At 40.6% G+C, this 131,412-nt stretch overlaps 1 protein-coding gene across 8 annotated transcripts; it reads left to right on the top strand.

Moving 5' to 3' along the window:
• The first annotated feature begins 16,454 nt into the window (after positions 1-16,454).
• On the top strand, positions 16,455-112,225 carry TNRC6A (trinucleotide repeat containing adaptor 6A). Of its 8 annotated transcripts, XM_069541409.1 has the most exons (26): positions 16,951-17,144; positions 17,515-17,562; positions 28,215-28,333; positions 30,314-30,414; positions 39,194-39,281; positions 46,470-46,491; positions 63,284-63,667; positions 73,444-76,017; positions 77,354-77,530; positions 78,419-78,594; positions 79,723-79,755; positions 81,343-81,423; positions 81,798-81,849; positions 86,718-86,860; positions 87,565-87,702; positions 88,173-88,301; positions 88,753-88,830; positions 89,092-89,302; positions 92,822-92,953; positions 101,752-101,910; positions 102,578-102,718; positions 104,143-104,250; positions 105,476-105,697; positions 107,882-107,952; positions 108,740-108,879; positions 109,395-112,225. In XM_069541409.1, exons 5-26 carry the CDS (start codon positions 39,222-39,224, stop codon positions 109,768-109,770), a joined length of 5,607 nt encoding a protein of 1,868 aa, XP_069397510.1. In that variant the 5' UTR covers positions 16,951-17,144; positions 17,515-17,562; positions 28,215-28,333; positions 30,314-30,414; positions 39,194-39,221; the 3' UTR covers positions 109,771-112,225. The 8 variants fall into 8 exon arrangements, with proteins under 8 accessions (XP_059887912.1, XP_069397510.1, XP_069397509.1 ...); XM_060031929.1 differs by lacking the exons at positions 28,215-28,333; positions 30,314-30,414 and adding an exon at positions 16,455-16,473 and having other exon boundaries at positions 16,980-17,144; XM_069541408.1 differs by lacking the exons at positions 28,215-28,333; positions 30,314-30,414 and adding an exon at positions 17,672-17,741.
• Positions 112,226-131,412: the final 19,187 nt, after the last annotated feature.

Here is a 131,412-nt window from a genome sequence, read left to right on the forward strand (position 1 = left end):
CTAGATTGACTAATATTTTTTTCTTTTAATGCTTGAAATATGTTGTTCCATGTCTTCTTGCTTGCATTGTTTCTAACAAGAAGCCTGTTGTTATCTGACTCTATTCCTCTAATCCTTCCAATATTTCCCAATCTTGAATTATTTCATGACATGAAGGCACTATTCAGTTCCCAGCTAAAGACCCAAACATGACCCTCTGCAGATCTCCAGAGCCCTCCATGTGTGTGGTTCTCTGCTTTCTGGGCCTCTGACCTGTCAATCTAGCCACCTTGAAAGCTCCAGACTCTCAGCTACATTGTCTCAATTCAGGGAGTCCTCTCTGCTTGGGTTCCCCCTCCCTGTACCACTGTACCATAGCCTGGAAACTATCCTCAAACAGTAATCTAGGGCAATCATAGGGCTCGCCTCATTTGTTTCCCCTCTCTCAGGGATCACTCTCTTTCACTCCTTGATGTTCAATATCTTAAAAACTGTTGTTTCATAAATTTTGTTTGTATTTTTAGCTTTTTCAGAAGGGAGGGTAAATAGAGTTTTGGTTGCTCCACCTTGGTTGGAAGTGGATGAGGAAGCCCCTATTCCTCACCTAATGTTTAATGAATGAATGAATGATATACATTCGTGGCTATGCAGATGTATAGTTTCCTATTTTATTCAGAGGGTTATAATCCTTTACTATATTTATTTTAGTGTTAAAATTACCCTAAGTTTGGTCAGTGGGAATAAAAAAATTTAAATATAAAAATGCTCAATGCAGCATTTCTTCATCAAAGTTAACGGACTGAGAGTAAGGGAGATTTGCCCTCAAGGCAAAGCAGGTGCCATTATCACTTGTTCAATTCAGAGAAAAAGGGAAACAATAACTGATTACTTTAGCAGTAAATATTGAGGAACCTAGTAAGAGGTAGATGTACCTACTTTATCCTCAACAAAACAATGAAGGTGCCTGGTGGATCTGGTGGGAAAACAAAAGCATTATGAAAGAATGTTGCTTACATCTGTAAGATAAAGCAAAACCCCGCAGATCTAAAAAAGTAAGCAGATGTCTAAGAGAATCTATTTCTTGCTGGTAGTCAAGATGGTCACAAGCAGGTACCTGGGAGAACAATGATGCTCCTTGACACACCTGGTGGGACTGCTTGGAAGAAAGACAACATTCATTCTTCATCATTCAACAAATATTAATTCAATGTTTGATACTCCTGGGCACCACTCTAGGTACTGGAAATACAACTCTGAACATCACAGACAAGTCCCCACTCTTATGGACCTTACATGGCAGCAGTGACTGGATAAAATGAATTATCTCATGAGAACATGTAAGATTCCAGCCCTAAATGCTCAAGGGGTCCTTTCTAGGGGGGCTGTTTCCACCTGAATAGGAGGGAAAAACAATCAGTGAAGTCTAGGTTAGTTTTGATACATGAATCCCATCTATATTAGTATGAGGTCCAGAGAACCTCAGCAAAGGTTTATTAAAGTAGGAAGCATTTGAGCTGGGCTTTGAAGTAGAAGTTTATGTTAAGTAGACATAATAGGAGAGATGTTCCACCCAGAAGAAATAACATGTTTAAGTCAGAGAGGCTTCGGAAAACATGAGAAAGTAGCAATAACTCAGTGTCACTGGAACACAAAATAGGAATTCTAAGAAATAGGGTAGGTTATGTAGTAAGAGTTCTTGAAGAAGGGTTCTTTTATGCTAAGCAAGGGGTTTCAGTTAATATTCTATAGAGTACAGAGATCTCTTTAAGAATTTTTAGGTCCTTCAGCTCCAGTACGCTACCCTTCTACTCTGTTGGAACCTGTGCTCAAGATCCTTAATTACAGCCACTGGGTTCTGGGAGAAATTGTGGAAAACTAGACAAGTAAAGTCAAAGTGAGTTTCAGATACATTAGAAGGGTGGTTCAGCCGTGTAGCTGACAGGGTCTTGGTGAATCAGCCAGGTGTCAGGCCTGAGCCTCTGAGGTGGGAGAGCCAAGTTCAGGACATTGGTCCACCAGAGACCTCCCAGTCCCACATAATATCAAACAGCGAAAGTTCTCCCAGAGATCTCCATCTCAACGCTAAGACCCAGCTCCACTCAATGAACAGGAAGCTACAGTGCTGGACACCCTATGCCAAACAACAAGCAAGACAGGAACACAACCCCATGCATTAGCAGAGAGGCTGCCTAAAATCATAATAAGTTCACAGACACCCCAAAACACACCACTGGATGTGGTCCTGCCCACCAGAAAGACAAGATCCAGCCTCATCCACCAGAACACAGGCACCAGTCCCCTCTACCAGGAAGCCTACACAATCCACTGAACCAACCTTACCCACTGGGAGCAGAACATAACCATAAACAGTAGGAACTACAAACCTGCAGCCTGAAAAAAGCAGACCCCAAACACAGTAAGTTAAGCAAAATGAGAAGACAGAGAAATACACAGTAGATGAAGGAGCAAGGTAAAAACCCACCAGACCAAACAAATGAAGAGGAAATAGGCAGTCTACCTGAAAAAGAATACAGAGTAATGATAGTAAAGTTGACCCAAAATCTTGGAAATAGAGAAAATACAAGAAACATTTAATGAGGACCTAGAAGAGCTAAAGAGCAAACAGGGCTTCCCTGGTGGCACAGTGGTTAAGAATCTGCCTGCCAATGCAGGGGACACGAGTTCGAGCCCTGGTCCAGGAAGATCCCACATGCCGCGGAGCAACTAAGCCCATGCGCCACAACTACTGAGCCTGCGCTCTAGAGCCCACGAGCCACAACTCCTGAGCCCATGTGCTGCAACTATTGAAGCCCATGATCCTAGAGCCCGTGCTCCACAACAAGGGAAGCCACCACAATGAGAAGCCCATGCACCACAAGAAAGGGTAGTCCCCGCTCGCTGCAACTAGAGAAAGCCCACATGCAGCAACGAAGGCCCAACACAGCCAAAATAAATGAATAAATAAAATTAATAAAGAGAAAAAAAAAGAGCAAACAAACAATGATGAACAACACAATAAATGAAATTAAAAATTCTCTAGAAGGAATCAATAGCAGAATAACTGAGGCAGAAGAATGGATAAGGGACCTGGAAGATAAAATAGTGGAAATAACTACTGCAGAGCAGAATAAAGAAAAAAAGAATGAAAAGAATTGAGGACAATCTCAGAGAACTCTGAGACAACATTAAACGCACCAACATTCGAATTATAGGGATCCCAGAAGAAGAAGAGGAAAAGGGACTGAGAAACTATTTGAAGCGATTATAGTTGAAAACTTCCCTAATATGGGAAAAGAAATAGTCAGTCAAGTCCAGAAAGCACAGAGAGTCCCATACAGGATAAACCCAAGGAGAAACACACCAAGACACATATTAATCAAACTATCAAAAATTAAATACAAAGAAAAAATATTAAAAGCAGCAAGGGAAAAACAACAAATAACGTACAAGGGAATTCCCATAAGGTTAACAGCTGCTCTTTTAGCAGAAACTCTGCAAGCCAGAAGGGAGTGACAGGACATATTTAAAGTGATGAAAGGGAAAAACCTACAACCAAGATTACTCTACCCAGCAAGGATCTCATTCAGATTTGATGGAGAAATTAAAACCCTTACAGACAAGCAAAAGCTAAGAGAATTCAGCACCACCAAACCAGCTTTACAACAAATGCTAAAGGAATTTCTCTTGGCAGGAAACACAAGAGAAGGAAAAGACCTACAATAACAAACCCAAAACAATTAAGAAAATGGTAATAGGAACATACGTATAGATAATTACCTTAAATGTAACTGGATTAAATGCTCCAACCAAAAGACAGAGACTGGCTGAATGGATACAAAAACAAGACCCATATATATGCTGTCTACAAGAGACCCACTTCAGACCTAGGGACACATACAGACTGAAAGTGAGAGGATGGAAAAAGATATTTCATGCAAATGGAAATCAAAAGAAAGCTGGAGTAGCAATTCTCATATCAGACAAAATAGACTTTAAAATAAAGACTATTACAAGAGACAAAGAAGGACACTACATAATGATCAAGGGATCAATCCAAGAAGAAGATATAACAATTGTAAATATTTATGCACCCAGCATAGGAGCACCTCAATATATAAGGCAAATGCTAACAGCCATAAAAGGGGAAATCGACAGTAACACAATCATAGTAGGGGACTCTTAACACCCCACTTTCACCAATGGACAGATCATCCAAAATGAAAATAAAGAAGGAAACACAAGCTTTAACTGATACATTAAACAAGATGGACTAATTGATACTGCAGGACATTCCATCCAAAAACAACAGAATACACTATCTTCTTAAGTGCTCATGGAACATTCTCTAGGATAGATCATATCTTGGGTCACAAATCGAGCCTTGGTAAATTTAAGAAAATTGAAATCATATCAAGCATCTTTTCGGACCACAACGCTATGAGACTAGTTATCAATTACAGGAAAAAAATATGTAAAAAATACAAACGCATGGAGGATAAACAATACACTACTAAATAACAAAGAGATCACTGAAGAACTAAAAGAGGAAATCAAAAAGTACCTAGAAACAAATGATAATGAAAACATGACGACCCAAACCTACGGGATGCAGCAAAAGCAGTTCTAAGAGGGAAGTTTATAGCAATACAATCCTACCTCAAGAAACAAGAAACATCTCAAATAAACAACCTAACCTTACACCTACTGCAATTAGAGAAAGAAGAACAGAAGACCCCCAAAGTTAGCAGAAGGAAAGAAATCATAAAGATTATATCAGAAATAAATGAAAAAGAATCGAAGGAAATGACAGTAAAGATCTGTAAAACTAAAAGCTGGTTCTTTGAGAAGATAAAATTGATAAACCATTAGCCAGACTCATCAAGTCAATAGAATTAGAAATGAAAAAGGAGAAGTAACAACTGACACTGCAGAAATACCAAGGATCATGAGAGATTACTACAAGCAACTCCATGACAATAAAATGGACAACCTGGAAGAAATGGACAAATTCTTAGAAAAGCACAACCTTCTGAGACTGAACTGGGAAGAAATAGAAAATATAAACAGACCAATCACAAGCACTGAAGTTGAAACTGTGATTAAAAATCTTCCAACAAACAAAAGTCCAGGACCAGATGGCTTCACGGGTGAATTCTATCAAACATTTAGAGAAGAGCTAACGCCTATCCTTCTCAAACTCTTCCAAAATATAGCAGAGGGAGGAACACTCCCAAACTCATTCTACAAGGCCACCATCAACCTGATACCAAAACCAAAGATGTCACAACAAAAGAAAACTACAGACCAATATCACTGATGAACATAGTTACAAAAATCCTCAACAAAATAGTAGCAAACAGAATCCAACAGCACATTAAAAGGATCATACATCATGATCAAGTGGGGTTTATTCCGGGAATGCAACGATTCTTCAGTATAAGCAAATCAATCAATGTGATACACCACATTAACAAATTGAAGAATAAAAACCATATGATCATCTCAATAGATGCAGAAAAAACTTTTGACAAAATTCAACACCCATTTATGATAAAATCCCTCCAGAAAGTAGGCATAGAGGGAACTTACCTCAACATAATAAAGGCCATGTATGACAAACCCACAGCCAACATCATTCTCAATGGTGAAAAGCTGAAAGCATTTCCACTAAGATCAGGAACAAGACAAGGTTGCCCATTCTCACCACTATTATTCAACATAGTTTTGGAAGTTTTAGCCACAGCAATCAGAAAAGCAAAAGAAATACAAGGAATCCAAATCGGAAAAGAAGAAGTAAAACTGTCACTGTTTGCAGGTGACATGATACTATATATAGAGAATCCTAAAGATGCTACCAGAAAACTACTAGAGCTAATCAATGAATTTGGTAAAGTAGCGGGATAAAAAATTAATGCACAGAAATCTCTTGCATTCCTATACACTAACAATGAAAAATCTGAAAGAGAAGTTAAGGAAACACTCCCATGTACCATTGCAACAAAAAGATTAAAATACTTAGGAATAAACCTACATAAGGAGACAAAAGACCTGTATGCAGAAAACTATAAGACACTGATGAAAGAAATTAAAGATGATACAAGCAGACGGAGAGATATACCATGTACTTGGATTGGAAGAATCAACATTGTGAAAATGACTGTACTACCAAAAGCCATGTACAGATTCAATGCAATCCCTATCAAACTACCAATGGCATTTTTCACAGAACTAGAACAAAAAATTTCACAATTTGTATGGAAACACAAAAGACCCCGAATAGCCAAAGCAATCTTGAGAAAGAAAAATGGAGCTGGAGGAATCAGGATCCTGGACTTCAGACTATACTACAAAGCTACAGTCATCAAGACAGTATGGTACTGGCACAGAAACAGAAATATAGATCAATGGGACAGGATAGAAAGCCCAAAGGTAAACCCATGCACATATGGTCACCTTATCTTTGATAAAGGAGGCAAGAATATACAGTGGAGAAAAGGCAGCCTCTTCAATAAGTGGTGCTGGGAAAACTGGACAGCTACATGTAAAAGAATGAAATTAGAACACTGCCTAACACCATACACAAAAATAAACTCAAAGTGGATTAAAGACCTAAATGTAAGGCCAGACACCATCAAACTCTTAGAGGAAAACATAGGCAGAACACTCTATGACATAAATCACAGCAAGATCCTTTTTGACCCACCTCCTAGAGAAATGGAAATAAAAACAAAAATAAACAAATGGGACCTAATGAAACTTAAAAGCTTTTGCACAGCAAAGAAAACCATAGACAAGATGAAAAGACAACCCTCGTAATGGGAGAAAATACTTGCAAACGAAGCAACTGACAAAGGATTCATTTCCAAAATATATAAGCAGCTCATGCAGCTCAATATCAAAAACAACAAACAACCCAATCCAAAAATGGGCAGAAGACCTAAATAGACACTTCTCCAAAGAAGATATACAGATTGCCAAAAGAAACGTGAAAGGATGCCCGATGTAGCTAATCATTAGAAAATTGCAAATCAAAACTACAATTAGGTATTACCTCACACCAGTCAGAATGGCCATCATGAAAAAATCTACAAACAATAAATGCTGGAAAGGATGTGGAGAAAAGGGAACCCTCTTGCACTGTTGGTGGGAATGTAAATTGATACAGCCACTGTGGAGAACAGTATGGAGGTTCCTTAATAAAACTAAAAATAGAACTACCATACGACCCAGCAATCCCACTACGGGCATATACCCTGAGAAAACCATAATTGAAAAAGAGTCATGTACCACAATGTTCGCTGCAGCTCTATTTACAATAGCCAGGACATGGAAGCAACCTAAGTGTCCATCGACAGATGAATGGATAAAGAAGATGTGGCACATATATACAATGGAATATTACTCAGCCATAAAAAGAAACGAACTGGGGTTATTTGTAATGAGGTGGATGGACCTAGAGTCTGTCATACAGAGTGAAGTAAGTCAGAAAGAGAAACAAATACAGTATGCTAACACATATATATGGAATCTAAAAAAAAAAAAAGGTTATGCAGAACCTAGAGGCAGGACAGGAATAAAGATGCAGATGTAGAGAATGGACTTGAGGACAAGGGGAGGGGGAAGGGTAAGCTGGGACGAAGTGAGAGAGTGACATGGACATATATACACTACCAAATGTAAAATAAATAGCTAGTGGGACGCAGCTGCATCGCACGGGGAGATCAGCTCAGTGCTTTGTGTCCACCTAGAGGGGTGGGAGGGAGGCGCAAGAGGGAGGGGATATGGGAATATATATATACACATAGCTGATTCACTTTGTTATAAAGGAGCAACTAACACACCATTGTAAAGCAATTATACTCCAATAAAGGTGTTAAAAAAAAGAAATTTTAGCAGCAGCAGCAGCACCTGATGAGACTTACTTGTTAGGAAACCAGTTTGGCAGCAGTGTGGATATTTGGATAGAGGGAGGTTAGCAAGCATGGAAGAGTCATTCCTTCATCCAATAAATTTTATTAAGGGCCTAATATGTACTAGGCAACATGCTAGATGCGAAAGATATAGTGAGAACAAGGCAGTTATTGTCCTTGCTCTCTTGGAGCTTACAGAGAATCTGGAGAATCAAAAATTAAACAAATAATGATAGAAGTACTACATTACAGATGTGATCATGCCAGAATGCAGAAGTAGAGGATGCCTTTAGAATATGTAACTGGGAGACCTAATAAAGTCAAGGCAGGTGGTGGTCAAAAAGTCTATCCTAAAAAAAAAAAAAAAAAAAAAAAAAAAAGTCTATCCTGAGGAAGTGACATGTGGTTGAGAGCTGAAGGATGGTAAGGCTGGGTGAAGAACCGGACACGTTTTAGAAAACGAAAGAAAAGCCCTTTGGAGAGTTCTCTGGTGGTCCAGGGGTTAGGACTTTGCACTTTCATGGCTGCGTACCCGGTTCAGCCCCTGGCTGGGGAACTAAGATCCTGCAAGCCATGTGACATGGCCAAGAAAAAAAACAAAAGCCCTTGGATTGAATTGTCTGGAGCAAGGAGAGAAGGGTGGTGGCTGGAGATAACACTGGGCGACCTTGCAGACCATGTTAAAGTTACTGGGCTTTGAATCAAGAGCCCTGGAAAGCTTTTGAATTATTTTAAGTTCAGGAGTACGATGATCAAGTTTTCAATTTAAGAAAAATCACTGAGGCTGCTGAACGGTGAATGATTTCATGTGAACATGTATAAAGCTGGTGAGGATGTGGTGCATCAGAGCCCCTCCTGCGATTGGAAATGTAACCTGGTGTAACCACTTCGGAAACACTGTATAGCTTCTCATGTAGTTAAGGATGAACTTATTCTGTGATTCAGTATTTCTATTCCTAGCTATTTATCCAAGAGAGATAGAAACATATGTCTACTGTCCACAGAAGAAGAAAAAAGAAAGAACAAAAAAGACTTGTACAAGAATACAGCTTTATTCATAGCAGCTTTATTCATAATAACCACAAACTGGAAACAAGTGTCAGTTAACAAGAGGATGGTAAACAAACCGTGGTACATTCATTTAATGGGATAATTCTCAGTAACAAAAAGGAATGAACTTCTGACACATGCAACAATATGAATGACTAGGATATGTTCAGCAAGAGAAGTTAGGCACAAAAGTATATATATGTGCGTACTATATGACTCCATCTATATGAAGTTCCAGAACAGACAGTACTAACCCATAGTGATATAAATCAGAAAAGTGGTTTCTTGGCGTCAGGTGTGTGTGGGGGGGGCAGGGGCGGGGGGGATCAGGTGAGTGATGAAAAGGGGCACAAGGGAATTTTCAGAGCTGACCAAGTGTTCCATATAGTGATTTTGGTTACACTAATTTTGGTATTTATTTTGACAAATAACTACATGTGTCAAAACTCGTCAATTTTTTTTGACTTCAAAAGTGTGCATTTTATTGTACGTAAACTATACCACAACAAAAAAGAAAGGGAAATAAAAGTGAATTGGTGGCGTTTTCAGGGTATACCATGGGGGTTGGCAGTGGAGAAACAGAGGAAGGGAAAAATAAGAGAAGTTTGGAAACAAAGTAACAGTGATATATTGGATGAGAGGGAGGGAAGAGTCAAAATTGACTCAGGTTTCTGGCTGGGGCAGCTTCGTGCCAGGTATTACTGCTACCTGGGGGAAACTGTCTCTTTGGGGACAGGTTTGTGTGTGGTGGGGGGAATGGGACAGAGAAGGAATAAGGCTAAATTCTTTTATTTATTTACTTATTTATGTATTTATTTATTTATTTTTGGCTGCATTGGGTTTTCGGTGCTGCGAGCGGGGCTACTCTTCGTTGTGGTGCGCAGGCTTCTCATTGCGGTGGCTTCTTGTGTTGCGGAGCACGGGCTCTAAGCACACGGGTTTCAGTAGTTGCAGCACGCAGGCTCGGTAGTTGTGGCTCACGGGCTGTAGAGTGCAGGCTCAGTAGTTGTGGCACACAGGGTTAGTTACTCCGCGGTATGTGGGATCTTCCCGGACCAGGGCTCAAAACCCCTGCCCCCTGCATTGGCAGGTGGATTCTTAACCACTGCGCCAGCAGGGAAGTCTGGAATAAGGCTAAATTCTGACACATCAATCTGAGAAGTCCTCATCTGATTGTCCCCATTATACTACCCTTAATCCTGTTAATCGTGCGTTGCTAGGTTGTCACTGGAGTAGCATTCCTCTGCTCTTTCCTCAGTCCACAGCAATGGTTCTCCATAGGGTAATATTTCACCTCCACTCCTCAGAGGGGTGGGGGAAACTGCTGAAGGGGTTTGGGCTGTCACAAAGAGGTGGGATTCAGTGGAGAGGGGCTGGACAGGGACAGTCCCACAAAATGTAGGACCGCCCCCCGACATTCTCATGAGTGAAAGCATGTTTGTAATTATCCAAGGACCTAACTCTTTACTTTATTCAGCATTACTATACACTTAAATTTTCAGTAATTCAATGTTCCCCTAAATTGAAAGAGAATTGTTCTCTAGTTGTTCAGAACTTGACTGAGAGTTGTTCTCTCTTCCAGATAAATTACATCTCCAGCATCACTACAGGTCTTGGTGTATGAGTAGTTATTTCAGCACTGCTGCATTTGTAGAAGTGATTCAACACATAGGTGCCAGGATCTGCCGACTTTACTGAGTCTTCCAGTGTAGACCATTACCAAGTATTTACATAGTGAAAGACATTTTATTTTATTTACTTTCCTTTGACTTCTTTATTTCAGACATGTCATTTTATGTGATTTTAAAATTATATGTTAGGTAGCTTATACTATCTCTGATGATCATTTAGGGATAGAAAGGGTGGTGTTACAAAATATTTCTTATCAAAGGGAGCTGCGGGGTCTAATTGAGTTGAGAAAAAAAGATCTACAATGTAGTGGTTAGTGATCTAGGCTCAGAAGCCAAATTGCTTGATTTTTACCACATTTTAGGTGACTCTGGGCAAGTTAATTATCCTCATCTGTAAAATGGGGATAACATCATTGGGCTGTGTGAGGACAATGATAATGATCAGTTAATTTTTTTTTTTTTTTGAGGTACGCGGGCCTCTCACTGCTGTGGCCTCTCCCGTTGTGGAGCACGGGCTCCGGACGCGCAGGCTCAGCGGCCATGGCTCACGGGCCCAGCCGCTCCGCGGCATGTGGGATCTTCCCAGACCGGGGCACGAACCCGTGTCCCCTGCATCGGCAGGCGAACTCTCAACCACTGCGCCACCAGGGAAGCCCCCAGTTAATATTTTTAAAGCACTTAGAACAATACATAATTGGCATGTATTAAGTACCAAATAGATTTCAGTTAAATAAAATAATTATACTCTTTCCAGGAAATCTCATTTGTGTTCATGTTTTCAATATCCATTTATACATTATTGTGAAAATTTTTCTAAATTTAAAAATATTTTGAGTGAGCTTTGTCTAAATATATAGATTTCATGATGGTATTTGGTAGAGACTTGGGAGAAAAAATAATCCTTTCAAGTACATAATTTTTCAAGTATTAGGCTAGTCATTTACCCTTCTTAGATAAGGAAGAGAGGGTTGAAGAATACTTAAGCTCTGGTAACCTCAGAAACCAAAGGAACAAAAAACCCAAGGAAGAAAGACAAATGGAGAAAAGATCTTATTTACGTTTAATTTTGTATAGCCTCTGTTTCTTACTATGCTCACTAAGAAGAAGCAAGAAGCTTCCTGAGATAGTTACAGATTCTTCCAGAGCTATTCCATAAAAAGCTATGGTAGGAAAGTCAGTTAATGTTATATACAAATTCTCAAACTGGAAACTTCAACCATAAGGCATGCAACATATTATAACATTCACTTAATCTAGAGAATATGCTTGTTGTAGGAAATGGCATTTGCTTACTTAAACCAGCTATGTTAGTGAAACCCATTACTCTGTACAGAACCTTGTTTCTGGTTTTGTTCCTAATTGTTTATACAAGTAAGTAAAAATGGTGGCACCAGTGGATTTAAAGCTAAATACAATACGAAGCCTGTTTTCATCCACAATAAGGACCCACAGTTTAAGCCTCCAGCCTGAGACCCTTCCTCTGCTGTTCCCTAGGTGCTGGGTTGGCTGCCCCTTATCTTTCAGCTCTCAGATGAAGCTTTACATTTTCAAAGAAACCTTCTTTGACCACACAATCTATGTAATGTTCCTTTGTTTCATGCTTAGCACAACATTTCTTTCCTTCTGTGCACTTGTCATAGTTTATAATTATACACTTTATAGTTTGCTTTAAAAAGAAAAAATCTGTCTGCCTCTTAAGACTTAATGGACAGGAGTAGTTGCTCCTGTATTGCTGAGAACTGGGCCCTAGCACAGTACCTAGCACATATATTTGTTGCCCAGACAGACTGGCATTTTAGCATTCTGGGGTACACAGGTGAGATATGGGCTAAAAATATGAATTTGAGAGTCATCTACATTTAAATAGTATTTAAATACAAGAGAAAGGATGGAATTACCCATCCGAAGGAGAAAGTTGAGAGACAGGGAAGGGGAAGAGTCTGGAACAAAGCCTTGGGGTTCTCCAACATTTATTTGGTACAAAGCAAGAGATGATGGCAAAGGATACAAAAACAAGAAATGGCTAGAGAGGTAAAAAGAAACCCAGGAGAGTGTGCTGCCAAGACATTCTGGAAAAGAAGCTCTCTTAAGAAGGCAGGACTGGTCAGCTGTGACAAATACAGCTAAAAAGTAAATCAGGGGCTTCCCTGGTGGCGCAGTGGTTAAGAATCCACCTGCCAATGCAGGGGACACGGGTTCCAGCCCTGGTCCAGGAAGATCCCACATGCCGCGGAGTAACTAAGCCCATGTGCTGCAACTACTGAGCCTGCATGCTGCAACTACTGAAGCCCACGTGCCTAGATCCCGTGCTCCGCAACAAGAGAAGCCACCGCAATGAGAAGCCTGCGCACTGCAACGAAGAGTAGCACCCGCTCGCTATAACTAGAGAAAGCCTGTGTGCAGCAATGAAGACCCAAGGCAGCCAAAAAAAAAAAAAAAAAAATGAAGTAAATCAAGAGCAGGATAGAAATGTTACTATTGAGCTTGAGAGCTTCAAGGTCATTTCTGACTTTGATAAGAGCTGTTTGTGGGGAGGAGTGGGGATGTCAGGTTAGAGTGGGCTGGGAAAGGAGGTGAGCAACTGGAAGCAGCTGGTATAGAACACCTTTCCAAGAAGTTTTTCTGGGAAAGAGAGAAAAAAAAGAAAAGAAATGAAGCTGGAGAGGAATGAGGCATCCATGGAGTTGTTTTTTGTTTTGTTTGCGTTTTTTTCTTATTATGGAAGTTACTAGAATATGTTTGTATGATGATGGGAAATATTCAATAGAGAGACTAATTATTAATAAAGAGAAGGAATAATAAGAGAAGACCCCTTAGTAGGCTTTTTTTTTTTTTTTTTTTTTTTTTGCGGTATGCGGGCCTCTCACTGTTGTGGCCTCTCCCGTTGCAGAGCACAGGCTCCGGACGCGCAGGCTCAGCGGCCATGGCTCACGGGCCCAGCCGCTCCGTGGCATGTGGGATCTTCCCGGACTGGGGCACGAACCCGTGTGTCCTGCATCGGCAGGCAGACTCTCAACCACTGCGCCACCAGGGAAGCCCTTCTTTTTTCTTTTTCTTTTTTTTTGGCCACACCATGCAGCATGTGGAACTTCCCCAACCAGGGATTGAACCCATGCCCCCTGTATTGGAAGCATGGAGTCTTAACCAATGGACTACCAGGGAAGTCCAGCAGGTTTCTGATAAGGAATCAGTGCTGGTTTTCTGTTGTCATTCTTCTTTGACCTACCCCTATGCACCAAGTTTAAGAGATAATCAAAAAGTGATTAGCATACCTTCATAATGCAGCCCTCTAGGAGTCATATGTGATTGTGTCAAACCACTCTGGAAAGATCTTCAAGAAATTATATCTTCTCAGCTTCCCTGGAGCTGGGAATTAGTTCCAGGGTTTCTCAACCTTGGGTGCTATTGGTATTTTGGTTCAGATACTCTCACGCTGGGGGGAGTGGGGCTGTGCTGTGCACTGTAGGATGTTTCGCAGAATCCCTGGCCTCTACCCACTAGGTACCAGTAGCATCCAGTTGTGACCATCAGAAACCAGAAATTGCTAAATCTTTGTGTGAGGGTTAGGGAGCCAAATTGCCCCAAATGAGAATCAATGATTTATTCAAACCTAAGAAAATCTAATTTTTTTTAAAAAAAATCAGTTAATCTTAACAGCTGTGTAAATGTTGATAAATATTACATTGCTTTATGCTTTTGTGGAAAACTGTTCATAAACCTGGTATGAAAGCATACTGTTCTATATACACATGTTCATTTTTTTAACTCCTAAAGAAATGCTGTAATATAATTTTTAATGCTTTAAGTAGAAAGAACAATAAAAGAAAACAAACCCAAATATATGCATGGATGAATCGAACTTAGGGATATGGCAAGAAAAGGAAAGTCACTGGCATTTATTTGGTGCCCCCTACATTTTACACTTTGTAAACCAGATTAAAAAAATTTTTTTTTACATGCTCATTGTATAAAAATGAAAAAAAAAGCCAGATACATTAAAAGAAGGAAATTAAAAACTATATCATCAGTTAACATTTTGGTACATATGCTTTAGGACTTTCTGTGCATCCATTCATTCCCTTATACATTAACTTATTACACATCTCCCTGACAGAGGACAGGAACTGGGCAGTCAAGGGAGGTTTTGTTTCTTTTTAATGGGAGAGATTTGGGCATGTTTTAAAGGCAATGAAAGGATCAAAGCAGTAGAAAGAGGAAAATGGGATGATCCGTAAAGTGAGGTTCCTGAGAAGGAATGGATTGCAAGCACAGAGTTGGAATCATCTTTAGATTGGGGGGAGAAAGCGTTGTGAGGGACTTCCCTGGTGGCGCAGTGGTTAAGAATCCACCTGCCAATGCACGGGACACGGGTTTGAGCACTGGTCTGGGAAGATCCCACATGCCGCGGAGCAACTAAGCCCATGCGCCACAACTACTGAGCCTGCGTGCCACAACTACTGAAGCTCATGTGACTAGAGCCCGTGCTCTGCAACAAGAGAAGCCACCACAATGAGAAGCCTGCGCACGGTAACGAACAGTAGCCCCCGCTCTCAGAACTAGAGAAAGCCCGTGCAGCTACGAAGATCCAGTGCAGCCAAAAAGAAAAAGAAAAAAAAGAGAAAGCGTTTTGAGAGGATGGAAGGAATACACACATATGCACACGAATATATGTATCTTATTGTATATACAGGTATGTACATTGCTGTATCTACCCGTAGGTATCTTGTATCTACATGTAGGTATATATTTTTACTTTATGTACACATATGTAGCTTACTGTCTTCATATATAAGTATCTTACTGTATCTACATGCTTTCACAGTGTGAGCTACTTAGGAACTTGCTTTTTTAGTTATTCTATTGTAACCATTTTCCGCTGTGCCATTACTCTTCCTCTCCAGCATTTTTATAGTATCCTAACGCGTGCAGTAGTACAGTTTTTTTTTTTTAATAGATCTTTACTGGAGTGTAATTGCTTCACAATATTGTGTTAGTTTCCGTTGCCCAACAAAGCAAATCAGTCATATGCATACACATGTCCCCATATCCTCTCCCGCTTGAGCCTCCCTCCCATCCTCTTTATTCCACCCCTCTAGGTCATGGCAAAGCGAAGAGCCGATCTCCCTGTGCTATGCTGCTGCTTCCCAGCAGCCAACTATTTTACATTCGGTAGTGTATATATGTCGATGCTACTCTCACTTCACCCCAGCTTCGCCCTCCCACCCCATGTCCTCAAGTCCATTTTCTATGTCTACCTCTTTAATCCTGAACTAGGTTCATCAGTACCATTTTTTTTTTTAAGATTCCATATATATGCATTAGCGTACGGTATTTGTTTTTCTCTTTCTGACTTTGTATGACAGACTCTAGGTCGAACCACCTCACTACAAATAACTCAATTTTGTTTCCTTTTAAGGCTGAGTAATATTCCATTGTATATATGTGCCACATCTTCTTTATTCATTCATCTGTTGATGAACATTTAGGTTGGTTCCATGTCCTGGCTATTGTAAACAGTGTATTGTAAACAGAACAACCACTATGGAGAACACTATGGAGGGTCTTTAAAAAACTAAAAATAGAACTATCATACGACCCAGCAATCCCACTACTGGGCATATACCCTGAGAAAACCATAATTCAAAAAGAGACATTTACCACAAAGTTCATTGCAGCACTATTTACAGGAGTTCAGTTTTTAAAGCCATGTCGTAATGTTGGACATTTTGGCCGTTCACAATTTTTCACCACCACCAACGCAGGACTTAATATCACGATGGTGACGTTATCTGTAGCTATCTAGGATTATTTTTTGAACAGAAGTTCATGCAAGTGGAATTGCTGAGTCAAATGGTCTGCAAAATTCGAAGGATAAAAATCGCTTCTAAACCTGTCATCCTCAGGTATGCATTATTATCTGAGGAGGAAACAGAGAAGCAGAGAGGTTAAATAATTGGCCCAAGGTCAAAAATAATTAGAAGTGGCGGATTTCAAAAGCAGCGAGGAATCATCACGCTGCCGCTGGGGTAGAATTTGCGGTTTATGCGATTTTTTTTTTTCTGCTGTGTTTTGGTGGGGGAGGGGCCGGGCAGCAGGGAAGGAAACTTGTGTCGCAGCAAAGAAGGAGGAGAGGGACTCAAGTCAGAATCCGAGGCGGCCGTGCCAAAAAAGGCTGGGCTCGGAGTTCGGCGGGGCCCCCTGCCGCTGTGCGGGGCGCCTCGGAGGCTGTGATCCCCCCACCCCCCCACAGGGAGGTCCAGCCGGGGACCGCGCCACGCCGGGGTGGTTGCCAAGGGCCTACCCAGCCTGCGGCTCTAGTTGCTAGGACCTCCATCTTGAGGCCGGTGGCCGCGGCACCCCCGGAAGGGGTTGCCGAGTGGGGCATTCACTTCCGGTTTGGGGCCTGCAGCGGCGGCGGCGGCGGCGGTGGCGGCGGCGGCGGCGGCCTCGGGTCGGTGTAGAAAATGGCGCTGGTGCAGCGGCTCGGGCTTCTCCCCGCGGCGCTACGGAGGGCTTGAGGCTCGCGAGCCTCACTCGCCGCGCCCCACTTGCTCGTGCACTTTACACACATGAGGTGAGTGGGGCGGGGGCCTCCCTCAGGGCGGGAGGAGCCTCGGGCGCTGCCGCAGGGCCCCCGATTGCGGGCTGCAGCGGCGGCGCCGGGCGTCCCCGAGATCTCGGGCCTCGGCGCGAGGGAAACCGGCTGCGCTGCTGCGGAGGCCGGACGGGAGGCCCGGAGGGGCGGCGCTGCACGGCTGGGGCCAGGCCGGGGGCTGCGGCTCGCTCGCGTCGCCTGACCGCAGTCGGGGTTGCAGCCCCGCAGCTTTGTGAGCCCCCCCGGGCTCCCCTCCCCCTCCCCATCCGGCCCCGGCGCGAGCCTCTGCCGCAGCAGCTCCGTTTTCATGCGCATCTCTCTCTCTCTCCCTTTTTCTTTTCTGTTCCAGAGAATTGGAAGCTAAAGCTACCAAAGACGCAGAAAGAAATCTTAGCAGGTAAGATGGGCGAGCTTACCGCCTCTCGACCTATTAATCTTGTATTTCCACTCTGGCTCGCCCTTGCTGGGTTTAGAAGTTACCCGGTGTCATTTTCTTTCGCACGCAGGGAGCAGACACGGAGAAGAGGCCGGAGGGAATACTGCATGGAGGGATTGCGGGGAGATGCGTAATTACGCGTGTGTTCCTTTCTTTGGGGGTGGGGGGAACACAGCGAAAAGCAATTCTTGTAAACTTAGTTAAAGCATTCTCACCCTTTTAGAATTTAATTAGGGGACTTGTGCATTAATTACTATTGTAAATGGTTGCAGGCATTGTGTGACTCATGATTGAGGCGGCCCTTATGGCGGGCTGTCAAACTGTTTTGGCTTCCCCGTTATTACTTTGAAACTCAAATTGTTGCCTTTATAAAAAGATACTATGTGTTCGCATTTTTTTTTCCAACACATTGTAGTCAGGCGGATTCTGTTGCACTGGAAAGAAACAGTGTTGCCCTTGAACTTTACCAAGCATAAACTGCGTTTTGTTTTCTTTTGAAAATACATTTATATCTACGTTCTGTATGTGCTCTTTTTATCAGCTGGTAAAATAATTAAAAATCTGTTCCAGTAAGTGGCTCTCATTCCTCTTGGACCTGAGTGCTTTTGCACTGGTAATTTAAATCTTCACCACAAAGGGGTTTTTTGGTTTTTTTAAACGATGCCTTTATGGAAATGTTGAGCTTTATTGAGCTGTAATTGCTTAAGCATCAGGGCATTGCACCATATTTAACTCTTTTTCACATTCATTTTCTGTCTTACAGTCTTTTCCTTTCTTATTCGCCGTTTTCTTTTGCATCGTATTGGGACACTCAGAAACTTCTAGATTAACCTAATCAGTGAGCAGCTTTCTTTCACTTGAACAGAATAAAATAAAATTTCTCTATCTCAGGTCTTAATGTAGTTTGTGCTTGGTGATTATAAGTTTTATGTTTGTGTTGAGGTTCTTAATTAACATTCACAGTTCAAATCATCTGAATATTTTTCAGCATATGGAATCATTTCAAACTGCTAGTCTTTTGAGTTTTATAGATATTAATTTGTTAAAGTGATCATTAAAGAATCTGTTAAGTCGGTGAAGGATGGACGTCATCGTCTTACCAAATAAGAGATTTTCTGTTATTCAAAATAATTACAGGATCATTTAAAGGAAATCAAACCCGATGTCACTGACTAACTGTTGGATATTTAAATAAGTTTTGTCAAAAGCTATTAAAGAAATGTTAAGATATGAAACGGTTAAATAAAAGAGGTTGAATTTTTAAGGTGTAATGTCAGAAAGGAGCTTGGAGGTATCAGTCTGTTTCTCTTTCTTTTTTTGCTTTGTCAGGTAACTGTATCAGTGTAATTCCTATGGAGGTTTTCTGGGACTATAAATTAAAAATTGTCTCTACCACAGGTATAATTTTTATATGCTATTACAGTTGGATAGAACTTGGAGTCTCTGTATCATCTGTGTATGAGAGTCTGAATCCCAGCTTTGGCACTTACAGTATGACCTTGACTCTTGGCAAATCACTTAGTCTCTCTGTTCCTAATCTATAAAACAAGAGGTTTGGGCCAGCTAGTTGCTAAGGTCTGTTAGGTCCCTAGGGTTTTATAAAAAGGAGTCAAGTGTTGTCCCTGGCCACAGAGAGCATGTGCAGTCTAGGAGGAGGACTGTCATGGGTACATAAATAACTAATACAAGGTAGATGATGTAAGAGTCAAAAGAAGATACCATTCCATTCATATACTTAAGGCTCTTCAGTTGGTCAGAAGGAATGAAAAGGAAAAACAACAGGGCACTGTGTACTAAGGACCTTGTGAGAGGGGAACGTTTCCTAAAGGTTAAAAGTTTCCTGAGGCGGGAGAGAGATGATTAGGTGGGTAAGTGCTTCCTTTCAACTCCATCCTTAGCTCTGTGCTTCCTTTTTCACAAATAAGGAGAGTATGTCTTTACCCATTTGTGCTCTCCCCAGGAAGGCATTATCCTATATTCATTCAGTGAGCATTTCTTGAGCATCTTATATGTTCCAAATGGAAGACTAGGCACTAGGGAGGGGAAGAATGGAAGTAGCTGAATTTATTGAGTGTTTTTTCTGTCTGCCTGGCACACTTTTCTGAAGGTCTTATATTGACTCATCTGATCCTGGAACACTGTGAGGTAGGTACTTTTACTGTTCCTGTTTTATAGGTGAAGACTTTGATGCACAAAGAGGTTAAGTAGCTTTCAGGAGGCCACACCACTGGTATGCTTTGGACTGTATTGTGTTGCTTCACAAGAGGCATGGTTCTTCACCTTGAAAAATTTGAAAAAATCTTTGGGGAGGCACAACCCACACATACAAGCAACACTTCTAGATCAGAATTTCTCAACCTGGGCACTGTTGACATTTTGACCAGATTATTGATTAGTGTGAATTCTGCCCTGTGCATTGTGGGATGTTCAGCAGCATCTACCAGAAATACTCAGATGTGACAATCAAAAATGTCTTCAGATACTGCCAGAGGTCCCCTGGAGGGCAAAGTCACCCACACTGTTGTAGATCTTCATGTTTCACGAAGATAACCAAACATTTGGATTTTTAACGTTAAATCTTTAAATGTTAAATACCTTTTAATACCATGGAACTCCAAATTCCCATTGTATAGACCCCCTGTTTGGAAACTCTAGTCTCTGAATGAATGACAAAGTTACATTGCCATTCTCCCTTCCCTCTGCTAAACTGCAAACCCTCAAGACAGCATGCCAGGTAGCCCGTGCCAGTTAAACAAAATTGGCACAATAGATAAGTTTAGTTGCCCACACAAGCTAAACTATCTAATTTACTGTTGGCCATTAAAATTGTCACTTTTTGTCGGTATCCTGGGCATTCAAAAGAGAACTGTAATGTCTAGATGTGTGAGATCGCCATTGGAACTAAATTTTAAAGAATGGAATCAGTTTTGAAAGGCAGAGAAAAAGGCACTGTAGGAACAACAGCAGAAATGAAGGCACAAAATCCAGAAAGTATAGGGAATTTTGAAATAGCAGTAAGTAGTTCAGTTGGATTGGCATATGAGGGTGGGGGCAGGTGTCGAGTTTCTTGAATATCAGGTTGAGAACTTTTTGCATAAATCTTACATTGTGGGAAGCTACTACGTGCTTTTAGGTAGGGTGGTGATAGGATAGAAAAATGATAACTAGTGATCTGGGCAAGAGGTGTGATGAAGACATGAATTAACATGGTAGTAGAAAGAGGGGAGAGTGTGAGATACTGAAGATGTGGACTGTGGGGTTTGGCAGCTACTTAGTCTGTGATCAGTTGTGAGAGGAGTAAATACACGGGGTCTCTGTCTTGGCTGAATGGGAGATTGACCCAGCCTCTGAACAGAATAGATGTGGGAACAGAAATAGGAGTTTGGAGAGATAAGATGGTAAGTTACAGTTTATAGTTGTAAGAAATCTCTTGTAACTCAACTTATCTAACTTAAAAAAATATATATACCAAAGTGATAGAATCATTGAATATTTAGGTCTGGACCATGATCCCAGCCAATATTCTGATCCCTTCATTTTACAGATGAGAAAGCTATGGTCAAGGTTATAGTCTCTAACAAGTGACAGAGCTGGGATTCAAACAGGCCTTTTGACTCTCACTATAGGGTTCTTACAGCTAGGCAGCATTTTATTTTATATTGCACAATAGAAAAGAGAGAACTTTGATTTCTCCTTTCTTTCTGAAAACGTGAGAACAATTCCCTCAATAATTTTGTGACCATTTTACTAATTTACTGTAATATAGGGTGTGTTGTCTAAAGTAGAACTACATGCTTCATGTTATGCTGATTTATTTTTCTCCCTAAACCAACCATTAAATGTCATCAAGTGAAGTCGTTAAAGATGCTGTGTACCATATAATGTAGCATCTAAACTGGAACGTTTTTATCTGAGACACCTTTACTTGGGACATGCTAAATAAGAAAAGACTAGGGACAGCAGGAGTAAACCAGAGCATTAGGTCTTCCTAGATAAGGTGGACCCTGCTCTTGGAATTCACCAAACTTTATCTGGAAAAAAAAAAAAAATCTTCTGATTTTGTTAAGCTTTTCTGTTGCTTTCCTGTGATGTAGTGTAGGCCAGCAATTTCATATTAGTAGGTTTCTTTCTGGCTTTATTTGGCATCTATGTGGTCTATCAATTGGTAGAATAAATGAATCACAAACTGTAAGCTTAATTTTAAAATGTGTAACAACCTTCTGGAAGTTTTAAATATAAACATCATTAAAAAAATCTGAGTACCATTCTGTAACTCTTGTGAGTTTTGGCATCCGAAGTAAGTGTGCAAGTATAAAATACAGCCCTTTACAGTTCTGTTCTATGACAGCCTCAGAAGTATTGCCCATAATTGGAAAGACTAAAATAGATATGGCTGTATATATTCTTGTCAGACTGACTTATGACGTCTCTCACTCAAAATCGAGAAAATGTCCTCTCATTTAAAAAATTGAAAAAATCATTCTGATCTTCAGCAAAGTAGCAAGAATAGTGCAACGACCACCTGTATCTCCACCTAGGTTTACCAGTTACTAATACTTTGCCAAATTTGTTTTATCATGCCCTCTCACCCCTAAATAAGACAACACGTATCTCCCAAGAACAAGGGCATTCTACATAACAGCAATCAAATTATCACAGTTGGGGAAGTTTAACTTTGTTACAGTACTATTTGGTCCATATTCAAATTTTTCCAGTTGTCCTAATAATGTCTTTTATTTATTTATTTTTGGACATTTTTTGGGGGGGGTCGGGTAGCTATTTAATTTTTTTAAATTTATTTTATTTTTGGCTGCATTGGGTCTTGGTTGTTGCGCACAGGCTTTCTTTAGTTGTGGCGAGCCGGGGCTACTCTTCGTTGCGGTGCGCGGGCTTCTCATCACGGTGGCTTCTCTTGGTGCGGAGCACGGGCTCTAGGCGCGTGGGCTTCAGTAGTTGTGGCACACGGGCTCAGTAGTTGTGGCGCACGGGCTTAGTTGCTCTGCAGCATGTGGGATCTTCCCGGACCAGGGCTCGAACCCGTGTCCCCTGCGTTGACAGGCGGATTCTTAACCACTGCGCCACCAGGAAAACCCTAATAGTATCTTTTAAAATGTAGTTTGTTCTTTTCTCTCAGTTCTTAATCCAGGGTTGCATTTAGTCATCTGTAATTTCCTTCCATCAGGAGCAGTTCCTTATGCATTTCTTCCCCTTTCATGACATGGACATTTTGGAATAGACCAGACTAGTTGTTTTTGCAGGCTTCAGTTTGGATTTGTGTGGTTTCTGTATGATTAGATTCAGGTTAAACCTTGTTGGCAGGAATACCACATAGGTGATGTGTTTGTTCTTAGTGCATCACATCAGGCCCTCTCCCTGTCCCCTTTGAAGGAAGTTAGCTAAAAGTTTACCCAGTACTTTTACCTTTACACTAGCTCAGTGCTTCTTTCATTTTAGGATATGACAATTAGTTGAAACTGAGGTATAATTTTAAATAGTTGAAGTTACAGTAATTACAAATCTTTTTTAAATTGGCCAACTATAACGATTGCAGCTTTTTTGAAGGGTTATTCTGAAGGTAGCTCTTCCATTGTTAGACATAAAAGTTGCGTGTTTTTGGCTTTCACCAGTAGTAAACTGAACCCTGGTAAGAAAATGAAACATAGGACTGGGCTTGTGATATGCATTCTTCAAAAGAATACCCCAGTGAAGTTAGAGTGGCATTGTGCCACCAGAACAGGGTTTCTCATCCTGGATTCCACAGAGGGACCACAGGTGGTATGAGGTAGTTTGAAAAACTGAATGTGTGCTTTAAAAAAAAAAAGAAAAAGATGATCCTCAGCATTTATCAGATTTCAAAGGCTCATGGCTCTGCAAATATTAAGAAACATTGTGTTATGGGGGGGAGGTTAGAGGAGCTGAATAATGTCAGTAAAAGGGAGATTTTAAGATTTAAAAGAGAGAAAGTAACATTCAACTAAGGCATAGTTTCTCTCAAAAAAAAAAACAAACCCAAAAGACCAACATGAAAATACAGTTGTCCCTCAGTATCTGAGGGGGATTGGTTCCAGAACCCGCACCCCAGCCCATAGCAAAATCCAAGGATGCTCGAATCCCTTATATAAAGTGGTGTAGTACTTGCATATAACCTGTACACATTTGCCTGTGTACTTTAAATCATCTTTAGTTTACTTATAATACCTGATACAATGTAAATACTATGTAAATAGGTGTAAATACAATGTAAATGTTATGTGAACAGTTACCCATGTATGGCAAATTCAGGTTATGCTTTTTGGAACTTTCTGGAATTTTTTTTGATCCTTGGTTGATTGAATCTGTGGATTTGGAACCCGGGATAGAGGGCCAGCTGTATAGTTTAAATGTCATATTAAGGTGGTCTTACTTTTAAAATGAATTGCATACTCTGTGTGAGCTGGGTATGAAGCAGAAATCCTAGCATTTCTACTCTTGTAACTAGGGAAAAGCATTTTGAATTTTAGGCAGTAGTATGTTGTGTGACCATGACTCAGCTGACTTCCCGTTTCAGATGGAATGTTCAAAACAGATTGAAACTTGGTTAAGGAATTTTATACTTTGAACCTTACAAGATATTTTCTGCAAACAGCAATTGATTGGATTTTGTATAATAACAAACAAGATTAAACCAAGTCACTTGTTTTGCTATTCTTACTAGTGGTTTTGAGTCAGCCAGCATTTATTGAACAGCTTGCTGCAGTGATATTGAATATTTTTATAATTTTGACATCTGTGTTTTGTTGACTTGGGTCCCTTCTTTCTCTTATTCTTCTGGAGGATCCCCCTAAAACACAAGGAAATAGTGCTGTGTGGTGTGAAATATGCACTAATTTAAAATGTATTTTTAAGCATTACTTTGATAATTGACCATACAAAGGCTGTCAGAGAAATATGTTTTACTTAATATTCTTCTTGTGAATCCCTAGGTGATGTGAGGCATATAAGTGAGAATCTTACCATGTAAAAATAGAAAGGGACATAAAATGTGCATTCTCTACACTGCTGCAGGTTAATCATGCTCAAGCCACAGTTCTGAGCCTGTCACTCACTATTTCTTAGAAACCTCTGCCGCCTCCCTAGTGACTCTGGAATTGAAGCCCAAACTCTTGTCTGTGCTAAGCTTATCTGTTTAGCTTTACCCCTCTACCTTTTGCCCTGTCCTCAGTTCCTCCTTCTCTGAATGTCTCCTTCAAATTCTACCTCAATTTTTTTTTCTAACAGCTTTATTGAGATTAAATTCACATACCATAAAGTTCAGTCTTTTTTTTTTTTTTTTTTTTTTTTTTTTCTTGCGGTACGTGGGCCTCTCACTGTTGTGGCCTCTCCCGTTGCGGAGCATGGGCTCCGGACGCGCAGGCTCAGCGGCCATGGCTCACGGGCCCAGCCGCTCCGCAGCATGTGGGATCCTCCCGGACCCGGGCACGAACCCATGTCCCCTGCATCGGCAGGTGGACTCTCAACCACTGCGCCACCAGGGAAGCCCTAAAGTTCACTCTTTTAAAGTACATGATTCAGTTTAGTATATTTACAGAATTGTGCAATCATCACAACTACCTAATTACAGAACATTTTTTTATCCGCCCCCCCCCCAAAAAAAACCCCATACCCGTTAGCAATCACTCCCCATTCACTCCATCCCCTGGCAACCACTAATCTATATTCTGTATGGATTTGCCTATTCCGGACATTCCATATAAATAGAATCGTATAATATGTGGCCTTTTGTCTTGCTTGTTTCACTTTGCATGTTTTCATAGTTTATACATGTTGTAGCACGTACTTAATTCTTTTTATGGGCAAAAAATATTCCATTGTATAGCTGTACCACATTTTGTTTATCCATTCATCAGTTGATGGGCATTAAGGTTGCTTTCCCTTTTGGGCTATTATGAATAGTGATACTGTGAACATTCATGTGCAAGTGTTTGTGTGGACGTACATTTTCAGTTCTCCTGGGTATGTACTTTGGGGTGGCATTGCTGGGCATATGGTAATTCTATGTTTAACTTTTTGAGAAACTGCCAAACTATTTCCAAAGCAGCTGTACCATTTTACACTTCCACCAGCGGTGTATGAGTATTCCATTTTCTCCACATCCTCACCCACACTTGTTATTGTTCTTTTTGATTATAGTCATTTTAGTGGATGTGGAGTGATATCTTATTGTGCTTTTGATTTGCATTTCCCTAATGACTGATAATACTGAGCATCCTGTCACGTGCTTACTGGCCATTTGTGTGTTTGATTTGGAGAAATGTCTATTCACATCCTCTGCCCATTTTACAGTTGGTTATATTTTTATTGTTGAGTTGTAAGAGTTCTTTATATGTTCTAGATACAAGTCCTTTATTAGATACATGATTTACAAATATTTTCTCCTATTCTGTGGGTTGCCTTTTCACTTTCTTGATGTCCTTTGAAGCACAAAAATTTAAAATTTTGGTATGGCCAATTTGCTGTCTTAACCATTTTTGAGTGTACATTTCAGTGAAATTAAGCACATTCACAGTGTTGTGCAACTGTCACTACCAGTGACTCTTTTCATCTTGCAAAACTGAGACTCTGTACCTATTAAACAATAACTCCCCATTCTCTCCTCCCCTCTGCCCTTGGGAAGCACCATTCTACTTTCTGTCTCTATGAATTTGACTGTTATAGGAACCTCTTGAGTGGTTCCTAGAACCACTCGTAATATTTGTCCTTTTGTGACTGGCTTATTTCACTTAGCATAATATTCTCAAGGTTCATACATGTTTTAGAACATTAGCCAATTGATTTTTGTATGTTGATCCTGTATCCTGCAGCTGTGCTGAACCCGTTTTGTGTGTGTGTGTGTGTGTGTGTGTGTGTGTGTGTGTGTGTATTCCTTAGGACTTCTATACATAGGACCATATTAATTGTGAATAAAGATAAGTTTTATAATTTCCTTTCCAATCTTGGTGCCTTTTGTTTCTTTTTCTTGCCTAATTTTCCTGATCAGAACCTATAGTAAAATGTTGAATAGGAATGGCAAGAGTGAACATCCTTGTCTTGTTTCTAATCTTAGAGGAAGAGCATTCAGTCTTAACCATTAAGTATAATGTGAACTGTGGGCTTTCTGTAGATGGCCTTTATCAAATTAAGGAAGTTTCCGTCTATTCCTAGTTTGAATGTTTTTATCTTGTCATGAAAGGGTGTTGGATTTTGTCAAATGCTTTTTCTGTGTCTGTTGAGGTCACGTTGGTTTATGCTTTGTTCTGTTAATGTTGTATTACATTGATTTTCATATGTTAAACCAACTTTGCATTCCTGGGATAAATCCCTCTTGGGCAAGGCATATAGTCCTTACTATATGTTGCTAGATTCGATTTATTAGTCTTCTGTTAAGGATTTTTGAGTCTGTGGTCACAAGGGTTATTGATCTGTAGTTTTCCTTTCTTGTGATATCTTTGTCTTTTGGTACCAGGTATGGTCTGGTTTGGAATCTAGAATCCGGGGTCTTGAGCTGTTTGGTTTGGCATCTACCTCATTCTGCATTGTGCATTAATAGTTGTTTTTATATATCCAGTTCCACTTTTTATTTTTTTCCCACTTTATTAAGGTATGATTAACAAAATTAATTCCATTTTCTTTTCCCCCCAGCAGTTAGTGCATTGCCCGTGTATGTGTGTGTGTTTTATTGAGATATAATTGACATCTAACTTTGTACAAGTTTAAGGTGTACAGCTTGCTGATTTGAGATGTTTATATGCATGTTTACCCTTGAACAACATGGATTTGAACTGTGTGGATTTTTATATGTAGATTTTTTTTTTCCCCCCACTAAATACATATTACAGTACTACATGATCTGTGGTTGGTTGAATCAGTAGATGTGGAACTGTGGGTTTGGAGGGCCAACTGTAAAGTTATATGCAGATTTTTGACTGCATGTGGTCAGTGCCTCTAACCCCTGCCTTGTTCAAGGGTCTACAGTATTAGAATATGATTACCACTGAAGCATTAGCTAACACCGCTATCGTGTCACATAATTATCATTTCTTTTTCGTGGTGAGAACATTTAAAATCCAGTCTCTGAGCAACTTGGAAGCATATAACATAGTATTGTTGACTGTAATCACTATTCTGTACATTAGATTTCCAGAACTTATTCTCCTTAGTTTCAGGAGTTGCAGGTTTGTACTATTTAACAACATCTCCTCAATTCTCCTATCCCCCAGCCCCTGCAAGTTCAGGTTTTTTAGAGTCCACATATAAGTGATAATCGTATAGTATTTGTCTTTCTCTGTCTGACTTACTTTACTCCGCATAATGCCCTTAAGGTTCGTCCGTGTTGTTGCAAATGGCAGAATTTTCTTCTTTCTCGAGGCTGAATATTATTCCTTTGTATGTGTATACAACACCTTCTTCATTCACTGATGGACACTCAGGTTGTTTCCATATCTTGGTTATTGTGAATAATGATGCAATAAACGTGCAGATGTCTTTTTGATATCCTGTTTTCATTTCTCTTGGATATATACCCAGAAGTGGGATTGCTGGGCCATTAGTAGTTGTATTTTTAGTTTTTTAAGGAACCTCCATACTGTTTTCCATAGTGGCTGCACCAATTTACATTTCCACCAGCAGTGCACAAAGGTTCCCTTTTCTCCATGTCCTCACCGACACTTGCTACACTTGATACCTCTTGTCTTCTTGATGACAGCCATTCTAAGAGGTGAGTCAATTCCATTTTCTACTGTATGCTCTCCTTTCTTTGGTCGCAATCTTCTTTGTGTCCTAACATTAGTTTAGTGCCATATTTTGTACCTAGTTTCTTGTAGCTAATGTTTAGTGTACACTTATGTGCATCTCTTAAGCACTTCCTCTGCATTACCTAATTTAATCTTCACAACAACCCTCTGAGGGAGGTACAGTTTAAGACCTCTTATAAACAAGGAGACGGAGGCTTTAGAGAAATTAAACAAGTTGCTTACACAAGTCGGTAGTGGAGTTGAGATTTAAGCCCACATCTCTTTGGGATCAGAGCCAGAGCTCTTAACCTCATGCTGTGCTGCCCAGGAAATGCTTGTTTGGATAGATTGGATTTAAACTGGTCCTTAAAGAAGTAGAATGTGGGTAGAAGAGAGTGAAAAGAGTGCATGTTTGGTGGTGGATGGGGTTAGAGTGTTAGTAACAGCAGGGAAGAAGGAATTGGTATTAAATTGGAGTACTAATATAAGTAGAACTGCTTTTTGTCCCCAGAACAGTAAATTAGTTCTATTTGGAAGAGTGAGATTAACATCTTAAATAATTAGAAAATGAGCATTGTTTAATTAGAGGTCAAGGGTGAGTTTTATATGAGTTGGAAAGAATTATGAAGGAACTAGTAATTGTTAAGCCTCAAAAGAGGAGTAGATTTAGGAGCGTAGCTTAGCAAACCGGATTTGGGGCCAGCCTTTACCATTGTCTTACACTGTACAGGTCATTTAGAGCTTCCAGTCATTGGTTTCTTTTAGTGTCAAATGGCAATAACATAAATTCTGTGTTTTGGCATTGTGGTTCAAAATGGATGATCTCTTCAGAGCACCTTGTAAACTGTACAGTGCTCCTGTTGCTGCGGTGGGGGGTTTCAGTTCTTTTAAAATTCTAATATCACTATCCCCGACCTGCGCTTTTTATTTGAAAATAATTTCAGTCTGAGAGAAATTTTACTAGACAAAAAATTCCTGAATAGCCTCCATCTGTGTTCCTCAAATGGTGATATTTAACCACCTTTGCTTTCTCATTCTCTTTTTACATGCATAATGGTTTTTTTCCTGAACCATTTGAGAGTAACTTAGAGACGTGATGTCCCTTTACCCCTAAAAACTTAAATATTTATTTCCTAACATACTCAGCCATAAAAAAAGAATGAAATAATGCCATTTGCAGCAACATGGGTGGACCTGTGTTGCTGCAAACAGATTATCATACTAAGTGAAGTTAAGTCAGAGAAAGACAAACATTATATGATATCGCTTATATATGTAATCTAAAAAAATAATACACATCAAGTCATTTACAAAACAAACAGACTCAGACATAGAAAACAAACCTATGGTTACTGAAGGGGAGGGGAGGGAGGGATAAATTAGGGATTTGGGATTAGCAGATACACACTACTATATATAAAATAACAAGGACCTGCTGTATAGCACAGGGAACTATATTCAATATCTTATAGTAACCTATAATGGAAAAGAATCTGAAAAAGAAGGTGTGTTTGTGTATAAACTGAATCACTGCTGGACACCTGAAACATTGTAAATCAACTATATTTCAATTTAAAAATAAATATTTCCTAAATTCAAAGACATTTTCTTAGTAACTACAGTGCCATTATCAAAATTGGAAAAGTATTATTCAGTACAATCTTAATAGCAAATCTGCAGATCTTACTCAAATTTTGCCAATTGTCTCAGTAATAACTTTGAGAGCAAATTAAAAAAAAAACAACTTCCTTCTGGTCAGAGATTCAATCTAGGATACAGGCTGCATTTAGTTTTCAAGTTTGTTTAGTCACCAGTATTCTGGAACAGTTTCTCAGTCTGTCTTTGTTTTTGAAGACCTTGATATTTTTTAAAGAGTACAGGTTAGTTATTTGGTAGAATGTCCCTCAATCTATATTTGTCTGATGTTTCCTCTTGATTAGATTTACATTATGTGTTTTTGGCAGGAACAGCACAGGACTGATGTTGTTTTGCTTATTGCCTCATATAAGGAGGTGCATCATGTCCATTTATCTCATTATTGGCGATGGTAACTTAAACTACTTGGGTAAGTTGAATACCAACTACCTGGTATATGTCAGGTTTCACCACTGTAAAGTTAGTACTTTCTCTTTGTAATTAATAATTATATTGTTGGGAGTACTTTGAAACTATGTAAATATATTATTTCTCATCAAGATTCTTGCCTGAGTCAATAGATTGCTAAATGGTGATTTTCTAAGTCCATTATTTTTGCTACATTAGTTGACATTCTACTGTGTGATCTGTCCCTTTACCTGTTAATTCATCCATTTATTCATTTATTCATATTAGTAGGGACTCATGGATTCTTCATTTATTCAATGGGTTGTAATCCTTTACCAGCATTATTTTATTGCTTAGTTTATGAGGCCAGTAGAAGCCCCCTTCAAGCTCAACCTCCTACTTTTGGAAGAGATCCAGACTATGTATCATCTGTATCTTCACTGATACCTCATCATATCCTATTTTCTTACTTTCTCTTCATTCTTAAGAGGAAGATATGCTGACTTCACTCCCGCCTATGCTTCACTACCTGCCTGTGCTTCACTACCTGCCTATGCTTTATGGTTCAAAATCAAATGCTATCTAGAAATACACAGTGTTGCCGCCATCCTGTCTTTTGTCCTCTTTTCTCCACATATTTCTATCACAAATAGGTATTTTTATTAGTTTCTGTATGTGTGTGCTTCTAGAATTCCTTTACGCAAATACAAGCACATGGGGGATATATATTCCTATCTCTTCCCCACTTTTAACACAGAAGATAGTATACTGAACCTTAGTTTTTTCCCCAGTTAACTATATACCTTTCAGATCCTTTCATATCAGAATATGGAGGCCTTCCTTATCTGTTTTACAGCAGTATAGTTATTCCATTTTACGGATGTATCAGTTTTATTTAACTACTTTAGCATTTGCAGGTATAAACTACCTGTGACTGTAAACAAGCTTCTCTTGTGTTACCCCATTTATTATCACCCTCTCTGATACCTTTATTCCTTAACCCCTTTTCTACTTCCAAATAAGTACTAGTCTTCCTTATTTAAAAAAAAAAACTTCAGTTTTATCCTGGTTTTTTTTTTTTCATATCATGGCTAAATTTTTGAAAATCTGATCATGCTTAACCTCTTTTGCAGCAGTTTGGTTTCTATCTTTACTATCTGGTGAAATTATAGCTTTGAAGGTTACCAGTGACTTCCTGTTGTGGTGCTAGACTGGCTTTGGTGATTAATTTAGGCATAGGAGGACAAGAAGGAGGAAAAAAGAAGAGGCTGACAAGCAGATAGGGAAAGGAGAAGCAGGAAGGCTGGGAGAAAACAATAAATTGTAAGAGAAAAAGTAGGTGAACAACATTTTTTGGCAGAAGATGTGAAATTATTTTCAAAACTAGCTTGTAACATACAGTTGGTTTCTGTGTGAAGGTGAGCTGGCTTATGGTAGGTTGAGACTGATAGGCTAGTTGGGCCTTATGGAAAGTAGCCCCCTATTTTCTATAATCATTTCTAACAGCAGAGCCTCCATTTAAAAATTTTTGCTTTCTACAATCTGGAGTTGTCATTATCTTGTCTCTCTTTTGTCATTCTTATATATATATATATATATATATATATATATATATATATAAGAATATATATATTCTTATTTTTATATATATATATATATATTTTTTTTTTTTTTTTTTTGTGGTACGTGGGCCTCTCACTGCTGTGGCCTCTCCCGTTGCGGAGCACAGGCTCCGGACGCGCAGGCCCAGCGGCCATGGCCCACGGGCCCAGCTGCTCCGCGGCACGTGGGATCCTCCCGGACCAGGGCACGAACCCGCGCCCCCGCATTGGCAGGCGGACTCTCAACCACTGCGTCACAAGGGAAGCCCCATTCTTATTAATACTGTCAACTATTCCAATTTCTTGTGATTATCTTGGATTTATTCTTTGCTATTCATTTCCACTTGCCACCATCATGGTTCAGGACATAACACTTTTACTTGGATTACTGCAACAGTCTTCTCACCCTATTGAGCAAATTTATTTCCTACTTTTACCCAGTGCTTTTCCTCCCTTTTCTATCCCAGTCAACACTGGACCCTGAAATTGCCATGCTAACAGTTCTCCATGCTTTGCTGGTGTCCATGCCCTTTTTTGCTCCCTTGCTTGAAAAAGCCCACCTCTCTTTAGAAATCCTGCCTCTTCTTTAAGACCCAGATCAACTTCTTACTGCTCCATGAAGCTTTGCTTAGCTGTAACAGCTCATATGCATGTCTTATTTTCCTGAACTTGCTTATGGCCTCTACCAAATGATTTCTTGTTTCCATATTGCGGGTGTGTTCAGTTGTTGTTCCTACAAAATTGTAGTTTAAAACCATGTATTCTACTTGGGTTCTCCCAGTACACAGCAGACTGCTTGACTTTAGGAATCCCCAGGCACATTCTTATTGATTTATTGATTAAACATTTTGTAGATTATTATTAAATGATTTTGGATACAGAGAGTTAGATCATCCAGGTACCTTGAGGGTCCGCTTCCTTGCTATCCTGTGGATGTGTACTTTTTTTAATGGGATTTTGTTTTTGTTTTTTTAACAAATGATATAATGATCTGGGCCGTGACATTTTTTCAGCTCAGCAGTGTGTCTTAGAGATCTTTTCTGTAAGGCCACATTTGTTGAGGGGGTTCCCCAAGACCACCCTCGGGTTTGATGATTCACTAGGAAGGCTCACAGGATTCAGCATATAGTCATACTCATGGCTGTGAATCATTACAGTGAAAGTATACAAAGCAAAATCCGTAAAGGGAAAAGGCACATTGGACAAAATCCAGAGGAAACTAGGTAGGTATAAGCTCCCAAGATTTCTGTCCCTGTGACGTCACACAGGATGTGCTTCATTTCTCTAGCATCAAATTATGATAACATATGTAAACCTGTCTACCAGGAAAGCTGGTTAGAAATTCAGTGCCTAGGGGTTTTTTTAGGGGCTGGTTATGTAGGTACCCTCTGCCTAACGTGTACCAAAATTCCCAACTGCCATAAGAAAAGTAGGCTTTCAGCAAAACTATACTGTTTGTACTAAGCTTACCCATATCAGTTAGGGATTGGTGGGAACCTCCCTGAAATCCAAGTTCCTTGACACCAGCCAGTGGCCAACCTTGCAGTCCTTTCTTAGGATCACAGTCTCAAATCTGCTGTGTTAATAACTCCTTTCTGCACACCATGGAAATCTATAACTCCCCTCCTTTTTTTTTTTAAACTAATGCATAGTATTTCATGGTATGAGTACATTATGATTTGTTTAATTTTTCCCTATTGCTTGGCTTTTAGGCTATTATTTTTCAGTATCTATTTTTGTACATTTCCTTTTGTAGAGGCTTAGATTGAAATTGATGGGTCATAAACATAGTGACATTTAAAAGTTTAATGTTGATAGATATTTCTAAGTTGCTCACCAGAGGTCCTTGCTAGTCCATATCCAACAGCAGTTTACAGGAGTATCCTTTGGAAGTGATTGTTTTTAATGATACTCGTGTTGGGAATGTAGGGAAAACTGACCAAGCATCAGGAAGAGCAGTTCCAGGATGGGCTTTCTAGATCCCAGATCTATCTTGCTGCCATTATGGACACTTGTCTTACCCATTCTCTTCCTGTTCCTAAGACACTTGGTTCACACAGTTATCTGCTTCATCTATCTCTGATCTCCCACCTTGTTGCCTTTAATCATTTGGTTGGAGGCTTGTGATCATTTTGTCTTTTATTATGGAAAATTTCAAACATACACAAAAATAGAACAGAATAAAGAACTTTCACGTACCTATTACCCAGTTTCAGCAATTGTCAACATTTTGTCAATCTTGTTTCATTTTTCTGTTTTCCTTTTTTGGGAAGATGGGGTGGGGACTGGAGTAGTAAAAGCAAATCCTAGACCTGATGTTTTTAAAAAACATTTTTTTGGTACTAATTTACAAAAATAATGCATGTTCACCATAACATTTTCCATGGGGATATGCTTTTTAAAAAACATAACAATTTCCTCAAACAGTTGGTTCAGTTGTGAGGTTACTCTAGTGTCCTAGTTCAGGAGGGTATTTCCTGATACCTAGTTCAGGAGGGTATACCCAAATTTAAGGGTATTTCCTTAAATTTGTATAAAGTTATACAAATATACAAACAGACAACTTTAAAAAAATATGGGCTAACACTGTTCACAGTTCTGCAAATTGCTTTTTTTTCATTTAACAATGTTAGGGACATTCCTTCAAATCAATAAACAGATCAACTTTTTTTCAATCCAATATGCTGTGCTATTATAAAGCCATTTCTTTATTGATGGACATTCAACTTTTCTGCTTTTCAGCCCTTGTGAACCTTGCAGTGAACCTTCATATGCATATGGCCTTGTGTACTAGTGCTTTATTTCTGTAAGACACATTCTGAAGCATGGGGTGGCTGGATAGATTATGACTTCCTTCCTTCCTTCATTCCTGCCTCCCCGCCGCGCCCCCACGCAGTATCTTAGTTCCCCAGCCAGGGATTGAACCAGTGGCCCCTGTCGTGGCAGTGCGGATTCTTACGCACTGGTCCGCCAGGGAATTCTCAGATTATGTGTAACTTCAATTTTTAAAACTGTTACCACAATACTTTCCAAAAGGTTATAGTAGTTTTCTACCAGTAATATAAGCAAGAACCTCTTAACTTTCATTTTGGCAGCACTGGATATTATTATTCTTGAACGTTTTTGCCAGTGAAATTAGTATAAAAAAATAGTGTAGCATTATAGTTTTTTGCCTTTATTAGAAAGAAAACTCAGCAATTTATTTAAAAAAATAATATATTGAATTGGCTTTATACTAGGAAATGCAAAGCTTGGTTCAATACTAGAAAATCCATCGATAGAGTTAATCATATCAGTGATCAAAAGACAGAAATTCTGTAACCATTTCAATAGATACAAAAAAGAAATCTAAGAGAATATAGCATGCATTCATGACTGGATCTCCGAGCAAACCAGAAACAGAACAGCCTTTTACTTTTTAAATAGTAAAATTTAATATTAATACTGGAAAATTTTTAATATTTAAGTTTTTGAATACTTACATAGCTCAGAAACTAAAATAGTGTATGAAAAGGTTTATACAGTGAGATCTCCCTTCCTCTCGGGCCCCAAATGCTTAGTTCCTTCTGCTTCCTCCCCCACAATTACTATTAGTTTCTTAGGTGTTCTTTTAGAGTCATTTTAGACACATACAGATGAATATGAATACATAGGCTCTCTCACTTTATACACAAATGGTAGAATACTATGTACTCTGTCATGCACCTTGCATTTTTCATGAGTGTTTTTTTTAAAAAGACGGGCATTTTTGCTCACTTCTGATAGCTTTTTAGCTACTCGCCTACTTCTCTTTTTTCTTAAAACAAACAAACAAAAAAACCCCACAAAACGATTGAACTCCTCAAGTATGGACTTTACAACTATTCACTGGTTGTGGTCTAGTTGTTTCTCCCACATTGTCCTCCCACAAACATTCACAAAATAAAAAATACTGAAATTGCTGTCTTAAATATCACCAATGCCTGGTCCCCTCTTGTTAAAACCAGTGGTTGTTTAGTCTTTGTCTTTGAGTCTTTTGCAGTTCTTGCTCCTGATTATACACCCCATGGTTTTTGGAACTCCAATACTTTGTATTTCCTGTAGTACATTGTTCTTAAGTGTTCTTATAAAAGGTGGAAGGAAATAAGAAAAGGATTGTGGAGGCACACAGTCTGGAGAAAAGATAAAAGTGAGAAGATCTATCACTTAACCTATCTAAAGGAAAAGGATTATTCTCTATGGCTTCTGAAAAGAGAGCTAGTACTTTGGGAGGTATTATGGTGTAGGGGAAAGGAAGGACCATGACTTTGAGAACCAAGATTTGAATCCTTACTCCACTGTATACTAGCCGTATGACCTTGGACAAGTCGCTTAACCTTTCTGAGCTTCAGTTTCTTCATCTGTAGAAGGGAAACCTGTCCCTATCGTTTTAAAAAAGTGACAAATGGGAAAATATATTTAAACGGCCCAGCATAGTCACTGTAACATTTTAATCACTCAGAGGTTTGTTCTCATTCCTAGATCCAGAACTTGCATATTTGAGATATTTTGCTACTAACTTTCAAGGGATGAATGATTGCTGACTGGAATGTCGTCTTTGTGGAGCATGTGCAACTTAGCATGTACAACATGGACAACTTAGACCTATCAGATCCATCGACCCTTATTCCTTTTGCTAGATATGGTGAAAGATAGAATCAAATATCGTATATGACTCTCTACTAGCATTTAAATTCTGAAAGTCGAAGTGTTTAGGTATATTTATATGTATTTTTTCCAGTTGGCTTTCTGAAGGAGATGTGGGAAAAGTGTGGTTAGTTGGTGGTGATGACAGTATTGAAGAAGAGAACTTTTTTCTCTTATGCTTCTGGTATCAACTGATACTATAATATTTCCTTGAGGAAATATGGTTCATCTTTTAAGTACTAAAGAGACCATTTTTGGTCAGGAAAACATTTGCTAATGTCATCAAAAAGTCTTCAAAATGAAGTTTGAGAAGGGAGAAAAAAAATTCCGGTTAAATAGTAAAGGAACATCCCATAGAGTAAAATTATAGTGATGTAGAACAAGGTTAGAAAAGGACTTGTCTGTAATTCACAGGCAAACACAAAGAACAAATGCTGAAGATTCCTGAGTTTCTGCATAATAAGTGACCCTAAATATCTTGAGAAAAGTAGAGTGAATACAGTCTTAGAGATGCCACTGAGAATTGGTGAGAGGGGTTCCTGACTAGGCATTTGAGTTGCTTACTCAAATGTGTTAAGTAAGCATTCTTCATGTAAACCTTACAGAAATGCTAGGAAGTAGGTGCATACGGTAATTTATCCCCAGTTTTAATGAAGAAACTGAGGCTGAAGGAATTTAAGTATTTGGAGCTAGTAAACAGCTTTGGTTGAGTAACATGACAATGATGTAACTTATTTGCTTTTGTTTACGAATTTATTCTTTCTCTCACATGCTATGGCTATCTCAGCCTTGGCTTCCAGGATTACAGTGAGTGAGCTTGCTCAGTCTCATTACCTCCCTCACACAGAATGCTAGAGAATGAGTCATGATTACAGTTGGCTTGAATCTGTTTTGCTACTCTATTAGCCACATGACAGTGCTGCTTTGAACAAAACGGAATGAAATACAGCAACAGTTATCATCCTCTTCTTCCAACTTCTGATTTTAGCAGTTGTATAGTTAACTTTACTAAATTATCATCAATTTACATAATGTCACTCATTTTGTTTTTCATGGTCTCCCTGCGTCTTCTCTCAGTTTCTTCCATCAGCAAAGCCAACTTAAGTTTTGTGTAATCTCAATGGAGTGCACCTATAGCACCCCTTCTAGTTTTGTATGTATTTGTCTGTGTTTCTCATTTTATCTTCTACTGCATCCCCACTGCCATATGCATTCCAACCTTAATGAATTATTTACGATTTCCCAAGTGTCTAGTTCTTGTCCCTTGAACCTTCTCTGCCTGGTATTCATAATGTCCCCCCTGGAAAGCTTCCTCAGGGCAGAGTTAGGTACTTTTTCTTTATGTATTGATTTTCTTTAAGTATCTCGTGATTTTTGGTTGTCTGTTGATATTATGAATGAAGGATTAGGTTCTAGACTCTAGGGTAATTAATGTAGGTAACTTGAGTATGTTTCCTCCATCTTTGTGTAGATTTCATTACCCAGTAGTCCCCTACCTTGAAAGGGTTGGGGGGATGCTGATGGGGAGCCCTGTGTATGTGAAGGGTGTTGATTGTTTTTTTGGATTTAAATGCATTTGCTACCTGTGGCCATGTAGCCATATAGGAATGGAAAGTGGATGGAAAGAGCTGAGTAGTTGTGGCCTTTCTATTCCTTATGCAGTCTTTGCTCTGTGCCTATTTTGCTCAACCAGCTCTAATCTTGGAGCCTCTCTGGAGCTCTACCACAGGATGGCACATACAGCCGTTTAAGACTTCTCTTGTGTTTATTCTTAGGTTGCAGCTTCCTTTGCTCTTGTATATTCATCAGCTCTGAATAGATTTAGTACCCTTTTCCCTATCATTTCGGTGAGGGAGAGTAGAAAGGAGGAGACAAATACATTTGCCCATTCATTTTGAAATCCTGAGCCAGAGGTTCTGTTGACAAATTTGAACATTTCTGATTTTAAGAATTGAAACAAACTTACTTACATTAGTACATTATGGATTGTTTCCCAAGTATTGATAGAATAGTTTAGAATGTTTATAGGATATGAAATTAGTATAATGCTAAAATACAAATCATCTATTTATGAATAAGTTGTGTTCTAAAAATAGGTATAAAGCTTTTTAGAGCAAGGAGAGCTGAAGATACCCCAGATACCTGGTCAGGAGAGGATTGTGGGGAAGGTTCCAGGCATTGCCATTAGCTACTAATTGATAATTGGGGCCAGAAGCAAGGTAACTCTGCTCATGAGATGTTGTTTACATGCTAGAATTGGAGGAAGTTGCTTGTTTCCCAGTGTAAAATTTGCTAACTTTAGGTTGTCTTCCTTGATATAACATTAAGATAAAAGCTCTACTACTTGTGGCTTACTAAAGAAAAGTACTGTGCAGTGGCTGTATAGTTAGACTGAGGTTGCAAGTTGTGTTTTATTTCAATGAATGATAAAAGAATAATTTGCCATGTCTTCTGATAAGAGTGAAAATGAATCTATATGCAACATTACTGTTACTAATTCATTTTGGGAAAGTTAATTGCAACTGTGTGGTTCAGGGATTTAGTGCAAGAAGAAGAACAGTTGATGGAAGAAAAGAAAAAGAAAAAAGACGACAAGAAAAAGAAGGAAGCTGCTCAAAAGAAGGTAGTATATGTATAAACTATTTATATTAAGCAGTTTAAACATAGATTAAAAAAGAAAATTACTCTTATCGGATTATGTAAAGCATTTGATTTAATGTTTTAACTTCAGTGGAGATTCATTTTAATGTCTTTGAATATGCATTAATAGTAACTTGTTAAGTGTGTACAATTTAATGCATAGTTATTTGATTTTGCCAATAATTTTTCTCGAAGGTAAGTGCTTTGCATAGGTCTTTATTTTTCGATTAGGTGCTCCTAGGTTTTCATAATACATCATTTTATAGTGAGAAGAGCGTGGAATTTGTAGCTGCATAGAGAGGCTTTGAAAGCAGGCTCTCCCACATAGCGTACAGAACAGTGTGGCCGTCAACTTTATTTAGCCTCTCTGGGCCTTAGTTTCCTTATGTTTTGTAAAATGAGAGTTGAATAAAATAAGATAATGTAATACATACCCATAATAGAAAATAAAGTAATAAAGGAAATAGTAATAAACATAATAGGAAACAAAGTGTCAATTTCCTTTTCTCTTTTTATTTAGTACCTGGGCTGATTTTTTTAATTTGAAGGTTATGTTAAGATATTTAAAAATAAGCCTAAGACATAATTGCTGCAAAAGATCTTTAACCAATACATTAATCAAAAACTGTAATCAAAGCAACACAAATTGCAGAAAAATAAAAGATGCCTGTAAAGATTTTTCCAAATTAATACTAGAGGCTGATGACAGTTAACTGAGCTAGGCACTCATCTCCTGCTACATCAACGTTTCAGGGACCTTAAAAATGTTCTAAAAGACCCAGTGACGTTACTGTTCCATTTCTGTATTCTAATGAAAAGTTATGATTTTAATTTTTAATATATACCTTTTTTGTGCTAGGAACTGGATATAGACTAGAGCAACATCGTTATCTCCAGACTATTTAGTAGGGAAAAACAGGATACAAAACTATGGCAGGTAGGGATCTGTTGAAGCACAGAGAGAAGTGCTTAACTCAGCCTGAAATGGGGTAGAGGGACAGGGAAGTTTTCTTAGAATAGAAATTAGCCAAGTGAATAAGGAGCAGAATGGAAAATGATTCCAGCAGTATAAACTGAGAATTAAGTGTCTGTAGCCTGTATGTGTTAAAGTATGGGTTTTGATTGCAGGGGGTGGTGGTGGGAAGGAGCCAAGTGTAGAAGTGTCGGGGTGAGACTGGAGGGGCTGGTCATAGCTGTTGGCACGTCTCCCATTTTGGCCATCGGGTGTTGGGGAAAACACCAAAGACATTTTAGTAGAGTGACATAAAAGTTTGTATTTTAAAATTGTATTTAGAACCTTGGCCAGTTGTGGAATTGGATTGGAAGGGGTAGAAACTAGAGACTGAGATATTGGTGAAGGGACTATTAAAAGAATCCATAGAATTTGTTGAAAGGATATGAAGGGAGAGTAACCTGGATTGACTTTTAGGTTCCAGAGTGAGTGGCTGAGTACATTTTGGGAGCAGTTAACCAGGTTAGGGGATACACAGAAAGGGGAAAAGAAATATAATTCAGTTCTGAACTTGCAGGGTTTAGGGTGTGATGAAGCAAGTAAACTGGGGAAGAGCAGAGTACAGAGCACTGTGGAGGATTAAGAGTGATGAGGATGAGTTGACTTAATAGGTGACCCTTGTTGTCAGCCGTTTGTTAACTCGAGTGATGGGAAGAGATGCATTGGTAATTGTCATAGGGTTTGGAATAGACTCCTACTATAGAGTTTTGGCATTGATAATGCCTTAGGCCTCTGTTTCATTTGTACAACATAATGATTCAATATTTGTGTATGTATTGTGAAATGATCACCCCAGTAAATCTGGTTAATCATATCCATACCTAATTGGAGAATTTTTTTTCTTGTAATGAGAACTTTTAAAATTTTAAATATTGTATTTTTAAATATGTAATGTGAGTATAATTTTTAAGTTGTAACATACACAAATAAATGACTCTAATTGTTAAAGTTTACCTTTATATTCTTTATAACCAAATCTAAATCACCAAGGCAGTGTCTTTAACACACGAATGATGATTTTCGTGGCATTTGGCCCCTCACAAAATATGAAGTGAGTTCTTCATACTGTTTACCACTCCATCCCTGCCTCACTCACTGTAGGGTTCCAGGCTCTCACCCCAACTATGTCCCACTGGAACCATCATCAGAGATACGGTTCCATAGCCATTAGAGAGATGGGGAGGGTTTTTTTTTTCCCCTCTTTCTTTTGTCAGATCTTCAGCATTAATAGGGATTCCTATGTATCCTATAGAAAAAGTAATATCTAGTGATTGAACACAATATAAAGGAATATTTAATATCTCTAATAAATGTTAAGCTTAGTAGACTAATGCCACTGTAAATAAGACTGTTCTCTGAATTCTAGATAACCAGCTTACAACTGAATTTGAATACAACCCATTGGTGAAATGAGGACAGCTGGTATTTCTGTAGGCTGTTACCAAATAGCTCTTTAAAAACAAAATAAAAGGAAAAATATCCCAAGTTGGCACACTTATAGCCCATATGATATATTGTGAGTCACAGGAATTTTAAGATAAGTTTCCTGGAGCTTGTCTTTTGTCTGTCGTAGGAGCCAGCAGGTGTATCCAGGTAGGTGACAGAGATCTCCATAAGCTAGGGAGACAGGCCCATTTATATAAATGTTGAAACATGAATTCACTATGGTAAAAACAATCTGTCTGTTTTATGTAATCTATGCACACTTTGAAAAAAACTATATATTTTTGTTTCTGAAAAGACTTCAGATGCTGTTTTAATCCATTCATTTTATATATAAGGAACACAAGCATTAAAATGAGTTAAGTGTCACCATCAGGGTGACAGAACAGGAATAGAATTGAAATCTTCTTATTCCCCTAGGTTTTCCAAAACTCGGTGCTATGGCTTTATCCTTTTGGTACAGAACATTATCTTATACTTTTACTTTATTTTTCACCAACTAAAGGTGAACTTTAAAGCTGGAGATAATATGGTGGTTTTTATAAGGCATTTAATAAGTCTTTATGCCATGAATACAGAGAACAGATTTAACAGTCCCTAACTGTGGTCTTTTAAAGAAATTTAAATTCAGACCAGAGTTAATTTCTATTTTAAATAAAAAACTAGATATACAACTCCTTATATAAACAATTAGACACCAAACAAAGCTCACTGCACTATTTGTACTATGATAGTTTTTCTAATTTTGTCTGTTAAATATCAATTTAAATATTTAAATTCCTTAAAAAATCTCTGACACAAAATTACATGGTTTTTATTTTATTTCAGTTCCATACATCTCTAGTTAATAATAGAAATCAATGGATGATTTTTTATTCTTTGAAAAGCCTTCTATTTCACATCTAAGAATTATGGCTATTTGCTTACCTTCTGATTCTAGGCTCAGAAAATAATTTGATATAGCACAGGAATGTAGTTTCTGTACTTAAGAAAAGGGTAACAATAGTAGTAGTAGGTTGTTATCATGGATTTATCTCTAGGTTCTGTTTTTAGAAGAAATTTCTAGATGGAATCTTGAGGGAAATGTAGTGAGGAGGAAAAAGGAGGATGAGAAATAGGTTAATTATAGAGGGATCATTTAGTATAAACTTTACTTTAAACATGTAATTGTAGTTCCTAGAAAGCATATACTGGTTGAGGGTTGGAAGGAGGCACCAACACAAATTGGGATCTTTCGGTTGAGAATGTTTAAAAGTCAGTGTTCATGGATATTTATGTTATTGTGTTAAAAGCTTGAAGGGATTTTTATAAAAGGCTTTGTGGATTTAAATGTACTCATTTCGAGCTTAAATTAGACTTATGTTGTAGAAAACTTCCAATTTCATTCCTCCTTTTTGGAAATTTTAGTATTTACTAGTTATGTCTCCCAAAGGCTGTTTTGTTCTGAGACTAGAGACCATATTCATCAGTCTAAGTAGCAAATTTTCTCAGTAACCTAAGTGGTAATATAACCAGGCCTGGAGCATTGTACTCATCAAGGGCAGTTAGGTATTGTCTTTATAGTCCTGGCCCTTATTTAAGCTTACTCTTCTCTTCTTTTTTTAAAAATATAATTCAGCAGACCTGGGTTCTAGACAGTGTGCTGGTTGCTGAGAAATCACAGAAAAGATCTCTAACCAGTAATTATCTCATTTAAAATAAGTGAATCAAACTATTAATTCTTTAGTCCTTGTTTTAGTTTCTAATACCTGGCACTGTTAAGACATTTTAGATGATTAGAAAAAGAGGAAAAAAGTAGGACCTGGGAGCTGGGAGTGAGTTTGAGTCAAGTTTGTGAGAGGAAGGAGCCAAAGCATGGGTGAGTAGGGCACTAGGGAATATCTGTTGAATGCTTTCTGTATGCTAGGCACTGTCCTAAGCGTGCTCTCTTTTTTTTTTCCCCTAAGCTCTTTATATGAGTTCAATCCTTTTAGCCTCACAACAACTCTGAGGTAGGTGTTTTTGTTCCTGTCTTATAGATGAGGAAACCAAGCTTTAGAGAAGTTAACTAATTCTGACCAAGGTCACACTGTAAATGGTGGGGCCAGGAGTCAAAGCCAGGCAGTCTGGCTTCAGACTCTGAGCTCTTAACCACTGAGGTGTACTTAGGGGTCGAGGAGCTGGGACAAGTGGTGCAGAGCCTGACAGAAACAAAGCACCTGGCATGGACCTGGCATGGGTGTGTCTGCCACTTGTCTGATGCCTTCACTAGTAAACTGAGGCAATGGTGATAATTGCTTGTGGAATCACAGCTCAGGTTTTTAAGAAAAAAATATTCAAAATAGAAATACTTTTGCTTCTCAGTTTGCCAGAATCCTTTAATTCTGTTGTACAAGATCCACAATGATACCTCACGTTTGAATAGTATTATTTATCCAGAAAAGATCTTTTTATATTTTACTTGAGCCCTATAATAGCCCTGAAAAGGTAAGCAGAACAGTTTTTTTTTCTCCTTCTCCGTTTGAGGGATTAGGAAACTGAGACCCAGAGGGTTTAAATGACAAGGTCATTTAAAAGTAAGACAAAACAAAGAAAAAAAAACAGTTGAAGTTAATTTTAATATATTTTATATAACCCAGTATATCCAAAATATTACTATTTCAACATGTAGTCAGTATAAAATATTATCAATGAAATTATTTACCTTTTTAAAAAATACTGAATAATAGAAATCTGGTATGTATTTTGTGCATATCACTTCACACTAGCTCTGTTTCAGTGGTCAGTAAACACATGGGATAGTGGCCACCATTTTGAACAGTGCAGACAAATATTCTTAAAATCACTGACCCCACTTGGAAAATTCTCTTTTTAATAGTTTGAGTAATATACAAGTTCCCTGGACCAACCAACAAAAACCTATTTGAACGAAATGGAACTCTTTCAGTTCCATTTCCTCCTAATCGGGAGCTCTTGGGTTCTATTACTTATATTCTTTCACTATATTAGTTGGTGTTCTGATGGGTGTCCTTCAGACACTCCTTTGAGTGTCCCCTGGTGCTGTTCTCTGTAGATGACACAATACTGAATGAGGTGGATCATTGTTCTCAAGCAACATGAAGGTTTCTTTCCCAAAGGAGTTGGCATAGTAGATATCCTTTATGCTGTAAGGCCTAGAAGAGCAACACTGTATATCTTGGGGTTTAGTAATGTGGTCATGGTTTCTATGTACTGTAGCCTAGTTTCCTTTGGAAGTAAACTGTGGAAGAGACCAGGTGAGTTAAACAAAAAAAACCAAAACAGCGCACAAAACAACACACAATCTGTTCAACATGCAGAATAATTTCCTTGTTTATTTTTTGGGTTTCACAAAATTATGTTATCTTATAGTTTGACATGATGCTTGTAATACTTGGAAGTATTCAGATACTGAGTTCTCTCTAATAAGACTATTTTTCTATTACCAGATTTTAAAAACAATTTCTTCCAGAAATAAATGAAGTGTTCAAGCTAGTTGACTGGTCTTTTGCCATTGTCCTTCCATCAATTTTTTTTTTTTTTTAATTTTCGATCCATATAAAGTAAAAGATGGGCCTCCATTATTTTGTGTGTCACTAGTGCTCTAAAACTTGGTAAAGTACTTCAGTGCCTAGATCGACTCTGGCTCTCCGGGGAAAGATTAATGTTTGGCTTCAGTATTATGGTAATTGCCATATAGTTCTTTACCATATAGTTCTATAATGATATAATTTTAAAAATGGTGTTTTTGGTAACAATTTAATATGACTAAGCAAAATGAATTATCTTGCCCTATGACAGTTAAGAAAAGCTTTATCTTCATTTAGAAGCAATTCCTGGTTATTCAGTTACTAATTATTCAATCTTCCCTCACCTCCCTGCCTATCCTTGTATCTTTTTCTTTTAGGATTCCCACACAGTTGGGCATAATCAAAAAGTTGATTTTCACTTGTGGCCTTTGTCTGTAATCAGTTCTTCTTGAGGCCCTTGAAGTTTGAGCCAGCCACCTTGAGGCAGTCCTACTGTCCTCAAGCCCCTCTCCCTGTTGTGTCAGAGACAGTGGAAGAAGGGGCAGGCATGGGAAGCAGGGCCCATGTCAGCTTAACTTCAGAACACAGTCATTTTAATTGAATTGTCAGATGTGTCAGAAGTGACAAATGTTTCAAAATTTTTCCCACCCAAAAATACTTAAAAGTTCACCATGCTTAACTGTAGCAGCCTAACTTCCAGGAGTTAAATGTATTAACTAATTTGGCCAAAGAAGCTTTATGCAGCTTTTCTTCCAGAAAACTTAATTCATGTTTTATCATGTGATACAAGAAAATTTGAAGCCCTTTAAACATTTGAAAAACTCATTAGATCCATTAAAGGTAAAGGTGACAGTTATATAATTTTAAAACTAAATGAAGAGAAGTTCCATTTATCATTATTATTATTATACTGTCGTACAATGGTGTCTTTTCTGCTTTGTGACTAAAGCATTTCCAGAATTTTTTTTTACTAATAAACATTGTGTCAGGGACAATGGGGCACATCTGTGGGAAAAGCATGCTTTTTTTGCATATCTTTTCCTATGCAGTTCATCTAAGTGACAAATTCCTTATTTAATAAAAATGTGTATGTCTTATGTAATAGTAATATATGAGCATTTTATCATAACAATCCATTTCTTTCAGTTTCATATTTACATTGTTTTTTGTTTGTTTGTTTTTATTTTAGGCCACTGAACAAAAAATCAAAGGTACGTTGTTTAAAGCTATTTTTTATTCTTTTTTTCATTAAAGGAAGGTTGTTGATGTGCATTTTTATTCACCTCCAGGATGGGAGAGAGAAGAGCATGAAAGGAACAGGGGGTGGGGACAGACTTCTTCAGTGACATCACCGTGGAGTCATCTTTTGGGGTTTATGATTTATTGTAGTATATATTAATTACCACCTTAAAAATATAGTTTCGAGACCTACCTTACATTTATCTCGTAGAATAAACACCACTTCCTAACATACTTCCTTGATTGGAGTCTTTGAGCACATGTGCCTTTCCTTCAGTCTTCCATCTAAAAGTCTTCTTGGCTGGAGCTACCTCTAGGACTTTATTCCTTGTTCTCTGTATATTGTCCCCCACTCCTTCCTGTAGGCAGACTGACATCCATTCTATATTATCACTGAGAATAGTAGATTGCTAACGTTATGGTTAGGTTGAACAGCCCCCAGTACATGCCAAGCAAAAAACTTCAGGGTGGTAAAGAAACAGGAACCTAATTCCTCTCACATCCTGAATCAGGAGTTCTTCACCTTCCCAGGAGTTGACTACCTGTAATGAAAGGTGTAGGGCTCTCTGATGCTGAACTTGTTAGGCCTAAAGATTCTGAATTTTTACGTAAGCTATACCAAAAGTATAATCTCTGCATTTGGCTGATACTGCACTCAAAACTGCTTGTTTTTATTAGAGGTTAAGGTAAGGCATTGCTTTTTTTTTTTTTAAATAAATTTATTATATTTTTATTTTTGGCTGCGTTGGGTTTTCGTTGCTGCGTGCAAGCTTTCTCTAGTTGCGGCGAGCAGGGGCTACTCTTCATTGTGGTGCGTGGGCTACTCTTCGTTGCGGCGGCTTCTCTTGTTGCGGAGCACGGGCTCTAGGTGCGTGGGCTTTGGTAGTTGTGATGTGCGGGCTCAGTAGTTGTGGCTCGCGGGCTCCAGAGCGCGGGCTCAGCAGTTGTGGCGCATGGGCTTAATTGCTCAGCAGCATGTGGGATCTTCCCAGACCAGGGCTTGAACCTCTGTCCCCTGCATTGGCAGGTGGATTCTTAACCACTGTGCCACCAGGGAAGTCCAAGGCATTGCTTAAGGTAACATTTTTAGGTGCAGTTGTATGAGAGTGAACAAGAACAGATAAGGAAGACCTTTTTGAGGTTGTGAGTCTTAAAGGTGAGACAGCCGGTCAAAGAAAGAATGAAATGGCAGAGGGATCAGCATGATTGAAGGCACAGAGACAAGACATAATGTGATGTTATGTGCATTGGTGGTATTCCAAGAGCATTAAATACCTAGTGATAAGTGGTCAGGGTTGAAGGGTTTTTTGAAGGAGGTAGGCAGGGACCAGGTCAGAGAGGGCCTTATATGCTAAATGTACTCAAGGAGCCACTGAAGAGCTTAAGATGGTGACATCATTTGTTTTTTCATTCTTTTAAATCTAGCAATTACTTACATGGAAAGTTTTGGTTGAAAGATGGGCAGGGATTTGAAAGATGGAGCTAACAGAAAAAAGACACTGGGCAGAAGAGGCAGGTGGACAAGAAGAGGGAATATTCAGAGAATGAGTATAGGGGTGTTAAAGGGAAGGGGCCGAATATAGGCATAGAGGTAGGGGGAACCAGAGGACGGACTTCATGCTGCCTAAAGAGTGGAGAGCTAGCAAAGGTTCTTGCATTTAGAGGTCATGGTCATAAGCTATGCTTTAAGAACATTTCTGTCAGTTGTGTCTAGTGTCACCAAAAAGGAGCAGTACCAGAGAGAGAAGAGAAGGAATAGGGTAATGAGGATTTGAACTGAGGTCTTGACAGTAGAGGTAGGAGATGGATGACAGGTGTTTGAGATGTAATTGACAGGATTGGCAACTGGTGAGATCAGAAGGTGATATTGTGGCTTTGAATTTGGATGTCTAAGAAAGTTACAGGGGTGTGGAATGATGTAGGGAGTAGCACTGCCAAATTAATTCAGTAGGAACGTGGGGAATTCCCTGGCAGTCCAGTGGTTAGGACTCTGAGCTTCCAGTGCAGGGGCCACAGGTTCCGTTACTGGTTGGGGAACTAAGGTCCTGCAAGCCTTGTGACGTGGCCCCCCCCCCAAAAAAAATTTTAGTAGGAACATGACCAAATTAATTTTCTTAAAATTCCACTTTTCTCACACCACTCGCCTGGATAGGAATGTTAAGTTGTTCCTTGTTGCTTTGCTTCAAAACCAAACTCCTGGTTGACTTTCAAGTCCCGCTTTAATCTGACCTCCCATGATCTAACCAACTTGTTTCCCATCACTCCTTTATACTTTTCAGATCATTCTTATCTTTTTCATGTTCATTCCTGTTTGTTTCTTTTTGATCCCATTTCTTAGCCAAGGATGCCTTTCAGCTTTTCTAACGCTCTCAGAACTCATCTTCTAGTGGATCTCTCTAACTGCCCTTGATCCTTCCCTTTCCATTTTCTTAGGGTGTTGTGATGTGTATTAAGCTTGGGGCACTCACTATTCTATCTTAGATTTTTGACTGGTCCATGGATATTTGTTTCTTCAGACATGACCTTTGAGTACCTACTGCTTACATCCTTTCCAAATGTAAGTCATTCTTTTACATCCATACATAAAACATGAACATATTTGAATCTTTTTTTTAGATTTTCCGCAATTCTGAGAATGTTAGGCTGAGTACATGAAAGTCACTTCAAAATGCTTTATGTTGTTTTGCCAACTGTTTTACTCACTTCATCCTTCTTTTGATGGCAGCTCCCTTCATACTTGGTCACGCTTATTCTGATTCATGAAAATGTATTTATTTTCGTGGTGTGTACAATATATGGTGTTTATGGCAGTGATTAGATTATAAATTTAGGAGGCTTGTGGTATGGGTTTGGCTCACACCGTTGTTTCTTTTACTAAACTTTATTTTGGAATAATTTATGACTTACTGAAAAGTTGAAAAGATAGTACAGAGAGTTTCCATATAGACCTCACCCAGTTCCCCATTATTAACATCTTACGTTTCTGTGGTACATTTGTCAAAACTAAGAAACTGACATACGTTGGTATTACTGAACTGCAGACTGTATTTAGATTTCACCAATTCTTCCATTAACTTTTCTGTTCTAGGATCCAATGCAAGGTAATTTGTTTAGTTGTCATTTCTCCCTCATCTCCTATGGTCTCCACACAGTGTTTTTATTGTTATCCTTTAAAGTTTTAATTGATTGCCAACATTTAAAAATTAGGAGAATTCACCTAATTCAGGATTATAGTTTATACTGTCAGCATCATTTTTGTCTTTCTATATTATAGAGTCTATATAAAGCCCAGGTTTAGTCACATGTGGCTATTAAGTACTTGAAATGTGGCTAATGTGACTGAGGAACTGAATTTTAAATTTTATTGGACCACATAGTTCTAGAGCCTTCTTGTTTGTTAAGAGTCAAGATTTTAGTGCTCAGACTGCATAACTGGTTAGGCCCGGCACTCCCTGTAGAATTCTGCCTTAATGAGCTATTTCTTTTTCTAAGGCTACTGCCATTCCCGATTAAATAATACCTGCTGATGTTGCTCTCATTCAGTGGTGAAACTGTATAAAAGCTGGATTTTTGTAAGGTATCATAAATTAAATTCTTGACCAGCTTTCTTATATGAAAACAATATGATGTTTATTTCTTGGTGCAGTGGACTCATGCGTCATCTCATAAAAATGTGGACCATTATAATGAGTGACATAATGAAATTTCTGAAAATTTTATTCTTACCTGTGACTTGAACTTGGAAAAACTGTAAGGAGCATAGCTATTTGAATGTTTGAAATTCCTTTCTAAAATATGTATATGATGAGTATCTCTTTGAAACAGCAGGGGAATGAAGCGCTAAAAAAATTATGGTGAGGAATAGGAACGGATGGGTATCCTGTGGACCTATACATTGTAAAGACAGGGAAGGACTGGGAACTCTATCAAGAATAAACGTCATTTTTTTAAAACAGCTCTCCAGCTCTGACACTGGCTTGTTTTGGAAGCATACTGATTGTACATTCCTTGCAAAAGAATAAGCACTGTTAATTTTTGACAGCTAATATTTATTTTTCTGTCTGTCTATATCATGCCAGTGCTTTCTTCAAGTGGTTTCATAAACAAGCTAATTACAGAGAATAGCAAACCCTAGAGCTCCTAAAGGAGATGAGAGGAGCCTGGGATGGAAGCAGGAATAGAGAAAATTTGATACAGATTTTTTGTTTTCTGGTGATCACATAGGGAAGCAGAGTTAATTGTGGCTATTCTCTTTCCGGATTAATTAAAAACTCATGAGAATTGAATCAACATTTAAAACACATTTTTGTTCCTGCCATAGTTGGAAACCATTATTTGTATTCAATTCTAGCCTTCCTGTTTTTCTATCAAACATAATTTCATTACTTAAATCCATTGATCTAGGGAGTGATCAAAATATTCAAGAGCTGTTAAATCAGCTGCATGTCACATCATATTGGAGGCGTCAAGATAGCTAACTCTGAGCACCTACTCTGTAGCATGGACTGTGCTTTATATTTATATTGTGCTTGATTATATTTCATTAGTCAAGGTGAGATTCTAAATATTTAATTACTAATAGTGAATGGGCACCAGTGATTCATAACACTGTACTGGAGCAGACCTAAGATCTTAATGTGCTAAGAGTAACTCTTAGCTATTGAATTTTGGGAAATGTGTGGGACCCAGCGAAGGCACCAGGGCAGCAGCCTGGGAACTGCGAGACTTAACGCAGTGGATATTTAAAAACTAATACAGGAATTATTCCATTCTCATCTTTGTTTTAAATGTTTAGGAATAGGGCTTCATCAGTGTGTACTAGCGCAATATAAGCCTGCATTTAATCGTTTCAACAGCCCTATGAGAGTGGATAGTATTATCACCATTTACAGGTAAAATCAAGATTAAGAAAGGTTAAGTAACTTTCCTATTGGTTATGCAGCTGATTGGTGTCTGAGTAAGGGTTGGACTACTAACCCTACTGGGCTCTACTGCTTCTTTTTCTTTGAAAATATCCCTGTTGTTAGTTACATGGAAGACAGAACAGGAGAGCTACACCATTGCCCATGGTTTAATAACATGCAATGAATGAACTAAAACAATGCATCTTTTAAAAACATTACAGAAAGATCTTCTAACAGATTTTATAGTATTTCCCTGTTGACTGAGCACAAAGAAATAAATAAAAAATTGTATTACCAGCAACATTTTTTGAATCAGAGAGGTTTCGACAATTTTGTGATGTGTGAAGTGGTTGACTTTTCAGGAACCATTTAACATTCATGAAATATTTATTGTGTGCCCACCCTGTTTCATGCACTGTTGTGGTCACTGCTGTGCATGAACAAAACTCCAAGTCCTTGTCCCCAATGTGTTTCCATTCTCATCTTTGTTTTAAATGTTTTTACCTGTGATCTCAGCTCAGCACTCTGTTTTCTCCATGAGATCATAAGTTTCTCAATCACAAAGCCTCCTACAATAATGAAATTCAGGAACTTTGGTGGCCTGACAAAGGATCACTGTACTGCATACAGGAGAAAATTGAGGCGCAAATAGATTGTGACTTGAAGCACATTGCCTGACCTTATTCACATAATGGCACATGTAGAAAGTGACATTTGTGGGGCTATTATAAACAGAAGAGGCTGCTCTCAGCTGAGGATGACGATCTAGAGAGTCTGGTCACCTGGACTCTGAAGTGCTGCTCCCCTCAGCATCCCTCTAACCGATTCCTGGCACACAGGTTGGAAAGGTCTGCTGTTAGAACCGGGGTTCAGTTCAGTGTTTTTCTCCACAGTATGCATGGTAGAAACATGACTTTTGTACCACAGGCAGGTATTAGGTAATATTTGGAAGACCAGGTTCTGATTCCAAATGTGCCATGATAGTACTTTGGCTTTATGAGAGATTTTGAAGGCAAATGGGTACTGACCTCTTTGAAGAAGAGGAGGTTGTTACTGATTAAGAATTTACTAATGGTGAATGTGTTTCTATGAAGATGTCTTTGAGCTGTGTAACAAAGATTTCTAACTATGCACTAACGGGAAGGGGGGAAATGGGCTTCTACTTCCATGGGAGTCAATAAAAAGTACTGTTTTTAGGTATATCAGAGTCACCATTTTTCTTTTTCTCCTACTGAGAAAGAAAAATGATTTATATAGATTTATACATGTAAATCTAGATTTATGTACTCAGGAGGTTATGAAGAATGCTAAGGACCTCTTTTTGTTTTAGGTAAGAACCATTTTATTTCTACCAAATGTAGATGTGTTTTGCTTATAAATACTAATAAATTATTAAAATAAGTAGAAATTAAAGATTTTGGTGAATTCAGATGTCTGATGAGACTGGAGCAGGACAAAGGAGACAGGAAATAGATATGAGAAAAGCAGAGATTACTGCAGTTAACAAAGTAAACTATTTTCAAAAACTAGATTCAGAGACTAATGAGCCTATAGTTGTTGGAGGCATCGTATGGTTGTGTCCTGAGCCCTGAGATACTCTGCTTGGGCAACAATTAGGTCTTCAATTTCAAAGAAAACAAATCAGGAGTCTTCTGGTTTAAATTTTGGAGTAGAAGTCGGGATGGATTCGCAAGAATAGCTTTATCAGTTATAACCAGGTAAAAGAAAGCTCCAGACTAGGAAAAAACACATGATATATCATCTTTTTCACTTTTATATACTTGTAGTTCTAATTAGAATAGTAGCTGTGCTTCAGAATGCTTACTAAGAGCTCTCTCTCTCAGTGCCAGTAGCCTTAGTGAAAGTACGCCTGATAAAATGTTACTTAAAGGCAGCATTTTGCCAGAAGCGAAAAGCATTGATTCATCTAATAAGATAATCCTGGAATTTTTGTGTAAACCAGGCATAGTGGTTAAAAGTCCAGTCTTCTGAGTCAGATAAACTTGGATTTGAATACTGCCTTTGTAGTTCTTATCTCTGTGACCTTGCGCAAGTACTGTAACCTCTAAACTTCGGTTTGACTCTGTTAAAAGGAGATAATCCAGGTTACTTAATGTGGGAATGAAATGATATATAATATAGAACATAAGTCACTGGAGGGTAGTTAAATCTGAGTATGTGATAGATAACTTATAAACGCTGGTTAGAATTTTGATTTGTAGCTTTCAAAGTCATTAAGCCAGAATTAGTCATTCCTTTATTTTTGGAGAGTTTGATTTTGCTCTTATAAGTAAGATGAAAATGTATACTAGGAGGAACATTAGTTTGGGGGTCAGATTTGGTTTTAAATTTTAGCTTCGCCATTTACTAGATGTTTAGTCATGGGCAGCCTTCTTCTGCCCTTAGTTTTCTTATTGGTAAAATGGAAGTAATAATTCAAATGCATAGAATCATGGTGAGGATAAAGAGATATTAGATAAATTGTGTGGCATCCAACTGATACTTGGTAAATTGTAACTCCCACAACTGTGGTTTTGCAGTATCCTAGCAACCTTTTAGTCCATTGAAACATCATATTAGCAGTTTCCCCAGTCATTTCAGAGTTCCTCCTCACCCAGACGATGACTGGCTTTTTCCTCTCATTAAAGTAGAACCCAACCCAGCATGGGTGAATCACAGTGCAGTGTCTCTGCCACAGTGCAAGGAATATGTCTTGCAACATAAGAATGGGATATATTATCTTTATAAATCTGTCAGGCCAAAATTGGTATTTTATTGCTTTAAATATAAATCAATTTATTGATAAAATGGAGTATCATATGTTTAATTGTACTTTTTTGCTCTTATGAATTGCCCATTATTCTCTACCCATTTTCCTCTTGGGCCTAGAGTTTTTGTTATCTATTTACATGAGCTCTCTGTATAAGAAGCTCATTAACATTCCATTTAATGTGTTTGATGCAAAAATTTTTAAGATTATGGACTGTATTATATGTTTGAGGTTGTTCTGAGGATGAGATACCAGGTAGAAATATCTAAATATCAGACCCCATAGGGGGTACATATGCAGAAGATGCAAATATATGTTTAGAAGAAGGAAAGCAAAATTAAATAACATTTATATTCTTAGTTTAAGACTCCGGTCCTAAACTCTAGTGACTCTGTTGAATGCTTTCCTCTGTTAGGTTTAGCGCCTTAAACCAAAACAGTACCTTTTCCCCTTTGGTTAGGGAAAATTGGGGTGGGCAGTGGGAGGGGGGTAGGGAATGGATCCCTTTAACTTGTTCCAAAGGACAAATATTTTCCAGTTTCCCTTTTAATTTGGAATAAATATATACACACAGACACCTTTGAAAAAATAAAATACACTGCATAATTTTATTTGCTCAAACTTAACAATTTTTACTCTTTGATTTCTTGACTCATTTTTATGCTGAGAAAACCTACCGTTTATTCAGATTTTAGAAAAAATTTTGCCTGTGCTTTCTGAAAGCTTTAAAAAATTTTAGCATTGTATAGTCTAACTGTTTAATTTATCTGAACTTCATTTTTATATATATTTGGGACCATTTTTTCTAATTAAAAAATCAAATTAATCAAAAATTAAATTTAAAAATTCCTTTATTATATAACTTTTGCAAACTTTTTTTTCCCCCAGTGTGTTTGGGACTTTTTTTGTTGTTCCTGTCACTAACTTCTAGTTGAAATTGTTAGGTATTATCTTTTGTTTTGGACTCACAAATGGAAGTCAGAAGCTCTGTAGATGCTGCTACAGTATCTAGTTTTCAGAATTTACTCAGAAATGAGAACCACGTGATATGTGCTTTTAAAAATACAGATTCTGATTTAGTAAATCTGTGAGGCTTGAAGAACCTGTTTTTGTTTTAAACACATGCCCCATAGCACTTTTAATTAAATAAATTTAGGGATCACTTCTAGAATTGTTAGTTATGAAAGAGAGACTTGAGGGCAATCTGACTTTTTTTTCCTTTTTTAATTTGATTTTTATTTTATATTGGAGTATAGTTGATTTACAGTGTTGTGTTAGTTTCAGGTGTACAGCAAAGTGATTCAGTTATACATATACATATATCCATTCTTTTTCAGATTCTTTTCCCATATAGGTTATTACAGAATATTGAGTAGAGTTCCCTGTGCTATACAGTAGATGACTTTTTTTTTTTTAAAGCACGTGCCTCTGCCTGAAAAATAAATCTTTCATCATCCCACTTTTCTGCATCTCACATATTTGGACAAAATTTGATCGACAGATTAACCAAGATCTTGGGAATACCATATTGTGAATATTGTATGGGTATCCTCTAGCTCTTAAAGAAGATCTGTACATTAGAACAGATGTACCTTGCCTAAGGTGTTTTGCTGAAGAGCAGAATTGGTTAATAGGGTGGTTTCATCCAGAAATTCATTAATGAAGCTCGGTGGAAGAATTTACTCAGTCAGCTAAACCTAGAGGATTGTAGGACAAATCAGCTATGTTCCTCTTTGTGTTGGTAATTTAAGATGGGAAATTTTGGGTAGGAAGGTAAGAGTTCCTTGAAGAAGCAGAGCTAAGACCCAGGAAAAGGTATATTTCTGATTTCTCTAGGATTTTTGAACATGCCATTTGCTGTTCTTGGTGCTGGGACCACCACGTGGAAAAAGGAAGAAGAAGTAAGAAACCTGCACTTACAGAGCACATGTAGTGTAAGGCAGGGGTCCCCAACCCCCGGGCCTGTTAGGAACCAGGCCGCACAGCAGGAGGTGAGTGGCAGGCCAGGGAGGGGAGCTTCATGTGCGGCTCCCCATCGCTCGCGTTACTGCCTGAACCACACCGCCCCACCCCCGTCTGTGGAAAATTGTCTTCCACAAAACTGGTCCCTGGTGCCAAAAAGGTTGGGGACTTCTGGTGTAAGGAATGCCTAAGAGTTTTATGGGAGTGGGGAGGGGATGTTGTCATAAAATACTTCTAAGATTAGCTGAATAGAGGGGTAGTGGGGGGTGATTAGTTGTTTCCTAGGAAAGGTGGTAGACAGAAAGATTTTCAAGAAAGGAATGTCATGAAAGAGCATGATGCCTTTCAGAGAATTGGAGGTATTTGATGCAGAAGAGGAGATGTGTGTGGAGGTAGCAGGATATGAATCTGGAAAAGTGGTAGATAGGGGCTGTGCTAAGGACTTTGCATTAATTCTGAGAGCACTTTAATAATATAGATAATGTGGGGCAGAGAGATGATGGATTTGGGGAGAGTGAAAAGGGTGTGGGATGAGATCAGCACTTAAGCCAAGAAGACCAATTAGGTTTTTGCAGGATGAAATTGATAAGGGCCTAAATCGCAGCAGTGACATTGGAGATACAAGGATGCATTTGGATTGTATCAAGGAGATAATTCATCTATTGGACCTTTAGACTGACTGGACCTAAAGGGATAGGGAGAATTTGAGAAAGATGTCCCTGCTTTAGTAATTAGATAGATAGTGAGGCCGTTTACTAAAATAAACAACAGCGCTCCTACTTCTCTGGCAGTTGTAATTTATTCTTGCCATAACTTCTCTTCTTCTGTCTTCTATTTAAACCTATTCTTTAGGTCTTGCCATTTCTTATTTTACAACTTCATAATTTCTTTTTCTACCTGTATGCTGAATCATAAATCCATATTTTTAGTTCAAACTTTTACTGAATTCTAGAACCATATATTCAGTAGCATTCTTGCAGCAGTGGTTTTCATAGTTTACCCAAGGGCACCTGAGAGGCTTCCTGAAGCTTTCATGAGATCCACAAGGTTAAAACTGTTTTCATAATAATAGTAGAAAGGCTTTGTCTAGCCACTTATTCTCTCATGAGTATATAGTGGAGTTTTCTAGAGGGTACATAATGTGCAAGTCACAACAAATTGGATGCAGAAGTAGATGTGAGAATCCACCTGCCTTCTGTTAAGCCAGATGTTAAAGGGATTTGCAAAAATGTAAAACAATGCATACTTTTCTTTTTTTGTTTTGGAAATTTTTTTTCAAAAAACATTTATTTTTAATATATAAAGGACTTTCTTAATGAGTCAATAAATATTTTAAAATTTTCTTTGTTTAAATTCCTAGTATGGTAACTATCTATAGATGTAACCCACATAAACAAAAAATTTTTGGTGTTCTCAGTAATTTTTTTAAGTGTAAAGGGGTCTTGAGACCAAAAAGTTTGAGAGTGGCTGTCCTATAGTAATAACAAACCTAACAATTCAACAACAACAACAAAAAACTAAACTCATTCTCACATACTTCCCAAATTTAATTTCTGTCTTCTATTTCGTATCTTAGTAAATGGTACTACTGTCTACTCGGATTCCAGGCCAGAAACCTGGGGTTCATCCTAATTCCTCCTCTCTTTTTTTTACCCAGATGGTAATAGTAATCACTAACATTCATTGAGTACTAACCATGTGCCAGGTACTGTTTTTAATTCTTTACATCTATTATCTTGTTAAAACCTCACAAAAACCCGATGGGTGTAGGTATTAATACTTGACTCTGTTTTACAGATGAGGAAACAGGTACAGAGGGGATAAGTACTTTGCCCATGGTCATGTAGCTAGTAAGTTGCAGAGCCAAAATTTGAATCCAGCCAGTCTTTTGAACCTTTACTTCTTTGTTCTGGAACAGTTTCTGTAAGATTGATATTATATATGCTTCTTGAGGACTTTATTTACATACTCCCTGTGAAGTCATCTGAGCCAGGTGCTTTTTAGGGAGGTAAATCTTGCAGGATCTTTCAGTGTCCTCAGCTGTTATTATTCCATAGGATCTTCTACTCCTCTGTGAGCTCATTTTGGTAAATTATATTTTACAGAGCAGAGGCTGGAAAACTACAGCCTGCAGGCCAGATCTGGCCCACTGCCTGTTTTTTTTATGTGAAGTTTTGTTGGAACACAATCATATCCATTCATTTACGTGCTGTCTGTGGCTGTTTTTTTGTGCTACAGCAGCAAGTTGAGTAGTTGCAACAGAGACTGTATGGCCTGCAAAACCTAAAATGTTTACTATCTGGCCCTTTACAGGAAAGATTTGCCAAGCCATGTTGTAGAACACTCAGTTTAGCTGGGTTTTCTGTTTTATTGGTATAGATTATAGTATTTTCTTGTCTTTACAGAATCTCTATATTTGAAGTTATGTCCTTTCTTCCCCAGTACTATTTATATTGCTTCTTTTATTTCCCCCATTGTTTGGGATTATGAAAATTTTGTCTGATTTATTTGTAACAGTGTTAATGTTGGTATTATGCTGTGCCCTACAACAATTTAAATAGCATTTAATTTAGAGATAAATATCTCTTAAAAGTGTGCTAGTTAAAAAAAAATGAAGAAGTATGCGTGGTAGTATTGATCAAACTATGTGATCCTGATTGATGATTTCATAAATTTCTCCACCACTTCTATGCTAATTAATCTATTTTTTTCTGCCTCTTCTGGGATCAGTGTTAAATAATTCCCTCCTCCAGTTTTTCCAATTATTTAATGAGTTAAGCCTTAAGAAATACCTTAATTTTAGAAAATCATCTCTTATTTTTTTTCCATTTTCTTTTTTAAAAATTAGGTTAATTGGTAGTTTACTTTTTTCTTAGAACGATGCCTTGGATTTATTGGTTCACTTATTTGCATTCCAAAAAACTTTTATTGAATCAACAATGTAAAATATTCCGGAGATTAAAATGTAAAATTATAGCATATTTTGTTTATACTCCTTTTTTATATCTGTGTCATATATTTATTCAAATCTTTATTTGCTATTGGTTCACTTTTAAAGTCATTGATTTCTACTTTTATTTTTACTGGTTCCTTCTTACTGCTTCCTTTAGTTTGATTTTTAACTTGAGTTGGTTGCTTCACGTTCATTCTCATTTGTTGAAAATAATTAAGTCTATGATACCTTAAAATTTATTATGTATATTGTTTTCACTATTTTTTTAAATATAATTCTACAGTTTTGGTATTTATTTCCTCTTCAACTCAAAATTTATTTAAATAAGGCAGTTGTATTTGCCTGTGTTTCTAGTGTGATGCCATTGTAATCCAGAAATACCATCTGTATTATTCCTACTTTTTGTAATTTATTGATGTTTTCTTTAGTGCTGGATGGTTTGTGTGTGCACTTCATGACTGTTTCTCAGGTACTTGTCAAAAAAGGTGTTACCTCATTTCAAGATACATGGTTTTGCTTTTTCTCAGTTTTTCTTTTCTGTCCCCACTTGGTTTACACGTTTTGATACTAAGATTTGGTATATAAAGGTTCTTAGTTGTTTATTTCTTTTTAGTTTGTTTCTTTTATCAGTATGCAAAATCTTTATAATGCTTTCTCTTTGAATTTTAAAAGTCTGATATTAATGTTGCTTTCATCTAAGTTTTGTTAGCATTTCTTGTTAGTATATCTGTCTGTACTTTTTTCCACCAATTTTCCTGTATTGTTTTGTTTCAGGAGTGATTTTTGATAAGTATATTCCTTAAGTTTGTTTTTTCTTTTCTTAACCCTGTTTAAGATCTTTTATTAACTAGTTAATTTAACCCACTCACATTTTTATTGATTACAGATATTTTGAGTTTTATGCTTGACATTTCATTTTGTATTTCATGTTAACCACAATTTAAAAGTAATTCTCTTTATTGCATTTTCTGTCTGTTGAATGGATCGTTTTGTCATTTTTCCCCCTTCCAATGGTTTAGATATTTACTGACATAATTAACCTAAATTTTAACTACACATATACAGCAGCGAAAATTATTCAGTATTTATATCTGTTACCCAGCAACTCCACCCTTACCCTGGCACACCTACGTGCACTGTTAGCTTCTCCTTTACTCTTTACTACTACATCCCATGTTTACATCTGAGATTTTACCTTAGATTATTTAGTTTAGTATTATAGTCAGTAGTTACGTGTCTTAATGTTTTTACTGGTGTCAGTGAAGTTTTCTGGCCCAAGAAACTAGTATCTCTTTCAGCCTTATTTTCCCCATGGCGCTTTATTGATAAGAAATACAGGAGTTCTTTGAATTTTTGAGGTAGGTGTGGGGTTGCTGGGTGACCGATGTAAATACTACTTCTGAGTTCCTAGTCACTTCTGAAGTAGTGTTAGGGTTCTTATACACGTCTTCATGTAGGTTATTCACAGTGCTTTCATGTAGGATATCTTCTAATTTCTTGAATGTATTAAACAACACTTTCCTGTTGCTGTCTCACATAAATAACATCTTGTTTGGGTATTAAATTGTTGTCACAATCTTTTCCCTTTAGTAATAAAGTGGCGGACAAACTTGTATTTTAGCAGTGGGTAACTGCACCACTTTAAGGTTACATTCAATTGCCAAATACCATACTGAGCCCAATACTAGGCATGTAAAAGCTGAGTTAGAGTTTTTATGTGCCTTATAATTTCAGTTACATACTTGATCTTCTTTTGGTTTCAGAGGTACTTCAGAATATTCTAGTTCCTTATTTTCCTCATGACAGAGGAATATACATTATTGTTACATTCTGGGAGCATAAAATTGTCTAGGAGACAGAATTTTCTACATAAAGTAATTAGACCTAGAATGCACTTGGCCCAAATTCTAATACGAGGCTTTTCGGTTTGCCTTCAAGAATGGAAGGAATTCCAAGCAATAGATGGAATGTTTGTGATTTTTCAATGTAATTCCTCCTGAAATACAATTTTTTTGTATTACTTTAGAAAAATCAAAATCAGATTTTAAAAAATAAGAGGTCAAGATCATATATTAAGAATAAAAAGTATCAGTATTAGTGATATAGACTAAATCCACCATTTCAGAGAAAGAAGACAATAGTGAGGCTAAACTGTTAAATGAAAGGTGGCTCTAGATCTGAGGGTTTGTAAGAGGAAGTTGGGTGCCTATTGGAAACAACCCATGTGACCAGCACTTTATTACAGAATCATATACATTTTAGGCATTTGATAAATATTTCTTTTATTTGGGCCACAGTAATACCTTTTGTTCACTGAGTGTTTACATTATTCTGGGTACTAGATCAAGACTGTCTATACCATATAGACAAGGAAAAAGACACGGAAATAGCGTAGCTAGTGAGTGGTGGGGTTGGAGCTCTTAACTCTCGAACAGTTTTCTCTGAGTGTCCTCACTGATCACATGGAGACGAATCACTTTATTTATCTGACAGTGGCATCTGTGAAGATGCATCAAAATCTCAAGAGAAACATTAAACTGCTACAAAAGTATAAAGTGGTATTATGCCGGTCATTAAAAAATAGGCACTCTACAGGCATACCTCAGAGATATTGTGGGTTCAGTTCCAGGCCACCGGAGTAAAGTGAATATATATTTTTATTTTAAAAACTAATAACTTAAAACTGCCACACACAAAATGATAAAGTGAATGTCACAATAAAGCGAGTCACAAATTTTTTTGTTTCCCAGTTCATGTAAAAGTTATGTTTGCACTATCCTGTAGTCTATTGTTTAATAGTATTATGTCTTAAAAAATGTACATACCTTAATTTAAAAATACTTTATTGCTAAAATATGCTAACCATTATCTGAGCCTTCTGTGGGTCATAATCTTTTTGCAGCGATAACATCAAAGGTCACCGATCATAGATCACCATAACTAATAATAATGAAAAAGTTTAAAACACGGCGAGAATTACCAAAATGTGAAACAGAGACACAGAGTGAGCAGGTGGTGTTGGAAAAAATGGCGCCGATAGACTTGCTCGATGCAGGGTTGCCACAGACCTTCCATTTAAAAAAAAAAAAAAAAAAAAACCCACCACCATATCTTCTAAGTGCAATAAAGCGAAGCACAATAAACCGGAGTATGCGTGTATAGCCTTGTGTTTGGTGCTCTGTAAACATTAATATATTTAACCTTAGGATAGCTCTGCAAGCAATAGGTGTTATCCCTCTTTTACAGAGGAGACCACAGGCTTGGGTTTTTACAACTTGTCCAAAGACACAAAGCTTACTAAAGGCAGAGCTGGGATTGAAACCTGGGTCCATCTGGCACCAAAAGTTCATATACCACGCTGCCTCCCTGTAGTTTTAGAGATGGGGTATGTTTTCACTGATTTAGAGCATTTCCCTCAGTTTATTTACTTATTTAATCTCCTTTAGGAGTCCAGAAATTCACTATAGTCTCTGATTGTTCATACAGTAGACAGATAGCTGTTTTTCAGACTTGCTTAAGACAGGGTATCCAAGTTATTTCTCCAATTTTGGTTAGTCTCATAGATTTCAGTCTGTGATCTTTGTATATACATCCCAGTTCTGAATTGGTCTTATTTGATTCAGGCTTTACATTTTAATAACAAAAAACAGTGTTAACTTTGCTGTTTTGTAAGGGAACTAGCAGGATTATTTTCTACCCTTACTCTGTGTTGTCTTTCAAAGATGAAAAATAGGGACCAAACACATTAAACATGAGGCAGATTAAGAACAGTTACTGGGGAATTGAGGATTCTTTCGGGATTACCAAAACTTGATTTGTCACCTTTGTTATTTTAGTTATTGTGAGTTCCAGAGTTGTATAAACAGTGCTTGTTCTCTAATTGGAGATAATATGGGAAGGAGATGGTGAGCATGAACTGTCATCCAGGACAGGGAATGCTGACTGGTGTCCATTCCCTTATCAGATAGGTAGTTAGCAGAAGTAAAATTTGATGCTTGGCAGTGATCCTTCTCAAGAAAACTGGAGCCCATGAATGAGGAAGGATATCCCTGCACACGTAAAGCTTCTGTTCCTTTAGGATTGTTTTTCTTAGTGCCTTTTTACTTAGATGGCTTGCAATGGAGGTGCACTTTACTGGCTAATCTTTTCCACCCCTTTTCTTTTGTTGGGATTAGTGCCAGAACAGATAAAGCCCAGTGTAAGCCAGCCTCAGCCTGCCAACTCTAATAACGGCACTTCCACAGCAACCAGCACTAATAATAATGCCAAGCGAGCCACAGCCAACAATCAGCAGCCGCCGCCGCAGCCGCCGCCACAGCCACAGCAGCCGCCGCAGCCGCAGCCACCACAGGCCTTGCCTCGGTATCCGCGCGAAGTTCCACCTCGATTTCGCCACCAGGAACATAAGCAGCTTCTAAAGAGGGGTCAGCATTTTCCTGTCATAGCAGCAAACCTGGGATCTGCTGTTAAAGTGTTAAGCAGCCAGTCAGAGAGCAGTGCTTTAACAAATCAACAGCCACAAAATAACGGAGAGGTGCAGATCAGCAAAACCCAGTCAGGTGAGAGAAGGCATTTCTTACGAGACTCCAACTGTCGTCATTAGCAGTGTAGCAAGTTTATAAACTCATGCCTGTTTGGTGATGTATTTGTATTCATCAGTATCTGTGTTGTAAAAATAAGAATTCTATACAGAAGTTATGAATGGGGAATCTGAAAATGTTTCCTGTAGGTTAACTAGAGCTCTCCCTCCAGATCTTACCCATTTTAATATACAGCTTATAGCTAAAATTGATTATAAGACTATAGCTAAAATTGAGCACCCCCCCCCACCAAGTCACGTGCTAAGCAACTGTGCACGTTATTGCATTTAATCCTCAACAACCCTGAGAGGTGTAAGCTGTTCTTATCTCCACTTTTCAGTGGAGGAAACTGAGGCACCAAGACAAAAATGGCTTGAGATCAGTTACCACGTGCCGTAAAGAGACTACCACCCATGAAAATTCTGTTCAGAGCACATGCATTTCAGTTATTGCCTCAGAACGGCTTTTCTCAGCTCAGTAATGATTGTGAGGCAGAAGATAAATCCAGTGTGTGATTACAGTTTTCTCAAAGCCCAGTTTGTTTTGATACGTTCTGACGACTGGTTTGTCCATTCACTCATTGAACTATTTTGACACTTTTACCACAAGTCATATAGAGAATTGAGGATAATCAAGGTTCCCACACATGAAAACAGTAGCAGACTGGTAATGAACAGAGTCTCTAGAGCCAGATGGACCTGGTTTTGAAGTCCTAGTTCCACCATATACCAGCATGTGTGACCTTGGCAGGTTACTTAATTGTTACATGTGTTCGAGTCTCGTTTGAGCAGCCTTTCCTAACTATCTCAGGTAGAATATTCACTTTCTACCTCTGTGCTCCCTTATATATACCAGGAACTACTCTACGTTGTAATATGGTATTTCACAGCTAATGAGTAGCAGAGCCTGCACTCACATCAAGATCTGTCTGACTCCAAAGCTATGTTCATAACAACCGTGCTTTGCTTTGGCAGCATATTGGTAGTGATAGGTAAGGAGGAAGAGGGCACAGATGTGATTTTTCGAGCATAGGTAATTAGAGAAGCGCATTATTGGAAAGGATGCAAACTTAAATTATCAGCCCAAGTTAATACTTACTTCTACTCCCCTACACACTTTCTTGCATAAGCTTGGCCAAATCACTTAACTTATCTGACTGTCGTTGCTAATCTGTAAAGTGTAGTACCCAATCTGTAAGGTTGCTTTGAGGATGGTATTATGTGACATGTTAAAGCAGCTAGTTTAGTGCCTAATATTTAGGCACTGCATGAATTATCTTCCCTGAAACTTTTACTGAAGGACCTGCACTTTTCAGGAGGAAGAGTCTGGTTTAGATATGTTAGATCTAATGCCAAGCAATTAATAATTTGGTTTGAAGTTCCTCTGGGAAGTCAGGTTGGAAGCAAAGCAGATGTACTGAGTCATCAGCATCATTGTGGTTAAAACCTAGGAGAGGTTATTTATACAACAAATGCTTGAGTACCTACTGCAAGCTAAGTAATAGTGGTATGATAATTAACAAACAGGAAAGTGGGATAGTAAATTTAGAAAATGTATGTTGAATATGCTTTTTCAATTTGGGAAATGAAAGAGCAAAGCCGTTTTTGAAATGGAAACAATGGGAGTATAAGAATCTTATTTCTCAAAAATTGGTATGGGTCAAGAAACCCAAAAGTGTTATGGGCATACATTCAGATGAAAAGAAAGCCTATGATGTGGGCATAGGAAGAAGTCTTCAAAAAAAGGCTGAGAAGGGAAAATATCCCACCTGTTTCTAAAACAACTTTACAAAGGTGGACTGCATTAATGTGGAGGTTACGATGGAAATAAGGAGGGTACAGCAATCTGCCTGAGGTTTAAAATTAAATCCCCACACAGCTAGAGAACACAGAGGATGAAGGCAAAGCATTCTGCAGAAGAACCAGACTTGTGCTTTTGTCTTGTTTTAAACATTTATGACTCCCCCTTTAACAGCATAGTCACGTATTTACCTTAAAATATTTTTGTAGGTGCTACTAGAAATGATAATAGAAACACTAGTCACATAATAGGGCATTGGGTGTCTGTGAATTAGGGAGGACTTCTTAGGTCTCTCCTGGCTCCTGAAGGGCTAATAATAATATAACAGCAATAATATTAATAATATAGTGACTAACCCTTATGGGGTGCTTATGACCCACACACTGTATTAACATGTTTAATTTTCATTTTGCAGATTAGAGAATAGCTTAGCAATCAATCAAGAGCAGCGTACTGGACGGTACAAACAGCATGAACAATAGCCCAGAAACCCCAAAATTGCATGTTGTGAATTACATGTAGTTCAGAAATGTGGGAACATAATCTTAACTGTTTTGTCTCTTTGTACTTGTGTTTGATTTTTTGGTTTCCTGAACAGAGATAGGTAATGGAATAGATTTGACATTTAAATTAATACATGCAATACATACATAGAAATTTACTTAAAAGTTTGCATGGTAAAGATGAGGAGTTCTGGATACACTTCCCTTGTCCTCACAGAATGCATTTCTCGTTTGTTCACTGCAGTCAAGGAAGAGGGGTAGTACCTAGATGACATTAGGTATTTTCTAAATTAGAGGTCACACAAACTAACTGCCTTCATAGGCTAGCAGGTAAGTGGAGTAAAGGATGAAAAGAAGTAATGGGAACTGTGGTAAATGTATTAATTTTGTACCCTGCCTGACTACCTTTACATTCTCATTTTAAGTTTTTAGAACCTGTGCTGGTCAAACCACACAATGCTGCAGGCTGAGCTGCCAGTTTGTGGCTGTGCCTCAAACACTTAGTGATGGTTTCAGTCATCACTGAAGGACCTCTCTTTTGCAGTTGATTTCTTAGAGCCTTAAGGTATCAGGCCTTGCTCCTCCCCCAAAAAAACCCTTGAATTGGGGGGCCTGAAGGCTGTGTGATAAAGGATTTGGGGGGACTTACACTTAACAGGGCTGGCAGCAGTATTGTTCTTAGGGGGCAGAGTGTTCCAACCCACATTTTTATCATCCAACTGACATGACACATGCAGAAAAGTTAAACAAATAGATTCAGATCCATCCGTTGTTAGTACATTATATATACATACATATGCAAACGTGTGCACAAATGTTCATTGCACTTCACCTTTAATACTTCCACAGGTAATTTCTTAAAAGAATAAGGATAGTCTTTTATACAACCATGATACCACAGTCACCGTTAAGCAGAAGAGGGATGTTTTCAGCAATATCCTGTGATACGTAGTTCATGTTCACATTTTTGCAGATGGTACCAAAAAGTCTTTGTTTATAGTGTGATATCATTTATATAAAATATAAAGCTTGCAAGACAACATATTTTGCTTATGAGTAAACTCAAATACAGCATTTTGTGTGGTTACCACTCAGTTACCTACTGTAGAAGAAAGGAGATGTAAACAAGAGAGGGGTACACAGGAGTTTTCTATTATATTAGTAGTATATACCTTAAGGTGAGGGGTGTGTGAGTGTTTTTTATATTACACTATAGATTTTCCTACGTTTCAATTTTTTTAAGAAACTTAAAGTTTCCAGAGATGTTTAAAGATTAAAATACTGTCCATCCAGCTGTGCTCGTCACTGTCTTTTCGGTGTAGTACACATCCTCGCTGTCCTGTAACTTCCACTTCTTGCTCTCAACTTGTCCCTTGGTCTGTAAACATATTCAAGTCTTTATAATCTTTAAAATAAATTCCTTTAAACTCCCATTCTCTTGGGGCTATTGTAGAATTTCTCTCTACCTTTAGAGTTCTTACAGAAATACTCTAGACCTGGAATCTCTGATACATCACTTCATTCCTCTGGAGTCTGGCTCCTGCTCACGTGACTAAAGTAGCTCTTACTAAGGGCACTGATCTTCTGTGTGCCAAATCCAGACTTTTTTTATTTTTAATTGTGGTTACAAAATAGACTTTTCCATTCTTACCTTAACCTGTATCTACATTTTTTATCATTGACCCCTTCCTTCTTTTTAAAGCTCTTTCATTCTTTCATTTTTCTTTGACCAGTTTTCAGATGTTACTCCCTCCCAAGGCTTTGTTTCATCTCTCTCCCCAGTTTTAGGTTCCATGTCTTCTGGATTTCTTCAGCTGATGTTGGGCCCTTCAAACTCAACATGTCCAGAATCGAACTCATTATCTTGCCACATGCCAGTTTCTCCTTCTGGATCCCATTGCTCAAAAGGTCGGCAACCCCATTCATCCAGTCACCCATCTAGAACTCTTAAAATCATGCTTAACTCTCCTTCTTCTTCATGTCTACAGGCCACTGGTTTATCATGCCCTGCTGATCTTAACTCCAGAACATCTCTCAGCTTTCCTCTCTCCTCTGCACTGCTGCCACCATTGACCTGGTTCAGACACTCACCACCTGGTCTAGAGCAACAACCCTATGAATGTCTTCTATAGCCGCCTCTCCACAGTCCCTACCCCAGAAACCAGTCATGATCCATACACTGCATTTGGTTGTGGTATTGCATTTGTCTTCTTTAACCTGCCATGCCCGTTCATTTACATGTTATCTATGGCTGCTTTCCAGCTACTATGGTAAGTAGTTGCCACAGAGGCCATCTGGCTGGCAAAACCTAAAATCTTTGCTAATTGGACCTTTACAGAAAACGTTTGCCAGCCCTTGGACTAGAGGCTAGAATAACTAAGGATACTTTTCTTTAAGTTTTTTTGGCTGCGTTGGGTCTTCGTTGCTGCACACAGGCTTTCTCTACTTGCGGTGAGCGGGGGCTACTCTTTACTGTGGTGTGCGGGCTTCTCATTGTGGTGGCTTCTCTTGTTGTGGAGTGCGGACTCTAGGCACGTGGGCTTCAGTAGGTGTGGCTCGCGGGCTCTAGAGCACAGGCTCAGTAGTTGTGGCGCACAGGTTTAGTTGCTCTGCGGCATGTGGGATCTTCCCGGACCAGGGCTCAAACCCATGTACCCTGCATCGGCAGGCGGATTCTTAACCACTGCGCCACCAGGGAAGTCCCTAAGGAAACATTTTTAACTTTCTCATTCAAGTACTGTTTGAAATTGTGCATCTAAGGTTTTCTCATATTCCCAATGATAACAGTTCCTACTTCCTGGAAATACTATAAAACCTAAATACTGTTAACTTCTGAAGGTCTTTATTTTTGGTGAGATTGGAAGTCTTTAAGGCAGAAAGCACATATTTAGCCATTTTGTTACATGATACATTTTTATTTAGGAAATTGTATGAGTTTTCCTGGATCTAACTTCTTCCTGAATGAATTATGCAATTCCCTTGAATTATCACCAGTCTTTGCTCTACCCCACGTATCTTCTTTCTGAATAGGTGCTACATAATGCACTGCTATGTCCTTTTTTTTTTCCTTTGGCCATGCCTCATGGCTTGCGGGATCTTAGTTCCCCAACCAGGAATTGAACCAGGGCCCTCAGCAGTGAAAGCGCAGAGTCCTAACCACTGGACCGCCAGGGAATTCCTTTTTTTTTTTTTTTTTTTTTAATATTCTTTTTGAGGTATGGTACTAGAGCTGCCCTCAGTCTTCCTAAGGCAATTTTGTATGAGAGCAGGATGCTGATGATATTTTGGACTTCAGATGTTCCTCAGTTAAGTTCAGTCTTCCAAATCTTAGTTTAAAATTTGTATTTTGCATTACACTCAGTAATACTGAACTGTCCCCTTTCCTGGAAAAGTGTAATTATCATCTTCTACTTAATGATGTTTCTATATGTTTGTCTTCCAGATCATTTGTAATGATGGCTTTTGGCTTCCTTATGTGTAAGGAAAATATATTATTTGACTTATTCCAATTCTGAAGTAGTCTCTGACTCTGAAATGTTTTAGTCATGATTGTTGAGGAGTCCTGCACTTTTTATAATTTTAGTCAGGCTAGTAATCTCCCCACCCCCACCCTGACTCCCTATCCCACTCCCCTACTCTTAGATTTTTATTTTTCTATCTAAGCTGCAGTGTTTTTTGTAACAAAAATGGCTTTGTGATCCAGCCTTGGTAAATGCAGCTTTTGAGATAGCCTTTTAATTTAGGTTTTTGGGAAAGTGTCAAGTAGGTTCCAGATTAAAAATGGAATTTTAGCTAATAATTACTGATGGCATCTCTTATTTTCCTAAAATGCATGGGAGTACACGGCAAAAGGCAAATTTAGAACATTACCACCTCCAAACTAGGTCATGACCAGATTGTGAGAGAAAGTTTCACTAACATTAAAGGTGATAGAATTGGTTTGCCAAGTGTATTCTGCGGTTCTCTGGGGCTTTTTGCTTTTGATGTATTTGGGCATTAAAAAAAAAAAAAAAACTTTAAGTAGTCCAATCTCTGTTTTTTTAATGGTTTCTTTCTTTGCTTTTATGTATAAAAAATTCTTATTCACAAGTAACTTCTTGGTTTCGTCTTAACACTGAATCATTTGGTATTGTTTTTGTTAGGTTGTCCATTTAAAAAAATCTTTATAAAGTATTGAATATTCCTTTTGCTGATTTAAAATGCTAACCGTTGACATATAACCTTAGATAATATACTTGGGGCTGTTTCTGGATTACTTTTTCTGTTCAATTGAAGTTCTTATGTACTCTGGTAGTACAGTGCTATTTAACTGTTACATGATAACAAGAGTTTGTTTAATCCTCTTATTTGTTTTACGTGAACTTTTAAATCACTTTAATCAAATTACAGACTCTTGTTAGTATTTTTTTATAATTGAATTAAACTTAAAAGGAACATTGTTATATATTCCTATTGAGGAACAAGTTTCTATACTTAATCAAGTTGTCTGCTATGGTCTGCAATAAAGTTTAATCATATATGACTTTTTAAAGTATTTATGTTAGCTTTATTCCAACTTCCTTTATAGTTTTTTATTTTTTGGCTGTGTTGGATCTTCATTACTGCGTGCGGGCTTTCTCTAGTTGCGGCGAGCGGGGCTACTCTTCGTTGTGGTGTGCGGATTTCTCATTGTGGTGGCCTCTCTTGTTGAGGATCACGGGCTCTAGGCGCACGGGCTTCAGTAGTTGCAGCATGCAGGCTCAGTAGTTGTGGCACGCGAGCCCTAGAGCACGCGGGCTTCAGTAGTTGCTGCACGTGAGCTCTAGTTGTGGCGCACGGGCTTAGTTGCTCCGTGGCATGTGGGATCTTCCGGGACCAGGGCTTGAACCTGTGTCCCCTGCATTGGCAGGCGGATTTTTAACCACTGCGCCACCAGGGAAGCCCCCCAACTTCCTTTATAGTTTTTGTGGCCATTACAATTAGGATCTTTTTTCATCCCATTTTGCTATAGTCCATGAGATGATGATGATGATGGCTTGATTGTTTTAGATTTGGAGAAAAGTGGATGGATTTGGGACTTCGTGATGTTTTGGTTTTGCTGTGCACAGGAGGGAATCAAGGATAAATGTTAGGTTTTAGGAAACTTACTGAGATGAGGAAAACTAGTAAAGAAGCAGGATTGTGTTTTCCTTTGGGAGGAGGCACCTGTAGGGGTATAATCTAGGAGCTGGCATCCTTTTTGAGATATCTAAATGGAGATTTAAAGTAAGCAATTTCGTATATGATTTCTAATTTTGTTCTTCTTGAGGGAGGCATGGTGGAATGACATGTGCTTTAGAGATAGGACTGAAAAATAATGAAAATCACTGATACACATTAATTAATGAAAATAATGGTCCTCATTTATTAAGTACCTAATCTGGATCAGATATGGTTCAAAGCACTTTTAATTATTAATCATTTAATCCTCACAACTGTATGAGATAGGTACTGTTACTATTCCCACTTTACAGATGAAGAAACTAAGGCACAGAAAGATTGAGGATCTCACCTGTGGTCACATAGCTGGTAAATGGCAGAGCGGCTTTTAAACCCAAGCAGGCTGGCTTCAGAGTTTTGCTCTTAATTACTACACCAAACTGCCCTTCATGGAGCACTTATTTGAAACCGGCACTGAGCCACATACTTGGCATATGACAGTAGGTTAACTAAACAACCAGGTAAAGAAGTACGTACGTACTGTTTGTATCCCCATTTTGCAGGTTTGGTCATACAGCTACTACATAGAGTCCAGACTTGAACCTGGGTATCTCTAGAGTTCCAGCCATGTTCTGAGCCACCTTGCTTTTTTACCTAATGATGAATCTTGCCTTTCTTACCTTATTTTCTACAACCTTTGAGCCTCGATTTCCTCATCTGTAAAGTGAAGGTGATGCCTGTGCTCTAGGGTTGTTTCAAGGATTCAGTGACAACATTGCACATAAAGCACGTGCTCCAGAGTGCCAAATGGTGTTGCTGACAGTGCAGGTGCTGGTCTGTAGATTTGCTTTTACCCAGTAAGACTGAGCGACATGTTAGTATCCTTTATTTCATGAGAAAAATCCTCCTCATAGGCACTGAAAGATGAAAAGCTTTACCTGGCAGCTTAAAACTGCCAAATGATTCTTAATCAGGGAGCAGAAGTCACAGTCACAGAACTTTATATCTATCTATATCTGTATATCTATATTTGGTGAATTATGTATACATTTCTGGTCTCTGTCTAGTCCTTTTTTTTGCTACTCTTTCTAGCTTATCACCTTTTGCTGCTTAACAATTGTGCTTTGAGAGAAAATGATGCAAGATGAACCTGATTTTCCATATTAGCAATACCCTTATAGTGAGTGACACTTAACTTTCTGGGCTTACAATGCCTGGTGGTTGGTTCATTGCATCTGGGACGTGACTTGAGCATATGTATTACTGAGAAACACTACATATGACTCTGATTACTACTGTAGTAGAGAACTACAATATGAGCAACCCGCTAGGGACAGTCTAAATGCAAACATCTTATGCAGGTTAATATTTCTGAGGATTTCCATCTACCAGATTCTTAAACTGAATGAGAGGAATGAATTTGGGAAAGCATTAGAAGCACTAAAACTGCCTGCCCTACATGCAGTACAATAACTAGATGATAACATCAGTACGTAGCAGTAAGTCTAAGACAGGATTATGTGACCAGTCATTAATGTCTTCAAATGTCAGCAGTTGATTTTTTAATCATAACTTTGATCTTCAGCATATCAACCATTTTTCTGTTGTCTTCTAATAAACATGGCTATTAAGACATTTTTATGAAGGAGAGTAGAACTAAAATTATTTTTACTTGCATGTAGTATTTTTCAGATTGAATATGAACACTAATGAAATGGAAATATAATGGAAAAGGCTTTATAATTCTTATAAACTTGTTGTAATACCCAAAACAGTTGTGAAAAAGCTATTTTAAAAAAGTGTGGATAGAAAAGGATTCCTAATATATTTCTAATACATTTTATCAAGTTTGGCCTGTTCACTTGTCTTTAACCGTTTATATCCCAGCCCCTTCTTTCCCATGTTGGGCCTCCAAGCCTGGGTTGCTCCATTATCCTAATCCATCATTACTACCTTGTCCTTCCTGACTCCAAATTCTTTACTTGCTGATATGTTAACAATTCACTCATTCAAATATTTATTGAGGAACTCTTATGTTCCAGGTACTGCTCTAGGCTCTTGGAATAACATCAATGAAGCAAGCAGCAAAATTCCCTGCCTATGTGGAATTAATTATTGGATATGGAAAATTGGTGGCTGAGATATAACGAATGCCTTTGTAATTGTACTGCCAAGTATTATAGCTTGTTGATGTTGAGGAGCCATGTACATTTATAATATATTCATCAGTTTTCCAAACATTTCATGCATTTTTGTGCTTCTTCTTTATTCTAGATATAAACCACAATACTTCAGGATCCCATTATGAAAATTCGCAGCGGGGACCTGTGTCTTCTACAAGTGACTCTAGCACAAACTGTAAGAATGCTGTTGTAAACGACTCGCCTGAAAAAGAAGCATGGCCCTCAGTCCCTGGCAGTGATCTAGAGTTGGCTTCAGAATGTGTGGATGCTGATTCTGCCTCCAGTTCTGAATCAGAGAGAAACATCACTATCATGGCTTCAGGGAGCACAGGTGGTGAAAATGATGGCCTTCGGAATAGCACTGGACTTGGATCCCAAAACAAGTTTGTGGTTGGTAGCAGCAGCAATAATGTGGGCCATGGAAGTAGTACTGGGCCGTGGGGTTTTTCCCATGGAGCCATAATAAGCACATGTCAGGTCTCTGTGGATGCTCCTGAAAGCAAATCAGAAAGTAGCAACAATAGAATGAATGCTTGGGGCACTGTAAGTTCTTCATCAAATGGAGGGTTAAATCCAAGCACTTTGAATTCAGCTAGCAACCATGGTGCCTGGCCAGTGTTAGAGAACAACGGACTTGCCCTAAAAGGGCCTGTAGGGAGTGGTAGTTCTGGCATCAATATTCAGTGCAGTACCTTAGGCCAGATGCCTAACAATCAGAGTATTAACTCTAAAGTGGGTGGTTCTTCTACCCATGGTACCTGGGGAAGCCTTCAGGAAACTTGTGAATCTGAAGTAAGTGGTACACAGAAGGTTTCATTCAGTGGTCAACCTCAAAATATTACCACTGAAATGACTGGACCAAATAACACTACTAACTTTGTGACCTCTAGTTTACCAAACTCCGGTTCAGTACAGAATAATGAGCTGCCTAGTAATACAGGGGCCTGGCGTGTGAGCACAATGAATCATCCTCAGATACAGGCTCCGTCGGTTGTAAATGGCACTTCCCTTTCTCACCTTAGCAATGGAGAGTCAAAAAGTGGAGGCTCTTATGGTACTACATGGGGTGCCTATGGTTCTAATTACTCTGGAGACAAATGTTCAAGCCCTAATGGCCAAGCTAATGGTGACACTGTGAATGCAACTCTAATGCAGCCTGGCATAAATGGGCCTATGGGCACTAACTTTCAAGTTAACACAAATAAAGGAGGAGGTGTGTGGGAGTCTGGGGCAGTGAATTCCCAGAGTGCATCATGGGGAAATGGTGCAAATTCTGGAGGAAGTCGAAGAGGTTGGGGAACTCCTGCACAAAACACTGGCACTAATACACCCAGCGTGGAATGGAGCAAACTGCCTAGCAATCAGCATTCCAGTGACAGTGCAAATGGCAATGGTAAGAAGTTTACAAACGGATGGAAATCTACTGAGGAAGAGGATCAGGGTTCTGCCACATCTCAGACAAATGAGCAAAACAGTGTGTGGGCCAAAACGGGAGGTACAGTGGAGAGTGAAGGTAGTACAGAAAGCACTGGACGCCTTGAGGAAAAAGTAACTGGGGAAAATCAGAGTAGAGATAGAAGAAAAATCGATCAGCACACATTACTCCAAAGCATTGTAAACAGAACTGACTTAGATCCACGTGTCCTATCCAACTCTGGTTGGGGACAGACTCCTATTAAGCAGAATACTGCCTGGGATACCGAAACATCACCTAGAGGGGAAAGAAAGACTGACAATGGGACAGAGGCCTGGGGAAGCTCTGCAACACAGACTTTTAACTCAGGGGCATGTACAGATAAGACTAGCCCTAGTAGTAATGATACCTCATCTGTATCGGGGTGGGGAGATCCCAAACCTACTCTGAGGTGGGGAGATTCCAAAGGCTCAAACTGCCAGGGGGGATGGGAAGATGATTCTGCTGCTACAGGAATGGCCAAGAGCAATCAGTGGGGGAATTGCAAAGAAGAGAAGTCTGCATGGAATGATTCGCAAAAGAACAAACAGGGATGGGGTGATGGACAAAAATCAAACCAAGGTTGGTCCGTTTCTGCCAGTGATAACTGGGGAGAAACTTCAAGGAGTAACCATTGGGGTGAGGCTAATAAGAAATCTAGCTCAGGAGGTAGTGACAGTGATAGGTCCGTTTCTGGTTGGAACGAACTTGGTAAAACTAGTTCTTTTACTTGGGGAAATAACATAAATCCAAATAATTCATCAGGATGGGATGAATCTTCTAAACCGAATCCTTCCCAGGGATGGGGAGATCCTCCAAAGTCTAATCAGTCTCTAGGTTGGGGAGATTCGTCAAAGCCAGTCAGTTCTCCGGACTGGAACAAGCAACAGGATGTCGGATCTTGGGGAATCCCATCAGCTACAGGCAAACCTCCTGGTACAGGCTGGCTGGGAGGACCTATACCAGCCCCAACAAAAGAAGAAGAGCCCACAGGCTGGGAGGAACCATCCCCAGAATCCATACGTCGCAAAATGGAGATCGATGATGGAACTTCAGCTTGGGGAGATCCAAGCAAATACAACTACAAAAATGTGAACATGTGGAACAAAAATGTCCCAAACGGCAGCAGCCGTTCAGACCAGCAAGCACAGGTACATCAGCTGCTGCCGTCTGCAAGTGCCATCTCAAACAAGGAGGCGAGCAGTGGCTCTGGTGAGTTTTTATTTTATGGGGTCTGTGTTACAAAGTACTTCACAGTATTGTGAACCTTGTTTCAAGTTACTGTTATTATAAAACTTGTCTAACGAAGTATTTGGATGTGCACACAAAGCTTTTTTTAACTCTAATCCAGGAGAAGTTTATAGGGAAGAAAATTATGGGGAAGGTGTTTACCATCAGGGAACAGAGCTCTGCCTTTGGCAGTGTTGGCTGTGAATCCCACATACTCCATTCTCCGTTAGGAACGCTGTAGAAGGCAGAATTGGAAAAGTGATGTCAAGCTGGAATGCTGTACACTTTTTTTCAGTTCTTCTGAGTCAAGCCATCACGTTTTGGTTTTATTATTTGACTAAAATATCCCCAGAAATAAAACAAGTATCTAATAAGCACAGTGCTCCCTAAGAAACTAGGTACTATATTTGGCCTTAGAAGGAATTTGCTTAAGTAGGCATGAAATCTAAGTCTATTGGATATAGCATGTATGTATGTTTGCTTAAAACATTTAATAATATCTTTCTAGTATATTCCACTTTCGTCTTATAGCAAGGAACTAATTCCTATCCTCTGCAAATTATCTTGACAATGACATTTTTCATTAGTTGTCATTGAGATGTGTTGCCTTTGTGAATGGAGGTTTTATTGAATAATCCATTGGATGTAGAGACAGAAGTGTTTTCATGAACTAACCCTTCAGCACCTAACTGTTTTTCTGAGTATTATTAATTTAGATATAATTCTTAGAAAAAACAGGTATGTATCTAAGGGGAAGGCTGTTTTGGTTCTTTTAAACAACGTGTTTATGGCTTGGCTTTGCCTTGCTTCGGACAACCTAATACATTTTTTAAGAAGCATTGTTCAGCATGTATAAAAGTAGGATGCCTACCTATTATTAGTCTTACAGTAAATTGCTTTTTCCAAAACAGTGATGTTGAAAGGTTGTACGTATAGTAAAAATTTTATACACATACTGTACCCAGCTTGATCACCTGCTTTAATTCACTAGGTTTGACTCAGAATGACTTGACTTTTCCAGGAGTTAAATTCATCTTCAAAGGAGGATGACTTGCCATAATTAAGGTTATTCAAAAGAATCTGCTGTACACCCAGAGGGCAATTCTGAAAGAAGAGGTGAAAAAAAAATTCATACCATATAGTTAAATTACAATAATGGGAAATTATTTGTCTTCTTTACATAAAACAGATGCCATCCTTTCTGCCTATCACATTATTATTTAATACATAAATGTGAAGGTCGTCTTCTTTTGTTCCCTAAGTATTCCTTATTGCCTCTACCGTGTGCTGATGACTTCTTTTCCCACACTTTCTAAAGGCTGGGGTGAGCCCTGGGGTGAGACTTCTACTCCAGCCACAACTGTGGATAATGGTACTTCAGCATGGGGTAAACCCATAGACAGTGGTCCCAGCTGGGGCGAACCCATTGCTGCGGCATCCAGCACATCCACGTGGGGCTCCAGCTCTGTTGGTCCACAAGCATTAAGCAAATCTGGTAAGTTATTGATAATTCCTGGCTGTAGCAGTGGTGATCTCATTGACTATAATTAAGTAATTGGATAATGCTTATGGCATTGATAATGTATCCATGTATTATCATACTGGATGATTTCACTATTTGTTTGGCTCTTTGAACTTGTTAATGTGGTTTGCTTTTTTACCTTTCTGAATTTTCCTATCTTTTCTTTTTCTTAGAAGTGTATAACTATTAATGATTTGCATGTACTTCACCAAATCTAAATTATATTTTATCAAATTGGATTATTTAGAAATAGTCAAGCAACTTTCATGCTATCCAGCACGAGAGACTGAGTATAATAGTCATGGGGACATATGTCCAAACTCTCTGGCTCAGGTTCCAGACAATTCCCTGAATATTACACAGAAAATGAACAGAGTTCAGGAAGGACCCTCAATATTCAGATGAACATTGTCACTATTCCCATAGGAATTCCAAAGGCCGAGTATAGAGATGAAATACTTTCTGCTTTTGACTTGCTATGCTTTTGGGCCATTCTCCTTAAAAATATGTATTAAAATTAATTTTTAAAAATTCTGTTCGTCCTCTTGGCCCTGTGCGTCACCATGCAGCTTGCTAAGCGAGTACGAACAAGAGTGCCACCGATGTCCCATGTTTAGGAACCCTCTGACTTGTAAAAGCATGGCAGGTGTTTTATTGAAAATTTTAATAAAAATAAATTCTGGTTTAATGTAGCTTTTGGCTCAGCATATAACATACATTTTTGCCGTGCAGATCTGGTAAGGGAGATAAAAGAGGGTTTTTTAGGTTCTCCCCCTGCTCTGCCTGCTTAATGAATGCTCAGCCTCCAGAAAGAATTGTTTGATTAAAGCATGTTTCTCTTTATCACAAATCCACAATCAGGGCCAAAATCTATGCAAGATGGCTGGTGTGGTGATGATATGCCATTGCCTGGAAATCGCCCCACTGGCTGGGAAGAGGAAGAGGATGTAGAGATTGGAATGTGGAATAGTAATTCATCTCAAGAGCTTAATTCATCTTTAAATTGGCCACCATATACAAAGAAAATGTCGTCGAAGGTAAACATTTCAAGGGCAAAGCCCTTGAAACTTTAAATTCCAAAGGTAGTTTACCCACAGAAAATTAATGTTCTGCCTACCCGTTTAATGCAATCAGTATAGTCCATGCAGTCCCCAACTTAGGTAGAACCTCTTGTATGGGCAGCCACCTAGAAAAACATAAGACTACAGGAACTTCCTTTCTCCCCACTGCTACAGCTTGGGATTTCTCTCCTCCTCCCCCTCCACCAGTGCTGCCTGGGACAACCCCTCACCCCAGGGTGGTACCTGCAGTGCTGAGGATGAAGAGAAGGGCAAATCTCCATGTCGACTCTTTCCATCCCACTGCCAGTTCGTCTCCCATTCCACCTCCTCACCTGGAGTCCCTGACCTCCGCATTACCCAGAGTTACCATCCTCCTTATTCATCCCCCATCTTTGTCCCTTCTCCACCCTGAAAGGTCCTGTGACAAAAATCCCTAGGAATGAGTAGAGTTTTGTTTTGCTTTTAAATGTGGACACATCTTATCCCAAACCTGGCTGTTCATCAGAATTGTATGACATTTGTTTAAAAAGTATAATATCCTATACCCTAGGCTACTGTTGTTTTGGAAATTGGACCAAGTTTCTTGTCCTAAACAAGCTCTCTGAATGTTTCTGATGCAGAGCCAGGTTTGAGAACACTGGTGTCAGATTTTCTTGGGGACCATTTTGAAAATATGTGCCTAATCTCCCAGGTGATTCTAATATATCCTCTCGACCCTATTTGAGAACAGTTTGTTTTTGAGGGACCTTAGAAGTCAAATACCTAGTAGCTCACTGCCAGGGTCCCTCCCTTTTGATCCTGGGATTCTAAGTCTAGGACCTGCCATTTTCATTTAAAAAATTTTTCATTTGGCTGAATTTGCCTATTGCCTCACCATATAGCTTATGAAGTGCTTCCCCATATTTTACATAAATCATTTGATCCTCATAACCTTCTGAGATAGAATACTAATGAGGAATTTGAGACTGGAAAAAGTGGTGACTTGCCCAAAGTTGCATAACTAGTAAGTGACAGAGCAAGGACTTAAGTTTAGGTCTTCCAATTCCAAACCCTGTGTTCTTCCCACTGGACCATGCTGTTTTGTGACTTTGTCTTTCCTTACAGGGTCTGAGTGGCAAAAAAAGGAGAAGGGAAAGGGTGTGTAGCCTTTTTACTCTTTCTCCTTTGTTTCTACTAGTAAAAATCTTTTAGAAAGCAACTGCAAATATTTATCTAGCCTCTGCTGTGTGCCAGGTACTGTGCTTGGTGCTGGGGGTTCAGAAACACTAGGATAAGAGCATACCTTCAAGGAGCTCAGGGTCTAGTATGGGGCGTTAAGAGTTGCTCTAAGGAGTGTTAGCTTGAATTTGGAAGATGCCTCGGGGGGGGGGTGTGTTAGGGAAAGTGTTAGGCTGATGTTACTAAAATAACAGAATTTTAGAGAAGAGGTGTGACAATCTAATCTGTAGTTAGATTAGGGCTAGATACCAAAGTGTTTTCAGTAACATGCCAGAGAATTTGAGCTTCATTTTGTATAAAATATGGAGCCAGTCAAGTTGAATAGAAGGCAACATCAGTTTGGTTTTTAAAATTAATTTCTTTAAAGAAAGCTAACCAGTGATAGTATGAAAGATAAATTGGAACAGAGGAGAGACGAGAGTTAGTGATCTTAGTTCGGAAGCTTCTGCATTCATTCTGGTTAGAAAGGACAGCCTGAATTGGGAAGCAAGAATAAATGTTTAGCAGAAGGGATTGTTGTGAGAGACATTTGGAATAAAAGAGACAGGTATTGGCAACCAGTTAGGCATGGGGTGGGGGTGAAAAAGGAAAAGGAATCAAAGCCCACTTCAGAAACCTTGGAAAGGGTTAGATGCTTGCTTCAGAGACCTGCAGTTAGGGGGAAATTACGAAGCTGTGTTCTGTTCCACAGTCAGAAGGAATAGGTAGTAGCAATGGGAAAGGGAAATGAAGGCAACAAACTGAGAATTGTTCTGTGATCCTCACGTTAATGGGAGGCCTTGGTCTCTATGGCTTCCAGCCTCCCTGTCTACCAAACTGCTAATCACGGATCATTTTTTCTCTGAAGTCATGTCTCCAAGTAGTTTCCGTACCTCCCATACCCTAAGCAGCCACAGAAAGCCAACACCAAGTAGGAGGAATCCCAGCTTTAGTTGCTGCTGGGGATATTGTGTTCTTGGCAGCATAAATTGGAATTTTAAAATACTCCTTCATATGGAAACATATGGTGTTTTTTCAGTACAGTGCACATAGCATAATTAAATTATGGGTTTAATTGGTTTCTTTGGACTAACCTGAAACCTGGTGACTCTTCTTACTTTGGTTTTGTGTGAGAATTCTACAAATCCAAATTATAATTAATCTTTTAGGACACAGTTCATTTATAAATTGGAAACTGTCTGATGAACAGTTCTCCATTATCCAGAGGACTTTTTAACTTTTTGTGGGTCATCAAGGCCCTTTGCTTCTGTCTTTTCCTTCTGACTGCTTGCCTTTAGAGATTTCTCTGTGCATTACAGCTATACCAGAGGACTGGAGCAAAGGAAGTTGAAAATCAAATAAGTTGATTTTTAATTATGAACAACTCTGTGAGAAGAGTTGGTTGGAGGAGAAATTTATTGGCTAAAAATGAGAGTTGGGAATTGTCTTGAAGTTTTATTAATCCATCACTATACCCAGATAAATAGAGATGGCCATGGCATCTTTCTACTCTTTTATTTTACAAAGGGAATGATGAAAGGTGGAAACAAACAAGAAGAAGCATGGATAAATCCATTTGTTAAACAGTTTTCAAATATCAGTTTTTCGGTAAGTATGTTTTCTTGGCAACCTCCTTCCCTTTTAATGGCGATCCATAAACTTACCCTAATACCCTAATTTCATTTTTTTGTTTTCTTAACAAATAATTATTTTGAGTCCTTATGAATATGCTGAGGTTAGAATAAAATTTTCCATGATGTCTTCTTTATTTTTACAGTTTTAGCTAAAAACATTGATCACGTATCTTTTTTTTTTTAGTCTTATTTAAAAAAATTTTTTTTTATCATATTAGGCAGTGAAAAATGAAGTTTTATGATCCACTTAAATTTCACAAATAAGGAAATAAAGTAAAATTCTTCACTTTTAATTTATTTTCATTGATAAATTAAGGTCTACTAACATGCTACTTTTTCCTTCTTCAGAGAGACTCACCAGAAGAAAATGTACAGAGCAATAAGATGGACCTTTCTGGAGGTGAGAAAAAATTAAATCAGTTTGAGTTTTATATTCATCATTGATGGAGAAACTTATCTGACATGATCCTCCTGAAAGAGCACTGACCTTGACCAGGAGACGGAGACCTGGGTTTCTGTTTCAGTGTTCCTATTCTCTCTAGCATACATTAGAATGTGGGGGTTTTCTGAGTTAGTATGCCTTTTAAAGTGTAAATCACTGTGCAGAGCTAAGGTAGTGATACTGTTAGCCTTTGATTACCTCAAATTTAGTCCTGTCAAGAATAAGTTATCCAGGTTGAGTGATATAGTCTTCTTAATTTAGGGAGCAATGTGTACAAAGACCCAGATACATGATAGAGATATCTTAAACCATACTGGGGAAATGGCAAGTAGTTCCATGCAATGGAAGAAGAAATATAAATTGGTTGTGGTGGTGGGAGTGTGGTGACGGTGAAAGCTTTACTTAGGTGAGGTTGCCAGAAAACTAGGTAGGTGCTAACTCATGAGGAGCTTGGGTGTCTGAGCTTTATTCTGAAAGTATGGGATTAAAAAACTTTAAGCCAGGAGGATGAAATGATTTGGTCTTATGTTTTACAAAAATAATCATGGCTGTAGATTGAAAATAACTTGGGACAGAAAACATTGGCAGCAGAGGAAGACTAAAAGATACTAAACATAGCAAAACCAGTTAGAGATTTGTTGCTGTAGCCAGTGAGAATTTTCAAAGCTCTAAACTAAGACAGTTGGTGGGAAGAATCTTAATTCAGTGTAGATACAGGAATTAGAATCAATAGAAGTTGATAACTGGCTTGAATCGATCTGCTATGGAGGATGAGGGTGAGGGTGTGGTGAAAGATAATTCCCAGCTTTCTTGCCTGGGCAGTTTAGTATGTGGTACTGTTGTTGTTGTATTAGTCTGAGTCCAGGCAGAAGAGAGAAACTACATAGTAGTTTGAACAGGGAAAGTTTAATACAAATGTAAAGAATCACTATTAGACTAATGAGGGATTGGCTAGGAAGAGATAATAACGAGACTCCTCAAGAAGATATGGATATATGAATAGCAGATACAAGGAGTAACCTAAAGACTAAAGTATAAACTCAACAGCGTAAACAGCTGTTCTACAGCGTAAAAAGTGAAAAAAGGGAAGAGAAAAGAAGATGGCCTATACAGATAAGCAACAGATAACATGCAAAACTACTGCCATCCTTATTTCTGTAATTGGTCACAAGCTCTCGTTGGTATCTTTGGCTTCCTTCTTTTACTACCCATTCCATACTTCCCCACTGTCAGCCAGCACCTCAGCTGCTCTGGGTTCTTTTGCTGGTGGAGTAACCCAAACCTTCATTCCTGCAGGGTCTGAGCCCTCAGTCATCTTTGCTTTTTTGGTTGTTATAGTTTTTTCATTAACCTTTACTACTGGGCATGGAATTACTAAGAAGCACCCCCAGACGCACACACCCACCCCCTGCCCACCTGCCCGGATTCCAGAGTCTTTGCTGCCTTCGTTTTGTAGCAGGAAACCAGGTCCCCCTTGGTAATCAGAGTCAGTCATTCCAGCCAGCAGGTGAGCCCCCCGCCCCCTTGCCAGCTGGTTCAGTAACATCGGTTCTTAACTGTATCCTGTAGGACAGAAGCCCATCCTTTTAGAATGTTGTCTTTCAGCGTGCTTTGTAACTGGGTCTTCAGGAACCACTTGTACCTATCAGTTTGGCTAGCTACTTTTGGGTGATGATACATGTGGTAAGACCAGTTAGTTAAGCCCATTACTCTACTTCCTTTACTATGAAATGAGTTCCTTGATCAGACACAGTGCTGTGAGGGGTGATGGATAAGGCCTTTTGTGAGACCATGGATGGCAGGGGGGGGAAGTCCGTATCCAGAATATGCATCTATTCCTGTGATGACAAGGCTCTGCCTCCTCCATGGCTCACTGAATGGCAGAGAAGTTGCTGTGCTGCTGTGCTGTTGGAACTTTCTGGAAATCTACCCTTCTAGGGTGCTGGGAAAAGCTGTTCATGGAGAGATGTCTCACCTTAGACACTCTGCTACAAAGCTGCCTGGAGGTATGTGGGAATGCTGGGAGAAGCTGGCCTCCGAGTGAGACTGATCACCCTGTACTGCAAGTGTAGGGCACAGGAGAAGCTGGAAGCACTGCCAAAGCCGCCAAGGGCACGTAGGCAAAACTTCCGCCTGCAGTGTCTCTCCAGCGCCCTCTATTGACAAAGCCTCAGTGCCAACTGGTGAAAGAAAAAAATGTAGAGCCCAGATACTTTCACAGAGCAGTCAGAAAGTGTGAATTTGGAGCTGAGAGACAATAAATCAATAACTGGGCGTTATTTGAGATAGGAAATATAGCAGGGGAAACAGGTTTGATAGACAAGGTTACTGAGTTTAAAGTTGCTATGAAAACCATGTGGTGACGTCCAGTAAGCAGTAGAAAATCTGGATGTGGAGCTTAGAAGAGATAGGGCTGGAGATAATAAGTGTAACTAGACACTGATGGTAGTACAGCCTCAAAAAATAGGTTGACTGGGGAATTCCCTAGTCGTCCAGCGGTTAGGACTCCAAGCTTTCACGGCCAAGGGCCTGGGTTCAATCCCTGGTCAGGGAACTAAGATCCTACAAGCTGCTCCAGCACGGCCAGGAAGAAAAAAAAGGTTAAAAAGTTTAACAAAAAAAGAAGGTCAGCTAGAGGCTTATAGAGTAATGGGCCAAAGACAAACTCCAGGGGGAATAATGACATTTAAGGGAGATCTGAGGAGAAATGGAACAAGTTAGAGTAGAATAGAGTAATTTTTCAGTAGTCAGATGAGAATAGAGATTTGAAAAGAGGAAAGTGATTGTCATGGAATGGATTTGATCCTGGGGGTTAGGACGAGTCATTGGTAACTTTAGCCAAGGGTCTTCTTAAAGGATTGGTCAAGGGGCGGCTGCCACATTTGGCACTCAGATGGTTTTTAAAGTGATGCGGGGACTTCCCTGGTGGCCCAGTGGTTAAGAATCTGCCTGCCAGTTCACGGGACACGAGTTCAAGCCCTGGTCCGGGAAGATCCCACATGCCACGGAGCGACTAAGCTTGTGCGCCACAACTACTGAGCCTGCGCTCTAGAGCCCACGAGCCACAGCTTCTGAGCCTGTGGGCCACAACTACTGAAGCCCGTGTGCCTAGAGCCCGTGCTCCGCAACAAGGGAAGCCACTGCAATGAGAAGCCCACGCACTGCAACAAAGAGTAGCCCCTGTTCGCCGCAACTAGAGAAAAGCCTGTGCGCAGCAACAAAGACCCAACGCAGCCAAAAATGAATGAATGAATGAATGAATAAAGTGACACAGAATGGTTTGGAGAAAGGATGTATCATGCCACTTTTTGAAAAGATTTTATTTAGGTAGGCAAAAATAATGTGGATTGTTAGGAAAGAACAGCTTGGAGAGAGACTTGGAAGAAGAGTTGGTTGGGTTTGGTTACAAGATTAGATGTGGAGAGTGAGGAAAAGAGTTCAAGATGGCTAGCTTGGGTGCGTCAGTGAATGGTGACACCATTAACGGGGGAAAGAGAACAGAGGAGAGGTTGTTGCAAAAGTTTGTTGCCAAAGAAAAAAAGTTCGTTGCCATTTAAGGGAGAGCTCTTAATTACAAGTGCTGAAGTGTGGGTTATTCACATATCTGGACCAGTACTTCTGGAAAGCAGCAGCATTTGAAAATGGTACCTATTTTAAGAATCCTTTTGTTAAAATTTGTCTTTTCCACTTGCCTAGGATGAGGGTAGTAGGGGTGAGTGTTGTGGTGGCTGCAGCAGCAGGCATCTCAAAGAAGGACAGCAGCTGCAAGGAAATTATGGGGGAGATCTGAGGACTGAGAAACTGTGGAGACTGAGGAACAGGGAAATGGGAGGAAAAGGTATTCTCGCAAGGTAAAAACCAGGTTTCAAGGCTGTGTGACTAGGAGAATGAAGATGCCACTTTTGAGTCCCATGAAGATCTAGAGGCGATATCATGTGCTTGGTTTCACCTGTTAAAAGTGAACAAGGGGCACTTAAGTGGCTATGCTCAGCAGGCAGTTGAAGATGTGTGTCTGAGCACAGGAGTGAATTCAGAGTAGGCATTTGTATTTAAGGGTCACCTTGGTAGTGAATAAGCCTGGGGGAGGCCAGTTTGAGAGAGAGAGTTGAAAGAGTGAGACCTTAAACATACTGAGTACATCCCAGCATTGAAGAAACACAAAGAAGTGGGCTCAGCTATGGAAAGAGGAGGAGAAAGAGAACCCAGAACGGGTATAATATGATAAGGACGTGGAGTTAGAGATTTGTTTAAGTAGGATTGTAGCCTGGGAGCTGGCTATTTTGAGTGAAGATTTTTTTGCCAGACGGGCTTTCCATGAGAGGAGGTCATATTTATTGCAGCTTAGTCAGAATGCGGAGAGCGGAGCAAGCCCTGAGAAAAGAGGAAGACCTTTCCCTGTCTGCTAAGTGGGGGTGATGATAGTAGAATTATTAGCATTAAATGAGAATGCATGTTCAGAACGGTGCCTGGCACTTCGTGAGCATATGCTAGATGGTGGTTTGTCTTAGTGCTGTTTCTGTTGTTTGTTACTGGAAACTATGTTGTTATTTTAAAATTAAGCAGATTATAGATGACCAATAGATGTCTTAACCGTCTATTTCCTAGTCTATTTTCAAGTTAATTTGGTTCAATAAAATAACAGTATTCGCTAAACCCAACTTGTGAGGAATGCAAGATTTATTAAGTGCATTCTTCACATGGTCCTGGTCAAGGCAGAATTCATTTTGGTTTGGAAGTGAGTATTTTTCTTTCTACTGTACATTTATCTGAAACCATCTAGGTTAGTTATCTTCCTACTTGATAACGTAGTCTCCTGCATTTATTAGGAATGTTACAAGACAAACGAATGGAGATAGATAAACATAGCCTAAATATTGGTGATTACAATCGAACGGTCGGGAAAGGCCCTGGTTCTCGGCCTCAGATTTCCAAAGAGTCTTCCATGGAGCGCAGTCCTTATTTTGATAAGGTAAGTTGTTCCTTTGTTTTTTGTTTGTTTTACCCTGTGGCTAAGAAAGCAATACACTTAATAGCATAATTTTCTCATTAACAGTTTAGAACATTTAATATAATATAAAGTGTTTATAACCCAGTGCCAAATATTACTGGACTTGTAGTTCATTGTCCTTTTATGTCTCGGTTTATCACAGGGGTTGCATTTATATTTTCCTCTTAATCCCATAAAGTATGTTTGGTTCTTTCTATGTACTCTAGAATTAACACTAATCCGATCTCTTCTGTTTTCTACCTGTTTCCTGTTGATGCTGGAATGTCATATGACTTCTCTTCTGTTCCTGCAATGATTTCTCCCTTCCACTTGTTTGCTTGGCTGGTGTTGCACATCTTTCTGTCTGTCCAATCAGGATGGCATTGTAGCAGATGAATCCCAAAACATGCAGTTTATGTCCAGTCAAAGCATGAAGCTTCCCCCTTCAAATAGTGCACTACCTAACCAGGCCCTTGGCTCCATAGCAGGGCTGGGTATGCAAAACTTGAATTCTGTTAGACAGGTAAGTCCACGTGTGTATTTTAGGCTCTCTGTTGATTTGTATAAGTAATAAGATCTCTCTTACATGTAGTTGCTGTGTTTAAATCAGTATTTCAGTGTGGTAATGAGGTGTTTGTCCCTAAAGAATCCCAGTGTTATTTGGTGGTGGTTGTTTGTTTTTGTAGAATGGCAATCCCAGTATGTTTGGTGTTGGAAACACAGCAGCACAACCCCGGGGCCTGCAGCAGCCTCCAGCACAACCTCTCAGTTCATCTCAGCCTAATCTCCGTGCTCAAGTGCCTCCTCCATTACTCTCCCCTCAGGTGAATAAATTTCCACTGTATTCTCTACTCTTTACCTGGAAAAGAACCTTGAATAAACTTATATTTGAATGAGATGACTAGTTGATCATCATAGTATTTATTGGCAACTTTGAGATGAAACTAATTCTGAATTAGTTATTATTACAGAGGGATGTGGTAGGGTGAAGAAAATGAGTCAAAGATAATTTAAATCTAAAATTTATCATTCTTTTTCATAAAATACCTTGAGGGGAGGAGGACAATAGCAAAGTAAATTTGACTGGCTTAAGATTCATCTCTGTCACTTTATACTTAACACGTGAAAACATATGTGAACAATAAATTAGTGAAGTCAAGAAAGACAGTTAGAACACAATCCCCCCCCAGTAATAGTCCACAAATTTTAATTGCTCTACTGATAATTTAAAATACACAGTACATTTTGTTAGCTTGAGTTACTTTTGTTATTAACCTGCCATTGTGATCCTCAGGTTCCAGTTTCATTGCTGAAGTATGCACCAAACAACGGTGGCCTGAATCCGCTCTTTGGCCCTCAGCAGGTAGCCATGCTGAACCAGCTATCCCAACTAAACCAGCTTTCTCAGATCTCCCAGTTACAGGTAAGCAGAATAATAGCCTTATTCAGTATACATTTATTGAGTGTCTACTGTGTGCTGAACACTAGAGTGTGCACAGGAAGTGTTGCAGTCAATAAAACGGGCATAGCCATGGCCTTCAGGGAGCTAACAGTCCATGTGTGAAGACAGATGGTGAACTCGAAGGGCAGGGTGCTCTGTGAGCAAGGCCAGCCAGGTCTGGGCTGGTGGTCGGGGTATGATGAGGAGGAAAAATTTCCCTGATGGAGTGGAAGTTTAGATTGAGCAAAAGACTGAATTCAACAGAATGGCTGGAGGCCAGAGAGTCCAAACAAGGGATATTAGATGAGGCAGGGCATGTGGGCATTGACTAGATGAAACCATGCCTTTGTAGGTCCCTCTGCCACCGTCACTCTAGGGCACGCTAGTCTGTGATGACGTGGTACTGATGACCTTTTTGCAATCTTCCCTCCAGCGATTGTTAGCGCAGCAGCAAAGGGCGCAGAGTCAGAGAAGCGTGCCTTCTGGGAACCGGCAGCAGCAAGACCAGCAGGTAGATCTGATCCTTCCCCTTGTTTGCTTGTACTCAGCTTATATCAACTCCATTGTAAGAAGACAGTCGAAATGCTTTATTAAACTATAATGGAAAAGGTTGTTCATTAAGTCTTCTGTCTGCCCAGAAGTCTTATTAACTGGTATATAGTGATTCTTCACCTTCCTACTGAGAAGGAAGTGAATTCAAAAGTGAAGGGGAATGAAGGTGTCTGTAAAGACTTTTCTCCACAGTTTTTCACAGTCGTCTTGTCGTTTTAAGGGTCGACCTCTTAGTGTGCAGCAGCAGATGATGCAGCCGTCTCGTCAACTTGATCCAAACCTGCTGGTGAAGCAACAGACTCCGCCATCTCAGCAGCAGTCACTCCATCAGCCAGCCATGAAATCTTTCCTTGAAAATGTCATGCCCCACACTACACCTGAGCTGCAAAAAGGGCCATCACCAATAAATGCTTTCAGCAACTTCCCCATAGGTGGGTTTCTCCTTGGCCAAAGCATTCGGCTGGTGCTTCATGGTCACAAGTTAACATCCTGCTGTCTTACCTGTCCAGATGTTCTCTTGTGAGTGCCACACTGATCTTTAGCTGTTCCCTCTCAGAGGGTGGCCACGCCTCTTCTAGCGCTAGCCTCTTCATGCTTCAGGAACGCCTCTCTCCATTCAAGAAAATCACACTATTTAAAAAATCCCATGCTCTTTTGAAATGAGTTAGTATAAAGATATTATTTCTTTTTAACACTCAGATATCTTAATTGTAGGATATGAATTGGAGGGGAGGACTGAAATTATTAGAGCACGCCAGAGAAATTTTGAGCAGTGCTGCTTTGAGGAAACAACTGGGAACAGTCACATCTGAAATTTTAATTACTATTTAAATATTTATAAATGATTACTGGCATAAATGTAGAAAATAGGGGTGAGAGAAGGGATTGCCTTTATTCCTTTTGCCATAGCACCCCCCCTTCTCTTTTTTTATGACGTCTCCAGGCTTTTTATTCCCTCTGGGAATTTCAGGCTTATATGTCTTCTCCTTCCTTAGGCCCCTTTTCTTCTTGTGCCTTTGAATATATTTTGACCTTTGATCGTTCACACCCTATTCATTTAACTTTTTCTTTCTCTCTTGTAAACCAGCTTTGTTGGTTAACAGGCCCAGTTTTGTTGAAGACAAGTCAGTTAACTAGCATGTTCTGGGCTGTGGGCAGGAGTTGGGCCTGCTGTTGCCCCTGGTGCCGTTTCACTTTGGCTGAACCTTATACAGGATTTGGCTCTCCCTGGTATTGCCATGGACTCTCTGCTAGGACATAGGTGGAACTTTGAGTTTTAGGAGTTGTTAGCAATCTCTTTACATTCCCTTGTCAGTTACCACTGTAGGTGAATACCAGAGAAGCCGGGTCATCCCAGAGACAACAGTATAGTGGTAAAAGAATACCCAAGTGTACACTGAGAGGTTTTGTCTCACTAGTGAAAGGAAGTGACTCTCACTGATCACATACTGGACATATAAATTGGGCCAATGAGGAGATAAGTTTCTAAATAAGGGATTTCCTAGCCTCGCTACCCTTACAGCAAGAGACTTCTTCTTGATTAAGAAAGTCTGCTTAGCGGCTTCCCTGGTGGTGCAGTGGTTAAGAATCCACCTGCCAATGAAGGGGACATGGGTTCGAGCCCTGGTCCGGGAAGATCCCACATGCCACGGAGCAACTAAGCCTCTGCGCCACAACTACTGAGCCTGCACTCTAGAGCCCGCAAGCCACAACTACTGAGCCCATGTGCCACAACTGCTGAAGCGTGCGCACCTAGAGCCCGTGCTGCACAACAAGAGAAGCCACCGCAATGAGAAGCCTGCACACCGCAACAAAGAGTAGCCCCCACTCGCCTCAACTAGAGAAAAGCCCGCGCGCAGCAACAAAGACCCAACACAGCCATAAATAAATACATACATACATATATACATACATTTATTTAAAAAAAAAAAAGGAAGTCTGCTTAACCCAGGCAAGCACCAGTATGGTTGTCTGAATCAGGCATTGGTAAACTATAGCCCATTGGTCAAATTTGGCCAGCTGCCTGATTTTATAAATAAAATTTTATTGGAACACAGCCATGCTCTTTTGTTAATGTATTTCCTATGGCTGCTTTTGTGCTGTAACAACAGAGTTGCATAGAGACACTGAGACCATGTGATCCATAGAGCCTAAGATATTTACTATCTAAACCTTCACAGAAAAAACTTGCCAAGTATTGGGTCTAATTAATGAGTCCAGAGAGCAGCAAATTTAATTACTCTCTCCAAATAGGGGTGGTATTAGAGAATTTATATTATTAAAGTTTTAAGCTTGACCTGGTATCACAGGAACTCATCAGACCCAAGTATCTAAAAACCATTTGTTTTGAAACTTTAGATTAAGAACCACCTCGATGTGTGTTAAATGAAGATTCTGGCTCCCACTGAAAACTTTTTTTTCTTTTTTTTTGGTCGTGCCACATGGCATGCAGGATCTTAGTGTGAGTTTCAGCACTTGGAAGATTGAAGCAAGAAAGTAATAGAACCTGACTTACTTTTTAAGAACTCACCCTGACTTTTCGTTGTGTGCCCATTTATATACTTTTTAAAATTATTATTATTTTTTTAAACTGTATTTTTTAAATTTATTTACTTTTGGCTACGTTGGGTCTTCATTGCTGCTCCCGGGCTCTCTCTAGTTGTGGTGTGCAGGCTCTCTCTAGTTGTGGTGCACGGGCTCTCTCTAGTTGTGGTGCACAGGCTTCTCGTTGCGGTGGCTTCTCGTTACGGAGCACGGGCTCTAGGTGTGCGGGCTTCAGTAGTTGTGGCACAAGGGCTCAGTAATTGTGGTTCATGGGCTCTAGAGCACAGGCTCAGTAGTTGTGGCACGTGGGATCTTCCTGGACCAGGGATTGAACCTGTGTCCCCTGCATTGGCAGGTGGATTCTTAACCATTGCACCACCAAGGAAGTCCCTATATTTGTAATTTCTTACCCTGTGCATACTTAAGCTTAAGAAAACATCTATCATCAATTCTTTTTGCGGGGGGGGGGGGTGGGGGGGTGGGCGGGACACAATGCACGGCCTTTGGGATCTTAGTTCCCCGACCAGGTATCGAATCCGTGCCCAGTGGAAGCAGGGAATTCCGAAAAGTTTCCATTTTTAACAAGCATCTCAGATTATTCTGTTGATGATGGTCCCCAGGATCACACTTCAAGAAACACTGGCTTAATGGTCAGTTTTCTGACTGTAGTATCTCAGATAGAAATTTCCATCTTTGTTCCAAGAGAATATCTAAGTCTGATGTGTGTCATCAGCAGAGTTCAAGTAAGTTGCACCTTGGGATATGGGAGTCTCGCCCTAAGGTACAATTGTTAGAGCAGGACATTTTTACTTTTAAATGATACTATCCTTTGGCGGGTCAGGCAGTTGAAAATTGTTTATAAGCAAAAGTTAGCAACTGAAAGTGATCATATGTAATTCTTCTCTTGGGAAGTACCTAAAGAGGTATATTTTAATAGAGAGATAAACTTTAATATTCGGCTGTCGTAGAATTTTCTGTTATTTTGCCAAGGAATTTAAAAATAATCAATATTATATGGAGTAGTTTCCCACAGTTAATGCAATTATAGTACTAACAGTTTTATGGTACTAACAGTTTTGAAAATGTTATATTAATGAGTGTTAGACAAGCTATTTAGGATTTCTGTGTGTTGCTTTCTTTGATAATCTAGCCATGGTTCGCTCTTCTGACGTTGTTTCTGCGTGGCATCGGCCAGGAGTCCAGAGTGTCTGTCCTGCCTGCCTTGCCTTTGTCTATAATCTTCTGGCTGTGCCACATTTGCAGGATGGTATTTATTAAGGAACATTAGGATTGAAAACATTAGATTAGCTACATATGTTTTTCTAGAAAATGAAAGTTGTGGTACCAGAAGGAAAATACGCTATATTTTATAAAGTGGTTTTTTAAAATTATTATCTTATTTTTAGGCTTGAACTCAAACTTGAATGTAAATATGGATATGAACAGTATTAAAGAGCCACAGTCAAGACTAAGGAAGTGGACTACAGTGGACAGCATTTCTGTGAACACATCTTTGGATCAAAACTCCAGCAAACATGGTATAAAATGCATTCTTATATTTTGACTTTTAAAAAAATAACTGTAGAATATTAAATGTAGGCTTTATTTTATTTTATATATGTATTTTTTCATAGCTAAATTCTCTTAAGAACCTTTTCTCATTATTAAAAAGTGCTTTATTAGTTATTAAGTCTTAGTTAAAACCAAAAAAAATGACCTTTATTGTGCTATTGTGAAAAACAGGTCAGATTACACATTTATTTTTTAATTATTCCCTCTTTAGATGATCATTTAGTTTTTTTGCTATTATTTTATTGTTTTATTGTTTTGCTATTATTTTATTTTGCTATTATTTTATTTGCTATTATTTTATTAAACAGATAGTTTTATTCTTGTATACATAGCAATCTAATGAACATATTCTAGTAACGTTCTCTTTTTCAGAATAAGGAGGTTGATGCTCTTTCTCCTTTACTTCAGTGTATGTTCCTGTTATTCTTTTTTTTAATTAAAATATAGTTGATGTACAATATTATATAAGTTACAGGTGTACAATATAGTGATTCACAACTTTTAAAGGTTATACTCCATTTGTAGATATTGCAAAATATTGGCTAAGTTCCTTGTGTTGTACAGTATATCCTTGTAGCTTATTTTATACCTAATAGTTTGTGCCTCTTAATCCCCTGTCCTTATCTTGCCCCTGTCCCCACTGGTTCTCTATATCTGAATCTGTTTCTTTTTTGTTATGTTCACTAGTTTGTTGTATTTTTTTAGAATCCACGTATAGGTGATATACAGTATTTTTCCTTCTCTGTCTGACTTACTTTACTCAACATAATACCCTTAAGGTTCGTCCGTGTTGTTGTAAATGGCAGAATTTTCTTCTTTCTCCAGGCTGAATATTATTCCTTTGTATGTGTATACAACACCTTCTTCATTCATTGATGGACACTCAGGTTGTTTCCATATCTTGGTTATTGTGAATAATGATGCAATAAACGTGCAGATGTCTTTTTGATACCCTGTTTTCATTTCTCTTGGATATATACCCAGAAGTGGGATTGCTGGGTCATTAGTAGTTGTATTTTTAATTTTTTGAGAAACCTCCATACTGTTTTCCACAGCGGCTGTGCCAATTTACATTCCCACCAACAGTGCACAGTGTTCCCGTTTCTCCACATCCTCATCAATATTTTTGTTTGTGGTCTTTTTGATGATAGCCATTCTGACAGTGAGAGCTGATATCTCATTGTGGTTTTGATTTGCATTTCCCTGATGATTAGTGATGTTGAGCATCTTTTCATGTGCCTTTTGGCCATCTGCATGTCCTCTTTGCAAAACTGTTTAGGTCTTCTGCTCATTTTTAAATTGGGTGTTGTTTTTTTTTATATGTTGAGTTGTATGAGCTGTTACATATTCTGGATATTAACCCCTTATCAGTCATATCATTTGCAAGTATTTTTTCCCATTCATTAGGTTGTCTTTTCATTGTCAATGGTTTCCTTTGCTGGGCAAAAGCTTTTAAGTTTAATTCGGTCCCATTTGTTTATTTTTGTTTATTTTTTTAAAATAAATTTATTTTATTTATTTATTTTTGGCTGCATCTGGCCTTTGTTGCTGCGCACTGGCTTTTCTGTAGTTGCAGCAAGCAGGGTCTACTCTTCGTTGCGGTGCGCAGGCTTCTCATTGCAGTGGCTTCTCTTGTTGCGGAGCACAGGCTCTAGGTGCGTGGGCTTCTGTAGTTGTGGCACACGGGCTCAGTAGTTGTGGCTCGCAGGCTCTAGAGCGCAGGCTCAGTTGTGGCGCACAGGCTTTGTTGCTCTGTGGCATGTGGGATCTTCCTGGACCAGGGCTCGAACCCGTCTCCCCTGCATTGGCAGGAGGATTCTTAACCACTGCGTCACCAGGGAAGCCCCATTTTTTTATTTTTGCTTTTATTTCCTTTGCTTTAGGAGACGGATCCAAAAAAATACTGTTAGGATTTATCTCAAAGAGTGTTTAACTATGTTTTCCTCTAGGAGTTTTATCGTTTCTGGTCTTACATTTAGGTCTTTAGTCAATTTTTAATTTATTTTTGTATATGGTGTTAGAGAATGTTCTAATTTCATTTTTTTACATGCAGCTGTCCAGTCTTCCCAGCACCACTTATTGAAGAGACTGTCTTTTTCTCCATTGTATGTTCTTGCCTCCTTTGTCGTAGATTAATTGACCATAAGTGTGAGTTTATTCTACTATTCTTTATTTACTTAACTTGACATCTTGGAACTGTCAGTTTTTCTTTTTTTAAATTATTTTTGTATTGTTAATAAAAATTACAAAAATTTTATATGCTTCCCCACCCCCGAAATGTTCTCATTTTCTTTACTTTAGCAGGCCCTGTAACTAATGTGAAGCAGCCCAAGACTAGTAGTCTTCCCTTCATGGATACTATTTTGAGATCTCCAGACTTTTACTTTATCCCCTTAAAAATCAAGACTGTTTGATAGAATTTCTTCTCTGTGGTTGCTTTTATTCTTTCTTCATTGTTGTATTTTTTCCTTCCTTGTAAAAATGACTTCAGAAATATACCTTGACCTGGTGTGGTTTTGGTTTTCATCTCTAGAAAGAAAGACCAGGTTGGTTTTATATCTGTATATAAGAACCCTCTAAATTTCAAGTCTTAAAAGGTTGGGGTTTTGTTTTTTGGGTTTTTTTTTTTTTAAGCTTTTCAGTCTGTTTAAAGAAAGTGCTTTTTCTTACTATAATAATTCTCTAATTGTTTATACTATCATTTTCTCCCAGAAGCGCTCCTCTTGGCTCTGTGGTTCTCTTCCTTCTCTTACTATCTCTCTTTCTCCTGGTAGAGACTTAGAATCTTCTTCTCAGGCACACTCTTTTTATTTGTTTTCAGTTTTCCTTATATTAAAAAAATAGAGAAATGTTCATCGTCTTATTTCCATTATTATTTTGGTGCAGTTTGTTCTTTTGTCCTTATAAAAATAAAATTGGCATCTAACTTTGTATTCTAGAAGAGATCCCAAAACTGGTCTGAGTGTTATGCTTTGTTACACACTATTTTGAAAATATTTTTTTTGAACCAGCATCTGTTTAAACATTCAGGAAATTTCACGTACAGATTCAGATTTCTGGCATCTCTGGAGAAATGTGAAGGTCTGCCAGCACCAAGCTCCAGAGCAGTCACCACCCAGAGTTGAGTGGCTGCTGCCCATGGCTCATTCTTCCCATTCCCCTCACACCTGTGCCTTCCCTCCCATTGGTGGAGAAGTATTTTTCTGTACTCCCTAACCAGGGAAATATTTCCCTGTAGTCATGTTTCTGTCTGAGGAGGGACCATGGGATTTTTTTTCTGTAGGCAGGTTGCTTCACTTGTATATAAAACCTGATTGGCCTTATTGGCATTTGTATTTCAATGTTGTAGAAAATGCGGGTTGTTTTTCCATAGTACCAGAGTAGTGTAGAGATCATTTTTTAAGAGGGAATGATCCGATAGCAGTAGTCAGGCTGGGCTGAGATGGGCTGAGTCCTGGAAAGGCCTGTGGGGACGCTTGGCTGGCTCTGATCTTTTGCATCACAATCTTACGTGGGTTCTATTTTTATCCCCATCTAGTGAAGCTTAGAGGGCTAGTAAGATAGTTGTGGAGCAGAGAAGAAAGGGCAAATTCAAGAGAATCTTCCGTGTCAGAGATCCCCATGTACACTGGTTTCCTAGAAGAACTCACAGAACTCAGAAAAACGGAAATACTCATGCTTATGGTTTATTAGAGCAGAAGAATACAGATTAAAATCAACAAAGGAAAAAGGCGCATAGAAAAGAGTCCAGGAGAAACCAGGAGCAGCCTTTTGTTGTCCTCTCTCAGTGCAGTTTCTCGGACTTAATTCTCCCAGCAACAATGTGTGACAACATGTACAAAGTATTGCCAGCCAGAGAAGCTCAGCTAAGCCTTAGTGTCCTCATTTTTTTGTCAGGGGTCAGTTGTGTAGACATGGAGCACACCTGCTTGTCAATCTCCAACCCCCTGCAGACCCTTCAGAGTTCAGACCAAAACAGCGTGACCCAGGCCCATGCAAACAAAAACAGATGTTCACCATAAATCACATTGTTATCATAAACTCTCTGGCATGGCCATGGCCCAATGTATGCAGAGGAACTCTTAATCTGGCGTGCTATTCCGTGAGTTACAGGAACCCAGGAGCCATCAAGGACTAGTCTGAAGCTCTTTGCCATGTGCAGTCTAGCCCTGTGCTGACCCTTTACTCTACACCTTCCAGAGTCAAAAAGCGAGATTCATTAAGGGAAGTAGAGTAGAGTGGAGGCAAGGCCGCTTAACAGGGGAATTGTGGGTCAAGTGAGGTTTGGACTGGGGTATTTGTGATACTTTATGGTCCTAAGATTCTGTGACTTACCAGAGTTTAGAAAATCCCTTTCCCCTCCTCATTGCCAGAGAAAAGTACAATGTTCAGGAGCTGGAATACATTTATTTTAGTCTTAGAGTTAGTTGAGGGCAATTGGGAATGGTTTCCAGGAGGCCTGTGATCCCTTAAGCTGAGATATGAAGGATAAACAGGCATTAGCCAGGCAGAGGTCAAAGGAGGGAAAACCATAAAGCGTTAGTAGAGGCTAGAGTTTTAAGAGCCTTACAAACTACTGAAGAGTTTGAATTTTACTCCTCTGTAATGGAGAACTGTTGAAGAGTTTTAAGCTGGAAAGTGACATGATCAGATTGGCATTTTTGAAGAGGCAGTGTGAAGAACTGGGGAGTAGAAGTGGACAGAGAGATTAGTTAGGAAACTTCTGCCTAATCCAGAGCGTGGTCAAACGAGATGACAGTAGTCTGATCTCATGTGTCATTATTCAAAAGCTATATGATCATTTCACAATATATACAAATAGCAAATCATCATGTTGTACACTTGAAACTAATATGTTGTGTGTCAATTATATCTCAATCAAAATATTTTAAAAAGAAATGAAGATTAAATGTGTAAGTTATAAAGATACCCACTAAACAAAAACTATAAGCCTTCCACAGTTTCAGAAAAGATAAATCAACATTTTCAAAGAGTTTTTAAAGAATCTATAAAGAAATTAAAAGAAATTCATATTGGATCATAAAGCAAAATCTGACTCTATGCTATATACAGGGGGACCCAAAACAAAGTAATTCAGAAATCTTTGCAATCACAGGAGGAGAAAAAAGAGCTAGGTAGGCAGCAGGATTGACAGGACTTAGTGATTTTAAAATAATAGGGAAGAGCCAGGGGAGACTCTTGTTTTCTGACTTAAGTAACACCAAATCATTGTTCCTCTGATTAGTATTAAAAGGATATTTTGTTACATTCATTCCTTCCCTTTTCATTGGATTTTATCTTGAAACTTTGACTAAACTTGGCTTAAAGGTCAGTTTGCTGGTTTGTACACATTGGACTGATGATTATCAGAAATTAAAGGTGAAATTGTCATGTAATTGAAGGAACATTGAAACATGAAATCAAGCAGCCCTGAATTCTAAGCTAATTTGCCACACAGTGGTATATCATGTTTGGAATTTTCCTTAAGAGAGGGAGTGGGAGCTGAGACAATGGCAAAATGTCAAAATAAATATGGACCCTAGAATTGACACCTGCCTCCGCTCCTAATTAGCTCTGCTGTTTATTAGCTGCTGGCAAGTAGCTTAACCTTTCTGAACTTTGGTCCCTCATCTGCTAAATGGGAGTAATAATAGTAATGCTTGTGATGTTTTGAGGATTGATAAGGCAGTAACTCTGAAGCGCCTAAGCACTAGAACAGGGTTAGACACATAAGTGGCCAGTGGGTCTCAGCTTTCATCATTATTGTTATTGCCGTCATCGTCATCTCATGAGTGCCCTACCTCTAAGACGGCACCATTTCTCCAGTGTAAATCCAGCTCTATTTGCGTAAACTAAACCTACCACATAAATTTTACATTTCATTTTTCTGATGCTCTCCCATGCAGTGTCTAATAGAATGTAATTGGATCATGGCTGCCGCTTAAGTTGTGTCTATTGTCCTTTTAAATAAAATGAAGTTTGAATAAGTAGATATTGTTTCTTTTTAAAAAGGGGGGCGGATGCTTTCATCATTGCTGGTTCTTGTGTAAGAATTAATCACTTCAGATTTGGCAGTTATGCTTACTTACTGTATTACTTGCAACTACTACTTTATATATCCCACTGTATTTCCAAGTGGTTTTAATTAGCCTAAGATACATAGTTCACTACGATAAAAGTAATAACTAGATGAGGAAGCCAGAGAAGAGAGGGAAATGGAATTGGTGGAATAACTGAATCAAGTCCGGGATAGGTTAGTGCCCACCAGTGAGTGGCATGAGGTCTTGTATTTTACCAGAAGCTCATAGCTGGAGCAGCCTTGAGTCCATGAACCAGGGCTTTCCTTACATCTGTTTCAAACTCTACGTGAATGGACAAGACACTTGGTTTTCCTTCTGTTGTCAAATCCAAGTTCATCTGATGCGCAGTGAGGCCAAACAAACTGAAATGTCAGAGTTTGGAATAGAGAAAGGAGTATTGCAAGGCCAAACAAGGAGAATGGACAGCTTGTGCTCAAAAAGTGCAAACTCCCCAATGCTTTTAAGGGGGGGAAGAATTTTTATAGGCGAAATTGGGGTGGGGGGGCTACAGGGGGTGTAACCTTCCTCTGGTTGATTGGTGGGGAAATAACACGGTGGTGTTCCAGGAGTCTCAGTCGTTAGCCCTCTGGTCCCATCCAGTCTGTGGTCCAGTGTTTGTGATCAGCCTGAAGTTACCATCCTCCACCTGGGTTGGGGGCCTCAGTTCCTGTAGAAGAACTCAGATTTCTATCAGGTTGTGATGTATATCTTTTGAGGAGGAACCAGGATCCGGCCGGTGGCTACACTATTGTTTCTTGACTGCCTTTCCTTTGTTTCTGCATTCCCTCACTCCCCAGATTAGTAACTGTTTGAATCTGCCCTTTGGGGCTCAGGGAAGGTCTAGGAGGCTGAAACCTTTTTTCTACAAACAAGAAATGGGGGACATGGAATGGCTTTTGTACACGGGAGGGCCACACAGGGACCTGCTCAGTTTTACTTTCTTCACCCTTGCTCCTCCCCATTCCAGAAATTGTATCTCCTTCAATCAAGTTATTAAAGCTAGAAGTTTAAGAGGCATTCTCTTTTTCAAAAAGTTTGAGATAATTTACATATAATACAATTTCTCCTTTTAAAGTATAAAATTCTGTGGCTTTCAGTAACATTCTCAGTTGGGTATCCATCGAACAATCAACTTTTTTTTAAACTTTTTTTTTTGCTTGTTTTTGGCTGCGTTGGGTCTTTGTTGCTGCACGTGGGCTTTCTCTAGTTGCGGTGAGCAGGGGCTACTCTTCATTGCGGTGCATGGGCTTCTCATTGCAGTGGCTTCTCTTGTTGCGGAGCACAGGCTCTAGGCGCGCGGGCTTCAGTAGTTGCGGCACGCAGGCTCAGTAGTTGTGGCTCGCAGGCTCTAGAGCGCAGGCTCAGTAGTTGTGGTGCACGGGCTTAGTTGCTCCACGGCATGTTGGATCTTCCCAGACCAGGGCTCGAATCTGTCCCCTGCATTGGCAGGCGGATTCTTAACCACTGCGCCACCAGGGAAGCCCCACACAATCAACTTTTGAACGTTTTCCTTACCCTAGAAGAACCCCTTAGGTGTCATTTCTCCCACCTCCATTTTCCCATCTCTCTAGCCATAAGTAAAAACTGATATTTTTGTTTTCTGTAGATGTGTCTGTATTGGACATTTCATATAAGTGGAAGCATATAATATCTGGTCTTTTATGACTGGTATTTTTGGCTTGGCGTAATGTTTTCGAGGTTCATCGTGTTGTAGCATGCACATGTATTTCACTCCTTTTTATAGTTGAATTGGACAATATGTACCACATTATGTTTGTGCATTCATCTGTTGATGGGTATTTGGGCCTAAGAGACATTCTTGATTTCTTCCTTTCTCCAGTCTGCACATTGAGTCCATCTGTGAATAGTACCCATTCTGCTTCCAAAATACATAGTTTATGCATCTGTTGTGTCTCCTAATGGTCTCCCTGCTTCTATGCTAGCCTTCCTTCCATTTTCCACACTGCAGCAAATGTGACCTCAAAACAAATGGGATTGTATTACTTCCCTTCCTAAAACCCCTCAGCATAAAGAACTCCTTGCCAAGTCCTACAAAGCCCTGTCTGAGGGTGTTGTAAATTCTGATGCTTTCGGGGAACAGGCAGGGCATAGGCCAGTCTGGAGTGGTAGGGCCTGGGACAGCTAGAGTGTGCACACCCCACCTCAGGATCTTTGAATTCCAAGCATTTAAAACAAAATGTACTTGGTCATCCCTGCCCTTCAAGATCAGGGCCCCACTCCTTCATGTTGTTCTCTCTCCCGTTTACTGTTTTTCAGGCAGAATGATCTTTCAGTTCCTCAAATGTGCCGAACAGTTTTTCTCCTCAAGTCTTTGTGCAGGCCGCACCCACTGGCTAGAATCTTTTCCCCCAGACTCTCCATGCTGTCCCTGCCCCCTCCTTGACACACATTCTCTCCTTCTGCCCTCTGTCCATTTACTTGGCTTTTTGTGAAAATATACTGTCGTTGTGGGCAAGGGCCTCATTCATATCAGAGGCTAGAAGTGATTGAAATCTGGAAGAAAGCACAGGGCTTTCTTTTCTCCTCACATCTTCACATAATCTACAGGACAGTTTGGAACCCACAGATCTAATGAAAAGTTTTCTTACTATATTTGACAAACTACAAGAAATAAATGTGATACTATATTTTGGTCACATTTCCCTTCCATTTTCTCTCTTTAGGTGCTATTTCAAGTGGTTTCAGGCTGGAAGAGTCTCCATTTGTTCCCTATGACTTTATGAACAGCAGTACTTCACCAGCCAGTCCTCCGGGTTCAGTAGGAGATGGCTGGCCACGTGCCAAATCGCCTAACGGCTCTAGCAGTGTTAATTGGCCACCAGGTAAAATGCCGACATCTTCTTTTATGAGAGCTTGTGTCCATTAAGGTTTCGATACCTCTAGATATACTAATGATTTGGCCCTGAATCTGTGATTGGACTGAACTACGTGAAGGATGAGGAAGAACACAGAAATGGGAAAGGGAAGTTGAGCCCAGGTCTTGGGCTGATGAGTGACCTGGCCCATTGCCAGCGCCTTTATGCTCCAGTCTGTGAAGGCGGGGTTAGTCCCACAAAGGGATTAGGCCAGCGCGAAGAATGATATAAACCTTCATTCCTTGTTCTTCTCTAGCTGTGTCTGGGGACAGAGGTGACAGCATTTGCATTTACTGAGGAATCACCAGAAATGCACCTATGACCTGTTTCGTCCTCTCCAACTTGCTGTGGCTTTGTGATTTGTAATAAAGCACTTTAAAGTGTTACTTTTTTTTTTTTTTAAAGTGTTACTTCTAAGGATATATAAACCCAGAAAAAAGTTGCAAGTTATTCATAAAAAACAGTATATTAATTGTGATATTGAGTCAGCCTGTTAGGGTATTGGAAAATAATTTGAGAGTATTGGGAGATATTTGATAATTGCATAGACTTTAGGAATAAAACTTTTGGGTAGTTACCGATGGATTTTCAGCTGATGATTAAGCCTGAACTAATTTTAAATTTTTATTTCCAGAATTTCGCCCTGGTGAACCATGGAAAGGTTATCCAAACATTGACCCTGAAACTGACCCTTATGTCACTCCTGGCAGTGTCATAAACAATCTTTCAATTAATACTGTGCGGGAAGTCGACCACCTCAGGGACAGGAACAGTGGTATGTAGGCGGATATGACTCAGGATTTCTGAATGATGCAGGACAGTGGCTCAAAGTAGATGTGAAAGTTTGAGCAGCGAGAGTCACTCCAGCACAGCACAGCGCCTGACCTCCAAGGGGCTCGTGACAGGGATAACAGAATTCTCGGTTTCCCGTGGGTGACTCTTCAGCCACTTTTAAAATGATGAGGATTTATTATCACTTGATGTGGTAAACGCAGAGGACCAGCAGACACTTGCTTTCCAGTAACTATTAACAACTGAAGGTTGTTACCCATTTTATAACAAGTTTCCGTATTGTGGTTATTAAGAAATGGGTGTTTCTTATGGAAGATGTTATATTATTATTTGTTTATACACTCTGGATGTTAAAGAACTTTCATCTGGAGAAGGAATTGGCTTTCTTTGTCTCCCAGAGACTGAAAATAAGAAAAATTTAAGGGTCGCTGCAGTCCAGATGCACTTTTAGTGGGTTATCCAATGAAATCCTCCTCCCACCTACCCCGTGGTTGTCTTTCACCCCAGGCATATGTAAGTACTCCATGCATGCAGTAGAAGAAAGGTGAATGAAATGAGTGACGATCTCTTCTCTTTCTGTAACGTACAGCCTCACAGCTGTCCCCTTAAACAGTTTGTAATAAAGAAAATGTAGAACAGTCAGCACTTTGTTAAATACAGAATGTGTTACCAGGTGTTTGCCAGGTCACAGTGGTAAGATGAGAATCCTCATCATTCTAAAACGGCTGAGTTTAGCAGCCAACTGTGTATAGCAATAGTGAAAGCCACTCACTGCCTTCACAGGAGAACGCGGGGACGGAGCCAGCAATAAAACCTCACAGCCTGGTGGTTAATGAAAGAGTCTGGCAGCAGGAGCTGTTGCAGTGATCCCCATTAATGGTCGGGTCTGGAGCTAAACTAGGGTAGCGGTCAAGGGGATTTTTTTTAAAAATAGGAAGAAAGGCTAGGTTTTCGAGACTGAATGTAGGGCACGATGGGAGGGGACAAAGGCCTGGCTCACTGGTAGTGCCAGTGCCAGGGCACCTTGGTGAGCTGCCCAATAAGAAGTCATTAGAGTTCAGAGACAGACTGGGAGCCCTGGTGGAGCCCACTGCTGAGAAGCAGGGCTGCTGTTGTCTCTTGCTGGATCCCATTGTTGGGGTATGTTCTCACAGACAGTTATTGGAAGACCGGAATGGGAGGGATACCTCTTGAGCCACGGTGGAAACAGTGAGCAAGCTCTCCACGTGCTGTTTTGAAGGCAGGAAGGAAGCTACAGTCATGGGCACCGTTCCCGTGGCCCTGAACATGGCTGTTTCCTTTCTGTGGCATACTGTTAAGGTGCAGGTCCACTGGGTGCTTTTGCTTCTTCTCGAATGCCATGTCCCCTGCTCTGGGGATGACTGATTGTGCTCTTTTCCTGTGTAGGGTCATCCTCATCCTTGAACACCACGCTGCCTTCAACTAGTGCCTGGTCATCCATTCGTGCCTCCAACTACAACGTTCCCCTCAGCAGTACAGCACAAAGCACTTCAGGTGGGCCTTGTCCTGGGTTTGCCAAGGCTCTGGCAGAGGAAGGGGCAGAACCTGGGGCCAGGGCCGTTGTGTTCACCTCTCCTTTTGATTCAGAGTCTTCTTTTCAGGGAGCTGGGAGAGTATATTTCTGAGCCTGGGAAGATATTTTTAACACCATTTGCCCCCTTTTAAAATTTACTGTCTCCAGTAGTCATTTACTAAAATAATCAGGTTTCACTGAATAGCCACTCGCATCTGAGAGCTGTCTCAGATTAAATATAATTTAGTTCGAAGCAGTAGTCCTCAACAATCTGTAGTGAAGGACCTTTTACTTTTTTAATGCCCAATCCTTTGCAAACTGGTAACTTTTGTAAAATACAGTAAACCTGGACTTCGAGTTGCTGGAGTACACACTTGGGAGTTACAGCAGCATCAGATTGCTGTTAAGAGTTTACAAACGCTCACTCTGAATTTCTGTATTTGTACTGTCACAGACCAGTAATAAACTGTGTTGTGACCAGTCTTCCCATCACACTTTGAGACGTGCTGACTTAAAGACATGCTCCTTATGAGCAGGTAGAAAAAATAATTGATGGTGACCGAAGTTATAAAATTTTCTATCCCCTTCTGCTCTCTCATTTTTTTTGATATTATTTCGATTTAGTTTTCTGTGTTCCTGGCTGTGCACTGGACCCATAGGCAAGTTGCTTAACCTCTCTGAACCTCAGTAAAATGTGTGTGAGGATTAGAGGTAGCGTACACCAAGCGCCCAGCAGCCCAGCGCTCAGCATAGAGTAGCCCCCAGCGAATGTCTGCTGTGAAGATTCCCTGAGTTAGGGCTGCTTTTGTAGTCCTTTTTTCATGAATGAATAACACAGTGCTAAATCGAATGGCCTAAGTGTTGGTCCTGAGCAGCTCATTATGGTTGTTAAGGTATGGAGTTCCCACTTGCTACTTTCGAGCAGCTCAAAGCAGTGTTCAATGTAGTTGTATACGCTGGACTAAGGGTTTCACAGATCTTAAAACTATTAATGAGACAGACAGTCTGTTTTGAGGCAAGGGAGCAGTTTCCTTTTGGCTTTTTGTTTCTTCTGCAGTTTAGTTTGATTTGGGGTTTTTTTTAAGTTTTTTTGTTTGTTTGATTTGCTTTTAGTGGGGGAATGAGTGTTGTCATTATTTAAATTTTCTCTTTTCTGAAAGCGTTTATCTCCCCTCTTGCCCACTTTTGTTTTTTTCCTTTGAGTAGCCAGAAATAGTGATTCCAAATTGACATGGTCTCCTGGTTCAGTTACAAACACCTCTCTGGCTCATGAGCTGTGGAAGGTCCCTTTGCCACCTAAAAACATCACTGCTCCGTCCCGCCCACCTCCGGGACTGACTGGTCAGAAGCCACCCTTGTCTACGTGGGATAATTCTCCCCTTCGTGTAGGTGGAGGATGGGGAAATTCTGACGCCAGGTATACCCCAGGTAAGACGACATGCATAAGGTTTCATGTGGTTTATTTGCTGAACACTAATCAGTACCAACAGCCTAGTTTAACAGAGACCTAAATAGCAGAGTGTTGCATCCTCTATAAAGTAAGATTAGAACTTAACGTAAGATTCCTGGTTCATTGCTATCTTCTGCAATTGCCATGCTTTTGAGAGTCTTAAATTTTATTTTAAATTTTGCCCAGTTTACTTACATTTCCCCAAAGACACACCTGTCAGTGATAAAGTTAATGGAATGGGGATCTCCTTTCTTTCAGAAGTTCCTCAAGGGCTCATCTTATTAGGTATAGTAACTTCCTGCTCATGGCAGGCTTGTCATAATACCACGTCACATGGAGCAGAAGTGTCATCTGACAAGCCCGGGGAGGTGGGAGCAGCCCACCTGGACCTTGAAGAATGGGGTCTGTTTGGGTGAAAGCTTGGCCTGTACTTAGGATGATCATAAAATTTATTGATTAAACAGGGACGTTTGAGAGTGAAAAGGGGTGCTGTTAATTAACTGTACAGGCCTAAACCAGACTATCCCAGGAAAACTGGGACAGATGGTTCCCTTACCTCTCTACTCCTTCCGTAAATGGCTAGCACTGGATTTGTACTGGCATCATGTCCTCACCCGCCTCCCCACAACGTACACAACACACACAGCCACAAATACAACTCAGAGCTCGTCTACCAGTTCATCTGTTCTACCCCACCCCTCAAATGCACCGAACTTTCTCATCTCCAGGCTGAAAATTGCAGTAAAACCTCATTAATAATTTCTTCTTTGAAAAAAAAAAAAAAAAAAAAAAAAAAAATAATTTCTTCTTTGGACAGGTGATTGGCTGAAATAAAACTTGCAGTGTTTCCTTTGGGGGAAAGTTTTAATTATGTGAAAAAAGCACATGAGTCTGTTCTGAGCCACTGAATGCAAGTTAGTGTAATTGGTGTCGTGTGTAAGTGGTTCTTTCAGGCCACAGATGTGTTTTGGATGCCGGCTAAGTGCCTGGTGGCACCCTCACCCTCAGGAGGGTTGGTGGAGTTGAATGGGCTCAGGAAGCCTGTAAGAGTCACAGCCAGGCCAGCAGAGGGCGCAGCATGTGCCAGGCACAGAGACCTGGGAAAGCACAAGCGTTTCCTGCTGGAGTTGCTGGAGCTTGGCAAGGGGTGGTGTTCAGGGCAAGCTGAGTGGGCACGAGCTGTGTCACGCAGCCATCTTCCTAAGCCACCCGGAGTGTTTCTGAGGCACTGTTTTTTTTTTTTTTTTTTAAGTTCTTTTTTTTTTTTTTAACACACACACACTGTATTTTATTTTTACAAGAGATAAATAAACTGACAGCAAGCATTGTAAATGGATGACCACAACAAAAGCTACAATGACTGCAGTTACCACACACGCACACTCTGTCATAATATTGACACTCAGTCCAGGAATCCTCCACTGTAGCAGCTCCTTTACTTTGCAGTGAAAATTGATTTGTATATTTTTTGCCTCTGAGTCCTTGTGGGATTTTTTTTTTTATATTCAAACAGAAAGTCACATAAATTATAATCATCCTCATCAGGTCTGAGGCACTTTTAAGTAGTTGTAGGCAGAATTGACTTGATCATGTCTTAAAGCTCTGCTGCTGGGAGGGAGAGACGATGCTGTAGGGCCAGGCAGGAGAGCCAGGTGTGGAGCCCCTGTGGTAGCCCAGACTGAAACGAGGAATGTCTGGACGACTGCAAGCTCTTAAATCCCCTCGAACTTCACACCCTGTGGGACGTACATGCAGTCATCGGTTGATAACCTGAGATCATCATGAGCTGAGGCGATTCCCCAAAGGCTACCATTTGCAATAGTTCTAGCTTTATAAATGGGAAGACCCCGAAGGCATCCGGCCTTTGGTTCACTAGCCCACCGTGTGATGAGCTGGCAGCCCTCTGAGCCCCCTCCACCCAGAGGCAGAGCCACGTGCCCCAGAAACTAACACCTGGTCAGAGCTGGAGTGAGCCGGCATCTTGGGCCCACAGAGAAAATACCCCATGTAGACGCACAGGTAAGTAAGAAGGAAGAGGAGGACGCCACGAGCCCAGATGGTCCTCCTGAATGTCTGCAGTTTGACTGGAGTATGTTTGTCCTGAACAGTCATTCAGGCCACAGTCTTGGAAAACTGACTTGTCCTTTTTCTTCCTTGTTTAGGTTCCAGCTGGGGTGAGAGCAGCTCAGGGAGAATAACAAATTGGCTTGTTCTGAAAAACCTTACACCTCAGGTAAGAACATCAGGTATCCTGGCTTATGTGGATACGCCAGGTAGCATGGAAGCAAAGGTTTGCATTCTGGTTGAAGTCTGAGATGGGGACTACCCAGGCCTTCCAAAGTGGTGCTGAGTAGATGTCAAGGCCGGGCAGAGAAAACAGCAGAGAATGGTCTTCAGATGCCTCAGGCAGGCTGGTGGTCTGACCCAGTGGTTTTTACACTGTAAAATGCACGGGAGCTGACCGAAAATAGAGAGTCCTAGGCCTCACCCCACAGACTCTCATTTAGTATATCTGGGCTAGGGTCAGGGACCTGCATTTCCATAAGGGCATTCAGATGGATTTGATGCAGGTGGTCCTTGTACTGCACTTTGAGAAAACTTGTCTGCCCTTTTAGATGAGAACATTTTCTTAGTCCCTGGACTGCCCCCTCCTCTGGAGGCTGGGTGTTAAGAGCCCACCCCCCTCCTCCCCAGGGAGCAGTGCCTTGATGCATCCTGTCCTCAGGGCAGGGAAGAGAGAAGACATGAAGCCACAGCAGGGGCAGTGACTAACTAAGGAATTGGGGATCTGGGGAATGTCCAGGAGTCTAGAGGCCACAGAGGTATGGCTCTGGGACCAGTGGAGGTGGGGAGGGGGGCACTGTACCCTGTCACAGCAGTGAGTCCCAGTGAAGAGTGGCACCAGGAGTGAAGAACCTTGGGCAAGAGAGAAAGGACCAGAGTCCCAGCCTGGGACAACCTACCCGGACAGTCTTCCTAGCGGTGCATCTAATTGGCAGTTCCCACGCTCTGTTTCCTAGATTGACGGCTCAACTCTGCGCACTCTGTGCATGCAGCATGGCCCACTGATCACATTCCACCTGAACCTCCCGCATGGAAATGCTTTGGTCCGTTACAGTTCAAAAGAAGAGGTAGTGAAGGCACAAAAGTCTCTGCACATGTAAGTTGGCCATTCTGCGCATGGCACCTGGAAAATGCCCTTGGGATTGCAAGTTTGGAATTCTCTCGTTAGGGCTCCCTTGTGTGTATGAAAGTGCAGCTGGTGACTCTGTGTGCCATCTCTGGGCCAGCACTTGGGGTCCCGCAGTGAGTGCTTCATAAAAGCTGCCGCCTCACTGTGCCTTGGGCTCCAGGGGCAGCGCTCAGAAAGGGATGCATCACACCAGATGCAAATGGCCCTAGAAAGTCCCTTAAATTGCTTGTGAGGGACAAGAAGACATGATCTTGATGCCACAGCAGCACCGGGTGGCACGGCTGGGCCTGGAGAGCCCTGGGCGCTGTGCCCCCGCCGTGTGCAGCCTCCGGGGCACACGCTGGCTGGAAGGGAGGGCACGCTGGGTCCTTGTGTGCCCCGCCCTCTCCCTCTCGCCCTCCACTGCTTTTGTAGCAGAGACAGTGTCACCCTGACTTTGACCCAGACCCCTCAGCTAGCCCGCTTGTGTCTCTCTCCTCCAGGTGTGTACTGGGGAACACTACTATTCTTGCTGAGCTTGCCAGTGAAGAGGAGATCAGTCGTTTCTTTGCACAAAGTCAGTCTCTGACCCCTTCTCCCAGCTGGCAGTCCCTCGGGTCCAGCCAGAGCCGGCTGGGCTCCCTCGACTGTTCCCACTCCTTCTCCAGCCGGGCCGATCTCAATCACTGGAATGGTGCTGGGCTGTCGGGAGCCAACTGTGGAGAGCTTCACGGCACTTCCCTCTGGGGGACCCCACATTATTCCACAAGCTTGTGGGGTCCCCCAAGCAGCAGCGACCCCCGGGGAATTAGCAGCCCGTCCCCCATTAACGCTTTTCTTTCTGTTGACCACCTGGGTGGGGGTGGAGAGTCCATGTAACAGTGTAGACTCGACTCAGAACTGCGACCTCAAGACGCGAAAGAAAGGAGCACTAAGTTGGGCTCGCCGCCTGCAGCCAGGGCCACCTGTGGGAACAGCTATTCTCTGCACATTTTCCACTTTGTTTTCCCTGAAACATATCAGTTTGAATACTTGAATCATGCAGGCCAATATTATAATGTGAAAAGGTATCTATCTATTTACACTCCCAAATAGCGCCATACATGCTACACCGTATAGAATGAGCTCACTTGTGTATATTCATCATGTTTAGCCTTTGGGTTCTTTTTTTTTAATTTTCCCCTTTCTACCCCTCCCCCCCCCCCATTCATTCTTTTTCTCTCCTTTCTTTCTTTTTGCAAAACCATTTTTTTGGGCTGATAATGTATGAGCTTTTAACTTTGCACTGAATGATGTTCTCTCCGTCTAATCGGCAATATGGGGGGGCAGCTGTTCCAGTGTAAATGTTTACTCAAGGATGTTCTTAAAAGGTGTGCGCTCTCTACTATGCCTTGATGTTTGCCTACCTTATTGTGGTATCGTGGAGTTTAAAAGATCAAGTTATGATACTGACTTAGGACTATAAATGAAAGTATTGCACCAGTTTTTTCATGTTATAAAACTAAAGAATTCGCTCTGCAGTTTGAAAAACTGTGGCCACAGCTGTGACTTGCAGCCCACCTGCCACCCAGGACGGGCCCTGCACTTTGAATAGGCTTTCCATTTTGTTTTGAAGGTTCCCACGTTGAACCTTCTTGTTTACAGATTTTTTTGTTTGTTTTTTGAGAAAAAAATGTTTACTCTTCCATCATTTAAAAAAAAAAATTAAAAGACAAAAAAAAAATGGAGGATGATTTAAAAGATGCTTTCTATCTCTGGGAAAAAGGAGCAGCATTTGGCCATGTTCTTTTGTTTTTCTATTCCTGTCCTAAATCAAAGAGCATGGTTCTCAGGAAAACCAGTTCCCCAGTTTAAAAAAAAAAAAAAAAAAACAACAAAAAAAAAAACCTCCTTGTAGTTTCTTATAGGAAAAAAAGAAAAACCCCAACTTTTAGCACTGATACTACATATTGCTCTGTTAAAGAATCTTCTCTGCCAAAAAGAAAAAAAAACAAAAAACAAAAAAACGCTTAAAGCTGGAGTTTGAGATTCTGCTTTCAGATGCTGTCTTTTTATTAGTGAGTGATGATGGTTTGCTAATAATCAGTAGGTAATAATTTTTTTGTAATCCCATCAAGTGGCTCTATATGTTTCTGCTCTCTTGTGACTGTGTTAATGTTTAACTGTTGTACCGTAAAGCCGAAATCAGTAACTATGCATACTGTAACCAAGGTATTGGGCTTACAGAATTGTTCGTTGTATAAAGAAAATTTTAAATGTTGTTGCAAACTAACGAGTTACACCATTTTTAAAATTTCTTTCTCTCCTTTCCCCTCTTTTGCCCACAAATGGTATTATAATGCTTGCTTAGTCAAAGAAGAGAGACTAAACAAGGGTAAAAATTTTAACAGTACAGAATTTGCCATCATTTCATTGCCTTGATTCTAACTGTTTGTGTCCTAAGATGCAAAAGAAGTCAGTGGCTTTTAACTGTTTACAAATAGAATGTGATTGTAAAATGTACAGTTTGGTTGTGTTTGAATTATGAAATTTCTTCAGATATAATAAACCATGACTTTTTGGCTGCTCAACATTAATTGTCTCTTTTTTGTGAATTTATTTGTACGCTCTTTTTTATAATGAAAGTTTCAAAGTTGCTATGTATGAGGGTTCTCATAGAGCAACTGGTAAAAATCTAAGCAAATATTTGAATATTTTATCCGAACTTATACACAATTTCACCCTGAAATAATGTGAGAACAGTGGGAAACTGTCGCTTGCTCCTTCCGGCCCTCTGAGCATCTTTGGGATTTTGTCGCTCAAAACTCTTCTGTGACTCATCTTCCCCACCATTTGTGCCCATCTCAAGCCTCAGCAAGAGACCATTTGGAACATGAAGCTTAATGACTTGACAGTGTTCTAGTGTTAAACTCTCATACCTCTGTTACACAACGAGAAATGCCACAGCCTGGACTGGCCTTCTTCTTCCCCCTTCACGGCCCTCCTCCCTCCTCACTGCAGGAGCTCCGGGGCAGAACCTGTGTACGTATTTCAGTGTATGACTTCAGATCATGCTCCAACTTGCCAGGTGTAAGCTAATGTTGGTGGACACCTTAATATAAGCAAATGTTGTTCAATGCATTCAATGTATATTGACTTCCATACTGGTTTTTCCAAAAACCAAAGGTAGCTTTGAAAAACCACGTCTGGAAATGTTTGGAACGTTAAGCTGATTGACCTTTTGGGGCTTTGAGTAGTATATAATTGACTTCATAACTGCGTTAATTGTATTGTTAAAGTGTTTGGGAGTTTTTTGCGCTTGTTATGTGAAAATAAAGTGTTTGATTTAAAAAATTAAAAAGTGGTTTGGTGTTTGCCTAGTCCTTAAATACAACAGCTCTGGTCCCTAAGCGACTGTGTTACTCCTAAATCTTTCTTAATCTCTCCCAATTGCCTGTCCCTCAGTCCTTAGTCCAGGCCATTAGTTTGACCGTGACATTCCCCTGGGTCTGTGACCTCAAGTCACTAACAGCCTGTAAGAGTTGATCTAAACATTGTAACACGTCCAGTCATGCATCTCCAAATATAGCTCGCAAGGGCCACACAGCTTCCGTGCCCCTGGACGTGTCTTAGCTCTAGACATCCTGAGCTGCTGTGCCTTGCTGCTGTGGCTCCACTCTCCTTCCCCTGTAGGCCTGCCCAACCCTGCCTTCCCCTCAAAGACAGTAATCACTGGGTTCAGCTTACCCGGGTCAAATTCAGGCGCGTCCTCCCGTTGGTGCTTGCTTCAAAACCATGGTCCCCTTTCTGATCATTGCTGTTGATGAATGAGCTGCAGCCAGTGCATAATCTCTTGCTAGTCTTTGTAATCCACGTGGCCACACACACAGTAGTTGCTGAGTAGGTATTGAAGGGATAACAGCTGTTGCCCGTTGACATTTGAGGACCAAAAATTGTGGTAGTGCCGTGCTGTCAAACTGTGAGGGTGCATGAACCAGGGAAGGTGGAGGTGAAGTTCTTGACAGGTAGGGTCTACGTAGTGTTAAGGGTAACGACTGAGCCAAAGGAGGAGATGGCTGAATCAAGACGGGAGCGACAAGGAGGTTGCACTGAGCAAGCTGGCTTAACATTTGGCCGAGAGATAATTTGCATGCATTGGGACTGGACTGATTTTCCCTCTTCAAAACTTAGGAGATCTTTTCCAGTCGATCCTTTGATTTCAGATGTAAGCGGCGGGGTCCCCAGATGAGAGCCAGAAACCACCCAGATGAAACTTGAGAGCCCCTTACAGAGACCAGGGCTTTGGCCCTGCCTCTGAGTAGGTGTTTGCAGGGTCCCGGGGGGAGGGGATAACAGTAACAGTATGTTAAAGGCTTCTCTACACACCTAGTGTTTGTACGTGTTTTCTCATTTTCAGAGCACCCCAGCCTGGCCCTAGAACAGGAAACACAAAGTCCTAGTACAGTGTGGCTCAAATTGTCCACCAACACACTCCCCAAGTTAAGGAGAGGATAGAAGATGTGGATCTTTCTGGGATCTGGGGGCAGAGTTTTGAGCTCTTCACTTCAGGTTAAAGCTGCATATGAATGTTGCATTTGGCTCCGTGATACCCATTTTCACCTAGAAATAACGTTTCAAATAGCCAGTTAAATTGCTGTTCTTCAAAACGTCTCTGCTGCTTCAGAAAGATGGGCCATGATAAGGCCCGCGAACCCCACTTGAATTGAAGAAGCAGGGCTGGAGAGCTCCAGCTCCGGATGACTTGAGTGGCAGAGATTGCTCTGGTAAAGGGGCATCAGAGTGACTTCCCAGTCCTGATGTTAACACAAGTTCACGTGCCCGACGGACAGTGAGGCCAAACAAATTGAAACGTCGGAGTTTGGAGCAGAGAGAGGTTTGTTGCAAGGCCATGCAAGGAGACAAGGTGGCTCATGCCTTAAAAAGCCTCAAGCTCCAGGGGTTTCAGCAAAGCATTCTTAAAAGCCAGGTGAGGGAGCGGGGGTCCCAGGGTACCGACGTGAGGGAACAGGGCGGTGTCACAGGGGTTAACTTTATCAGTCCTTAGGCTCCAGGAGGCCTGGGGCTATGTGCTCATGGTCATCAAGTAGTTAACATCTTCCATTTGGTGGGGGGCAGTTTCACGTCTGCAGAACAACCCAGGAAATTTGCATCAAATACCATTATCTAGGTACTTCATGGAGGAGCGAAAGCAGAGTATCTGGGGGAAGGTCCCCATAGAGTCCTGCTAGGTTACACTGAGTCTCTGGGGCCCTGTCTCAGCCCTCAGGGACCAGTGTGCCCCTGTCCTGGCCAGCCATTGACTCAGTAGGTGGGGAAGCACCCCAACCTGCTGGTACAGCAGGGCTGGGCTTTGAATAGTGAGGGAAGCTGTATCCACAGTCCAGCAACTTCCAGAAGAGGACAAACATGGATCCCAGGATCTAAACAGTCTGCAAGCCTGAATCCAATTCATGGACCCCATTACCATGTTACCGTTGTAGCCAAAATCTGGCCTCTGTACCCGGTACCGAATTGAGTCTCAGAGACGGAGTTTTGGGTGAAGTAGAAAAGAATAGCTTCATTGCTTTGCCAGGCAAAAGGGGCCACAGCGGGCTAGTGCCCTCAAAACTGTGTGTCCTGACCTGGAGGGGTCAGTGAGGAGATTTATAGTAATGGTTCCAAGAGGGTGTGGTCAGCTTGTGGACATTCTTCTGATTGGTTGATGGTGAGGCAATTGGGAGTCAGCATCATCAACCTTCTGGATCCATCCAGTCTGGGTCTGTGCTTGTGGGCAGCATACAGTTAACTTCTCCCACCTGGTGGGTGTTTCAGTATCTGCAACACAGCTCAAAAACATTGTTACGTGTATCCTTTGAGGGGGAACCAGGACCCTGACCCAAGGCTGCACAATTGTTTCTAGGCTGCTCCTTCCTTGTCTCTGCATCCCCTCCCTTCCCTGATTAGCAACTGTTTGAACCTGCCCTTTGGAACGCAGGGAAGGGCATGGAGGCTGAATGAAGCCTTTTTCCTGCAAACAAGAAATGGGGGACCCAGAAAGGCTTTTGTGCCCAGGAGCCCCACAGGGTCCTGCTCAGTTTCACCATATCACTGAACCACCTGGGTTTTTGCTAATTTCATAGTTTTAGAAATCAACCCCTGGGGCTTCCCTGGTGGTGCAGTGGTTAAGAATCCGCCTGCCAATGCAGGGGACACGGGTTTGATCCCTGATCCAGGAAGATCCCACATGCCACCGAACAACTAACCCCGTGCGCCACAACTACTGGGCCTGTGCTCTAGAGCCCACGAGCCACAACGACTGAGCTCGCGTGCTGCATCGACTGAAGCCCGCGCACCTAGAGCCTGTGCTCCACAATAAGAGTAGCCACTGTAATGAGAAGCCCGCACACTGCGACAAAGACCCAACACAAAAATAAATGAATAAATTTATTTTTAAAAAAATAATAAAAAATAAAGACCATCTTAGTTACATAAGCAGCGGTTCAGGTGATGGGCAGAAGTGGGATTTCCTGAGTGCCTAAGGCCCAGGGAACATGGCAGAGGGAAAGCTCTTCCCATGGGCCCACCCATGCCCTTGAGAGTAGGTACCATTTGGACTTCCCTGGTGGTCCAGTGATTAAGACTCCATCCGTGCTTCCACTGCAGGGGGCATGGGTTCCATCCCTCACTGGAGAATTAAGATCCCGCATGCCGTGTGGCCAAAAAAAAAAAGAGAGGGGGAGAGTATGTAAAAGAACCTTTATCGGTTAAGGGCGTGGCTTTTGGAATTAGACCACTCTGGGTTGAAATTCTCATCAGACCACCTACCAGCTCAGTCCCTGACCCCCAACATCCACAATCCATCTGCTTTTCCTCCAAAAGAGATCCTTAATCTGACCATCTCTCCATCCTCAGCCCCACGACCTCAGCCCGGACATCTCCTGCTGGAGCCACTCCTCTCTTCTCCCAGCTTCTGCTCCTGCCCCACAGTCCACCCTCCTCACAACAGCTAGGGCGAGTTTTGCTTTTTACCCTTTTAAAAACCAACATAAATTTTGGACTTCTCTTGGTGGTGCAGTGGTTAAGAATCCATTTGCCAATGCAGGGGACACAGGTTCGATCCCTGGTCCGGGAAGATCCCACATGCCGTGGAGCAACTAAGCCCGTGCACCACAACTACTGAGCCTGCGCTCTAGAGCCCACCAGCCACAACTACTGAGCCTGCGTGCTACAACTGCTGAAGCCTGTGCGCCTAGAGCCCGTGGTCCGCAACAAGGGAAGCTACTGCAATGAGAAGCCCACGCACCACAACGAAGAGTAGCCCCCTCTCACCACAACTAGAGAAAGCCCGTATGCAGCAATGAAGACCCAACGCAGCCAAAAATAAAATATAAATAAATAAATTTATAAAAAACCAAATTGTGGTATATCCATACAACAGAACTGTCATGGAAAAGAATGTATATATAATGTATACATAGGTATGACTGACTCACTTAGCTGTACAGCAGAAATTAACACAACATTGTAAATCAACTATACTTCAATTAAAATGTTTTAATTGAAAAAATTTAAAAATCAATTGATCAATCAATACAATGGAACTATAACTATAGATAAACTCAACAACATGGATGAATCTCAAAATAATGATGCTAAGTGAAAAAATCCAAACAAAAAAGAGTGCATGCTACATAATGCCATTTATATAAAATGCTAGAACATGCAAGTTAATCTATAGAGACAAAAAACAGATCATTGACTGTCTGGGGATGGGGTGGGTGCTAGGAAACTTCAGGGGATGTTGGGTATTTTCTTGTGTCAGTGCTTTCATAGGTGCATGCATATGTCAAAACTTATTGGTTGTCTTTGACATAAACCGTAGCAATATTTTTTTGGATCTGTCTCCTAAGGCAAAGGAAATAAAAGCAAAACCAAACAAATGGGACCTAATTAAACTTCAAAGCTTTTGCATAGCAAAGGAAAGCATCGACAAAATGAAAAGACAACCATATTTGCAAATGATATGACTGACAAAGGGTAAATATCCAAAATATCTAAGCAGCTCATACAACTTAACATCAGAAAAACAAACAACCTAGTTAAAAAATGGGCATAAGTCCTGAATAGACATTTTTCCAAAGAAGCCATACAGATGGCCAACAGGCACATGAAAAATGATCAACATTGCCAATCATGAGAGAAATGCAAATCAAAATCACAGTGAGATATCACAACTCTCAGAATGGCTATCATCAAAAAGTTATTTGTGGGCTTCCCTGGTGGTGCAGTGGTTGAGAGCCCGCCTGCTGATGCAGGGGACACAGGTTCGTGCCCCAGTCCGGGAAGATCCCACATGCTGCGGAGCAGCTGGGCCCGTGAGCCATGGCCACTGAGCCTGCGCGTCCGGAGCCTGTGCTCCGCAACGGGAGAGGCCACAACAGTGAAAGGCCCACGTACTGCAAAAAAAAAAAAAAAAAAAAAAAAAAAAGTTATTTGTAAATAACAAATGTTGGTGAGGATGTGGAGAAGAGGGAACCCTTGTACACTATTGGAGGGAACGTAACTTAGTGCAGCCACTGTGGAAGACAGTATGGAGGTTTCTCAAAAAACTAAGAACAGAGCTACCACATGACCTAGCAATTCCACTCCTGGGTATATACCCAAAGAAAACAGAAACACTAATTTGAAAAGATAGGTGCACCTCAATGTTCATAGCAGCATTACTTATTTCGACGAAAATTCAATTAACAATCAGGTTAAGGAGAAAAAAATTTTATTTGAGGCAAATTGAGGATTATAACCCAGGAAACAGACTCTTAGAAAGCTCTGAGAGCTAACTTGCCCGTTAGAAGCCAGACGCAGTCATACACATTTTCGGGACTAAGGACCATACATCAAAATGACATACTGATCATTTTACATAAAGTTCACCAAGGACACATAGTCCAAGTAAGCATGTACGAGACGAGAAGCAGGTCATCATGACCCCCTGCAGAGTTGGGACAGAACACTATTCTTTTAAGAATTTACATTGCTAGCGTCAGAAGAAAGAAAAAAATTGATTTTTATGGTGGAGCAGGCACTCCCATCTTTGAGGAGCTCTGGTTAATGTGTAACGCAGATGCACACTGCACCGTAGGGAGGGAGGGAGGGAAGGGGCCCAAGCAAACACAGAGAACGCTTTGTTTAAGTTTTCTTGTCTTGCTTACAATATAAATTTTATTTCATCCCTTATGCTAGCCAAGATATGGAAGCAACCTAAGTGTCCACCAACAGATGAATGGATAAAGAAGATGTGGGATATATATATATTGACACAGTAGAATACTGCTCAGCCATAAGAAAGAATAAAATGTTGCCATTTGTAAAAAATGGATGGATGAACTTGAGGGGTATTGTGCTTAGTGAAATAAGTCAGACAGGGAAAGACAGAGACCACATGGTATCACTTACCTGTGGAGTATAAAAAATAAAACCAGTGAATATAAAAAAAAGAAACAGACTCACAGATACAGAGGACAAACTAGTGGTTACCAGTGGGGAGAAAGAAGGGGCAAGGTAGAGGTAAGAGATTAAGAGGTGCAAACTGCTATGTATAAAATATATAAGCTACAAGGATATATTGTACGGCTCAGGGAATATAGTCAATATTTTATAATAATTGTAAATGAAGTGTAACCTTTAAAATTGTGGATCACTGTGTTGTACACCTGAAACATATAATATTTACATCAACTATACTTAAGTTTTAAAAAAACTCATCCATTGGACTTAAAAAAAAAATGTATTTATTTATTTTGGCTGCATCAGGTCTGTTAGTTGCGGCATGCGAGATCTAGTTCCCGACCAGGGATCGACCCCAAGCCCCTTGCATAAGGAGAGCAGAGTCTTACTCACCGGACCACCAGGGAAGCGTTGGACATTTTTTATATGTGTGGTTTGTTGTGCAACAATTATGTTTCCATCTAGCCATTCTTTTCGGACTCTTTTTGTCAGTCTTGCACTGGCGTGTCAGTCCTCTTGCATACAGCCCTTTGCTTGCATGACCACTGCAGTGGTTCTTGTGAGGAGTAGCCTTGAAGGCACCCAGTCAGCCCTGGTGAGAGCATAATCCTCATTTGCTCTGGGTTTACTAACCCTTGGCGGGTTTGGGGTTGCAAGGTCTTTTAGCCCTGGACCCACTTGCCTGTAAATGAAGAAGACAGCCACCAGGGGGCATACCGTGATTTCCCTTTTCCTAGAAGAAGGTGTGAGAAGTAAGGTTTTCTGAGATTAGCAGGCTTTCCCACTAGAAACTTCTTAAATCTTAAAAAAAAACAACAAAACCAAACCAAATCAAAAACAGCCAAAAAATACTCTCAAAACCTTTTGTAAAGGTCCGTCTTCCATGGACCAGCAATCCCACGCCTAGGATCTGACCTAGAGAGATTCCAGTCTAGGAGAAGACGTTGACCACAATTGTCACTGCAGCCTTGCTTGCAATAGAAAACTGCAGACAGTGGAACCGCCGTTCATTAAGGATATCAGATCTGTCCTAAAACTTTAAAGTGAAAAAAAAAAACCCAACACTTTAAAGTGCTTGGACTCGCCTGGAGATTTTGTTAGAAGGCAGAGTCAGAGGGCTTCCCTGGTGGCGCAGTGGTTGAGAGTCCGCCTGCCGATGCAGGGGACACGGGTTCGTGCCCAGGTCTTGGAAGATCCCACATGCCGCAGAGCGGCTGGGCCCGTGAGCCATGGCCACTTGGCCTGTGCGTCCGGAGCAAGGCAGAGTCAGAGTCCCGAGGTCTGGGGTGTAGCCAGGTGATGCTGATGCTGGTTGGAGGACCACATATTCAGGGTATTGACTCACCCCCTGGACTAGGGACCCCAAAGAGCAGTGGCTTCACTAACAGGACCATGTTGCTATGGCTTCTCTCTCACTGAGCAGTCTGGCTGCCAGGAGTCAGGGCTGGTACTCCAGGTTCCCTCCATGCTTGCAGTGTTCCTCTCATCTGCATGGCCTGAGATATCTCCTTCCCTTGGTCACATCCCAGCCAGCGAGAAGAGATATAGTGGCATGGAGAGTACATGCCCCTTCTCTTTAAGGGCAGGACCCCCATGTCGATGCCTCAATTATGCTCACCTCCCACGAGGCAGAACTTACTCACGCCGAGCTGGGGGGCTGTGACGTGTAGTCTTTATTTGGAATGCCATGTCCCCATAGACAATGCGAGTGTTCTGTTATTAGTGAAAAAGTGGAAACTGGATATTGGGTGACATCAGCAGTATTTGCTCCAAGAAAGGACTGGTTAAATAAACTATAGTTTATCCAGAAGCTGGAATATTCAGCCACTAAGACAATGAGATAGATATGGATAAGCCACTACGGGAAGGCATCTCTGACATAGTTAAGTGAAACAAAGTACAGTTACAGAAAACCCTATTAGGATTATCTCATTTTTATTGGGGCGAAAATAAAGTTGATGGGTCACACATGCATTCTATGTCTACACTGCTTAGTTTTAGAAAGAGTCTGGAATGGTTCCCAGGAGGGTATGGCTCCTCAGGGGATTATGTGAGAGAAAGGAGTTAGAGAAAGATGACGTAGGACTGTCTGCATTCTTGGGCACATCTACCCTCTCACGGAAGGGATTTGGGGCATTCAATTTCGGTGAGGGAAAGGATACAGCCACATGCTTGTGGGAGAGCCCGTCATAAACCCTGCCCCAGCCAAGCACTTTTCACTCAATCGTCATAATGAACCAATGAGCAAAGGGGGTGGATGTGCATTGGTTTTGTCTGTCCAGCACACCTTTCCCCTTCTTCTAGAAATACCAACCTTGATTTTCTTTGGCAACAACTCAAGGACGGCAGGGAAAAATATCTTGCGTTCCGTGGCTCAGGTGATTGGTTCAAGAATAGGCATGTGACCCGGTGTGGACCAATAAGAGTCAGGCCAAGGACCATTAGGACTGTTGTCAAATCTGTTGGGGAATCTTCATTTCCTACTGGACTTGAACCTGAGTGGATGTTAGCTGGAGCCTCTCAAGACCATGGTGGAGAAGAAGGCTGCTTGAGAGCAAAGACAAGACCAGAAATCACAGCCACTGAAATCAGGGCCCGATGACATGATGTGAGACACTGGATCCTACCAGACCTGAAGCTTGGGATATTCCAGTTGTGTGAACCAACATTTTGGCATAAGCTAGTTTGAGTTGGGTTTCTGTAGCTCACACTCGAGAGGGTGTCTAAAGATACCACTCCCCATGGCCTTCAGGAAAAAAAAGGTTTTTTTAACCTTTGTTTAGAAGAGCAGACAGCTAGACCCAGGAAAGCCTTTCTCCTGGAAAATCTACTAAACTTATGCCAAAATAGATAAATAAATAAACAAGTAAGTAAAAGGTAGAATTTCACACCCAAGGTCCCAGGAACTGAGGAGAGGAGGATAATCCCTACAGAGTGTGTCATATGGAATTTATCCTACAGACAGTGGGAAGCCTTGTGAGTCAGGGTTCCGGCATGAAAGAGATATCAGAGTCCAAAGAATTTAACCAAAGATACCGTATTAAAGGGGCTGTTTATTGAGATTTAGGCAGGGTTAGGGGGTACCAACAAGGGTTGGTAGAGTGGTATAGTCACTGTGGGGAACAGTTATTCCTAGACTGGAAAGAAGGAGGGAATAATGTTACACAGCTTCTGCAGAGCAGTGGCCATGGAAGAACGAAGCCACTGCCAGGACCGCAGGGATGCAGCCACGGATCAGGGGTAGTGTGGCCCAGGGGAAGGGACAAATTACCCCGACCACTCTTCTCTACCCTCTGATCTCCTGCTGGTGCCTCCCGTTGGCCAAATCTAACTGGAGGCCAGAAAGCAAAGGAGGCCAGGAGATACAGCTCGTTGAAGTCAGCCTTCTGGGACACAGAGCACAGCGGGAAGCATAGAAAAGGAATCCTGGCTGGGCGATGTGGTTGAACAGTGGAGATTAACCATCTCCTTCTGGAAGTTTGTAGAGGAAGAACTGGAAAGAGATCCTCACTGCTTCCCTTTTATGTTGCATTGGTCTGTGTTTCTCCATAAGAACCCATTTGCAGAAGACTTATACTTTTTATTTTGTTTTATTCTATTTTTAAGACACACTTTTTTTTCAATCTGAGTTCTCTTTGTTTTTTTTAATTAAAGTATAGTTGACTTACAATGCTGTGTTAGTTTCAAGTATACAGCAAAGTGATTCAGTTATATATATATATATATATATACATACTTTTTCGTATTCTTTTCCATTATGGTTTATCACAGGATATTGAATATGGTTTCCTGTGCTATACAGTAGGACCTTGTTGTTTATCTATTTTATATATAGTAGTGTATATCTGTTCATCCCAAACTCCTAATTTATCCCTCCCCCACTTTCCCCTTGGGTAACCGTAAAGTTTTTTTTATATCTGTGAGTCTGTTTCTGTTTTATATATAGATTCATCTGTACCATATTTTAGATTCCACATATAAGTGATATATTTAAGACTCATACTTTTTAAAACAACTTTGTTGAAGTATAAATGGCTTAAGATAAAGGACACACATTTAAATGTACAATGGGAAGAGTTTTGACAAAGGTGTAACTGACGAAACCATGACAACAATCCAGCTAATAAACAGACCCATCACCTCCAAAATTGGCTTGTTCCCCTTCGTAATACCCCTCTGTCCTGCCGTCCCCACCCCCAGGCAAATGTTAATCTGTTGTCACAACAGACTCATTTACATTTTCTAGAATCTTGTGTAAACCGAATCATTCAGTATGGACTCTATTTTTGTCTGGCTTCTTCCCCTCAGCATACTATTTTGAGATTTTAAGTATGAAAGCATGTAACAGAGAGAAGTCTCCAGAGATTGCTTTGGTCACAATCCTGTCCTGTTTGTTGCCTTTCTCAATGGATCCGATAAAGATATAGAAGGATGATATTTACATGAAAAGCCTCAAAATAACCGTACTGATGTTCATGGCTTGTTAGCCAGACTGGAGGGCATTTTTTTTTTTTTGGCTGCACCAAGCAGCTTGTGGGATCTTTGTTCCCCAAGCAGGGATCGAACTTGCAGTGGAAGGGCAGAGTCCTAACCACTGGACCACCAGGGAAGTCCCCTGAAGGGTTTCTGAGAATGGCTTATCTTTCTTACCAGAGAGTTGCTTTGGATTACATTTCTTTCCACTCACATTTCCCCAACCAGAGGGTTGTACTATCTTCTGAGAGGGAAAGTTGGGGATGAAAATCTTTCCTGTTAGTGCCTTAAACTCTGGGGACACTAACTCACTGAGTGGTGCTGTAGGTCAGGGGGCAGCAAAAGTTTTCTGTAAAGAGCCAGATGGTAAATATTTTAGGCTTTACAGCCCATATGGTCTCTGTCACAAGTACTCAACTCTACCACAGTAGCACAAAAGCCGTCAGAAACAATATGCAAATAAATGGGCATGACTGTGTTCCCATAAAACGTTATTTACAAAAACAAGCAGGGGGCCATATTTGGTGGGTGGAACTGAGCAGGACCCTGTGGGGCTCCCGGGTACAAATCCTTTCTGTGTGTCCCGTTTCTTGTTTGTAGGAAATAGGCTTCATTTAGCCTCCATGACCTTCCCTGAGTTCCAAAGGGCAGAGAGCAAGGGCAAAACTTGCTAATCAGGGAAGGGAAATAATGCAGAAACAAAGGAGGGAGCAGTCAAGAAACAATAGTGCAGTCATGGGGCAGGGCCCTGGTTCCTCTGCAAGGAACATACATAACAATATCTTTGAGTTCTTCTGCAGAACTAAGGCCCCCACCCCGGTGGAGGATGGCAATTTTAGGCTGAGAGCAAGATCTCTGGAGCACCTCCCTGTTACCTCACCATCAACCAATCAGAAGAAAATCACACACCCTGCAGCCCTCACCCCAAATTTTGCCTATAAAAACTTTCCCCCAAAACCACTGGGGAGGACTTCTCTGGCAGTCCAGCAGTTAAGACTCTGTGCTTCCATTGCAAGGGGCATGGGTTCAATCCCTGGTTGGGGAATTAAGATCTCACATGCTGCACCGCCTGGTCAAAAAAAAAAAAAAAAAAAAAAAATTGGGGAGTTCAGGTTTTTTGAGCTCGAGCCACTCGTTCTCCTTGCTTGGCCCTGCAATAAACCTTTCTCTGCTCCAAAGTCTTGTTAGGGGAAACACTGACTGAAAGTGCCCACCGTGGCCAGGCAAAGACAGTAACAATTTACATGAGTTATTTTACGACAGGAGATCCTGGTAAGGAATATGGAAGTAACAAGCCACCACCAACAGGAAGAATACGGGAAAGGTCAAAAGGAGAGAGGAGGTGCCAGTCCATATGTCCTACCAACCTCCCAGAATCCTTCTTGCTGGAATCCATCCTGGTTGAGCGGTTGCATGCACATGGCACCAGGGAGGACCCTGGGTCAGAATGATTGGCCAGAGACCACCTGGAAACTAACCCCATCACCATGAAACCCGAGACTGCAAGCCACGTGGCAGAGCAGTTCTCCTGGGTTCCCTTCCCCTCCTGCCCTCCACCCAGGCGCCCCTTCCCAATAAAGTCTGTTGCTTATTCAGTACTATTCATTTCCGAGTGTTAGAAAAGAGTCCACTCTCAGGCCCTGGAAGGGGTGCCCCTTCCTGCAACACTGTCTGTTTTATTTCTCCATCCACGGGAGGCTCCACGTTGGCGGCTTCTCTGCTTCACCAGGAACCCAGGCTGCTGGCAGCAGTTCTGGCTTCCACATGTGCCTCCAACGTCACTCCGGTTCATCCCCATCCTGACCAGCAGGAAGGCAGGAAAGAGTGGCTCTCTCTTAAGCAAGAGAGACAGAAATCACCTAGATCACACCCCCTCTCGTTCCACCCCCTCTCACATGTCATGCAGGGAGGGAGAAGGGCAGATTTTGCTGGCCAGTCACTACTTCGAACAATTCTTTTATTTAATCCCTACAACAACCCTGACTATTTGACAAATGGGGGAGACTGAGGCACAGCACAGTAAAGCCGAGAGGCGGCCGTAAGCCACCAAGTTAGTAGCACGAGGATTTCAACAAACACTGGAGGCAGAGCCCAGGGACTCAAGTACAAGCCATACGGCTGGCCCCAGGCTGGAACTCACATGATGGCAATGACCACGGGCTGTCACTACAACCACCTCTTGTAACCCAGACTCGTGCAGTGTCTGGTGGGGCAGTGGGGGCAGTGTGGGTCAGGCTGGCTTTCACGGGATCCTGTTCCACTCCAATAATCTCCAAGTGTGTCCATGTCACACACCAAACTTCAACCTCGCTGTCACAGATGCTGCTGTTAAAGTGTTTAGTGATTAAGGAGAATCCTTGTTCATTCATTAACGATACACACTATACACTGACCGGCAAGGTCTCCTGAGTTACAAACAACTTTCTCCCACAGACCCTGTGGCCATGAATAGGCTTCCCACGTAGGGTCCACTTGATCAGAACACACCTTTTAATGAATTATGTGGATTTGGGTTTAGACAGACCATTCCCAAGAGTTTTCCCAGATCCACAGGCTCCTGTCAAGTTTGTCACAGCGCAGGGATTCTCAAACGTTTTGTCTCAGGATCCCATTATAAGGAAGAACACCTTCATCTCATTGATGTGGGTTATAGGTAGAGATATTTACCAAATTAGGTGTTTCAATGAAGAAACAATTTAAAATGTTAATTAATTTTAGAAGAACAGTAACAAACCCTTTGCATGTTAAGTAAATAACATTTTTATGAAAAACAACCATATTTTCCCAAAAGATTGAGTGAGAAGAGTGGCATTGTTTTACCCATTTGAAAATCTCTTTAATGACTGGTTCAATAGAAGACAGCTGGATGCCGACATCTGCTTCTGCATTCAGTCTGTCGTGACGCCTCAGGTCTTGTAGTTTTCCAGAACCTCAACTGGGCATTCATGAAATAATGAGAGGAAAAAAAGAAATAAATAGCATCTTAGTACTGTGGACAATGTTATATGGATTAAATCATTGAGTCTTCCTGGTAAAACGGCTTGGGACTATTCTTATGACATCCCCTTTTTCAGATGAGAAAACCTGGGTTCAGAGCGCCTAAGTCATTTACACAAGGACACACAGCTGGCAGCAGAGGAACCAGAAGGAGGCTGGGGTCTGCCTGCCCCCACCTCTCGGCTCCTAAGCTGCTCACTGTTCTGCAGCCGCTGCGGATGAAAGGCCACCCAAGTCACAGATTTGTGGGAAACGTGACTCTGGGAGCAGGGAGCAAACATAACCTGAAATTACACTGAGGGAGAATGCTCAGTGTTTCCTGGTTGAAGCCATCATAAAGAGAAAGAATAAGGCTTGAGATTCCCAGTGGCAACTAAACGGAAGGCAGGCAGCACACAGGTAACTGGGGGTTACATTCAGGCAGAGGGAAGGAGCCAGCATTGACCAAGCACCTTCTACTAGCCCGGTGTTTCTCTGTGGCATCTCGTTTGTTTCATCCTCATTTCATCTCCTGCCAAGCAGGCGTGTGAACATCAGTTTGCACCCAGGTCTCACAGCTACTAAGTTAAAAATGTATCCCGTTTTATCCCCCAACTGGGCTCACTGCTCCACCCTTGCCTGCTGGTCAGGAAAACTCATCTATTTCAGTGTTTTTAGGGTTTGCTCTTTTCAGTTGTTGCTATAAATAGCGACACCGGACTATAGTGTGTGGGTGGATGAAAGTGTGTTTCTAAAAGGCTGTAGAAAATACAGGAAGGAATCATGACCTCCTGCGGAGCTCAGCCTGGATTCCAGTCTAGCAGAGGGTGTGCCCTGGGGATACTGGGTAAGATTCTGGGACCAATATCAGCGTGTGGGTCCCTCTCCCCAGCCCCCCCTCCCCTGGCCACCAAGCAATGCTCTGATACCAGCACAGTGTCCAATTCAACTCAATTCTGACTCTACTTAGTTGGAGGTAGCATCAGATACCAAAGGTTAAGGGCTGAGTCCTACGAGACTGCCCCCCTCCACCTCCTCCCCCATTTCAGACGCCAATTGCAAATCCAGGTCTTCATGTGCTTCTGACTCACCGGCTCTAGATCAGTGGTTTCGAAGACCCCCTCCTCAGGTTTGATTTGTTTTATATATAAATTTATTTGTTTTTATTTTTGGCTGTGTTGGGTCTCCGTTGCTGTGTGCGGGGCTTTCTCTGGTTGTGGCGAGCGGGGGCTACTCTTCGTTGCGGTGCGCAGGCTTCTCATTGCAGTGGCTTCTCTTGTTGTGGAGCACGGGCTCTAGGCACGCAGGCTTCAGTAGTTGCAGCACGCAGACTCAGTAGTTGTGGCTCATGGACTCTAGAGTGCAGGCTCAGTAGTTGTGGCTCACGGGCTTTAGAGCGCAGGCTCAGTAGATGTGGCGCACGGGCTTAGTTGCTCTGTGGCATGTGGGATCTTCCTGGGCCAGGGATTGAACCTGTGTCTCATGCATTGGCAGGCAGATTCTTAACCACTGCACCACCAGGGAAGCCCCTCTCAGGTTTGATTAATTGGCTAGAGTGGCTCACAGAACTCAGAGGAACATATTACTTATTAGATAACCCGTTTGTTATAAAAAATATAACTCAGGAACAGACAGTTGGAAGAGATGCCCAGGGCAAGGCATGGGGAAGGGGCCAGGAGCTTCCATGTCCTCTCCAAAAGCACCACTCTCCCCACATCTCCACGTGCTCATCAGCCCAGAAGCTCTCAGAACCCTGTCCTTTGGGATTTTTTACGGAGGCTTGATTACATAGTCACAATTGATTAAGTCACTGGCCATTGGTGACTGATTCAACCTCCAGCCCCTCTCCCTTCCCCAGTGGCCAGAGGGTGGGACTGAAAGTTCCAACCCTCTAAACACCTGGTTAGTTGTCCTGGTAACCAGGCCCCAACCATAGGTGAGGTCCCAATGTAGCCTCATTAACAAAACAAAAGACACCTTACTCACTCTGGTCAATTAGAAAATTCCAGAAGTTTTAGGAGCTCTGTGCCAGAAATGGGGTTGAAGACCAAACGTATATTTCTTCCTATAAATCACAACATCACACACGCATCACTTGATACACACAGTGGTCCCTTGGAATCCACAGGAGGTTTGTTCCAGGACCCCCATGGATACCCAAATTTGAGGATGCTCATGTCCGTTATTTAAAATGGTGTATTTGTATATAACCTACATGTATCACATCCTCTTGTATACTTTAAATCATCGTTAAATTATTTATACTGCCTAATACAATGTAAATGCTATATAACTAGTTGCCGGCACGTGGCAAATTCAAGTTTTGCTTTTTGGAACTTTCCAGATTTTTTTTCCCTGAATATTTGTGATCTGTGGGTGGTTGAATTCCAGGATGCAGAACTGCAGATACAGAGGGTTGACTGTACAGCATTTCAACGGTTTTTGTTAATTCCAAATTACTTGCCAGACCTTATAAACAGGAGCGTTCATATAAAAACTCAGACTTTGGATTTCTCTCGAAAACTCAGGTGCTTCGACAACATGGGACCCACGTTCTTACGTGGAGACAATGGGCTGGAACTAAATCCTGGGAGGTAAGATTTGAGTAAAGACCACAGTCTCTACCGTCAGAGAAGCAAGAGCCGCATTTGCCAAACTCATCATTCACACTTTCTGCCCTATTTATTTTTTTCAGGTGTAATTTGCATGTAATCAAATGCACAAATCTTATTCAGTCCAAGGGATCTGAACAGTGGTATATGCCCATATAGTTACCACCTAAGTTAAGATATGGAAATTTTCCTCTCTCCAGAAAATGCTTTCAACTCTCTTGACTTCTATCACCATAGATTCATCTTTCCTATTCTTGAACTTCACATAAATGGACCATAAGGTGTGTACTTCCTTGCATCTGGCATAATTCTGAGATTCATGCATGGTGTTATGTGTCACTAGTTTGTCCTACTGAAAACAAATGTGGTTTTCCATGGAGTTTTGCTACCCAAAAACTGGGTTTGTTGCAGGAAGGGGGACCCCTTCCAGGGCCTGAGAGTGGGCTCTAGTCTAAGACTCAGAAATGAATTGTCCAAGGAGACACACGTGCTGACAAAGAAAGAGACTTTTTATTGGGAAGGGGCCCCCGGGAGGAGAGCAGGAGGCTAAGGGAACCCAGGAGGACTGCTCTGCCGCGTGGCTCACAGTTTCGGGTTTTATGGTGATGGGGTTAGTTGCTGGGTGGTCTCTGGCCAATCATTCTGACTCAGGGTCCTTCCTGGTGACACGAGCATCGCTCAGCCAAGCTGGATTCCGGCGAGAAGGATTCTGGGAGGTTGGCAGGACCTATGGACTGGCGTCTCCTCTCTCCTTTTGACCTTTCCCAAATTCTTCCAGTTGGTGGTAGCTTGTTAGTTCTGCGTTCCTTACCAGGACCTCCTGTTGTAAGATAACACATGCAAGTGGCTACTATCAGGCCTGGCCAGGGCGGGCGGTTTCAGTCACTCCTTCCCCTAACGGGTTTGCAGCTTAATGGTGTCAGTAGACACAACCAAGCCTAAGATCGGAAGAAGGAAGGATTTATTATTACTTGAAGCAAGTAGGGAGAACACCGGGGATCCTTCCCAAAGCGGTGTTTCCCAGAACAGCAAAATTGGGGAAGTTTTAAGGGAAGGGTACATGCATCTTCATGAGGGGACTTGAACAGAGGAGAATTCAGCATAGAATTGGGACAAAGGTCAACAGAGTCCAAGCTTTAGTTGATTGAAGTTAAGAGGGTCGCATCATCCTTCCATCCTCCAACTGTCTGGGGGCCTCAGTTCCTGCAGAACTCAAAGGTATATTATTATGTATATTCCTTGAGGAACCAGGACCCTGCCTTATCACAGCACCATTGTTTGACTGCCTTTTTTTCTCTTCCTGCATTCCTTTGTTCCCTTAAGATCATTAAATACTGTGTTCAAGGGTAAGTATTGTGGCCAGGTGTAGATCACAAAATGTCCTCGGCCAAAATGGGTTCTCTTATGTCAAGAAAGCCATGCCTGGTTCTCTTTCTCCAGGGACCCCCTAACCCATCTGCTTACAGTTTGAAGGCATCACGGTTTGTCCATTTATCTGTTCATGGACATTGGGTTGTTTCCCCCTTGGGGCTATTGTGAGCAAAGCTGCTAGGAACATGTGTGTAAAGTCTTTGTGGAACCTATGTTTTCATTTCTTTTGATAAATACCTAAGAGTGGAATTGCTGAGCCATAAGGTAGGGGTATGTTAACTTTATAAGAAACTTCCAAAACATTCTCCAAAGTGGTTGCACCATCTTCTCTCCTATTCTTTACAGCACTAAGAGAGGGCCCAAAAAGCCTGACAATCAGAGAAAGTGTGGGAGGTGACATGCCGGTGACCAGTGGGCCACAGTCAGCCCTCACAGATGAATAATGATGAGGCTCAAAGATTCTGGACTTCCCGTTGTTCTAGGACAACGGGAAGGTCTGGCGCACTGGGCCTGTGTTCCCCCAGCTGGAGCTGAGTCATGACTGGGACGTAGCTCTCCTGTCTGCCACAGCTGTATCTGGCCCACCTCTCTCATCTGGGTGCGCTGTCTGTAGCACCGTGACCGTGCCCGTGGTCCCCCAGACATGCCCCCAAGAAATCAGGACTGGGCCCCAGGTTGGTGGAGCAATGCATCTTCTGCCTTCCTGGTGTTGAGTCCTCCGCTGCAGCTCACAGGCTCAGGCCGTCCATTCCCTGGCTCTCTGTCCGCCCATCCCCTTTCTCCAAATTCTAGCTGTTCCTTCTGTCCATCTGTCCCCCCAGGCAGTCCACCACCTTGCAGGCCCCAGTTCATGCTGACATCAGTCCAACTGCTGAGTATCTGTGCATCCAGGGTGCCCTCTGTCCAGTGGGACGTGTCTCTAAGCCACACCCACTGGCCCTGTAGCGTTCTAGAATGAAACGCCCAGGGTTCAAATCCTGGTTCTGCCACTCACAGCTGGTGACTTGGGCAAGTTACTCACCCTTCTCTACCTCTGTCTTTTCATCAGTAAAGTGGACATAATAATAAGATCTGTCCCGGAGGCTTGTTGGAAAGACCAAGTGAGCAGAGACATGGAAACATTTAGAATAGAACCAGGAGTATGTTGATTCTCACCATGCTTTCTGATCTACTCTGTGCCAGGGGCTGCCCCCGCCCAGGGCCAGGGCAGGTCAAGGGAAGGAGAGAGGTGGGCTGGAGGTGGGGTCTGTGGTGGACGGGGGAGGGATGGCCACGCCTCTGCTCTAGCCAGTGGCCGTCCTGTGTCCATGTGGGCCTGGTCTGGCCAGATCTTCAGATTGTTCTAGTAAAGTGGGAAATCCAGAGCGTTATTCAGTCTTTCGTCTTGCAAAGGCTAGTAGCTATCTTTTTTTTTTTTCCTTTTTTTAAATTTTGAATGCTCTGAGCATCCAGTGCAAGTCTTCTGCTGTCCCCCACTGCCTGTCCTGGTGCTGTGGGCTGGACGTGGTCCCCCGGCCACGGCTCGGTCACTCCTGACAACTCCTCTGGGCTCCAGGCGCCTGTCTTTGTCCTGCCTTGGTCTGGAGAGCGCACGGAAAAGGAGCCG

Source organism: Delphinus delphis, chromosome 15 (genome assembly GCF_949987515.2).
Source record: "Delphinus delphis chromosome 15, mDelDel1.2, whole genome shotgun sequence".
In the NCBI taxonomy this organism is placed as follows: domain Eukaryota; kingdom Metazoa; phylum Chordata; class Mammalia; order Artiodactyla; family Delphinidae; genus Delphinus; species Delphinus delphis.

What these genes read in the sequence shown, in the direction of transcription:
- TNRC6A (XM_069541411.1), top strand. An exon ending in GCAGTCCTTATTTTGATAAG is followed by an intron (nt 86,861 to 87,254) that starts GTAAGTTGTTCC and finishes CTGTCCAATCAG; the next exon opens with GATGGCATTGTAGCAGATGA. An exon ending in ACTTGAATTCTGTTAGACAG is followed by an intron (nt 87,402 to 87,564) that starts GTAAGTCCACGT and finishes TTGTTTTTGTAG; the next exon opens with AATGGCAATCCCAGTATGTT.